The sequence below is a fragment of the Phacochoerus africanus genome, chromosome 3 (genome assembly GCF_016906955.1).
Source record: "Phacochoerus africanus isolate WHEZ1 chromosome 3, ROS_Pafr_v1, whole genome shotgun sequence".
Classification (NCBI taxonomy): Eukaryota; Metazoa; Chordata; class Mammalia; order Artiodactyla; family Suidae; genus Phacochoerus; species Phacochoerus africanus.
Genome location: NC_062546.1, coordinates 146954225 through 147098403, shown reverse-complemented (window position 1 = coordinate 147098403; position 144179 = coordinate 146954225). Strand labels below are relative to the sequence as shown.

General features: G+C 41.9%; 2 long non-coding RNA genes across 2 annotated transcripts in view; both read left to right on the top strand.

Annotated features, from left to right (window-relative positions):
• Nucleotides 1-55586: 55586 nt before the first annotated feature.
• LOC125122229 (uncharacterized) lies at nucleotides 55587-131120 on the top strand. The gene is made up of 3 exons (XR_007133733.1): nucleotides 55587-55718; nucleotides 130321-130399; nucleotides 130860-131120. It is a non-coding gene; the product is annotated as an uncharacterized LOC125122229 (long non-coding RNA).
• Nucleotides 131121-142693: 11573 nt separating this feature from the next.
• LOC125122228 (uncharacterized) overlaps nucleotides 142694-144179 on the top strand; it is a 5475-nt gene continuing 3989 nt past the window's right edge. Inside the window, exon 1 of the long non-coding RNA XR_007133732.1 lies at nucleotides 142694-143050. This is a non-coding gene — a long non-coding RNA (uncharacterized LOC125122228). The remainder of the gene's footprint in view (nucleotides 143051-144179) is intronic.

The window sequence follows — 144179 nt, the reverse complement described above, 5'->3', positions numbered from 1 at the left end:
TTACAATGCTGAAGATGATATATTTGTAGTTCGGGGATAGGTTCTGCTAGGGGCTTGCTGTGATTACTCACCCATGAGCAGAATTCAGGGCTCAAGTTTTCAACTTGGAGGTCAGAAAATTGCCAGTGGAATGAAAGAGGATTGATAAGGTTTATTGAGATGCTAAATAGATATCAAAGAAAAAACTTATTAAGCCAGCAGTTTTGAACACTTCTTAAGCTTTCTGGGGACCACAGTTTTTGTTAGTGTGCTTAAGTCCCAAAGATATGGAAATAATCTGCAAAATTGATCTGGTGGTCTCATTTTACTTTCATTACATTTTAAGAAGCAAATACGAGCTTCATTTACTGCTGACGTTTAAAAATAAGGAAAAAAAATGTCCAATTTAGCATTTATGTAATTGCTTGAAAGCTAAGAAATCTGAAGGCACCTTTGAAACAAATCACATCACCTCCAAGAACACTGAGGAATAGACTTAGAGTACTCAAGCCTACATTAAGGACTTTGAGAATGCTTTTAACACTCAGGGGTCCAAGAAATGATTTGGCAAGTTCCTTTGCCCAGACGATTTGTATTTACTAAATACGTGAGTGTCCGCTAATATTAATCCTCTACTACTACAAGATAAATAAGATATAGTTTCTCTCTTCTAGAAGTTTATGGTCCTGTGGAGAAAACCATAGATGATTTCGGTAAAACATGCAAAGTGTTTAGAAGGAGCTCTGTAGGATGCTGAGGGAGCACAGAGGACAGGAACCAACCTGTTGGACTTAAAGGGGATTTAATGGAGAGGGAGATGCCTCCCTGGGCACCTTCCTTCCCGTCCCAGCCAGGCACACAGAGAGAGGAGATGGGAGGAGGTGTTTACGGCCTGTGCAGCATTCAGAGCTATGGCCAAAGGTTTCTTTACTGAGAAGACTTGAGATCCCTGGAGTTCTGGTTCAGGCGACACAAGGCAGACTCAGAAATTACAGACACAGCTTACTAGTGAAGGAATTGGTGGCTAATTATACAGAAGACAGGAGTACAGCCCTGGGGTACCTACTAGGCTCTAGGCTAGCATGTCAACACCAGCCTTGGTTTTTGGGTCCACCCTTTCTTTGGAGGGTGCAGGGAACACAGTGTCTCTCTCCTCTCCCAGGAAGGACCTGATGAAGTTCTGCAGATTGTGGCGTGCATGCCAGATAGCCCCAATGGTCTAGTTCCTTCCCAGGCAACTTGTACCTTTAGTGAGCTCAGGGCCTTTGATGATACAGTAGAGTATGTTGGAACTGCCTTGATGACACAGCAGAGTGATGGAACTGCCTTTTTGGGGAGGTTAGAAGTAAGGGAGGTAGTTCTCTTTTCATTAGTCAACTCTCACTATGCACTGTTTCTTTCTTTCTTTTCTTTTTTTTTTTTTTTTTTACTTTTTAGGGCCACACCCACAGCACATGGAGGTTCCCAGACTAGGGGTCCAATAGGAGCTACAACTGCTGGCCTACGTCACAGCCACAGCCACATGAGATCCAAGCCCTGTCTCTGACCTACACCACAGCTCACGGCAACGCTGGATCCTTAACCCACTGAGCGAGGCCGTGGATTGAACCTGCAACCTCATTGTTCCTAGCCGGATTTGTTTCCGCTGCGCCACGATGGGAACTCCCTGCACTGTTTCTTCATGGATAACATAGCCCTGGCTGGGCTTCAAGTTTAGTAGTCTGACTAACATTTGTTGAGTGCTTACTAGAGTCAGGCACTATGCATATAATCTTCAAAGCAACCACGTGAGGTAGGTGCCCTATTTTACATATAAGGAAACTATTAAACTTGTTAATGAGGTCACTTTCAGCTGCCTCACAGAACAGCTAATTTTGCAGAAAAGAACCTGTAGGTTGGAAATTCAGGGCATCACTACCCTGACTCCCCAGCAGTTGAATCCTTTAGATCGGTGTTGCAGGTTGGCCCTCAGAAATCTTTCCTTTTTTGGCCATCCCTCACCCTGATCATCATGTTGCTTCCCTAGGCCTCAGTTTCACAGTCTAGAAAAAATTGCCCTGCTCCTTCTCCCTGTGAAATAATTGGAACATCAGCTATACCATGCCTGTAAAACACTTAAGACTATGCAAATGAAGGATGTTACAGAGACACAAGGTGAGGGTATTTTATAGAAGCCCATTAAGACATATCATTGTAAAGGGAGTGGGTTTCCTTGAGTTGCACCCTTTTGTCAGATCTTCTCCTGAATTTTAGCATGGAATTGCTTATGCTTTAAAAATCTACCCAAGCTAATTGTCTTTATGAACACAGACCTCTGCACAAGCTCGACTGAATCTCATAAATTCCCCTGGCCAAAATATTTTTCAAGTATAACAGTGTAATTCACTTTATCATGTCCAGTCTCGGCCTAATAATACACAACTCCCAGGAGCCAAGTATATTTCATGAAGCTTACAATTACTTTTATAAAAGTTGCAGTAAAGTATAATGATTTTTAATGGCATCAATGATACCATTGTATATATCGGTTTCAGTTTTGAAGTAGACTTAGGTTCAAAGACCCAAGGGGACCATTCTCCTCTTGATGCACTTGTGTTACTCCCATTAATGCTAATGGGACAGACAAATGCTGCTCTGGAGGAGAATATATCTGCCCTTAGGAAGGTAACAGGTTTTAATTAGTAATGCTTTGAATCACACAAAAGCAGCCCGCCCTCTGTAAACAGCAAGTGTTCTCAGAGATGAGTGCAGGGATCACAGCCTGGGTTATTCACGTGGAACCTTCAAATCTGAGCTTTGTAAAGATGAAGACATAAGGCTTTTTTCATCAACTGAGAATGGGAGAAAGAGCCTTGATTTGGGGAGCTTTGTTGAAATAAAAATCACAGAAAGAAAGCAGTGTTTATTAAATTTCTGAGTGCATGAGCGCTAAGTAGATCTCTGTAGTAGGGTTATTACAATGCCTCTGTCTTTGAAAGGGCAGCTTAGTTAACTCTCAGATGCTCTGAAAGTGAAGGTCTGATGGAGAAAGGTCCATCTGTATTTGATCACAAGCTTCAAACATAAAAGGGGAAAGGCTAGTGAGGCTTAACCAGCCCGAGGACCCTGTGCTGGTTTAGTCCTAGAGTTTGGGCAACAGTGCACTTTCTTGGGAAGTGGTTCTTAGGCTGAAGGGATAGACAACTGAAAGTAGAAAGGGGCCAGCATTCTGGCCTATTGGCTGCTCTTCATCAATCACTGTCTGGGCAGGTGTCTCCAACATGAGCTTCAGAAGGGGGAGGCCAGAAGGTCAGTTTCCACTTTCTGTGGACATGCTTCTAGCTTGCTTTCAAGATTTTTGGTTTTTTGATTTTTTTAAAAAAATTGAAATATATTTTAATATTAGATTTCTAAAATTGATATACCTTGGACATATGGTGTATAAATTTAAGCGGTACAATATGTTGATTTGATACATTATACATAATATCAGCATTGCCACTATAGCAGTAATTAGTACCTCTATTACATCATATAGTTATTTCTTTTTAGTGGTTGCAATAATTAACATCTGAAAAAATAAATAAAAACACGTGATGAAAGAAAAAGAAATCTATATGTGAAAATACCGTTTTTAGGTGTGACTTTCATCCTAGGTAATATACCAGTGTTAGAGCATTTAAAATAGAAGACGTTCAACACAGGACTTTTGGAAATGAATCTGTCCCGAAGTGAGATAAATTTATATGTATCAGCTAGTTTAGGTTTTGTAAAGCTAGGCCTGAGTGATCATAGATTTTGTGTTACTTGTTTGGCTCAGTCTGGTCAAACAAGTAGTATAGATTAGGATAACACTAGTATACAAGTAAGTGTGTGTTTTTCCTTTTTTTTTTTTAAATTTGTGCTTGACTATAATGACTGGAACAAGAAACAGTGTTGGAAAGACTAACTTAATAGTTGGAGGAAACTCTGATTGGAATAACATTCTACTGGTTATAAGCATGGTTTTTTTTTTTCCCGTATAAATAGTTGGGGAATTCCTTGCTTTAAAAAGATTTTTGAAGAAATTCAGTTATAGAAGAAGATACTTTCTGCCATTTCACAAAGAGAAATATAAAAGTGTAAGGTAAGCAGAGTATTTCTATTCGCTCCCGCTGCTCTGTCTCACTTCCCCTCCTGTGACTCTGAAAAAAAAAAACAAACCCATTTATATAAGTATTAAGCTTATGGTAGAAGAAATATCATAGGCACATTCTCAAGCTCGTGAATTCATTAGCACACATACTCAGGCTGGAGATGTGAGGTGTAATGTCCTTTTCTCTGCAGTGGCCTCCAAAGATACACTCCACTGTCAGGACGATTTCATTTAGACCTAATTTCCCCAGATCTTTGAGTGTTGCCGATGACTACCTCTGTTCTCTCCACTTTCCCCTCCTGACTTGCTAGAGACTGTAAATGTTATTAACTTTGAAGTGTCTATTTATGTTGCGCTGCAGACCGCCACCCTCCCCAACCCCATCCAGCAAAGGTTGGGGGTTTAAGTTTGCACATTGGAAACAGCCTGTTAAAGTCTTTTCAAGCTTGCAGCAGTCCCGGTGCACAAACACATCAGGAGGGGCTGAAGGTGGACATCAGCCTTCTTTCTGCCCAAACAGTAGCAAACCTCTCAAACTTCCTGGCTGCATTTCAGTCTGCTCGTATCATTTACACTACCTTCAATTTTTTTTTTCCTCACTCTTTTGTTATTTGTTCAATGGTTTTCCACCCCAAGTGTTCTTCAGGAGCAGGATAATACAGTCTCAGAGCAATTTGGGGACATATCCTAGGAAAACACTCTGGATTACAGAATTATGGAATTCGTTTGGGAAGTGTGGGGATAGGCTTGATTTGGGATATTTAAGCAAATTCAAAGCCCTTGTAACTTCTTCACCTAAACACTGGATGCTTCAAGACTGTGGTCTTCAGTTATTCTGCTGTTGCTGTTGCTTACTGTTTGTAGCAGTGTATGAAACTACGTCAGTTCCCTGGGATATAGAAATGGAAGCCAGGTGTAGAGAACAATAAAACTACCCTACCAACCTCTGGACTGTTACGACATTAGGAATAAACAGACTTCTGGTTTAAGTGACTCCAGTTTGGGAGATTCTGATAGAGCACACTAAGTACTGCAATTCCTCCAAAAACTTGAGTAGAGAAAATCATCCTATGGCTTGTGCTTGGGTTTGAGTGAAGGCAGGAGTTGGATAGGCCCACAGGGGTCTGGGCCTGGGGAGAAGGATCAGAACTACAGACCAGCCCAGTGAGGGTGTGTCTTTTCATAGAATGTGAAGCTTGGCTCTCACTGACTCCGGGTTTGGAAAGGTTGAGCTGTTGGGAGGCAGATCTTCCAAACCTGTGGCTGGGGGAAATTGCACATTGTGTTGTGACACCGTATAGCTTCATGTGTCAATCCCATCGTCTCCACTAAATTGGGGCTTCTTGAGGGCGAGTTCTGTGTCTGCACCACTTTGGTATCACTTGCAGTGCCACGCATGTGTTTGCCTTTTAGTAGGGTCCCCATAAGAAATGGTGTGTCCTTTCACTGAGGCGGACACACATGACAGCAAGAGTCAATACCCAAGTGTAATGAATGGCTTTCTCATCTGTGGAGCTGAAAAGAAACAACTTGTAAGATCTTCCATCTCAGCCTTAATTTTATAGATGAGGAAACAGAGGTCTAAAGAGGTGGAGTGACTCATCCAAGGTTGGGTAGTTAGGAGCAAACCCAGCATTTGTACCCAAACTTTCTGTCTTATAAGAGTTGTTTACTATAACTGTGGTTCCATTTGGATCTGTCCATGGGTTAGCTAGCAGAGATAGGACTGGCCTGTTCTGCCCTTCACATTTACATGATCATTTTTATAATAAAACACATGTAAAGGGAAATTCTCTTTAATTTTTAGGGAGGAGAAAGTGCTTTTTCCAGAGTAGTTATAATTTGGCAAGGGTGTTTTGGGGTAGATTCATTTTTATTCCTCTGGAAAAGTTATTGGTTAATGGGTTCTTGCTTTATTTTGACCGAGCTGGATGCTTAGGGGAAAAAAAAAAAATCTAGGACACTAGAAAGTTTCCTTAAAGCAAGAGGGGCTCCTCTAACTCTTAGACTGCAATGTCTGTGTCGAAGGATGTAAAGGATGTGGGAACTTTGGGGAGGGAGTGTCAGCTGAACTCATAAACGAAATATTCAAGATAAAGTTCAGTAATAGAGTGGTGATAAGAGGGCCAGATAGCATCACTTCAGACTCCTTGGGAGTTCTAGATGATGTCACGTCCAATCACAGTGAAAGGCTCCCACTTAACAGGAAGCTATAATTTAGAGCTCTGTATTTCCCAAAGTGCCCTGTTGTCTCTTTAGTGGGTTTTGTTTTCTGGAAAGTATCACAGTGCATTAAGGAAACAATGAGCTGTTTCTTGGATAGATTACCTCTGATGTTCTCTTTGAAAATCCCCCCTGGACCTTTATTTCTCAGAGACTAACTTTGCTTATGGTCAATATGTAAATGGATCCCAAAGCTTGATTGTGAAGGACGTGGTCTGAAATTAAAAAACATTAAACATGAATGCCTCCTGGCAAAGGGATAGATGGGTGAGGACAGCAGAGTATTGCTGAGGAGAGATAACCAGTGGGTACGTAAAACCTTAAATTTCATCCACTTGGTAAGGAAAAGTATATTCTGCAAGTCAAGTTTCAGGGAAATTAAGTATGCTCTGACAATGATTTTTACAGATATAAGAAGCATGTATAAATGAAATCTAATTATGTAAACGGTAAAGCTTTTTCTAATTTTCCTTCTCATTCCATTAATAAACCTTGGTCTAGTTTTTATTGCTTTTGGCCAAAGGCCATTACAAGACGTACTAAGCTTTGAGGACGTTCAATATGATCTTCAGAATAAATTAATTTATAGTTAAAAATATGGCTATACAGTACATTTCAATGATTGAACCAGGTAATGGGTTAAACAGGGTACAGGTTTTGATTTTAACTATGAGGCTTATCCCTAAGATTGGCCAAACGTCCTAGCAAACATAGGTTAACAAAGACGCAGGAGCTCCCAGTGGCAGAGGGATCGCTTACCGCAGGGAGGGAGATTTGCTTTTCTTTCTCTTCCTGTGGACTGATCCCGTCCTGGCTGCCAGTGTATGTCAGCAAGTTCACAGCCTTTAATTCATTGTAAGCCCCAAGTTATTGCACACCAGCACACTTCCAAGAAAAGAGATGTCATAGAAATCCATGTTACATAATGGGACACCAGTACTAATCAAATCTCGTTGTAGCAGTACTGTCCTATAGTAATTAGTGTGATGCTACCAAGACTCTTGGCATTTCTATAATGACATTCCCTGGATTATTTGACACACTCCATAGGACATCCTTTTTCACAAAGGTTTATCTTAGGCTCTCGGTGAGATATAGATATCTGGCAAAAGGATCAAGGCCGGGCTGTCACCTGGGACCTTCTAAACACTTGCAATTTTTTCTTATGAGTAAAATCAGCATAATGGTGTTAACCTCTGAGTGTCATTACAGCTGAGCACCACTGCCTCTCAGTGTTGGCCATAGCCCAAGGGTGGCTCAGAGGACCCAGACCTATGGGCCTGAACCAATAAAGAATTGGGGGTTCTCTCACCTTAAGAAGAAGGTCACATTGGAGACATCTCATTTGCCTCTTCAGGATGGATCCCGATTGTTAGATTCTGGATGGTTGGGAGGACAGTGACTTTTTATGCTTTGTCATCCAACTCCTCCTCCTCCTCCTTCCCTCTCAAGAGGTGTAACCAACCACCTCAAAGCTTATTGGCACAATATGACAATGGTTATATTGGCTTCTCTCTGTTTCACATTGTTTGAAATGTCCCAAACATGTGAAGCTGTCTTAAATGGCTGAGGCTGGATGAGCTGGGGCTGGGGACCCACTTCCAGGATGGCTTCTTGCCTCACACATCTGACACCTAGCTGGGAAGGGTTGAAGGATCCATCATCTGGGACTCCTGAACTGAGTTTCTATAAGTGGCCTCTCTAGTAAGGTGGTCTCGGGGTAGTTGGACTTCTAACATGGGGACTCAGGGCTTCATGATGAATATTCTAGCAGACAACATGGAAGCAGTGTGCCCATTTATGACCCACCCTCTGAGATCACTAGCATCAGTTCTGGAATTCTTTATGAATCAAAGCACACATTAGCCTTCCAGACACGTAGCTCCAACCTCTTGACAGGAGGAATGTCATAGAATTTACAGCTGTGTTTTAAAATTTCCATGTGAGGTTTCAAGTTGGTCTGGGAAAGCTCCAAGCATCTTTTGTGGTTGCAGACTAGAACAGCCCATTCACGAACTAATTTGTTTCTTTTCTAATCCTCCCCTAAGATAGGGGACTGCCCCCCTCTACCAGTTAGGGTAAAGCTCGAGTTATTGAAATTGAGACATCTCAGAATAGTGACTCAGAGAAGATAGAAGTTTATTCTTTTCTTCTTTTTTTTTTTTTTTTGTCTCTTCGAGGGCCGCACCCACAGCATATGGAGGTTCCCAGGCTAGGGGTCTAATTGGAGCTGTAGCCACTGGCCTATACCACAGCCATAGCCACAGCCACAGCCACAGCAACAGCAACATGGGATCTAAGCCATGTCTGCGACCTACACCACAGCTCACGGCAACACGGGATCCTTAACCCACTGAGCAAGGGCAGGGATCGAACCCACAACCTCATGGTTCCTAGTCGGATTCTTAACCGCTGAGCCACGACGGGAACTCCAGAAGTTTATTCTTATCTCATGTAACAATCCATACATAGGTAGTGAGAGCCAGGGTAGTTAGGTAGTGCTGATCCATAGGACATTCAGAGATTGATTCCTTCCATCTTGTTGTTTCATCATTCCTTAGGGTGTTGTCCTCTTCCATGTTGTCAAATGTGGCTTCTTGTCACCAGATTTGCATTCTAGCCCAAAAAGGTTTAAAAGAAAGTGGAAGGTAAACAACTTCCTTTTAAGAAAGTGATGTAGAAGCTAAGCACATCACTTCTATTCACAATCCATTGGCCATAGTTTTGTTACATGGATATGCCTAGCTGCAAAGGAATCTGGGAAATGCCGTCTTCACCCAAGTGTCCGTGAGCCATGGTGAAAGCTGTGTGTGTCTAGGGTCCTACCGCTAAAAAGAAGAAAGAAAGAATGGATACTGGGGGATAATTAGTAATTTCTGTCACCAGCTTTTGAAACATTCCTGGAATATTTATCAGGCATATTCAAGAACAAAGGTTGACACACTTCTACAAAGGGGAAAGCAGTAAATATTTTAGGCTTTCCAGGCCATAAGGTCTCTGCCTATATTAGTTTTCCAATTGCTGCTGTCACAAATTACCCCAAACATGGTGAATTAATACAACAGAAATTTACCTTAAAGTCAGAAGTCTGATGCAGATCTCACTAGGCTAAAATCAAGGCCGCATTCCTCCCTGGAGGCTCTAGAGGAGGATCTGTTTCCTTACTCACTGAGTTGTTGGCAGTATTCAGTCCCTTGCACACAGCCTTGCACTGGTTCCTTGAACCAGTATTGGACCACAGTTACTTCTCATGCTGCTGTCTCTCTCACTGGTCCAGCTGGGGAAAGATTTCTCGCTTTTAAGGACTCCTGATTAGTTTGACCCATGCAAAGTAACGTATCCACGAGTTCTGGGTATTAGGATGCAGATACTTTTGGCGCAATCATTCGACTCAGCTGTTGTAGCCCAAAAGTATTCAAAGACAACATGTAAATGAATGGCTGTGGCTACGCCAGAATAAAACTTTATTAACAAAAACAGGCAGTGGGTTGAATTCAGCCTGAAGACCAAAGTCCATGAGCCCATTCTCTTTCAAGGGTGTGGAAACCACTTATTGACTTGGCTTCTCCGGCAGGCAGAAATCTCCCATCTCCACCACCCTGATGGTGAGGTATGCCGTATTCTGTCTTATCAAGGCAGCAGTCAGTTGCTTTGGTTAAAGCCACCTTCACATTGACTTATAATTACTTCCTTCAGTGATAGGTTTTTGTCCCCAGATTGTGAACACATTGAATGTAGGAACCTTGTCTAATTTAGTTTTGTACCTTCCCTCATGTGGACCAATATCCAGCACTTAGTAGGTGCTCAGTAAGTGTTCATTAACTAAAGGAAACCTTATGTAATAGCCAAATGAGGGAGGCATGGGCTGAAACACGCACACACGAACACAAGTATTTTTCATGTGCTGGGGGAATGTCTCCTCTGGGCAGACCTTCAATTTTGATAAGGTTTAACTGTTTTAGTTTTACTCTGCAGGTTAAGTCTGACACCTGCGAGTTTCCATAAAGGTTCCTGAAGATAGATCTTAACAAAAATTTAAAACCAGGTTTTTGCTGCCTTCATGAAAATGAAAGGGCAAAGCCAGAATTATACATTAGCTGGTGAAGCCAGTAGGATGCATTTGACAGACATTTAATTTCTGCCTGCTTTTGCCAAAACAACAATGTGACCATAAGGAAATTTGCAAGTGGAAATAATATTTTCCTGAGTGTTTTCCCAGACATTGGACTTCAGTGTGGGTTGAAAAGTGCACAGAAAGGTTTTCAACCTGCCAAGCCATGAGTTCAGCTGTTGTAGGATAAACACAAAACTGATGACATTAACAACATCTGAGGCTGAAGTGAGCCAGGAATCCATCTCCACCTTATTTATGTGAAGTGTTCTCACACTCACAGCCCAAAGCCAAAATAACTTTATAGGTGTATAGGTATTTGGAGTCTTTCACTGGAAGTCACTTTATATGTAAAGAATTGTAAGAACAACTTTCATCCCAGGTTTTCAATGAAATTAAGGTACACAAAGGGCACTTTATTCAACAACTGAGGACCAGTCTCAGGTCGGGACCCAGCATGGATGCTTATTAAGTTAAATAACTGTGTGAGACATGGTTGTAAGACTACTCCACCCAATTGAGATTGGCTCAAGTATCTAGGTAGATTGGAGAAAAGGAGCCTTAATTCTTAGTATGACTGTTAGGCATTTAAAGAGCTTGCTTACGCTTATATTTCCACACCAAGGTGGTAGGTCTAGAATTCCCTAAACTCTCTCTCTAAGAGAACTTTTTCAAACACACCGCCCCCATCTTTCTGCTTTCTTGGCTTGTGTCGAACGAACCTCTTTCCCTCAAATTATGGTCTGTGGCACAGTCAGCATGTCCACTGAATCTTTGCACTTGCTAATAAAAACATTAAGATATCAGACCAAAGACTGGCTTTCTGGGAATTCCCTTAATGCTGACATCAAACCACTAACATGTTTTGGAGCCCAGCCTTACAACCAACAGTGGGGTCCTGCCCAAATCATAAATGCTTTTATGCTGAAATTGTCAGCCTCAGTGAAAGCCTACATAGGCTGTTTGTTCTGCTTTTCTCCCTAATCTGTTAGCATAACTTGTGCAGAAAATGAAAAGCAAAGTTAAAAAAAAATCCAAATCCCCATTTGATATGATTTCCCCTTCCTAAGACTGTATTAGTGACCAGCCATTCCCTTCACTCCTAGGAGTTTGGCAAGAAATTAGTATTTTCTCTGATGTGGCTCAGCCTTGTACTTTGCAGGGCATGCTATGCATGCCACCCCAAATCCTCTCCCCTGGTTACCCAGCATTCTAAAGTCTCAAAAGTATTACCTCTTAGGCCTGCACATCATGGTAGGTTACCCTTTGAAGCCCTATGCCAGGTATTGGCAGGCCATGTTGATTTCGAAATACCTGCCTTTTCAAAAATACCTTCCAACCATCTCTTTACCACTTTTAGTCTGTTTCAACTTCTTGTGGCAGCCTTTAAATTTTTATTATCTATGAACTTAGGTGATCTTTTTATAAAGCAAATGCAAGTAAAAGAAGAGACCTTGTCTTTGTCAGGTCATTTTTCCATCATGGGCCAAATTGTGTCCTTCCTTCCTCACCCCTCCAAAATTCATCTGTTGAAATCCTAACCTCTAGGACCTCAGAATGTGATTCTATTTGGAGATAGAGCCTTTAAAGAGGTAATTAAGGTACAATGAAGTTATATGAGTGGGCCCTAATCCACTCTGACTGGTTCCACCTAAGAAGAGATTAGAGTACAGACACACAGACTTCGGGAAGACGGTGTGAAGACACAGCAAGAAGACAGCCGTCTACAATCCAAGAGGAGAGGCCCCAGGGAAAAACCAACCCTGCTAACACCTTGAACTTGGACTTCTAGCCTCTAGAACATGAGGAAATAAAGTTCCCTTGTTTAAGCCACCCAGTCTGTGGTATTTGTTATGCTAGCCCCGGCAAACTAATGCATTTACTATGAATTTTGTTCTTTTTTCCTAACGGACATTGACCATGCTTTTAACATTTATAGATTACACTGTAAACAAATCTGGGCAATGTGTTTCGGGGCCCAAGGAAGTGAGATGATCTCAGGTAGGTTCTGCACCCAGTGGAGTGGCTGGACACTTCTCTCATTACCAGAACCATTATAATAACAATGACCTTAAACCATCACCTGATGGTTACTGACTTACTGAACAGTAAGTCTTATAGGATGGGTTACAAGTGCTGTCCTGGGGCACAAGTCTGAATCAGGAAGCTCAAAGGACCACATTTGTTACAGACATGTTTGGCACACAGAGTGTTTTTAAAAAAAATTCAGCCACATAAAAATAGAAATTTCCTGCTGCTCTTAAAAAAAAATTTTGAAATTTCAATCCTACTTTTCTGTGGACAAAACTAAGCAGAATTGAGCCACCCTCCTCAGTTGGATGCTACTCCCTAAGATGCCCCAGCCACCCCCTCCCCATTGGCCACCTAAGCCTGCCTGCTTCAATTATTACCCAAGCTGCCTGATCCAGATAGTGGACATAAATAGATTAGTGGCTCCCAGATGGTGGATTCTGAAAGATGCTCATTGAAAAAGGTGTTCAGAGGTGAAAAGTATTTGAGATACTCAACAGCCTTTAGATGTCCTTGCAGATTTTCAGTGTTCATTAAGATGTTAAAAGACCTGAGATGTTCTGCAATGGAGAAACCTATTCAACTTCGGTCCACAGCATCTCCCATTCCTATTTGACTAGGAGTGCCCATTTCTTTGATTAACATGTATATGACATCCTGCGGAACTGGTGTTCTGCGGAACGCACTTTGGGAAATGCTGAAATGCATTCTTATAGTCTGGTCCTACCTGAAGGCAGAGGAATGAAGTGGAGAGAATTAGAATTCTGTAAATTACTGAGTAATTTGCATGTTCATAACAGAACACTTGAAGAGTGCATGTGAAAATAAATGTAAAGTTGTTTTATTAAGGAGCAACATTATTTTTGTCATGTTGTTTGATGGACCAAGAAAATCAGCATAAATGACCCCAAGCCACCGAAAGCATGACCAGTGTTATCTAACATGTGCGACAGTCTTTGTAAAAGTGAAATGTTTTGCTCATTGTGAGAGAGAAGGAGATATCAGTTTGGAGAGAACAAGATTCCAATTACTTCTGTTGTGCTCCAGTGTCTTTGTTATTGCACCACAATGAATGCATCACTCTCTTCATATTTCGGGTTAATGATCTGATTGGACTGTAAACATTTTGTTAGACAAAACTTACCCCCATTATACTTGCAGTCATTTAAAACAGGGCATATGTGCAAATGAACCCAGAGATCCTTTTGTATTAGCTATTTTATTAGAGTAATAATGTGCGAATCCTGATTTGCATGTTCAACTAAATGATTGCAAACAGTTTTTGACACGTAAATTCATGGCTGTTCGACATGCTTCCACTGAGTTTGCCAAAAGCGAATTGGTCTATTTGAGTTATCCTCCTTTGATTTCTCCAAGAAAATCAATATAATAAAGTAATTCTTTCCTGCCATCCTCTTCTTTGCTAAGCTCTTCTGAGAACAGTCAGAAGGTGTTTTTCCTTCAATTATTTCGGGCTTGTTTGCATTAAATCCTTTCCAACAGGCGCCAGTAAATGTGTTCCCTTAATAAGGATGTCTCCCTTTGAAATAAGCTAAATAAAATTTTACATTTAAGGTGAGTAAGAACCAGTTATGGAGAAAATTGCTCAATATCTGTTCTATTCTAATTTCTTTTTCCATGCAAAGCATGCTGCCGCTCTGTATTGAGGACTGAGTGTGATGATGTGGCATGCATAATTCATGCTTCTGGCCTTCTACACACACTTATTTTTTCCATCAGAATTCCACATATTTAGATAAGGTCAAAGATTTTTCTTTATGGCTATCAATTAAACCTGTTTTTAAGGAATACGACAGAAAATATGTGGGTATTTTATTCTTCAAAAGAATGCTTGATTGTAGTAATCTCACAAGACTAGATTTTTTTTTCCCCTGTGGGCACTTTAGATTTTGTTTGTTTTATGAGGGTTTTGTTAGGTGGCAGGGTCTTATTCATTTAAGTGGCTAGCATCCTTGTTTGTAAAGGTGCCTAGAATGAAAACTCATGTATTTATTAGGAATTAGGGGAAAATCATGTCACTCAGTTCCCAAAGAGTTCACCATTCTGTGCAATTTCTTATATTGTCCCCTTGCCTAAATGGCATTTTAATTGTAAGAAAAGCACCTCAGGTCTTCCACTACATAAAGTCCATTTCCTGTTCTCCTTTTTCAGCTCCATTCTCTTACTCCTATTACAGCTGTTTTCATACCTCATTAAGACTGTTGGTCTTCTCCAGCTGGATGGCCACAGGCATTTCCAAGTCAGTACGTTTATCACTAAATCCATCATCTTCCTCCCCAAGTCGGTTTCCACCATGTAATGAGTTGCACAAGCTAGAAACCTGAGTGCCATCTTCGATTGCTCTCTCTTCTCTGCTCGACACATCCAGACAAGAGCCCAGTCCTGTCAATGCTATTTTCTCAATATACCTTGGGTCTGTCCTCTTCTACTTACTTACTTCCCACTGCCACTTCCTGGCCCAAGATGCCATCATTTTCCTCCTGGATTTGCCTTGTTACCTCCCACTCATACATGTGTGCATTATTCCTGTCCATAAACACTCAAAAATCTAGACCTGGAGTTCCCTACGTGGCTCAGTGGTTAACAAACCCATCTAGGAACCATGAGGATGTGGGTTCGATTCCTGGCCTCGCTCAGTGGGTTAAGGATTCAGCTTTGCCATGAGCTGTGTGTAGCTCGCAGATGTGGCTCAGATCTGGCATTGCTGTGACCGTGGTGCAGGCCGGCAGCTGTAGCTCCAATTGGACCCCTAGCCTGGGAACCTCCATATGCCGTGGGTGCAGCCCAAAAAGAAAAAAAAAAAAGAGAGAGAGAAAATCAAGACCTGATCGTCAAAGGGGTCAGAGGGAACTGGCGAGATTTCCTTGTCTGGTATGTTGCCTTGTCCAGCCGTCTCCGTTAATCACGTTTATTGAGTGTCCACCATGGGGAGGGGCTGTTAGGGACTATGATGAATCTAAGAAGAAGCCATAATCTCTACCCTTCAGGTAATCCAGTTAACCAAGTAGATTTTTGTGGGGGTGGTGTTTGGGGTGAGGATGCAATGAAAATCACCTATAGCCACTGAGGCAATATTTCTGCATTAACTGTCTTGTTGGAAGAAAAAATCAAAAGGAGCCGATGACCTTTAAAATGTTCCAAATTGCCACCCACCACGCAGTAATATTCTCAAGCATAGATTTTAATCTTTGAGATTAAGATTTAACAGTGAGGGTTGCATCTGATTTCAAGGAACATCCAAAGGTTAGCACAAGACTAAAATTGTTTCATCTCTGCTTTGGTGGCCTGGTGGTTATAACTTCCTGCCTCATTATGTTTCCTCCTCAGGTTCACTCAGCGCTCTGCAGTACAGCTATAGTGGAGGGGGGCAGGATTTGGGGTCACTTTGTACAATTCACTCCCCCTGAGATACCTTCTCAGTCAGGATCCTGGGCACATAATGCACGCCATCAGATTTTATATAATATCCCTTCCAGATGGTTTCTGAGTTGTCAGAGAAAGTTTTGTATCTGCAGAGCTGTCAGCATCCGCATCTCTCCTGTGTACCCTGACACCCCTTGGTCCCCCTCCCTGTCCGTTCTGTGCTCAGGATTTCAGGAGTGGAGCAGCCCCATAGCCATTAACCAGGAGCAGATAACTCAGATCAAATCTCCGTGGTAAATCAGCTTCTCAGCATCTGGTGCTGTTCCTTTAATGAAGCCTTTTTCTCACCATGATATGAATCCATTAGACACTGAGAAGCTGGAGTATGTAAAAGATTTTGTTTATCTGGCCCTTCTCAGAGGTACTGTCTGTCATCATAGATGTCTGCAGTAAATATAGCAACAGCATCACTGGATGTGTGAAGCGATTAGATTTATGAGGCACATAAACTGCAAAGCTTCTAATAACCATAATTCCTAACTTCAATCATGATACCCGTATTAGTGTCATGTTTTCCGGAGGATTTTATGTTTCTAAAAATATCTTAATTGTGCTTACTGTGTTTACCCTGTAATTCCTTTAATTTGAAAGTGAAAGGGCCCTGCTAGAGAAGAAGCCAGAGGAAACAGCCCACCTTTCTGTATTGTTTATGTGGGCAGTGGGGCAAGATGGATGGCCAGCCTCACATGTTTTGCAATTAAATTAGATAAATTTCCTTGGAAAAAAAGAGAGTCCACACTAATAAGGAACAACTGATAACAAAAATCAAATGTAGGGGTGGGGAATAGAGGACAGGCTCTTGGTCCTCGTCCCCACTATCCTGCCCCACCCCCTATCTCCAGGGGAGATTGTTTCCGCATGCTTTTAACATGCCGTCCTTCTAATTATTTGGCATGATTTAAAAGAACTTTGAAAGGATGCTAACTATCAGTCTGTTTTCCTTTTGACCCATGCCTGACACATAAGTTCAGGTGTGTTTGATACAAGATTCTCGGCTTGTGAAGTCTCTCTTTGACTTTTTTTTTTTTTGTCTTTTTAGGGCTGCACCCACAGCATATGGAGATTCCCAGGCTAGAGGTCAAATGGGAGCTACAGCTGCCAGCCTACACCACAACCACAGCAATGCCAGATCCGAGCTGTGTCTGTGACCTACACCACAGCTCATGGCAACACTGGATCCTCGACCCACTGAGCAAGGCCAGGGATCGGACCTGCAACCTCATGGTTCCTAGTCAGATTCGTTTCCACTGTGCCATGACGGGAACTCCTCTCTTCGACTTTTAAGGATAAAAGGAAGACAGATGCTCTTAGGTTTGCTTAGGATACACACACACGATTTTTAGCAGTTTCTGAATCTAAGCAGAAAAGGCGCCTTGTCATTATTTCAAGCAAAACTTGTTTGTTTGGTCTTGCTCGTCACAGTGCAGTTCTTTCAAGTCCACTGCAAGGATTGTTTGAGTAGCATGGCTATTTTTGCATCTTTGTAGAATTTGCACACTCCAGAGTTAGCCACTGAAAGATGATTCCATACCTATATCACTGAGCTTATGACCCCACAGGTGACATGGTGGACTCTGGCCAGAGGCAAGAAGACTTTCCCAATGGATATTTAAAATAATTTTTTTTCCTGAATAGAGACAGAATATAAGCTTGTCTTGTAACATTCAAATAACAGAGATGTATAAAGGAAATAAAATTTCACCCTCCTGATATGACCACTGTTAACAGCTTGATGTATATCATTTCAGGCTCTTTCCTGGTAATAACCAAATACATTATTATTTTACATAAATGGAACAGCACTATACATGCTGTTTTATGAGTATCTTTTAATTTAATAATATATCATGGCCACTTTTCTGGGGATGTGAATACACATTTGTCTCAATTGTTTTAACTCTTCCCTGGCATTCCATAGCCTGCTTGGATCAGAATTAATTTACTGTTTTCCCCTTCTGGTGAGTATTGAAATGGCCTTCAATGTTTTGTTCTTATTCATAGTGTTTCTAGGAACATCTCAGTCCATGTATCTTTAGGTGCTAATGAGAGTTTTCCTGCAGGATAAATTGCTAAAAGTGGAATTAAAATGTTTACAGTTATTATAACATTGATAGATCTAGATATTAGAAAGTTGTTTTGAAATTGTGGATTTCTTTCCAGTTTTTCCAGTAATATCTGAAAGTTCTGTTCCTCCATACTCTGACGTGGGGCTTAGTCCTCTCACTTAAGTTTAAGCTGTCCTTTTGCTCTTTGCTAGGTGTTCAGATAAAACTGTCTCATTGTTATTTGTTATTACTTGGATTAATAATGATGTGAGTAATCTTTCCATATAGTTATACATGCTTTTTATTTTCCTTTTTTGGGGGGTGGGGTGTGCCTTTGGCATTATTTTTTAATATTTAAATTTAATCTTATTGGAGTATAGTTGACGTACGGTGTTGTATTAGTTTCAGGTTTATAGCAAAGCAAATCAGCAAACATAAATCTATCCATTCTTTTATCCCATGTAGGTTATTATAAACTCTTGAGTGGATTTTCCTGTGCTCTATCATAGGTTCTCATTAATCATCTGTTTTATACAGTAGTGTGTATATGTTATTGCCACCCTCCCAATTCTTTCCACTCCTCAATGGTTTCACCTACGGTAACCAAAAGATGGTTTTGAAATCTGTGCATTTGTTTCTGTTTTGTAAATAAGTTCTTTTGTGTCACTTTTTTTTTCTTTTTTTTTGCTATTTCTTGGGCTGCTCCCGTGGCATATGGAGGTTCCCAGGCTAGGGGTCGAATTGGAGCTGTAGCCGCCAGCCTACGCCAGAGCCACAGCAACACGGGATCCAAGCTGCATCTGAGACCTACACCACAGCTCATGGCAACGCTGGATCGTTAACCCACTAAGCAAGGGCAGGGATCGAACCTGCAACCTCATGGTTCCTAGTTGGATTCGTTAACCACTGCGCCATGACGGGAACTCCCTGTGTCGCTTTTTAAAATTGAATTAGATTCTACACAAAATGATATCATATGATATTTGTCTTTGACCTACTTCACTCAGTGTGATAAATTCTAAGTTCATCCATGTTGCTGCAAATGTCATTATTTCATTCTTCTTTTATGGCTATGTAGCACACACACTCACTCACACACCACATCTTCTTTATCCATTCCTCTATCAATGGACTTTCAGGTTGTTTCCATTTCTTGGCTGTTGTAAGTAGTGCTGCAATGAATGTTGGGTTGCATGTATCTTTTCTAGTTATGGTTTTCTCCAGATATGTGCCTAGGAGTGGGATTGCTGGATCACATGGTAGTTCTGTATATAGTTTTTTATTTTAAGGAACCTCCATACTGTCCTCCGTATTGATGACACCAGTTGACATTCCCACCAGCAGTGGTATTCATGTTTTTTCTTTTCATGATTCTTTATTCATATCCTTTTCCTGTTTGCTATCAGCATTTTCATCTTTCTCTTATCAGCTCATAGCTCCTTTTTACATATTATGTTCCTGATAGAAGCTGGAAATAATTTTCTAAGTGTCTAATTTATTTTTCAGCTCTATATTCTCAATCATACAGACAGTTTATATTTTGGGGGTAATATCTATCAATCTTGTCCTTTATGGGTATTTTTTTAACCTTTGTTTCCTTATAAGAAAGATGCCTTCCATCTTGAGATGTAAGATATTCTCCTATATTTACTTCTAGTAATTATATAGTTCTTAAAAAAGGTTGAACATTTTAATACATTATTATTTATAAGAATAAAATAAATGAGAATCTAACCTCCAAATGGTTTCTCTCCAAATGGTTATTAATGGCTTCTACACTATTTAATGAGTCAGTCCTCTTTGCTAAATTTAAATGCTATGCTTAGCAGTCACTAAACATCCATATATTCAGAGATGTGATTCTGCATTCCCTGTTGCGTTCTATCCATACTGATAAAAGTTCCTTTAAAATATATTTGAATGTGGTAGTACAAATTCCCCTCTTGTTATATCTCATTTTCAAAAATTTAGCAGTTATCCTGAGCATTTACTCTTTCAGATTAACTTTATTATAATTGGTATGCGTTGACTAAAGTGGAATTTGGGGAATTTTATTAACATACAGTTGATTATAGAAATTGCCGTTTTCTTCTAAGGGCATTTCCCTGTCTTCTCTTATTGAGTTGTGACCACTAACTCCTCACCCCAATGTCTCTGTGAAGATGGTAGACAAAAATAATGTGGGCTAAAAATGCATGCTTCGAGAAAGATATTATGATTGGCTAGAAAATGACAGATAAATCAAAGCACTAGTGATTCAGGAAAATGAAAACGGGTATAGATGGAAGGAAGGAGGTGCACCGTGAGTGTGTGATGACGAGAATATAGAGGGAGGAGAGGAAGAAGGAAGAAACTGAGGAGAGAAGGACTGATGGAAGACGAGATAAGAAACATGCACCTTTGGCTGCCTGGGCGGAGAAGGGCTGGAGGGGCTGGAGTGGATTCCACAGTCTGCTTCCTCTTGAGTCCATTTACATGGAACGTGCTGAGTGACAGCCCTGTGGCTCTGAGGATGTGAAGCCAAGGTGGGAGTGGACCTGGGAAGCAGAGATGAATGTGGCGGCCTGTTGCTTGTGGTTTGAGTGCTTGGCTGGGAAGAATGTTGAGTTCAGGCTGCCTCGGGAGAAGCAAAGGGGCCCAGTGGGGTGGGGTAATACAGACAAGCAGGAGAGCCCAGATCAGAAACCAGAGCAGGAACTGAAGCTCTGCCCAGGGATACAGGCCTGGTGCAGAGGGACCCAGGGGAATGCTCCAGTCAGGGGCTTAGTTTGGAGGATTTCTGACCATGGGGACTTTGTGAAGCCCCCCTGCCCACCTTCCACACCTACTCCTTCCCACTTTCTGAGGCCTGCTCCAGGGTTATACTTGCACAGCATAACTTGCTCAGTCTAGCTGGACCTGAATTGTGCTATAGTGGGCACTTGACCAACGCTGGGCCACATATCCCCTTCTCTAGGGGAGATGGCATCGAGACGCAGCAAACAGATGGATCTCCCTTTTTTTTTAGGGCCACACTTGTGGCATATGGAAGTTCCCAGGCTAGGGGTCGAATTGGAGCTGTAGCTGCTGGCCTACACCACAGTCACAGCAACGCCAGATCTGAGCTGCGTTGGCGAGCTACACCCCAGCTGAGGACAATGCCTGATCCTTAACCCACTGAGCGAGGCCAGGGATCGAACCCACATTCTCATGGATCCTAGTCAGGCTTGTTACTACTGAGCCACAAGGGGAACTTCAGAAGGGTCTTTCTTGAAGAAACTGCATTTTCAGTAGGTAAATCTCTGGAGGCCTTGGTAGTTGTGCTTCAGCCTGAGGACTGAGAGGCAGAGAAAAACCATCTACTTTGCTAAAGAATAAAACATACACAGAAGGAGCAGAGATCAGTTTTATCAGCTTATTTTTGAGATCACTTGTGTTCTATACTTTGAGCAAGATGCGATATTCCAGAATGACCCCTTTTGACAGAGCTGCCTCCAACTGGGTTTGTGTTTCCTAGAGGTCTTACAGAGTACAGTGAGTGAGGAAGCTAGGCTGGTGAAGTTGTGAATTTCCTTTTTAATAAAAAGCCAAGGTCTAAATTAAATGGCTGGCAGGATTCCAAAAAGCAGGGCTTCAGCAGATTATATCTAGAAATAGAAGTTAGGGTTCTGTAGTCCATGAAGCCAAACTTAGCAGGAGGGGGAGGGGTGGAAAGAGCACTGGTCAGGGAGGGAGAAGCCAAGTTCAAGGCCATGGGATGTTAGTCTTTTTTTTTTTTTTTTTCCATTTCTTGGACCACTCCTGCAGCATATGGAGGTTCCCAGGCTAGGGGTCTAATTGGAGCTACAGCTGCCGGCCTACACCACAGACACAGCAAGGCAGGATCTGAGCCACGTCTGCAACCTACACCACAGCTCACGGCAACGCCAGATCCTTAATCCACTGAGTAAGGCCAGGGATCGAACCTACAACCTCGTGGTTCCTAGTCGGATTTGTTAACCACTGAGCCACGACGGGAACTCCGGGATGTTAGTCTTGAGTGAGAACTGCTGGATCGCTCTTGATAAAACCAGACAATTGCACTTGTTTTACCGGCGCCTGCCAGGAACATTTTGAGATGTGTGGCAGGGACCAGGTGTACCCAGTGGGCTGTAAAATACTTTCTCTGTGGAAGTCGCTATTGCCGCCGCCTTGTAGGACCTGTGTTGTGACGCAGCACTTTCTGGGGAAGGGCTTGTAAGCTCAGTAGCTAATGGACGTGTGCTCACGTAAGGGAGGGAGTGGGGAAAGAGGTGCAGGGTGAACCTGGGGTCCCTCACAGGGCCACTGGGCAGCACAATTCCAGGACATGCCATCCTTACTCTGGTCGATGGGAATGGCATCCAGTGGGACGCCACATAGTAAGGCCCCTGGCATCACGTGATGTGGCAGCCCTGGTCCCAGGGTCACATCTAAAAAGAGTGCCCTCTCATGCCGGGAGTACCAGCTGGGAAAGGGACCAGTGGTTAAATATAAAAACAACTCTCAACTGGAGGAATTCCCCTGGCAGCTTCATCACAGCTGTGTTGTCCAAACCTTTGGGAAAAGGCTGAAAACATTAGGAAAAGCATGGGTCTGGCTGGTACTCGAAGGCATGCACACTGTAAACTGTGTCAGCACCCCATAAACATGCCACTTTTAATGACGAGTGCATATCCCTGTTCACCGCCATCATTTATTCTACCACAAAATCTCCCGGAACTTTGTTTTCAGAATTCCTTTTATCTTAACCATTAAACCAGCCTTGGGGAGATATTGAGGTCAATAGTCCTGGACCTGAGTCATATCTCCCCCTGACCTCACCTGAGCAGTAACCTAAATAGCAACAAAGGCTGTGGAATAGCACTAATAGCCTTGCAGAGGCTTCCTGACCAGGCTGGCATATGCGGAGAAAGCTGGACCCATCAGCTGCCCCATAATGGCTTATGAATGTTCACCCTGGAATAGGGATATTTTAAACATCTGCTTTGGTGATAATTAGTGTGTGTAGGTGCCTGGAAGGGAGAGGGTAGAGTAAAAACATGCACACCACGTGGGAAGGGGGCACGCAGCCAAAGATGCACATAGAAGTGTGGTGTGATATTGGAGAAACGATGTCAGCAGGGCTGGAGCCGGGGGTGGAACTGGGGGTGGCAAACACAACCCCACAAAGAAAAGCCCAATGAAATCAAATACAGCCACTCTGCCTCCTAGGGAAAAAGAACCCAGAAAGAACAACAAAAAGAAATCTTTTTGGCAGTGGGAGCAAAAAGAATAAAAAGGAACCCCCTGCTGAGTAGGAAGCCCTGTCGAAGAGCAAACAGAGGCTTGTTCTACCCATTTTCCATCAAGGAGAATGGGCTTCAGACAGTGAGGCCCTGGAAGAGTGGCTGAGGGGGTGCTGACGTTCCTGGGAGGCCAGCCAACGCCTCTCAGATATACTGCACAGATTGAGGTGTCCAGGCCCCAGTGATGACACCAGAGCACTGAGGGGGAAAATACTTTGTAAGTGTGAGGTGAGGGTAATAGAAGTGCAGCCATTATTTTTGAAAAGTCGGGGAGGACGGCAGTGCTGTCAAAGATTGGAGGACAGTTCTGTCTTAATTAAAAAAAAAAAGAGAATTCTGACAAATACTGAAGACCAGAATTGCTGATTGCCTGCCTAATTTTGGAACAGATTCTAACATAGCGTGTGAACCCTAAAAGTAGAAAAAAGCTTGCATACTAGGGAACTACACAGATTCACAAGAATAATTCATTTCAATGCAACCAAGGCACCTCTCCTTCTCTCCTCTCTGTTCCCACACCCCCTCCCTTTCTTTTAAGTTAGCCGTTGGACAATGAGAGAATTTGGAAGCTAAAGTCCGCTTACTTTCCTAAAAGACATTTAATAACTTTCATATTTTTGTGCATAGATGGGAGAATATGGAAAATATATTTATATTTGACATATAAGTAAATCAAAACATTATTGTATAGTCAATATATTATATAAACGTATGATTATTGACATAGGCTAAATGTGTCTCCTCCAAATTCAGATATTGAAATCTGAGCTCCAGTGTTGATGGTATTAGGAGATGGGGGAATTTGGGGAGGTGATTAGGTCGTGAGGGTGGGGCCCTCATCAATGAGATTGGTGCCCTTACAAAAGAGCTCTTTGGGAGTGCCCCTGGCTCTTCTGCCATTTGGGGGCACAGCTCTTTGTGACCTAGCATTTGGGTTCTCTCCAGACACTGAATCTGCCAGTGTCTTGATTTTGGATTTCCCAGCCTCCAGAACTGTGAGGAATAAATGTTCATTATTTAAGCCACTCGGTATAGTATTTTATGATAGCAGCCTGTACAGACTAAGACAGAAATATTATCATATAATAAGTATTATGTAATTTTACATTAGAATATATAATAATAATATATGATAAAATTAACATATGAAAATTTAATATTATATTTGTATGTAAGGAGTTCCTGTCATGGCTCAGCGGAAGTGAATCCAGCTAGTATCCATGAGGATGTGGGTTTGATCCCTGGCCCTACTCAGTGGATTAAGGATCCAGCGTTGCCATGAGCTGTGGTGTAGGTTGCAGATGCAGTTCAGATCCCATGTTGCTGTGACTGTCGTGTAGGCCAGCAGCTGCAGCTCTGATTTGACCCCTAGCCTGGGAACTTCCACATGCTACAAGTGTGGCCCTAAAAAAAAAAAAGTTGTATGTAAAAAGATTGAAAATAATCTGAATAAGATGGAAAACTATAGAGTTCAATGGCTTAAGAGCTGCTTCGTGGATTAGTGTCAGCCAGAGGAAGTAGAATGTAGAGGGTAGGATTTTACATAATCATCTAGGGAGCTAATTAGAAATGCACATCCTGCCCATGCAAACATATTGAGTTACCAGGGGCAAGGCCTGGGAATCACCATTTTAAACATATCTCCAGATGATTCTCAAGCACACTCATGGTCCATGTCTTTAGACCTAACTTCTCCCCTGAGTTCTGGACTTGTAATCCAACAACCTTCTCAACATCTCCACTTGGATGTCTCACAAGACTCTCAAACCTAGCTTACCCTAAAGAGAATCCTTTATCCTCCCCAAACCATTTCAGTAAATGGCACCACCATCCATCTAGATGCTTGGCCAAAACCTAGGAGTGATTCCTCTTTCCCTCAAATCCTGTGTTAGCTTTACCCCTGAAGGAAATCATGATTCTGTCACTTCTCACCATTGCCAACCCCACCAGCCCTAGTCTAAATTAGCACCGTCTCTCCTCTGGGCTGCTGCTGTTACCATGCCCGTCTCCCTGCCTCCGCTCTTGCCTCCTATTCCTTCTCCCTAGAGCATCTGGTCAGATCTTTGTTACCTTTCAATAGTATCTTCCTGCATGGACAACTGATCTCAAATTTCTTATCTTGGCTTCCAGGACCTCCTTCTGGTTCTTGACCATCTCCATTCATGGCTCACTCTCTGACCCCCAGGGGCCGGCTTCCCTGGTTTCTCTCCTATCCTTTGAGCATACCAAGCTACTTTCTGTCTCAGGGCCTTTGCACTTGACATGACAGCCTCTGCTTCATCATTTAGGCTTCACCTTAAGGATCATCTCCTCAGAGAATCCTTCCTGACAACCCAAATTCACCCTCTACTTCATTACTCTTTTGTTTTGCTACCTAAAAATCCTTAATTATCTTTCTGTATGGTTGTTATCTGACTCCTGGGTAGAATATAAACTTCTCATGAGCAGGAAATTTATGCTTAGAATGTTGCTTAGCAAATCATGGGTACTCAATAAATATTTAGTGATGAGTGAACCACTGGTATAACAGACGAGACTGGACTTTGCAGTCAGACCTGGCTATAAATCTCTTCGTCATGTCCAGCTTCCAGCCCAGTACCCCTGAGCCTTGCATAAAAACCTGGCTCCTGTGAGGCTCCTGCTGTCCTTCACCCATCATCTAATCACCCCCTCTTCCCACACCACGCAACACTTTTACTGAAGACTTTACCTGCTTCATAATTCTCTTCCTCTCCCCAAGGATTTAGCATGACCCTGGGGGACATCCTTGTCCACAGGGTTGAAACAGGCAGTGTTGTGGCGCCATAGTTCTCAACAGTGGCTGCATGTTAGAATCATCAAGGAAGCTTTAAAACAATCCCAGGGTTGAGGTATCTAGAATGAGCTACCTAGGGGAGTCAAATTCATAGGAACAGGAAGTAGAATGGTGGTTGCCAGGGGCTGGGGGAGGGGGAAATGGGGAGTTAGTGTTTAATGAGTACAGACTTTCAGCTGGAAGAGGGAAATGTTGTGGAGACGGATGGTGGTGATGGTTGCACGACAATGTGAATGTACTTAACACCACCATGCCGTACGTTTAAAAATGGCTAAAGTGACATATTTTATGGTGTATATATTTTATAACTAAAAAACCCCCCAAAGACAAAAACACACCAGTGTCCAGGCCTGTCGTCATTGAGAGGACTTGGCTGTCAGTGTTTTTTAGTCTTTGTCTTTTTTTTTTTTTTTCAGGGCCACACCCGCAGCATATGGAGGTTCCCAGACTAGGGGTCTAATCAGAGCTGTAGCGGCCTGCCTACGCCACAGCCACAGCAACGTGGGATCCGAGCTGCGTCTGTGACCTACACCATCGCTCTTGGTAACGCCTGATCCTTAATCCGCTGAATGAGGCCAAGGATCGAACCTGAGTCGTCATGGATGCTAGTCAGGTTTGTTAACCACTAATCCACGACTGGAACTCCATGTCAGTGTTTTTTTTTTTTTTTGTTGTTGTTGTTGTTGTTGTTGTTGTTGCTATTTCTTGGGCCGCTCCCTCGGCATATGGAGGTTCCCAGGCTAGGGGTCTAATCGGAGCTGCAGCCGCCGGCCTACGCCAGAGCCACAGCAATGCAGGATCCGAGCCACGTCTGCAACCTACACCACAGCTCACGGCAACGCTGGATCGTTAACCCACTGAGCAAGGGCAGGGACCGAACCCGCAACCTCATGGTTCCTAGTCGGATTCGTTAACCACTGCGCCACGACGGGAACTCCCATGTCAGTGTTTTTTTAAAAACTCCCCAGGTGGGGCAGGCAGGCTTCCCAGCCCCTGCCCTCCCTCCCCCATTCCCTGTCTTCCTAACCCCAACCTTTGTTTCAGCCCTTCCCTCCCAGGACCACACTTGGAGTCTTCAGTGGGGCGGGGGAGGGGCATTTAAGCTCAGCTTTGTCCTATGGCCGCTTGTTTCTGTCTTCACTCGGGCCCCTCTGGCACCCTCATCCTTTTGTCTATCTGCCCTTCTGGTGTTTGCCAAGCACCTGCCACTGCTGTGCACTGGGCTGACAGTGAGAGGACAAGGAAAAAAATGCCTGTAATTCTTTAGGTTTCACCTCCTAATATCTCTGGACTTCTTAAAAAAACCTGACTCCATTTTCATTGCTTTGGCCTTGGTGCGGGATGTCACTCCATATTATACAACTTCCTCCCAACTCCCCTCCTCTGGGATCATTCTCATTTAGAGCACAAAGCTCTTCGCATCACTCTCTTTTCTAAGTCTTTAATAACTTTATAGTATCTTTAGGATCCAGCTTCTTGTTTCCTTCCTTGCCTCTTGTTTCCTTCCTTGCCTCTTGTTTCCTAATCTGGGTAGACAAATAAAGGAAGTTCTAGGGTTTTTTTTTTTTTTTTAATTGTGGTAAAATATACACATAAATTTTACTGTCTTCATTTTTAAGTAGATAGTCAGCAGCATTAAATACCTTCACGTTGTTGTGCAGCCGTCAGCACCATGCATCTCCAGACCTGTTTCATTTTCCTCAACTAAATCTCTATGCTAGTTAAATAGTAACTTCCCATTCCCCGTTCCCCCAGCCCCTGGCAACAACCAGTCTCCTTGCTGTCCAATGAATTTGTCTGCTCTCGGTGCCTCATATAAGTGGCATCATACAGTGTTTGTCTTTTCATGTGTGTCTTATTTCATTTACTATAATGTCCTTAAGATTCATCCATATTGTGGCATGTGTCAGAATTTCCTTTTTCTTTCAGCTGAATAATATTCCATTGTGTGTGTGCCAATTCCACCTGGCTTGTTTCTGTCTTTTGACTATCATGAATAACACTGCTATGAATGCGTATGTGCAAATATCTGAGCTCTTGGCTTCCTCTTCTTTTGAGTATATAGAATGGCTGGATCATATTCTAATTCTATGTTGAACTTTTTTTTAGGAACGGCCATAGTGTTTCCACTGTAGCTGCTTCATTTTATGTCCCCACCAGCAGTGCACAAGGGTTCCAATTTCTCCATGCCCTCACCAAAACCTATTTTCTGTTGTTGTTACTGCCGTTTTATAATAGCTATCCAAACAGGTATGAAATAGCTTATGTTTAAGACCTAGCTGGTTGTTGAAGAAAAAGAGGCTATTCTGTGAAGTTGTATAACTTTCTCCAGAGGGCTCAGTGGTCCAGGGGTAGGGGCAGAAAGCATACCTTAGTTTGTAAAACCATTGGTTTGGTCATTGGATAACATGGACTCATTTAAGAAGCTGTCATTCTAGAAAAGACAAAGATATTTTTCTTAGTAACTGCTACATAAGGGATTCATGTAGTGACATGGGGTGGGAAGACAACAGTAGAACACACTGTACCTTCATGTACATATTTATTTGTAGCTGGTGCTACATGCATTTATGGTTAAGTTTATCCTGGGAACTGTGTAATAGCATATCGATTATATTGATGGTTCTCCTGTGAGAGCCCAGTTCTTCCTGATTTAACTTTTGTTGTCTTCAAGAACTTCTGATCAGGAGTTCCTGTCATGGCTTGGTGGTAATGAACCTGACTAGGATCCATGAGGATGCAAGTTTGATCCCTGGCCCCCCTCAGTGGGTTAAGGATCCAGTGTTGCCTTGAGCTGTGGTGTAGGTTGCAGATGCAGCTCAGATCCCTCATTGCTGTGGCTGTGGCATAGGCTGGCAGCTGTAGCTCCAATTCAACTTCCATGTGCCGTGGGTCCGAGGCCCTAAAAAGACCAAAAAAAAAAAAAAAAAGAAGAACTTTCTGGTCAAAAACCCCATTTGGCTGTTGTTACGGGGAAGTACAAAGCTGGGTGGCACCCGTGGACATTTGGCAGTGTTTGTAATGAGCAGAGAATCCCAGAGCTGACTTATTCCAGAAAAACAGAGGGCACCATGTCCCTTCTTTCAGAGGCTACTGTTCTTCCCAGCTTGGGACAGGGCTTAGGTACAGTGGTGAGACTGATAAAAATCCCACAGAGCTCTGGGCCACATCTGGTACCACATCTGGGTCAAGGACGAGAAGAATCGCAGTGGCCTCTCTGTGCTGGTCCCACTACACATGGACTAATGGATTCTGTTCTGGAAAAGATGATTTCGGTGGAAATTTACAAAATGAAATGTTTCCAACAGGGGCAAGTAGAAAGGTAGAGCATCTGGAAGACCTTGTATAGGAGAGTTGAAGGGACAGTGGTACCTGACATGGGAAGAGGAGACTGGTGGGATGGGGAGGAAAGGAACCAGCTATGTGCCTTCGGGCCTTTAAGGGACCATGATTCGAACTGTGTTGCTCCAGAAGGCAGTCCCAGGATGAATGCCTAGAAGTTATAGGAAATTATTTGACTGTTTAAGAAAGATCTTTTTGGAGCTAATGGTAAGAAGAGAAGGAACTATTGGAGGTGACGCTGATTCGTGGGTAGGAGATGATAGAAGGTTCAACATTCCAGAAACCAGGAGGGGTTTCAACAGTGGCATCCTTAACTTCTGCTGCAGAGCAGGGGCGGGGGTGGGGGGGTGGGGAGGGAAGTTCGGTGGTGTTGAATAGTCCGTTTCTACATAATGAAGGGAACCTGTTTTCTTTCATCTTTTATGTCACGCAACATGTGGGACCCAAGGCGTACAGTTTACTGACACAGCAGACAGAGAATTTTGAGGCTAGAGCCAGACATTACTGGCTTATAGAGTAGAGCCAGATATATAAAAACCCAGCCCCAGCCCTGGAGCAATTGGGCTGGAGGGCCTGGTTGCTGCCACCAGCAGAACCTTCTATGGAACCATCTGAGAAGGTCTCATACATAAAGGTTGGGCTCTACCAGGGTGCATGGGTTTACATGAAGACTTAGCAACAAGGGCCCTGCCTGAAGCCAGATGTGAACTTTGCCTTGCAGAGGGTGTGGGTGAGAGCTGTGTGGGTCTCAGAAAAGGACCACAGAAAACAGTTCCAGGAAACTCGCAGAGTTCTGTTTGGGAAGGATCCATACACTGCAAAATCTCCTCATGCTTGTGGCAGAAGCCTTAATGCCCAAACTTGCCTTAAATAAAATAATTTATTCTTTTTGTTGATTGATTTGTTTGAAAATCTTTGAGGAGGTAGAGGAACATTTAACAGGAATTTCTAACACCAGGGTTAATTTTCCCTTAACCCAGAAATGGAAATGAGTTTAGCAATCCTTCTTTTTACCTGTGAGCAATTCTGAATAGTTGAGGCCCGATGCAGGCAGAGGGCTGGCCCCTGCTGCCTGCCTCTGCCCTCCTTCCTGGACAAGGTTTGTCTGGAGCATCTGAGGCCGTGTTAAGAGACGATGTGTCAGAGGCAGTGGGTCTGCTCTGGTGAGCTGCCACACTTGTATTTTTCTCAGCCCTTCCTTGGTGCCAAAAATCACTAATGAAGCCATAGAAGAAAATATGACAGGTGCATGGCTCTTTTTTCAATGGCATATGGAAAGAGAAAACCAACCAAACATCCCTACCAAACAAAACCCTTTGTTGTTCTGTGCTCTTCTGGGTATTTTGTCGCTGCTGATTGTTAATTACTGTCAGGTAACACTTGGGTTGATTAATTGACCTCTCTTAGCCAGAACAATAAAGGCCATTTAACTAATCCAGAAGAAAGCTGAGAGCACATTTTGTTGCGCTGCTGTTTCTGTCACTGAGTTGGCTCCCTCTCCTCATTTCTGACCACATCTATTTGGGGGAGAATTCTGCAAATACATCCCCTCCTCATCATGAGTCCTCACTGGAAGATTTCAAATCCATGTGCAAATACTCTTTTTAGTCATTAAGAAAGATGTTTTACTTGGTTTTTTTTTTTGGACCGGGGGCGCACCTGTGGTATATGGAGTTTCCCAGGCTAGGGGTCAAATCAGAGCTGTAGCTGCCAGGCTACACCACAGCCACAGCAAACGCCAGATCCAAGCTGTGTCTGTGACCTACACCACAGCTCATGGCAATGCTGGATCCTTAACTCACTGAGCGAGGCCAGGGATCGAACCTGCCTCCTCATGGATGCTAGTCAGATTCGTTTCTGCTGAGCCACGACGGGAACTCCAGATGTTTCACTCTTGAGGATGAGTTGCTTGTTTAGTAAGTGAAAGAAACCAAGGAACAATGCACAAACGGGGGCTTTATGCATGTTCTTGTTTCTAAAATCTTTCTGGGAAGAAGTTTACCTTCACTTCAAGCTGAGCACAGTGGACTTTATGTCAGAGCCTGAACATGTTTTCAGGGTGCTGCTCACACCTTGCTGGGAGCAGCTTCTATGTGCAAAATGCCGTAAGAAAGGGAAAAAATGAACTCTGTGGATTTGGCCCTTGAGGAACTATGTAGCCATGAAGACAGATGTGTACAGGATTTATTCTGGTTGCATAGAATCCTCACTCTGGCCTGGCTTTGCTTGAAGCAGGTGATTCCTACCTGGAGCTCCTGCCCCAGCCTTTTTCCTGAGCTCCTGGCTCCCTCTTGGCACTGCCCTCTGCTGTCTTGTAAGGCATCTCCAGGGGAAAAAGCCTAACATGGAACTCTCTGTGATTCCGTCACCACCACCCCCCCTTTCTCCCGAATTCCTTATTACAGTGAATGGTACTCCCAGTCACCTAGAGCCACCAGGGCCTCTGAAGCCCCACTCTACTTAAACACACATCTGGATTTATTCCTCAGTCTTGTGGCTCCTCAGTAACCCATTCACCATGCCCACCACTACTGCCTTATTTCCTCCTTTCCCGCCCCTGTTATTTCTCACCTTGACTTTTACAAACATCTCCTACTGGATGTCTTAACTCAGTCTCTGACTCCACTAATCTACCCTTCACCTTGCCCTCAGAAGAGTGATCTCCAAGGAAAATCTAATCCGGTTACGCTGTGCTCTTTAAAATCCCTCAGTGTTTGTGGATAAAGCAAACACTCCTTAGCAGGGCATAAACACCCACCTTAGTCTGGCTGGTGCCCGCTCTCAGGTGGACCTTTCTGTCTCCATGCTCAGCCCTCCGTGCCCTTCTCCTGTGCCCCCACCCCCACTTCTCCACCACTCAGCTTCCAAGCCCCACCTCTCTCCCACCCCTACGCCTCTGCTGGACACCCGTAGAGTCACTTTAAGTGTGGTCTCCCCTGTGAGCATTTTCTGAGTCCCTGTGTAGATTTTGTCCCTGCTCTTCCTTGAACTTGGGTCTAGCACGGCAGCCTAACATCACATGAAACTTACTTGTCAAAGGTCTGACTTTCTCATTATCTACAAAGTCTATTAGGTAGGATTTTACTTGCATTTGCAGGATTATATCCCCAGCACCCAGCGCAGTACCTGCATCTAATGTATTCAATTAATTACTGTAGAATAAATGAATGGATTAATAATATCGTACAGGGACCAGCCTTAGGGAAATTCTTCAATAGCATTTTTTTTTTCTTTTTTGCCTTCCCTTTTCTTGCTTCCAAGCCTAGGTATTTAATGCTTTTTCACTGGTTACATATTATCTTTCCACTGTCTGCTGTGATAATAGCTGAAAAATAAATAAAGGAAAGATTCCAACTCTATAAAGATAGGTATCAAAGAATTAAAATGATTTCTTTTAAAAGAGACTAAGGCTATAGTATCTTAACTCAGAGTATTATGGACTGAATGTTTTGAGTTCCATAGAAAGTCGTATGTTGAAGTCCTAAGTCCCAGTGTGGTGGTATTTGGAGATGAGGCCTATGGAAGATAATTAGGGTTCAATGAGGTCATGAAGGTGGGGCCCTCATAATGGGACTAGTGCCTTTGTAAGGAGAGACACCAGAGGGAGAGCTGTCCTCCCACCCTCACTCTGCACAGGTGAGCACACAGCGAGATGCCTGCCACCCAGAGGCCAAGGGAAGAGGCCTCAGAATGAAACCCCTCTTGCCAGCATCTTGATCTTGGACTTCCCAGTCTCCAGAACTCTGAGAAATAAAATTCTGTTGTTTAAGCCACCCAGTCTATGGTATTTTACTATGACAGCCTGCGCACACTATGGCAAAAGGGAATATTTTAAAGGTAGAATTACATGTATTGGGTTAGCTTGATGGGGAAACATATTTTGCAATGGCTCATCTCTCTGTTCTCGTCCTCAAATCACACCCTCTAGGGAGTCACCTTGGATTTCTACAAAAACCTAATGTAATCTGATTTAATAGCTATTAGAATTATTAAATGCCATGTAGTCCGAGAAGAAAAATTAAGTTTATTCTCCTAATTCTGAAGACATTTCTGGGATGGCATTTTTTGCACCTGCAAAAGAGTTGATCAGAGTACCATTTTCTCTTGAACAGGTTCAATATAGAGAAAAATGTATCCAAATGCCAGAAATATCTGTGAAGTGGCCTGATTTTGTAACTGCTTTTCCTAAGCTCGGGACTAGTGAGTGCCCTGCATGGGATAGGTTTATTTTCTCTAATCATGCCAAGAGACGATGAGGACTGCTCTTGGATGAACAAGAAATGGAAAATCAGCGCAAAGGAGACAGAGTTTGCAAATAACAGGACATAACCCTTCAATGTAAGTTATTCGAAGGGAGGGTAAGACCTTTTTCTTTATCCCTTTATGATTTTTTAATTGAATTATAGTTAACACAATATTAAATTAGTTTTAGGTATATAATGTAGTGATTCGATATTTTTATACATTATATGAAATGGTCACTGCAGTAAAACCAGTTATCATCCCTTATCATACAAAGTTATTACAATATTACTGACTATATTACCTATGTGGCCTTATTTATTTCATGGCTGTAAGTTTGTACCTCTTAGTCCCCTTTACCATTTTGTCTGCCCCACCACCCCCACTTCCCTCCCCTCTGCCAACCACCCATTTGTTCTCTCTCTTGTTTCTGTTTTGTCTTGTTTGGTCTTTGCTTTGCTTTTTGGATTCCACAAGTAAGTGAAATCATGTGGAATTTGGTTTTCTTTGTTTGACTTATTTCTTGTAGCATAATACCCTCCAGGTCTATCCATTTTGCTACGAATGAAGAGATTTCATCCTTTTTATAGCCAAATAATATTTCATTATATCTTTTCTTTATCAATTCATCTGTTAATGGAAACATTCTTTAGGAAATGCTGCTCAGCTCTTCCTACTCCTTTTTCAGCTGCCGTGATGACAGTAACTTTTTTTGTCCTCTTCACTGACAACCCCCCTTTCTCTTGCCAACAGCATGGCTTGGTAACAGGTGTTGGGAGGAGAGACAAGCAGGGGCAAGAGCTGAGATGTCCTTTCATGCTTCAGTGTGAGCCAACATGGTATTCCAGAGCCAGCCATAAGCCATAGCAGACAGAGCGGTCTCCTTAGAGCCATGATGAAGAAATATTCAGTGCCAGATAAATAATAATGTTCTCAAATTCCAGCTTGGGAGTTCCTGTTGTGGCTCAGTGGTTAACGAATCTGGCGAGGAGGTTGTGGGTTCAATCCCTGGCCTCACTCAGTGGGTTAAGAATCCGGCGTTGCTGTGAGCTGTGGTGTAGGTTGCAGATGCGGCTCGGATCTGGCATTGCTGTGGCAGTGGTATAGGCTGGTGGCTTCAGCTCCGATTAGACCCCTAGCCTGGGAACCTCATATGCCACAGATGCAGCCCTAGAAAAAGACAAAAAAATACATAAATAAATAAATTCCAGCTTGAAAGGGCAGGTGTTCCTTCTATTTTAAAGGCATTCATCACTGCTATCATCTTACTAGCTCTTCCTTAGGCTTGGAAAAGAATTCACCTCTCTGTAGTGTATCGATTGGGCTGGAGCGTGTTCCGTGTTTTTAGTATTGCTAGGTAATGAGTACACAAATAATGGCAGTACATTTCACACAAGCCATATACCCACTTGTTATGATCTGTTTAAAGTAAATCTCTAAACTAAAAATCATCAGGAATTATGTATCATAGCACTCTCAGATATCACTGCAAAGAATTCGTTTTCATCTCTAGTTCTTTTTAAACTAGTGCTTATGAAATTACTAGGGGTGAAGGACTGTTTAAAAAATAATTTCTGGAGTTCCCATTGTGGCTCAGTGGGTTAAGAACCCTACACAGTGTCTGTGAGGATGCAGATTCAATCCCTGTCGCTCAGTGGATTAAGAATCTAGCATTGCTGCACGTTGCGGTGTAGGTCGCAGATATGGCTCAGATCCCGCATTGCTATGACTGTGGTGCAGGCCCACAGCTGCAGCTCAGAAACGACTCCTAGCCTGGGAACTTCCACATGCCACAGGTTAGGCCCTAAAAAGAAAAGAAGAAAAAGAAAAAAGGAAAGATGATTTCTAATACTTTGTAAAATACAATAAAATTGATTCATTAGGGGAAAAAGGCATACAAAATACAAACACCAGGGTTTTTTTTATAAATTCAACAGACTTTGTCAAATTGCCATAAAATTTCAGTGCTTACTGTTTCTGTTCTTACCTGCCATTGACTGTGACACACAGGCAAATGACCCCCCCCTCTGAGTTGTGTAGATCAAATTATTAAGTAACAAATATGCCCATGTGACTTCTCGTTGACTGTATTCTTAGGACAGAGGGCTCATTGTCTTAGAATTGCCCGGAAGGTTCTGGTCTATCAACTCTAGGGGCTTTCCTCTGGGCTCACAATTTCTGAGATCCTCCTCCCCTGGAGGGCGGGGCTTTGAAACATCACTCCAGAGGTCCGCACGTTGTCTTCTTGCTGGAATTGATTTAACCAGCCAAGCTTGTCTTGTCTCTGTGTAGTGCCCTTAGGAAAATGTGGCAGAAGTGGTGTAATCTCAGGTGCCTTTTGCTCCAACTCATCTCTTTTGTGGATTGAAGGCTTTTCAGAATGCAAATCAAGACCCAGAGAACCTGTAACCCAGCACAGGTTTGGTTGCTCACTCGCCAGCCAGTAAATTGAAACACATGCTTTGGTAGAGAAGAAAAGTACTTTATTCAGAAAAGCCAGCAACTGCGGGAGATGGTGGACGTATGTCCAGAGACCAAGTCCAACGATTCTGCTTGGCCATGACAATGTTTAAAGGAAAAAAAGTATGTGGGGGGGGGGAGGGAAAAACAATCTCAGTTAATCATTAAGTCAGGAGGTCAGATCCTTGGTCCTTTTCCCATTGTGTGCAGGCCTGCTGACTTCTCTCCATCTTCCTTGGGACACTGTCTTGCCCACATAATCCTCCTGCAAATTTACCAAGGGGAAGCTAGGGATAGAGAGTCAGTCATTCTTTAAATAGTTAATTCTTCATTCTCACTCCTAATCCAGGAAAGGAATCAACTGGTTAGGTAGGCTGTGGTGTGTGTGTGTGCACATGCGTGCATTTTGTTTGTTTATATATTTATTTTATCTTTTTAGGGCTGCACATGGGGCATATGGAAGTTCCCAGGCTAGGGATCCAATTGGAGCTGTAGCTGTCAGCCTACACCACAGCCACAGCAAGGCCAGATCCGAGCCATATCTGTGACCTACACCACAGCTCATGGCAATGCTGAATCCTTAACTCACTGAGTGAGGACAGGGGTCGAACCCACATCCTCATGGACACTAGTTGGTTTTGTTACCTCTGAGCCATGATGGGAACTGCAGCTATGGTGTATGTTTAAAAAAGCAGAAATCAGGAGCTAAGTTGGATATTGTCTAATGAGCTCATCTTTATTTTTAATTTTTTTTTTGTCTTTTTGTCTTTTCTAGGGCTGCACCTGCGGCACATGGAGATTCCCAGGCTAGGGGTCTAATTGGAGCTGTAGCTGCCAGCCTATACCACAGCCACAGCAACATGGGAAGAGAGCCCCCACCTGCGACCTACACCACAGCTCATGGCAATGCTGGATCCTTAACCCACTGAGCGAAGCCAGGGATTGAAACTGCAACCTCATGGTTCCTAGTTGGATTTGTTAACCACTGAGCCACAGTGGGAACTCCGAGATCATCTTTATGATTAAGGTCTAAGGAAAACAGGGATGAGCAAACAGAAAAGGGGCAAAGACGCTGCTTACAAAATGGTAAAAACAGCAAGAGTGAATGGCTAAAGGTTATGGGGAGTGCTTGAGATCGAGGCCTCATGGGGATGGGTCAGGGGCCACAAGAATTGGGAGATGGGACACCAGGAGCAGAGAGAGCAGAGATGAAGTGAAAGGACCCTCAGGAGCCTTCTGTCTGCAGTTGGATTCGTTAATAAGGATTTCAACACTTAGGGAGAGTTCACCTCAGTGGCGCAATGAAGTAATGGAGCCTGAGACCCAGGCCCTTACCCACCACCCCAGGATAAACACAGGGCTCAAGGGGACAGGAGCCACCTCCTGATTTTGGAAAATAAGAACAATATGTAACATAGTATTGTGACTCCTTTAAAACAAAACCACAGTGTCATAAGATTCACGGCATTCTTTATTCTCCATCACTTAGTTGAGAAACTATTCTTTAACCCTCGTGCTTTCAACTTAGCACATTTTCTTCTTCAGAATTCCAAAGCTTTTCACCCCTACTGTCTCATTTTATCCATAATACTGTTCAGATGTGATTATTCATGTAGAGTCAACACTTCTTCATAGAGGCTTCTGTTTAGTGGTTAGCAATCTACAGAGTGGCTAGGAGCCCCAACAATTTCTCTTACGTTTATGAGACTAGAGTTCCAGAAAGAAAATACAAAATTGTAAGACACCAAAAACCATCATGGGCCTTGGTACAGATTCTAATGTGAAAGGAGTGAGACAATCTGTGCTCTTTCCTTATGTTCAAAGTGCTCACTAGCTTTGCCATAAGGAAGCCTGGGAGGTTTATGACTGGGGAAAACCACTGATTTACTTGAAAGCCGTTTGCAAAGTACACACTCATGATTGCTTCGCATTTGTTATTAATGCAGGTCCAAGCACCATATTAATTCAGGTCAGAATTAAGGAGACTTTGGCAGCCATTTGTTTTCTTATTTGAGAATTCACCTATTTCCTGTATATAAACTTGCCCTTTCAGTGCCTCTTAGCTGAGTTCTATGAGATGCTCATCCTCCACGAAATGCTGGGTATTGTTGTATTCGTGCCTGAAGTTAGGGAGCTGAGAGCATTTGCATTTACTGCAGGGACTCCCACTGAAGCATTTAAATGAAGTTGAGATGAATGAACATCATTTTCTATTCTATGCTCACTAAATCGTTTCTTATATACAATTGATGCTCCAAATGTATACATTTATCATCACAGAGTGAACATTTTTATTTTTTGACTTCTCAAGTCTTGATCCCATTCCTGTGTTTGAGGAATCCCCCCCTTAGGAAGCAGAGCCCACCTTCCACTGAGATGCTATTACTGCTGGATACTCTTACTCAGTCTCCCGAGGGCTCAGCCCATTACATGCCCTGGCTGACATTTGGTATCTGGGGCCAGTGGTGCAAGGAGGGAGAAGTAGTAGAGAAACGTCCTAAGGCAAGTATGGCAATTAGAACCCCAAGTGATTTACTTTTAAATATAGAAATTATGGAAACTTGATCATTGGCATAATGTTGTGAGTTGTCTTCATCCCAAGTCAACTGAAGGAACATTTGCTTTTAGAGCATTTTGTGGAATCTTGATGGCAACTTCTGGGACTCTGCTCTGGTCATGGTAAGGTAGAGTCTGATGAGTCCTGCCCAGTGTTGAGCAGAGCAGGCAATCTGTATTATTCTGGGCTGCTCACAACAGCCCAGGTTTGGGCCCTCCATGAAATGCTGCCTGTGTTCTCCACAAGCCTGTTCAGCGCCTCTGTAGAAAGGAAAGAGCACAGATTGTCTCACTCCTTTCACATTAGAATCTGTACCAAGGCCCATGATGGTTTTTGGTGTCTTACAATTTTGTATTTTCTTTCTGGAACTCTAGTCTCATAAACGTAAGAGAAATTGTTGGGGCTCCTAGCCACTCTGTAGATTGCTAACCACTAAACAGAAGCCTCTATGAAGAAGTGTTGACTCTACATGAATAATCACATCTGAACAGTATTATGGATAAAATGAGACAGTAGGGGTGAAAAGCTTTGGAATTCTGAAGAAGAAAATGTGCTAAGTTGAAAGCACGAGGGTTAAAGAATAGTTTCTCAACTAAGTGATGGAGAATAAAGAATGCCGTGAATCTTATGACACTGTGGTTTTGTTTTAAAGGAGTCACAATACTATGTTACATATTGTTCTTATTTTCCAAAATCAGGAGGTGGCTCCTGTCCCCTTGAGCCCTGTGTTTATCCTGGGGTGGTGGGTAAGGGCCTGGGTCTCAGGCTCCATTACTTCATTGCGCCACTGAGGTGAACTCTCCCTAAGTGTTGAAATCCTTATTAACGAATCCAACTGCAGACAGAAGGCTCCTGAGGGTCCTTTCACTTCATCTCTGCTCTCTCTGCTCCTGGTGTCCCATCTCCCAATTCTTGTGGCCACTGACCCATCCCCATGAGGCCTCGATCTCAACCACTCCCCATAACCTTTAGCCATTCACTCTTGCTGTTTTTACCATTTTGTAAGCAGCGTCTTTGCCTCCAGCTGGTCTACAGTCTTGTTCTAGGATCACACTTGACAGGTGCGCCTGGTGCTGGATTTTTGCCCCACTTGCCCTCTCTGTTGGGAGTTTGTGCAGGAGGTGATCTGTACAACCAGATGGGGTAGCCCTGCTGCCCTCCATAGTCAGGCCTCCAATAACTCCCCCTTTTACAGATGTTGAAGATGTCCTAATCTCCTGCCACAGGATGTTTATAATGGAGGTGGAAAGGCAGGTAAAAACATGTAGAAAGGCCAAATAACATAAAAAGAAGTTGGTAACAGTTTACAACAAGAGAATAGGAGTATATTAGAGTTTCCCAGGGGAAACAGAACCAATAGGATATCTCTATATGTATAGATATAGATATAGATCTGTATTTATATGCATATATAGAGATTCATTATAAGGAATTGGTTTACATGATTATGAAGGCCAACAAATCCCAAGATGTACAGGGTGAGTCAGCAAGCTGGACACCCAGGAGAGCTGATAGTGTAATTCTAGTAAAAAAGGTTGTTAGGCTCGAGACCCAGGAAGAGCCAGTATTTCAGTTTAAGCACAAGGTAGGAAAAAGTCAGTGCTCCAGTTAGAAGCCATCAGGCAAGAAGAGTTCTCTCTTACTTGGGTGAGAGTCTGCCTTTTGTTTCTATTTGGGCCTTCAACTGATTGGATGAGGCCCACCCACATTAAGGAGGGCAGTATGCTTTACTCAGCCTGCTTATTCAAATGTTAATCTCATCCAAAGATGTCCTAACAGAAACACCCAGAAAAAAAGTTTGATCATTATCTGACTATCTTGTGGCAGTCAAGTTGGCATGTGCAATGATCTATCACAAGGACACATCAAAGGTTGTGCATAATTAATTCCCCAATGAATAACACAGATAGCAAATAATGCATTTAGATGTTTGAGGGAGGTGAGATCACTTCCAAGGTGGTAGCCTTGGAAGGCAGGTAGGTAAAGACTGAGAGACTTGGGTGCAGGAAAGTGAAAAGATAAAGGCCCAGACACCTCTCCAGGGAGTGCCTGCCTGGAACCTGGCACAGCAAGCACCCCTTTTCCTCCACTTCCAAAAGATAAAGCCCAACCTTCATAGCCTGAGTATAAACATCTTCACAACTGGAGCCAAATCTAGTCATTTGAGATTCATTTCCAAGAGGTCTCTCTTTCTGAGGTGTTCTATCACTCCGTCCGTTCCTTCAGCCAACATTTAGTAAGTCCTACTGTGTGTGAAGCACCATGCTAGACACTACAGCCAAAATAGTCAATTACTAGTGCTGCTCACACGTCTTGCCTCCCACTCCTGTTCTATGTTCTTTCTTCTCAAATAGCCCTGCATCTTTACCATGTATCTCTCCTGATTTATTATGATCACTTGCTCTTCCAAATATGAATACAATTGTCTTTAGTGCCTTTCAGTTGAAAATAGTACCAGAGCAATTTTCTCTTGAACTCTTCTCAAAATGTTTTGTCTTTTGACTTTTTTTTTTAAATATATGTATGTTCCTTTCATCTCTCTAACTGGATTATGAAATAGGAGCCCATATTTCCTAGTATGTGATATCTTTTGGGAATGCTTTCAAAATAGATATGGGATGTTTGCTTCTTATACTCAAATCTTAGCTAGTGAAAATGTTAACCGGGTTGTAATCTGATCAGTGCAGGCTGCAATGGAATTATCACCACCCTTAGTGTAGATCTCACACATCTTTTAATATAGCTTAGAATCATGTGTACATAACCATGTGAACCTATGAATTTGTCCTGAGTCCACTGTTGACTAAAACATTTTCTGTAGTCCTTGTCACAGTGACAGGTGTACAGATTTGGAGTTGAGATGCCTCTGCAGTCCAGTGGGACAGCTTGAATATATCCTCTCCTAAAGAGAAGTGCAACTTGCTCAAGTGGTCGTAAAAGTGATTCCTAATTTAAGCTCACCTGTAAGAATGAGGGACAAATGAAAGGGAGCAGCTAACAGGACATTCACAGAAAGCAAGGCTTAATTGAAGTTCACTCTGCAGTCCCTTTTGGAAGCAGCAGTTCTTAATTGCAAGAAATAAATAAATGAGTTTCCAAAGTGCCTACTAAAGAACAGAAGGAAGGAAAGTAAGAATATTAACCTTTTTTTGTGTGTGTACAAGCCAAACCGCCAAGTTATCTGACATCTTTACAGTCTCACTTAGAGTTCACCAATGATATCTCATTTCCTATTGCTGGACACATAAGTAGAAGCAGATTACTGTGCAAGAGTAGAGTAGACAGCATGAGTAATAACGCCAAGCATGAATTTTTCATTTACAGGCTGATCACTAAACTTTTAACCGAAACTACATGTGATACATTGTAGGTGTCCTTATATATCAATAAAATGGATTTAAACAAGTTGAATCAAACCCACAATTAGAGTGAAATTGGCAACACTAATATGTGTTAATGATAGGTGGGCCGCCTAATTTTGAAGAATCGTAATGATTGGAATGCAGCCTGGAATGCTTCTGTTGGATTTACTTAACCTGCCTTCTGGTTTTGGCTAAGGTGACACATCCTTGGTAGAAGGAACTCTTTTTTTTTTTTTTTTTAGGTTATAAACTGAATATTCTATTACTGCTTGAAACAAAACTCCTCAATGGATTGCTTTCTAGCAAAATCAAGGGTGAACTGCCATCTTTAATTTGACCAGCTGCATTTTCTCTACATGAGCACTTCTGCCTGCATTTTATTGGCTTAAGCATGTCATGTGGCTGTGGAGGCCAAAGTGGGTGGAGACATATGATTCTCCCATGAGAGAGCATCACAAGCCACATGGTCAAGCCTCACATTTTGGGGCCAGGGATGTATCGTCCTTTCACAGAGAGGACAAAAACATATTTGGAATGGAAAATAATCTACCATGAAACATGATTCGGTCTTTCCCATCCACTTTTCAAAAGCTCTTCAAGAGAAGACTTTTCTCAAGGCTAAAAATCCTCCATTTATTTTATTCTCTAAGACATAGTTTTAAGTTCTTTCCATCCTGTGAGCATCCTTCACTTTGCCTGCATTTGCTGGACTATTAAACTTCATGACCACTGGTCTATTTGTTCTCCACAAGATCCCCAAGGCCCGGCACGGTACCTAGCACCTGGAAGGCACTCAGTAAATGTTTATTGGATGAATAAAATGTTCTGTTTAGGTTGTAATCTGATCAGGGCAGGTTGTAATGGAATTATCACCACCCTTAGTGTAGATCTCACACATCTTTTAATAGAGCTTAGAATCATGTATACATAACCATGTGAACCTATGAACTTGTCCTGAGTCCACTGTTGACTAAAACATTTTCTGTAGTTGCTGCTTTTTAAATTTTGTCTTCCTAGCATATGATCACACTATTGTGTTTTTTTAAACCTATATGCAGACTTTGGCATTTATCTTCTTATAGTAACATCTTGTTCCTTTCAGTCCAATACTCCAGCCTGTCAGTATTTTCCGTCACCCCAATTTAGTGCCCTTGTGTACTTAGTGTTCTTCTCATAGGTGCCATGTGCAGTCACAAGCAAATTAGGTGAGTTTACCTTCCACCTCTGTGTTCAAGAAACTGAACAAAGTGGAGCAGGAACCTTCCAAGAAATGTTTTGGGGCACACATGTCCTTCCAGCCTGCCATTAATCTGTTATCAGAAATCTAGTGTTCATGGGGTTAACCAACAAGCAAACGTACATGATGCCGTGGTCTGAGGGACCCTGACTCTGGACTCCCTCCCGTATTAGCATGCTACTTAACACATCCCAGCCCCAGTCTTCTCTCTGTCTAATGGGGGTGGCAGGATTGGAGAGGGTGAGGAAGTTGGATTCGTTACAGTCATGTGTATGGAATGCTTAGCTCTGTAGCTGGCTCCTGCTAGGTGCTAGAAACACGTTCCCTTCCTTTTCTGCTACAAGTGTCCTGGGTGCAGTTCTTCTTGGATCTCTTTTCATGGGGTTCAGAATTAGAAGGCAAACTTACTGATTGATTCAAGCGTAGTCCCTGCATCCAGAATACCCACGTGTTGGAACATGAATAAAACCCCCACTTCCTTAGTGTCCATTGTCAGGTAGCCAGGAATCTTCAAAAAGTTTTCAAATTCACATAGATACAAAAGTACCTGTACATATGTAATACTAGAAATGGTTTTGGAAACATCCATGGGTATTTACCTAGGAAACTAAGAGTTTGCAAAGGGAAATATGCAAACTATCTCTACTGATGCTCTTGGGTTACACTTTTTCCTTTCCTTCCTCCCTTCCTTCTGTCCTCCCTCTTTCTTCCTTTCTTCCTTCTTTCCTTCCTTCTTCTCTCTCTCTCTCTTTATAGCAGATCCTCCTACTTAATTGTAATTTGCTTGGGCACATCCACATTAATTTGAGCTGGGTACAGAGGGAAACACAAGAGGAATTTGTCTCTGAAAATCCACAATCTAGAAAATCCACTTGTAGCTAATGAAGAGGAGCTTAGATGAGAAAAGAGAAGGCTCTGGGGATTTCAGGATATTTCCCTTTTCTGCTCTTGATCTCAAATGTCAAGTTTACTTTAACCTGTCTTTCTGACACATTTTTTTTTACTAATGAAATACCTGCATATGTGCTCAGGAGTGAACATATAAATTTATGTGTAGTAAATGTGTGGTCTAACTATTATTCTTTAGTGAGATATGGAAGTATGCCCAAGTTTTATGCATCAAGGACATCACACCTTCCTTTAAGTACCTCTTTCTTTGTGCTGGGTTATTCAGTCATCAGCCTCATTGAAATCCTTCTGCTTAGGCTCAAACCTGACAGCTAAGTCCAAGGACTCAGACCCAGTCTGGATTCCAGTGATAAAGGTGCTTTAACGCACTTTTCCAGAGGCCCCAATATATAGCTTGAGATACAGGCTGAAGCGTTTGTAGCCAAAAGGAAAGGGCAGGGAATAGGAGGGATGAGCCTGGGGTTACTCCCTGTAAGAGGTTTAAACTCATAGGAAGTTTCCTGCAGGAGAAGGAAAGCAGACCGTGACTGGCCCTGGGCACCTGGGGAAAAGGCCAATAGGAGTGAGGAGCAGGCTCACCAGGCAAACCCACCTGACCAATCAGTGTCAATCCCATCTGTCTCAGATGCGTGTTGTTCACCAGCCATTTCCTATCATTTTCTCTGTGCCTCATTTTAAGGGATTCAGAATTTTTCTTTTCTACATTTTTGCAATTAAGTCATCAATGGTGACTTATTTTCCTCACCTCTTGTGAGGGAAAACCAGAGGTAGAATTATTGCAGACCATGTGAAAAGTCCAAGTCAGATGACTGTGGCTCAGAACCATCACTTTGTTATGTGATAGTTGAACTTCATGAATTTGGACTCCAAGAACTCACAATTTATGAAAATGGAGGCAGAGGTCTTCCTGGTTTATGTGATATTGAAAGAAAGAGCAAGGATCTGTGGAACAATGGAAGCGGGCTTCCATGCCAACCTCATTAGGAAGGCATGCTCTTCCCCATATTTTAGAAGCAAACATTTACTCAGAAAACTGTTAGTATGCTAATTAAAAGACATTATTGTCTATTCATCAGAATAAGTCCGTAAGCATCCCTGCTTCTAATAATTTGTAAGCCTCTGTTCTTTACTGAGTGTATTAATTTTTATTTCATAGGATATTTCTTTTTAAATATTCCATAATTTAGACCAGGCTATCCCTCATTAGTCCAAATCATTAAATATTTTATCTTACAATAAAATGTCTATTGAGGGGTTTATAAACAGACTCATTTCAAAGATATCTGGGATGAGGCTTTTCCTTTTTAATGGACTAAATTTCTGTGCATGGAAGTGGAATAGATATATTTGGTACAGAAAGTATTCCAGAGAATGTAAGAGATTACAGTAAGGAAGAGGCAGCAGAAGTGAGAAAAATAAGACAGGATGGGAAGTAACCCGTGTCGGGGTAGTGAAATAAACCTGCTAGAGAGTTGGTAAGAAACCATATATCATGTAGTACTTTGGTAATTTAAGAATGTACCAGCAGAAAGGAAATAAACTGCCAGACGAGAATGAGAGGAACAGGGTCCTTAATAATACCATCAGCTGAAGTGAATTTTAGGGGAAAGTATTTAGTCACATACCTGGCTGTTCCCTGAGATATCACGTTGCAGACTCCATTTTCATGCCACGTAATGGAGCACAGACGAATATTTTGGATGGTGGTAAGGGATCCGGAGGATTATTCAAAGTGGCGCTATTGAAAATCTCAGTGCAGAAGAGATGTGTTCCAGTTGTACGGCTCCCATTTGGAGACCAGAAAAAAGGAAAAAATGACTTCATACCCAAATGCTCAAGTCAATTTGAAGTGTTGTCTAAGCTGATAGATGTCCAAGCCCTCTCTTCCTCACTGGGTGAAGAGTGAACCACACATGATAAAATCAGGACCAGATGGCTCTAAAACTAATGCCTCCACTCCTCTGGAATATGCATGTGTGTGTGTGTGTGTGTGTGTATGTGCATGGCTGTGGCCTAGTTCACAGGGAAGAGCCAATGCTTCATCTTTTTATTATATAAAATCCCAAGCATACACAAAGTAAACAGAAGAGTAAAATGAACTCTCATGGGCCAATCACTCAGCTTCAGTCATTATCATTATTCTGCCCTCCTTGCTTCAGATCTACCTCTGCTCATCTCCTATCCTCTGCTCAATAATTTTTAAATTTTTTGAGATAAAATATACATATATCAAAAATCTTAACTGTCATTTTGACAGATATACCCACGGAACGTACATCATCATTTCACTTTAAGCCCCATGGTTTTCTACAGGGGTCTGAACAAGACTCAGCTACTTGGATAACATTTTAAGGTCAGAATGGCTAACTTAATGCCAATGGCTTAGATTGCACGATCAGTTAGTAGTGGACAGGTTGAAGGGATGGTGGGATAGGGAGGGATATTTATATTTATATTTGTATTTGTATTTATATATAAAATCTGCAGAGCAGAACAGGAAGGAGACATTACCTGCAAGTATAGGGGTTGGACTTGGAGTGATCTGTGAGAGAAGATAGGCAGGATACAAGGGAGAGAAGAGAAGGAAGAGAAGAGGCTTCATAGCTTCACAAACCCCATGAGAAGAAGAAGTGACTTCCCGCTTATTCACTTTTAGATGGCAATTAGAGGAATCCCCAAACAAGGCCTAAGAGTTCACCTTGACCACCAGTGTTTCAAAGCTTCTCCACAGCCTGTCGAAGCAGCTCGTGCTTGACAGAGGCTTCAGTGCATGTCTTCACTCCTTCTTCAAGGGCAGCCTGCTTACTCCCCACATGGCTTTGGGCCCCAGTCTTGTCTTTGATCACTGCTGATATCCTTCTTGCCTCTTGAATCCCATGGCACTTGGGGAAGGCAAGGCTATGGCAGAGGCACAGTCCAGGAGAGGCCATGTGCCCACTCTCAGAGTGCCTGCTCCCTCTGTACCTTCCCAAAGTGTCTTCCTACGTCAGTTTTATTTGGAAGGCAATTGCCTAACCTGCGAGGGGCATCCTCTTTTCTACAGAGGATAGCTGAGCCAGCCTCCCAGAGGGCGTGCATTGATATTCGGAATTGTTTCCTGCTGAATTCCACCACCAGTTTTTCCTCTGAATACCACCTACATTTGCCAGGTGGCTTCTTATCTTGCTTCAAGACTCTTCTGCTTTTGGACCTCAGTGCTGTGCTTGGAACCATACTCAGAGATCGACTCCAGATGGCCCCTCATCCGCTAATCCAGCTCTTTCCCACTCTGGTGGTTCTGGATTGGTGGTGTGGACCAAAAACCAGATTCATTGATAGCTTCTTGCTTGATGGTGGGCAAAGACAAGGAAGTTTCAGCAAATGACTCTGAATTAGTATAGAACTTTTAAAGGTGGGAGACAAGATCATTTCTGTTGATAGAATAAATTTAATTAATAATAATAATTATTAACAAATAAAAAGGTTAGGTTTTTTTTTTTTTTTTTTTTGCTGAAGACATCTGGTTCCCATGTCTGTTGGTCTCCCCCAGTGGTAAAGCTTTAATACAATGCCCCCGATTTTATTTTTCCTATACTGAATGTAAATTATGTTCAGTTCAAAAAACTGTATATTCTATTTTCCTCATGCCTGAGGGAAAGTAAGCTTTGATATATTAAGGAGGTGTGTGAAGGATCAATATCGATCAGTAAAGTGTTGTTCGTTCTTTTTAATAAGCTCACACATTTGGTTAAGAATAGCCTGTTTGCCCCATAGATCTAATCATAGCACCTAAGTAGCATTTTGGAGTCTAACCACAACCAGTAGGAATGTATTTAGAACAACTTTGGTTTTCTTCAATGACCTCTCATTTAGCAATTTAAATTTTAAAAATTTACTTAGAGAATATATACGCATACATACATTATATGTAACACAAGCACACAATTATTCTCAGAAAATTGAGTTTATTTTTTAATTCCTCCATAAGAGTTTCAAGAGTTTCTAGGATGTGGTAAATTTGTGTCCATTTTTGCTTTTGGTTTTTGGTTTTATTTCTTCTCCGTACCTGCATCCCAGTCTTTGAATTTCTAGATAAGAAAACAAGGCCTTTCTTGGTCTGTAACAACATAGAAACTCCTCTAGCCCCTTGGCCATTTTAAAGACAAATCTGGCATGTTTCTTTGCTCTGTTATTCTTTGTTACTCTCCTTAAGCTATCATGAGGTTTTGTTTGTTCTTAGTCCACTTTTCCTGCTCCTAGTACTTCAAAAGTACCATCAGATCTTTGCTGAACTTAAAATACATCTTTGTCACTGCTCAAGTGGTACTTATCATCTTATATTTTTTGCACTGCTTACATGTTCCTCTTTTTTTCCTCCACAGGGACTGGCTTTCACAGTTCTTTTTTTTGTCTTTTTGTCATTTCTTGGGCCGCTCCCGCGGCATGTGGAGGTTCCCAGGCTAGGGGTCTAATCGGAGCTGTAGCCACCGGCCTATGTTACAGCCACAGCAACGCAGGATCTCAGCCGCGTCTGTGACCTACACCACAGCTCACGGCAATGTCGGATCCTTAACCCACCGAGCAAGGGCAGGGATCAAACCAGCAACCTAATGGTTCCTAGTCGGATTCGTTAACCACTGCACCACGACAGGAACTCCCTCACAGTTCTTAAACTTTTTTAGTTTTCATGACATCTGTCTCCTCCTCTAAAAGAAGGTCTAGGGAGTTCCTGTTGTGGCGCAGTGGTTAACAAATCTGACTAGGAACCATGAGGTTGCAGGTTCGATCCCTGCCCTTGCTCGGTGGGTTAAGGATCCGACATTGCCGTGAGCTGTGGTGTAGGTCACAGACGTGGCTCGGATCCCGCGTTACTGGGGCTGTGGTGTAGGCCAGTGGCTATAGCTCCGACTCGACCCCTAGCCTGGGAACCTCCATATGCCACGGGAGCGGCCCTGGAAAAGACAAAAAGACAAAAAAAAAAAAAAAGAAGGTCTAGTGTTCTTTGACTGCTGGTATCTTGATTTCTGCTGGTTTGACTTTATGCAAATACAGAGTACTGGAGCACTTTTGAATTATCTATGAAATTCCACATTCAGATTTTTTTTAAATGTTAAATTTGGAGTTCCCAGTGTGGCACAGTGGGTTAAGAACCTGACTGCAGTGGCTTGGGTTGCTGCAGAGGCACAAGTTCAATCCCCAGCCCAGCACAGTGGGTTAAAGATCCAGCATTGCTGCAGGTGTGGCATATGTCATAGCAGTTCAGATTCAGTCGCTGGCCTGGGAACGTCCACATGCTGTGGGTGTGGCCATAAAAAAAACGATAATAAAAACAATCAATTTGCCAGCCATATGCCTTTAAGTATATGCTTTGTTTATTCCTTCCTGCAGCTGAGGCCCATTGCTGGTTTAGTTTGGATCCACGGGAGCAAATGAACCTTTGCATGTAAAACTGTATGTCATTTGGAACTGAGCTACTTTCACACACTTCAGGTGCAAAAATACAAAATGATGAAAGCCTGACATTGGTATAATTGCTGGAGGCAGGATTGCTGAGTTAGCTGAAGGCTGAGAGTCCAAATATTCTGTGACTAAACTAATCCCCTCATTTATTTCTACCTGGATCTCTCTTTTCCTCCTGGCCACTAAAGCCATTTTCATAATGTGCAGTGACACTTGCAACCTTTATATTCGTATGTTAAATCCGAATCTATCTAGGCCATTGTTAACAGCAGAGTAAAGTAAACATATTCTGGTGGTGTTAAAATGAGTTTCAGGAATTGCATCTTTGCCTAACTTTGACGGTAGCAAAAGATAATTGCTATGCTTCTAGTTTAGCCCTATCTGGGCAAGTGTGTGCAAAATCCTAATTGGAGCCTTGAATCTCTTCATCTTTGGGGGAATTTTTCTTGAACACATTCTGGACATCTACTTAGCGTGAAGACTCTCTAAATCCAGCCATATCATATTCAGAAAAACCTATTTCCTCCTGCAAGACTCCTCCCTTTTTCTGGAAAAATAGTTTTTAAGGGGAAGTTGGGAAGGCCTTGACATCATTGCGGTGGAAATAGATCTTCTTGTCCTCAAAAGTGGAGAGCCGGAGAAGTTCCCTTGTGGTGCAGCAGGTTAAGGATCTGGTGTTGCTGCAGTTGTGGCTCAGGTTGCAACTTTGGCACATGGTCAATCCTTGACCCAGGAACTTCCACATGCCATGGATATGGTTTCAAAAAAAAAAAAAAAATAAAGGAGAAGGGAGAGAGAGCCTTGTCACTCAGGATGACCCTCAAGGCTGGAATGACACCAAGAAAACTCCAGGTTCTCTCATGATCAGGGAGACAAGCCTTCTGAGACAGGCAGGTAGTGAAGGGTTGACCGTTCAGCCTACACCCAGAATCCATCCCTTTAAAGGAAAGGAGACGTGCTTTTGTTTACACCAAGTCCGTTGTTCCTTTTTTTTTTCTGAACAAGGAAGCTGGAGGACACCATGGAAAGAGTGTCGTTCTATCTGTATTTTCTTGAAATATTATTCCCTGGAGAAATAGTTCAAGGACAGTTTATCCTCAAACTTTCACTTTCAGATGCCTCCAGCTTTGAGGTCAGATTTAGCTTAGTTTCTCAACTCCAGAAGGCGAGTCAGGCAACTCAAAGCTACAGGAAGCCATCTCAACCACCATGCTCTGGTCCCGCCATTGCGGATCTGATAGATCCTATAAAATCTGAGGAAGAACTGGGGTGCTGGAAGCTGGCACCTCCCTTTCCTTGAGCCCCATTTCTCATCAGAAAGCCGGGGCTCAGCCTGGAACTGGTTTACAGTCTGCAAGGCAGTTGTTTACTTTCCTTCATGTTTCATTAGCTTCTCTGAGCTGTGGTGTCCAGCCGCTTTTACCGTTGTGTGTCATTTGTTACTATTGCTGCAGGTATAAACTTGATACAGACTTTGATTAAGTTTATTGGCTTGAGCCATTCATGTCTATAGTTTTCAAAACTCCCTGGCCTCCTTCCAGAAGTTTGCTTTATAACTTTCACAGTGATGTGAAATGGGCTCCTCGAAAACCAGACTTCGTTTCAAACAGCCTTTCGGTTCTCATGCTGGCCTTTGCTTTTCTATGACAGACAGCGATACTAGTGGACAATGGAGCCCCTCAGGTGGGGGGTCCAAGGAAAATCCCAGGTGATTGATGGAGGCCCACGTAGGGTCACTCAGGTCAGACTTGACATATGATCAGGTGAAAATTCAGCTCCAGAAACTTGGAGAAGACCTCAGCTCCGGAAACCATTTTTAAAGAAAATTAAACTTTCTGAATGGTTTAAACACATGTTTTTAATACTTGTTAAATGTCTTTTCTTTCTGGAAAAGACATGCTTCAAGAAAATGAAGAAAAAGATCAATATTTGGCAAAACAATCTTTTCTACAAATGCCCCTGGGTAAGAGCAAATGAAAATGGTCCTTACTACCAGGCTGGGCTCCGTTCTACACCTGCATTCTGTTTCTCTTTCTTCTCTCTTGATTGTGTACATAACACTCTGCTTCATGTGATTTCTTAATTAAATATTTAACAGCACATAATGGTGGAGGTTGGGTGATGTTGGGCTGTGTTTTATTGCAGTAGCTCAATGTGTGTATTTATGCTTTGTTGGTGGTGGTTTCAACCGCACAGAGGGCAAGCATGCATCTCACAGAGAGGGCTTCAACCCCTGTTCACTCAGAGAGCCAGCCTACTGCAGTGCTAACACAAGGCCTCCGTGTGTCCCTGGGCAACAGCTTCCCATAGAGCAGTGCTCCCTTCTGCTTAGTGGGGAAAGGATGATTTGTTGCTTTGTCTTTCCTTTTAGAAAGTCTGATTTGTCTGTATATAGACTGGAAGAAGGGAATGGAGATGGAAGAAGAGCCTGCATCCAACAGGGCAAAAAGACCATCAATTCTTGGCAAGAGGGCAATTGTCATTGATCCAGTGTGAGTCTCAGAGTAGCCAGCCAGGCTTGAGAAGGACTTTATAGCTTGATATGCATGTGGCGATAAGATGTGTTGGAGTTGTGAGGGTATCCAGGGGGTGAAATGCCAAGGGCCTTTAATTGGCCTAGAGAATTGAAAGGCAGTTCCTTGGCGAGATGGTCTATTCAAAGGTGATTGGCATTTGGTCAGGGACTCCCCTTTCTGCAAGATGAGTGACCACAGTGGTAGAGCTAAAGGTAGGTGTAAAGAGGAAAGTGGGGGGTTCTCGCCCTGGGTACAGGTGGAATTTATTCATTTATGAAGTGAGGGTGCCAGGCACAGCTCTCTGTGGCCTGTTGCCAAAGTCTGGATCTGCAGTTTTGAATCCCATTTTTCATCACAGACCCATTGAGAAGGTGATGAATGCTGGCTATGGAACCTCCCTCTAGAATGGGGTTTCTCAACCTTGATCTTGTGATATTTGGAGCCAGATAACTCTTTGTTGTGGGGCCTTCCTATGCACTGCGAAACATGGGTGAAGTCATTGTGGCTCATAAATACATCACTTCGCTGTACGTCTTGTTTCTTCCAACTTTGTCTTCCCTCATACAAATCTGAGCATTTGTCTTTTCACTTTTTCAGGTCTCTCAGATGCATTTTAGAGTGCCTTTTTGCCATTGCACTTTCTCAGAATCTGTACCTGCCAGTGGCCTCTGCTGAATGGTCAGTGGGCCACGTGTCCCTGTTCTTCACTCTGTCCACAAGGGTGAACTCTGACCTGAGGGGAAAGGATCTCTCCCCAAGGTCACTGGTGATTATCACTTGGATCCTGAATCAAAAGGATAAGCCAGATCAATAACCCTGCTCCCTTGGAATTTGAACTTAGTGACACTGAGGGAAATGCCTTGTTGGTAGCACCAACAGAGGGGAGTTTCCGTTCAAAAATCTGCCACTGAGGTCTCCTGGATCCTGGACCAGTCTCCAGGCTCAGTGTCTGAAAGGATCCATTTCATTAGAGCTCTTGCACACAGTGTAATTAGAAATCCCCCTCACTGAGCTCTGTAATCAACACCCAGTATGCTCAGCTCAGGTGGGCCTCCTGATGTGGCTGCCTTTCTACCAGATACTCCACACACAGAGGTGAATGGAATTTCGAATGAATCATAAGGTTGGCCCTGATTGCAGTACTCCAGGGCAACATTTCCCACAGGAAAGCAGATGTTGTCGGTGAGTTGTCTGTAGGTGAACGGGGTCATCCAAGTCTGTTACGATGAGGGTGGATTTATGGCATGCTTCCTGGGATTGCCTTGACATGGGAAGTCAGATGTATGTGCACTTCTCTCCAGGTGTGGATGTCCTAGAGTCATTCAGTGTTTCTTTGGCTGAATCTTCAACACTTGCATTGATTGCTTGTATTGTAAATGCATATGGTTATGTTTCATGCTATGGGACTATTTTCTGAAAATAGCGTTTCATTCACCTGTGGTATTGCCAACTGCCCTTCAAGACCACGGATACTGTATAGCAGTGCTTCTTAACAGTGGTTGCCTGCCTCCAGGCAGGAAGGCATTTTGGAGATGTGGGGGGACAATTTTGGTTAACACGATAGATTGTGGGATGCCACTGGCATTGATAAGCAATGGCCGGGGATGCTCCGTTTTGATTTGTGCCATGATCCACGTGGATTTTGAATGTCTCACAAGATCTATTTATAATTCTCTGAACTTCAAACTTGATTCCACTTAACATAGAAACTTAAAGTAGTTTTGCTCAGTTTCTGTGGTCACTGAAATTTCCAGGAATGCAACTACTACTTAATTAAGAGGAGATTGTCTTTTTTGTTTGGAGATTTACCAGGAATTCTTCATTTCAGAAAATCAGCTATTGATTTGAGTTATCATGACGCAGTGTATTTGTATTAGTCCACACTGGAGCAGATACATTTATGATGTGTGTGTGTCTGTGTGTGTTATAGGTCTATATCTCAGTTTATGACTATAGTGGAAGGACCACCATCCCAATGTAGGCCTCCTCCTCTCATAACAGTATTGAATCAAAAAGAAACACTTAGTTTCTCATCAATACAGAGTACTATTTTGTAGTCAGATGGCAGCACCTTTAGCTGTGTGGTCCACTGTGAGTTTAATTTCTCTCTAGAGAATGTGAACTTTTGCACAATTCTTTGCATGGAGTGAGACCTTCCGCTTTACCCACATCAGATGGCAAAGCAGGACACTGATGCTGAAGGAACAGCACAACGTTTTCTCCAACTCAGTGAGAGGAAGCTGCTCTCAATTTTTCCTTGCAACTATTTTTCTCTCTCTCCTCTTGGCTCTCTTTCCTTTGGTCCAAGCAGGGTGGGCTCATGTCTCCCTCTTTTCTGGTAGCTCTCCCAATTTTCATTTCCAAGGGGATGACCAGCTCATGTGAAATATCAAGATTTTGAGGATCCAGTTCCCAGGACTATTACTTTCCCCAGAATGAGCCTTCGATTAACATTCCTTAGGTTTTTTTTTTTCCCATTCAAAGTTGCTTAAATTTATGACTGTCATCACTGCTGGTCTTGGAGAAGCAGAAGTTCTTGGACTGCAGAACATGAGACCTCTACATTTGCCATGGATAATACCATTAATCCTTTCTTCACATAAGATTTCCTTCCTACTTTCAATGACTCCTTTACTGGCATCATTAACTTCTTCTGGACCTAGTGTCAGCAATGATTTACCAGAAGAAATGTTCAAATAAGGTTACTTTTGGCAGACAATCAAAATGACCTTTTTACTTCTTAGCTTCTTCTCTAGCAAGAATAAAAACTTTATTGAGTACTTACAATATGGCAGGCACTATTCCGAGTTCTTTGTGTCTATTGTTTCATTTAATTCTCATAAATAACTGTGTGAGGTAGATGCTATTATTATCCCCATTTCATAGATAAGGAATCTTGGAAAGGTTAAATAATTCGCTCAAGATTTCACAATTAATAAGTGTCCTTCTCTGTCCATCAGATGTAAGTCATTTAATACCCTAAATAGAAAAGCATCCTGGAGAGAAATAAATTGAGAAAGGATAAGACCAAATCCATCACCAAGACATTCCATCAGAGCTGTGGTCCTGATAGGCCTAGCTTTTCCCTAAATATTGGCTTACAATCACATTCTCATTACTCATATCTAAACTATATATAGCAACAATATGTCATCTAGAGAAGAATGGCTATAGCAGTTGATGCTAACAGATTTCAGTGTATGTCTCTTTTTACTTTGGCTGCTGTCCTATTTAATTGGCAAATCATTCCTAATCAGAGCACTGAAAAGAATAAAATTTAAAAGCAAGTTACTTAGTTTCTCTGAGCCTAGATATCTGTTCACAAACATATGACCCCTGCTTTCCTTATGTTTTGGAGGTAGGATGGAGAATGGAAGTGCGGTTGACTATAGTTTATACTAACAAGGCTAATGCCATGGTTTTAAATTCTTTCATGTATTTTTATATCTTTTCTCTATGCTCTCTGCGGATTATGCCCTTAATCTTTGTCCTGAACTGCTGATCTTCAGAGGGACCCAGGAGAAGATGAGTCCACCGTTTCTACTGGGGAAAAAAAAACAAAACAACAGCAACAAAAAAACACATCAAACTGTGGGACACTGGATGGGTAAGTTGCATATTGTCAGTTGGTACTCTTCTCCTCACAGGTTTCCTGTTATCTCATGTTTCTGGAACCGAAGACCTGTCCCCCACACAACTCAGACACTCTTGCTGGCTGGGTTCTACCAATGAAAAGCACTCAGGTGAGATTAGAAGATGGGAGGAAAGCAGAAGTCATTAGGCAGCAATGAGGGTGGAAATGTGGCCTTGTGGTTTTCTGCTCCAAGGCCATGGCTTTCAATGGCATGTATGATGTCATGAGATCTGAGCAACACAACTTTTTCCTTCTACCCAGTCCTAGCATTTTCTTGCAGTTACATGTCTTTGAATGACCCTTTACTTTTCTTAGTGGCACTCCCAGCCTTTCCAATATATATATATATTTTTTCCTTTTCTTAGTGGCACTCCCAGCCTTTCCAATATATATTTTTTTTCCTTTCCAATGTTTTTGTCATCAGTTCTCTATATTAAATCTCCACCAGTCCTCCTGTTTGAAATGGAGCGGTTTCTATTTCCTGGTCTAGACACCAACTTGAAAGTTGGTAGAGTGGAATTTGTAAGAGCCAATATGGTCATCTTCACAGACAATTTGATCTGTTGACTGATTTTATTTATTATAACATGCAAATCATTAGAGCTTAAAGATAATTTATATAAGGTAGAGTAAATGCTAAGTAGGCATACATAAAGCGTCTGTCTAGCCCTAATGGATTATATCCTCAGAACAAAAAGTAGTAATAGGAAACAAACAACACAAGGAAAAAAACCACCTTAAACAATTTTCAGTAGTAATATCCTAGGTAGAAGTGGTGGTGGTATTTGAGATTCTTCTAGAGCATTGCGTGATAAAGTGAATGAATAATTATTCTGGTGTCACTGTGTGTCATGTTTTTCCAAGTGATAAAAAGGGGACACAGATGTAAGATCCATGAGGTTAAGTCAAAAACTATGTCATCCTGAATTGCAATTGGGATGAACAGTTTAGACCCATGAGATATTTTATCTTTAAATATATATTTTCACCAAACCCTAGAAACAATGACTGATCCATTAAAGATGAGCACCTTTAGTGCATAGATTGTCATCTTTAAATATAATTTCCCATTTTAAGGAACCAAGGCTTCGTGGAGAAATGGCTGATTCTAGACCCAGGGCAGGAAATATCCAAGATGATTCTGGAACATTTTGCCATGCTACAAAGCAAGAAAGCCACCAAAGACCAATCCTGTTGTCTCAAATAGCTCAGGAGACAACTTAAAGAAGTTTCCGGTGGCTAAATATGGGTCAATATGAACATCAGCAAGAGTAAGAACTCTAATGGACTGAAACACATAAAATACACTTAAATACATGAGATTATAGTCATTAAAGACAGGAAACATCATTGGCCACCTTTGGAAGGAGCCAACTCATATAGTGGATGATTAATTCCTTTCTTCTGCCTTTCTTTTATGAGCTCTATCTCCAGTAATCCAATAATTGATTGGGGGAAATTCCTTTTTTTGTAAAAGGATTCCAGCTAATAAAAGAAGGAAGATAGAGTTAGAAAATCACTGTTCTGTTATCCCTAATAAATTAATGGATCTAGGCAGTGATCATCTAACTTTTTGATACCAATTCCAACGTGTGTGTGTGTGTGTGTGTGTGTGTGTGTGTGTATGTATGGTCGGGAGTTTCCCACACTGCCAAGCAATTCTTGGACACCAGCTAGGTGTCCTGTGATTCAAATCAATTTGGACACTGTCTATTTGGAGATGATATCAAAACCCACACCTCAAGGGCTTAGTCCCACAAGCTGCCCTTCACTTCAGATGCCACACTAGTGCTTCTGACCAATGGGGTACAGATTGGTGGTTCCGGCAACCCCCTCCTTGGGTTTAATTAATTTGCTAGGGTGGCTCATAGAACTCAAGAAACATACTACTTACTAGTTACCAGTTTAATATAAAAGGATAGGGCAGATGGAAGAGAGGTATAGGGGGGGATTTGGGGAAGAGGCTCAGAGCTTCCATGGTCTCCCAGTGTTGTACTCTCTCCTAATCTCCATGTATTCACCAATCTACAAACTCTCCAAACCCCATTCTTTTGGGTTTCTATGGAGGCCTCATTACATAGGCATGATTGATTAAATCGTTGGCCACTGGCGATTGATTTAACCTCCAGATCCTCTTCTCTCCCTGGAGGTGAAGGGGGTGGAACTGAAAATTTCAGTCCTCTAATCACGTGGCTGGTGCTCCTGGCAACCAGCCCCCATCCTTGAGTTCCTCCAAAAGTCACCTCATTAACATAACAAAAGACACCTTTGTTGCTCTCAGCATTTTGGAAATTCCAAGGGTTTTAGGAGCTCTGTGCCAGAAATGTGAAGACCAAATATATATTTCTTATTATAAATCACAGTATCACATCATCAGTGACTGCTAACATTACAAAAAGACAGTAAACCAGATAGTATGTGGAACTACGCAACACTATCTATAACATATACCTGCCAAAAAAATTGAACGAAATTCTAATAAATCCTCTTGAACTAACTACCAAATTACTTAGAACAGAGGAAAATGTTAAACCACACCATGGAATGAAGTCAGTAAAACTAAGTCTGTGGGTTTTGACAGACACATAAATTGTATGTACACACATTGTAATGTGTACGTAAATTGTAGGAAAAAAGGAGTGGAGGGGAGTCTACAGATTAAAAGAGACTTGAGAAAAGCTGAATACTTGCAATGTGAAGTCTTTTTGGATCGTGATCCAAATAAAATCATGAGACAACTGGGGAAATGTCAACACTGACTGCTTAATTAATTATGGAAGAAATTATTAATTTTCTTTTGGCTCAAGAATTTTGTGGTCTTGTTTTAAAAGATTCTTTATCTTTTATAGACACATATTGAAGTATTTGTGGAGAAATGATGTCACAAATTAAATTTATTCGAGTTTACCTAGGGAAGGGGGGATTATGGGGATATGGTGAATCAAAATTGGCCATGAGTTGATCATGGTGACAGCTGGATGATGGGTACATGGTGGCTTATGCTATTACTCTCTCTGCTTTTGTATATGTTAGGACTTTTCTACAATGAAAGGGGAAATGATCCTAGAGAGGCCTAACTAGAAGATCCTCTCAGCACCCTGGTTTTAGGAAATTGAATGTTGTCTGTTAGTTGAAGTGGCTGCTGCCTACTAAGAGTTCCAGAGATATTTCTACATGTGGGGGTGTTACCTCAGATCTTAAATATGTTTTGGAACCAAATTGGTGCCCTTCTGCTTGAAAGATGCAAAGACCTATGAGCCTCAAAAAGAATGTGTTTCCATTTGCTGCTGTAACAAATTACCACAACCTATGAGGCTTAAAACAACATAAATTTATTATCTTATAGTTCTGGAGGTTGGAAGTCCAGAATGAGTTTCCCTGGGCTAAAACCGTGGTGACACAAGGGCTGCTTTCCTTCTGGAGGCACTAGGGAAGATTTTGCTCCTTGGCTTCCCCATCTGCTGCCTACATTCCCTGGGCCCATGTTTGCATGCCTCTGCTGTCTCCTCACATCTCCTCCTCTGGCTCTGCTGCTTCTCTCTTCCACTTATGAGGATCTTTATGATTACACTGGTCCCACCCGGATAACCTCCTCATCTCACAATTCTTACTCACATCTGCAGCATCCCTTTTGCCATGTAAGATAACATATTCAAACGTTCTGGGGATTAGGATGTAGACATCTTTGGGGGGCCGTTATTTTGCCACAAAGAGAAATGAAGAAGTTGGGAAACAGGATAAGGAAAGTATATCAGTCAGGATTGAGCCAGGAAATAGGAACCAGTCTAATAGTTTAAACAGAGGACATTTAATACAGGGAATTTGCTACACGAAAGATGGAACATCTGAAAAGTCAAACAAAGGATGGTAAAGTACCCCAGAGTTTAACCATAGCAGAAGCTACTGTGACTTCTAGCATGGAAGGGCACAGGAAGGAGACGATGTTATCAGAGTCCAGATGCCAAGGCCATGCTGTGAGAGTCATGGCAGAGGCTTCCCAGTGGACACTGGGAGCGGGAAGGTATGGACTGTCTGATGGGAGCTGGAGTCCCAGAGGAGGCAAGAGCATCCCTGGGAAATACAGTAGCTTCTTTTTATCTGTGGTGGTGGTGTTCCAGAAAGTCTCTGTGCATAGTGAATTAGAAAATAGCAAACCCGGAGTTCCCGTCGTGGCGCAGTGGTTAACGAATCCGACTAGGAACCATGAGGTTGCGGGTTCGGTCCCTGCCCTTGCTCAGTGGGTTAATGATCCGGCGTTGCCGTGAGCTGTGGTGTAGGTTGCAGACGCGGCTCGGATCCCGAGTTGCTGTAGCTCTGGCGTAGGCCGGTGGCTACAGCTCTGATTCAACCCCTAGCCTGGGAACCTCCATATGCCGCGGGAGCGGCCCAAGAAATAGCAACAACAACAAAAAAAGACAAAAGACAAAAAAAAAAAAAAAGAAAATAGCAAACCCTTGCTCCTAGGGAAAATACAGGGTTAGGTTCCTGTGAGCCTCTGGTCACAATATTTTCTTCAACTGATCAATATACAACCTTGTTTCATGTGTATTTCTGTTTAAAGTCAACTGTATATAGTTTAAAGTCAACTATATAGCTGGCTTCCTTAATATTTAACTCATGGCCAACAGCAGTATAACTCATGCCTGAATGAAGCTTATTTAACTCAGGCATTTTCTCTGTGAGATACATCACTGCCTTCTTGTGCTTGGGAGCATCAGATAGCACTTTGGCATTGTGCTTGGGGGCAATTTTAAACAGTGAAGTCACCAAAAAAGCACAAAAATGAGAAAAAACATGGTACTAAATACCCTCTGAAAAAGGCACTTATTCACAGTATGAGAGCTGAGACAAGAAGGCAGAGCATTATTACCTTGTTGGACCTCAGCTGGGAACATGTGCATCAGTGACTCAGATGTTTCACTGCTCTGTGTGTGTCCATGAATGCCCACAAAGGCCCCATAAGTATTGATTTTGGAGTTACAAATAAATGTGGTAAGTAGGCAAATTTACAAATATGGAACCATGAATAACGAAGCTGAACTGCTCTTCTCAGGACAGCGATGGAATAATACCCTGGATTCTCCCTGCCTCCCACCCTCCCCCAGGGTTCTCTCTGGCTAAGTCAGTTGCAAGGGAGTCTGAGAAGCAGAGTTGGCAGGAAAAGGATGGAGAACATCTGATTATGAAGAGGTGGTGGTACGCAGCACACAAGGTTGAAAGGACTAAGATTTGGTGGTGAAAGAACTAATGAGAAGCATTTAAGGCACTTAATAATTGCCTGAGATTTACAGACCTTATTATAGAGGGGGATAATGACAGGCTGTTTTTAATTTCCATGGACACGGTATCAACGGATGTAAGTGGAAATAGAAGTTATGCATGGAAGATTTATGAAAACTCTTTTACCTGTAAGGACTGAGATCTGAAAATACTTTAGAAGGGATGAAGGCGGACGGACTTCCCTTCCTTCGACGTGTTAAAGGACCAGGCACCTATTTTTTTGCAGTTGGGGGTGGCTGGCCCCATCTGGAGGTAGGTGCCTGCTCTGTGGGGTCCGAGTTGGCCCTCGCTCTAATTCTGTTTATGGTTAATATCACCTTGAACTCCGGAGAGTAGCAAATGCCACAGCAGCTGCCTTGCTGTCTTAGATCTGAGAGAGGAAAAGAAACCTGTTGTGGCAGAAGGGTGATGGATAGAAAGCAAATCAAGCAAAAGATCATTTCAGCACAGGGCTTGGTGGCTTACTTGAGTAAGTGATTTATGACACAATGTTTTTATTTGATCTGGCATTACAGGGATAAATTATTGAGTGCTAATTGTATGTTGATAAGCTGTTCCTGCTTAAATTTATTCCTTCCTCAGTTTGTGTTAATTGGGGCATATTGGAACAGAAGGGGAATTGCCCACTTACTGCCTGGTTTGGTTTATGCTGTCGCTAAAATGCCGGGTTGTAATTGCGTCTTCACTGTTATTCATACCAAGTGAATAAGGGAGCTCCTACCTGGGGACTTTTTTCCTTTCCATTAATGCATATTTCTTTTTTCTCATAAATGAAATGTTAAAGAATAATATCACTTCTATTTACTGGTTTAAATTTACTCAAGCTGCAGCAGAAGGTAGGGTCAGAGGTGGACTGGCAGAAGGCTGGGGAGTTTTGAATGCAGAGTTTATCATTTGAAATTTAAATTCTCTTTCGATAAAGCCGTCATGGGGAGGTGGGGGGAGTCTGGGTGGGGGGAAGGCAAGTAAGAGGTCAGGTTATTGCAATGTTTCTTGCGTGGGTGGCTCTATCTTGACTAATCTCTCCTCTCTCTCTCCTGTCCCCCCATGAAGGGACTTGAGTGGCAATGCAGTGCGAGAGGTCAGCAACCAGATTCTGTGTGTGCCACGTAAAGACAGGTGTGGGGTGGTAACTGCCAGATTTTCAGGTCTTGTTTCTCCAGGATGGGGGTGGATGGGGAGGTGGATGGGTGGAGTGGTAACTGCCTGATTTTCAGGTCTTGATTACTCCGTGATAAGTAATCTAACTCCAGGAAAGTTGAGTGAGTCCAGATTTTAAGAACCCAATGTGGACACAAAACAGCAAATGGCCAGCAGGATTATGAGTAGAAAAGCTGGGATGAGATTAAAGGAAATCAGCAAGGGTAGAGGAAATAGTAATATTCCAGACAGGCACACCGGAATCAGGGGACCTTAGGGCTGTCCGTGAGTCACTGCACATGGCCCAAGGGGAGACTTGTAAACACTAATCCCAGGCACAGAGCCCCGCTCCGCCTTGGCTTTATGAATTCTGCTGGATGTGGGCAGGTGTGTACCTGGCTGTAAACCCGAGAGAGGTGGACCCCGCAGGTGCCAGGAGCTCCTGGCTGCAGCAGGAATGGTGGGTACCGCTTTCCAGGCCTGTTCCTGGGACTCGAGGCCCCTTCTACTTCTCCAGGCTCTGCTGTGACACCCCTCCTTCTCCCAGTTTTCTTCTTAGATGTCACCTAGAATCTCTTGCTTCTGGCTCATCTCTCTCTATTTTCTCCTTCTATTTTCTATTAAAATAGACAAGAGTTCCCTTTAAGTTATCATTCGTGCAGCTTCCCTAGTCAAAGTAGAAGGAACCTCGCTGGCCTCTGTGTAGAGATTACTATTGAGGATCAGGGGAGTGTAGGGACTTAGAGATACCTCACTCTGTACATACTGAAAGAACCTCGTTATTGGGTAGTTCACTCACCAAATTGCCCTAGAGGTGTGGACTGTGAGGGCATGGGCCAGGCTGGAATTTCAGAGAATGGCTCTAGTTCATTTGTGAAGCCATTTTGGCTGTTGGTTGGTTAATTAAAACAGGGGTCATAATTACAGGGTGATTGGCTAAAATGTCAGTGTAAGTCTGATGTCCTTCCTTGGGGAAGAACAGCGGCTGGTGTTGGCAGTCTCAGCCTCACTGTTGCAGCCTTGCAAGGTCTACTAAAGCATCACACCCAGCAATCCTTCTCAGAGATCTCACCAAATAATGGAGGAAGAGTAGGAGAGGTGGCACAGACCTGCATTCTAGCTTGGGTTTCACTTGACGAGACTCCGTCTTCCCTTTTCCCAGGAATCTGGGACCTCTTGGGGAAGATTCTGGCTCCTGAGGAGCCTGGGGTCAAGAACTGGCTCCCCTTAGCCACACCAGTGCCTGGAATGCTGCAACCTGGAGGGGAAGCCATGCTAGCATTCAGAGGAAAATCAGGGGTTCAAATCCCAGAGGTGGTGAGGGCATGGTGGGGACCGAGGTGGGGTCCCAGAGTTGGATGGGTAACAGGAGTCAGCTTGGTGTGCATTGTCTGGAGATCTCGTCCTAGCCACCTGGCTTAGCCAATGGCTACCAATAGCTTTAGACTGAAAGCAGGAAGCTTGAGCAAGAGGGGAGCTTAGAGCCTATGCCGAGTAACTCAGAAAGGTGACCAGACTTGTCCAGGGGCCACACAGCTAGAGGTGGCAAAGCCAGGGCTGGATCCAGTCCTTTGAACTCCCAGTTACACCTTTTTTTTTTTTTTTTTAAATGGCTGCACTTGTGGCATATGGAAGTTCCCAAGCCAGGAATTGAATCAGAGCCACAGCTACGACTTGCACTGCAGCTGTGGCAACACGAGGATCATTTAACCCACTGCACTGGGGCGGGGATGAATCCTGCACCTCTGCAGTGACCTGAGCCTCTGCAGTCAGATTCTTAACCCACTGTGCCACAGTGAGAACTCCCCAGGAATGCTTTTTTCTGTTAAAAACCTCTACCCTACCTGCAACATGTAGGTCCATTCTGATCTTGGGTGAAAGGGACAGTGAAATCACCCCAGCCATCCACACAGGAAAATATAAATGGGATTCCACAATTATGTGAGCTCCAAATTCAACTGTTTTCCTATATATATATATATTTTTTTTTTTTGGCTTTTTTTTTTTTTTTTTTTTTTTTTGCTATTTCTTGGGCCGCTCTCACAGCATATGGAGGTTCCCAGGCTAGGGTCAAATCGGAGCTGTAGCCACCGGCCTACACCACAGCCACAGCAACACGGGATCCGAGCCGAGTCTGCAACCTACCCCACAGCTCACAGCAACGCCGGATTGTTAACTCACTGAGCAAGGGCAGGGACCGAACCCGCAACCTCATGGTTCCTAGTCGGATTCATTAACCACTGCGCCACAACGGGAACTCCCCACCCCCCCTTTTTTTTTTTTTTTTTTTAACTTGGTCGGGTAAGTATTCTAGGTGATGCTGACAAAATTCTTGAGAAAAAAATGTGTTGTGATCACCCTCGTAAAGAGACAGTTATAGATGGTTCCTGCTCCATAAAGTGGAAGATTGATATCAATACAAACTTGACTTTCCTGGAAATTCTTTTTTCTTTTTTTTTAGGGCTGCTCCAGCAGCATATGGAGGTTCCCAGCCTAGGGGTTGAATTGGAGCTTCAGCTGCCGGCCTACACCACAGCCACAGCAATGCTAGGTCCGAGCCGCATCTGTGACCTACACCACAGCTCATGGCAACACTGGATCCTTAATCCACTGAGTAGGGCCAGGGATGGAACCCACGTCCTCATGGATACTAATCAGGTTCACTACTGCTGAGCTGCAGTGGGGACTCCATGAATTCTTAAGCTTTTTGATTTTTCTACCTCCTGGGCTGTTATGGTTAAAATCTGGCAGGTGTCAGTTTGTCCTAGACCTGACTTCTCAGAGTGTAGTCCCCAGACCAGCAGCATCAGCCTCACCTGGAAACGTGTGAGAGTGACAAACCCGTGGGCCCCACTGTGGGGCTGTGGAATGGGAATCTCTGCGAATGGGCCCAGGAATCTGTTTCTTAAGGCCTCTAGGTGATCCTAATGCACACTACAGCTGGGAAGCCCTGAACCAGAACAAGAAGGCAGTGAAGGTAAAAGAATACAAAAGGCAGTACATAGTAATGCTTCAAACTCTAACAGGTACCAGCTGGGAGACCTTGGACCAGTGTCTGTCTCTCTGTGCCTCAGTTTCCTTGATGCTGAAATGGTCACCTCATGAGGGAGTTGGGAAGCTCAAAGGCGGTAATGCAGGAGAAGCCAACACTTGGTTCATCTTAACGGGCCCTCAGTACCTTTTGCTTATTAGTCCCATGTTTATTATAATCCCAGATGGCTCTCATCCTGGCCACCCAGGGCATGAGTTCTGGACCCATCCGCATGCCTTCTCTCTCACAGAACTTCCACAGCTCCATCTGAACCTTGCAGCTGCTTTGGGGTGAGTGCTGTGGAACTGGATGGGAGGCCTTCTGAGCACTTCGGGGAAAGCATCTCCAGCCCCTCACTGGTTCCTGAGTCTCATCACAAAATCCAGACAGAATTAGACTATTAGACTATTCGTATGGTCTTACTTCCCGCTACCGGAAACAGCTTGTGTTGACCTCACGCTCCTGGCTGAAAGTCAAGATCCGTGAACCACGAACACGCGTCTCCTTAGACAGGGAGGAAGGCCCAGATCTCAGCATGAGAGCTGCCTTCAGAATTCCAGAGTGCCTGGCCATGCTGGTGGGTCAGTCCCACCCTGGCCCCTTCCATGTGGCTCCTGCCACCAGCATCCACACAGTCACTTTCTGAGCAAGAGGCTGGCCCCCTCTCCCGAGCAGCCTGTCACACAGAACCCAGACGCAGGAGTGGCAGGCTGGAGCAGCAGCTGCCGCCGCCTCCCTCGGGGCCACTGTAATGTCTCCCAGGGGGCCAGCCCAAGCTTGGATGAGCCTTGGAAAATTAGTGAGCAATTCTGACTGGCTTAATTTTTCTCTCCTAAGAACTTGAGAGACCATGTCCTCTTAATCATCTTTTGAGAAGAAAGACAAGAGAAAAGAGAGACATTTAAGGAAACACAGAGCAATTAATCTGCTCATTCACGTTGGGTAAGGGACTCCGTGCTCTGAGACATTCTGTCCCTTAGCCTGCAAAGGTTTGGTTATTGGGCACCCGCTCTGCATGGAACACTGGGGACAGCAGGGTGAGTTAGGAACATTTCTGCCCCCAAGAATTCTGCAAGCTGATGGGGAGGAGGACTGGCCAAGGGCCCTGCCACGGGATAAGCTTTAACTGTGTGCCTGGCCCTGGGCTAAGTGCTTAATCTTCCACAAGATCCCAGGAGGTCTGTATTCTTCAGCCCATTCCAGATGCAGACACAGAGGCTGAGGGAGACAAGGTGATTGACTCCCAGGGCTCAGTGATGCAAAAGCCCTTCCTTTCTTTACTCTACTGAGCCACCTTTGCAGGCGCATGCGCAGTCATCTCTCTGGAAAGCACAGGAATGTTAAGAACCCTGAGAAAGTGCAAAGGGTCAGCTAAGAGGGAGGGGGATGCCTCGTGGGCCTGGAAGCACAGTGCAAAGGAGGGTATAGACCTGGGGAAGCCAGTGGGGGAAAGTTCGGGAATGATGCTGTGGGGAAGGCTCATCGAGGGGACAGGCGGGCCCTGAGTGGCTGTGGCGTGGGCTGCAGGAGTCGGCTGTGGGCAAGTGGAAGTACTGAGCAGCCATTATCTCGGGACAGGCCTCGCCCTCAGTGTGATCCTGGCCAGCACCAGCTATCCAGCAAGATTGGATAAGCCAGGACAGAACTTAGGATGTGCCTTGAACTCCCAGATAAGGATGCAAAAAAAACCTGTCAGTGGGTTACTCTTGGTTTCATTTTTATCACCCTTGTCTCCTTGCCCAGTCACATTTACCAAGTGCCCATGCGTGCACCAAGCACTAGGCCTTTGGTGCAGAACAGGTCTGGAATAGTCACACCTCTCCTTACCCAGCCCCCCCGCTCTGGTCTGTGCCAGTTCACAGCAGCCACCTCCTGCCAACACCACAGGAGAATGTCAGGAAGGTGCTGGCCCCTGTAGAGAAGTCAGAAGGTTCCAGGTACATTACATACCCTCAGAGGGCAGCGAGATGAGTCCCATTTTATGGATGTGATCACTGAGACTCAGAGAGGCCAAGCTGATGAAAGCGGAGCACCGTCTTTCCAAAGCTGGTGCCTTGGGAACTAAGGGGTCAGTTGACAGGTGTCTTGGGACAGATAATAATCTATGATAAATGTGGTTGATTTAGGATAATCAGTTAAACAACTTGTACGGCAAAGCCGAGGCAGTAGAGTAAAGGGGAAAATCAGATTGAACATCATAGGCAGATGCTCCTGGGTTCAAATCCTTAGCTTCTCTGGGTCAATTCACCTACTCCTCTGAGCCTTTCTTTTTTCATTTATAAACTCTACAGGGTCATTAAGGTAAAATGAATGTGATTTATAGATGATAGGTTGCTCTGTTCTTGGCAAATGATAGCTCCTCCTCTGCCCTGTCTTCTTCTCCAGGAAATACTTGCTTCCAGATTACCTGGTTTGGACCCAGGAATATCAGTCCTTTGATCTACTCATCTTGAGTATTACGTTACTGGAGATTACATGAATACCCAGATACCTTGTTTTATGGCCAGGCACACGGAAGCCAGAACAATTAGCATGAGGGCAGGGTTCTCCTCCAAGAATGTCCCAAGGCTGTGTGGTTGACCTTTGATATTGCCTAGGTTTCATGATTTCAGGGCCCGTGGAAAATTCCATGTGGCAGAGATAAGCTCGTTATTCACTAAATTTTTTCCCTTTTCCTCTCAGCTAAACTCTATTTCCTAGTCTTCCTAGGTGTTAGATGATTATGTGACCGAGTTCTGGCCGGTGGAACATGCGTAGAAAGGATGGGGATGTGGAATGTAGGTGAAGAGCCTGGCCTGTAAGAATCTCCCACAAATCCTCCTTTCTTTCCTAATCTGGTGCCAGATAGAGGATCCAGCAAAGGGCTGTAGAGGAAGGAGAGCTGCCAGCTGCAAGGAACCCAGGTCCCACTCTACAACCTTCATTGGTCCTTGAGACAAACTCTTGGAGGTTAAGCCACTGAGATTTGGGGGTTACCTATGATAGCAATTAGCCTGCCCTAAATAATACAGCCTACTTATGACTTACAACAAGGTATTTCCTTCCTTTTTCTTTTCTTGCCTGCCTGCCTGCTTTCTTTCTCTCTCTCTCTCTGCCTCCCTCCCGCTCCCTCCCATCCTTTTTTTTTTTCTTTTGTCTTTTTGTCTTTTTTAGGGCCGCTCCCACGGCATATGGAGGTTCCCAGGCTAGGGGTCTAATTGGTGCTACAGCTGCCAGCCTACACCACAGCCACAGCAACGCCAGATCCGAGCCGCGTCTGTGACCTATACCACAGCTCACGGCAACGCTGGATCCTTAACCCACTGAGCAAGGCCAGGGACCGAACCCGCAACCTCATGGTTCCTAGTTGGATTCGTTTCCGCTGCACCATGACAGGAACTCCTTTTTTTTTCTTTTTAAGACTGCACCTGTGGCATATGGAGGTTCCCAGGCTAGGGGTTGAATTGGAACTGGATCTGCCAGCCACAGCCATAGCCACAGCAATGCAGTATCTGAGCCACATCTGAGACCTACACCACAGCTCAGAACAGGCCAGGATCAAACCCTCATTCTCATGGATACTGGTTGGGTTCATTACTGCTGAGCCATAATGGGAACTCCCCAATAGCAAGGTATTTTCAACCTTCATTAGTACTCTCCCTAAATGACCCTATAAAATGAAATACCCTGCAAAGGGTAATATATTTACTTGTATTAGCATACATTAACATATAAGCTTAGTCTGCCTGCTTCAAGCAGGGCCTTCCAGATACATGGTACTGTTTTTGTTTTTTTTTTTTAATGTTATTGGGGTATAGTTGATTTACAATGTTGTGTTAATTTCTGCTCTACAGCAAAGTGATTCATACATATATTGTTTCATATTTGTTTCCATTATGGTTCATCATAGGATATTGAATATGATTCTGTGTGCTATATAGTAGGATCTTATTGTTTGTCCATCCTATACATAATAGTTTATATCTGCTAATCCCAACCTCCCAATCCATCCTTCCCCACCCTATCTCCCCCATGGCAACCACAGGTCTCTTCTCCATGTCTGTGAATCTGTTTCTGTTATAGATATGTTGACTTGTGTCATATTTTAGATTCCACATGTAAGTGATATTATATGGTATTTTTCCTTTCCTGACTTTACTTCACTTGGTATGATGATCTCTAGGTCCATCCATGTTGCTGTAAATGGCATTATTTTGTTCTTTTTGTGGCTGAGTAATATTCCATTTTATGTATTTACTACATCTTCTTTATCCATTTATCTGTCAATGGACATTTAGTTTGTTTTCATGTCTTGGCTATTGTTAATAGTGCTGCTATGAACATTGGGGTGCCTGTATCTTTTCTAATTATGATTTTCTCCAGATATAGGCCTAGGAGTGAGATTGCTGGATCATATGGTAACTCTATTTTTAGTTTTTTAAGGAACTTCCACATTGTTCTTCCTAGTGGCTGCACCAACTTACATTCCCACCAACAGTGTAGGAGGGCTCCCTTCTTTCTATACCCTCTCCAACATTTATTGTTTGTAGATTTTTTGATGCTGGTACAGGGCACTGTTTTTGATTACAAGTGAGGTAGGGAGATGGCTGGTCCAGGTGGTTCTCAAAGCATCAGTATCATTCTCAGCTTATTAAAAATGCAGATTCCTGGCACTGTCTCATATCAGATAGCTAGAAACTTTGGGAGTGGGACCCAGTGATCTGTTTTCACAAGCCCTCCAGTGATTCCGATGCACCAGGTTAATATCTGAGAACAACTGAGGGAGGAGGCCTGCTGGAGACCTGAACCTTACACCTGGGAGAGCAGATCAGAGTGGTGTTCATAACAGCTGGTCTCATGCCCACCAAGGGCACTGGGGGACAGGCACAAAGGGAGGGGGAACAAAGATGAGCCCTTTACAATTTTCCTATGATCATCTTTTTGACTGTGCTGCACATGATAGGAATTTGCTTGGTCCCTCCATAGAAGACTAATTACTACACTTAATTTCTTAGTATTAGTTTGCCATTAACAAAATACAACAGACAAAGTGGCTTCCACAGCAGAAATTTATTATCTCACAGTTTTGGAAGAATCTAAGAGCGAGGTGCTGGCAGGTTTGATTTCCTCTGAGGATCTTCTCCTTAGTCTGCAGAAGGCTGCCCCAGTGCTGCGCCTAGTTGCAATTGGCCCTCTGTGTATACACCCTTGGGTTTCTTTTTGTGTGTTAATTTCTTCAGAAGGGATAAGGCTCTACTCCAATGGCCTCATTTTAACTTATCCTGTCTTTAAAAGTCTAGTCGCCAAATACAATCACATTTTGAGATTCTGGCAGTTAGAGCTCCAACGTTTGCATTTTGGAGGAGACACGATTCAGTCCATAAGAGCTATGCAATCTGGAATATTGCTATTTTCTAATTTTCCTGTCCCTCTGAGAACTTCCTTGAATGATCCTGGAGCTAGATAGTTCCGTGCTAGATTTAATGCCTTGTTTGGAGTAAAAGGCTTGCTCGGTTTTATTCTAACAGTGAAGTTAGAACTGAGTTAATTCTTTTGGCAGTAAGTTGGCCAACTGAAACTAGATCCAGATAAAAGTAATGCAAAAGTAAATGGGGCCTGTTTTAAATAGAGATTACTGCGCCTCTTGGGCGGCTAGAGGTTAATTTGTGAGTGAATGTCGAGTGCTTGGCAAATGGGACTGTAAATCAACCTTATAATCTGCTGGAAACTTGTATTTTGTCCTGAATTGATGACAGTTAGTGCCACAGTAAATGGGAAAATGCTTTTGTTGATTTTTTGGTGTTTGGAAATAAACAAGAAGGTACTTTTGGGGGGGGGGTAGACAAATGAATTCCTCTGAGATGCTTTAGAGTCCGTTTGGTGTGTTAGTAAGCTCTGATATTAATCTTAAATAACGACTGAGTAATGCAGCAGAAGAATAGAATGGGAGGGAAAAAATAGATGGGCAACTCTTCTTCAAACTCATGTTTCATAAACTTGTATTATTGTTCCCGAGAGAACGCTTCAGGCTGTCGAGGGATGGCTTTACCTTTCATTCTGCTCATGTGGGTGTCCCCTTGCCTCGGCTCCCTCCTCTTCATATTAACTAGCAGGGGTCACAGATTTGGTGCCCCGGCTGCCAGGGTGAGCTTTGCCATAAGAGCTTGAGGTAGTCTAAACTTGGGGCAATTTAGCTGCCTTTTAAAATCCCACGGAATGAACTTTCCTATCATTTGTTAACTGCCAGGGCAAAGTTCACTGAAAAACATTCTTACTGCTAGTCTGTGAAGAGGTGGCTGTTGAAGTCCTATGCATCCAGGCACGTTAGCCTATGCTCAAAATATGCTTATGGGGCAAATTCTGATATGATTAATGTTGGCATCAGCGAGCATACATTAGTGGAATTTGCATATATAAAATTTAAATAATGTTCAAGGACATTAAATGATTTCAGATTTAATAGTGATAATCATAGCTAACGCTTATTGAAGTATTACATGCCAGACACTGCTCTAAACATTTTATATGATAACCTAATTAATCCTCGCAACGGCTCTAAGAAATAGGTCCTATTTTACATATGAGAAAATCGAGGCACAGAAGAGTTCAGTCACTTGTCCAGGGTTGCACAGCTAGCTCATAACGGAGCTGGGCTGCGAGCACAGATAGGCTGACTCCAGAGCATGCACTCCCACGCCTTGGGTGACGTGATTGTCGCCATTAAGCACACTGGGGCCGGAGAATGGCTTCCGTTTGCCAGGGCAGGTGGGGCAAGCGCTGAATAGAGGCTTCTCTCCCCAGACAAGGTTTCATCAAACTGATATTCATCCCAAGGGTTATGTGGGGGAGTTTGGGAACAAAGTGTGAGTCTGTAGGGCTGGGACCCGTGGTCCTTCCCTCTGTTGCCTTAGAGAAAGTCTTATGTGTGCCCGTGTGCATTCAACAAGTGCTGATTGAGGGCCATCTGGAGGGCCCCTGAGAGCTGCAGTCTTGACTGAGGCAGCCCTTGCTCTCTAAGAACATGGCAGTGGTGGGAGGGCCCAGACTCAAACTCTAAAACATGGTGACAACACTGTCTGACAGGACCGAGAGCAGAGGTCAGAGTTGGGGAGCTGACGAGGGGATGGGGAAACGTTTGCAGAGGGGAGACCGACTGAGCTGCCTCTGAAGGGATAATAGGACTTCACCAGTGAGTGAAGTGGGGGGCGCAGAGGGAAGGGCCTGAGGTGTTCCTTGCTAGGCACCCTAGCGGGGGCCATGACGAATGAACTCTGAGCCCCAAAGGTGGGGGGCATGGACTTTGTCCTGGGGGGGAGACAGACCTGCTGAGGTTTGTAAGCAAGGGAGTGCCATCCACGAGGACCGATTTGCCTCTTTAGCAAATGAAGAATGGATCTGTCCCACTGGAAGGCGGTTGATTCATGAAAGAGTATTTATGGTTCTCAGAATGGCTTGTGGAAGAAGTGGCAGGCTTGGTAGGAGAGGAAACATATCTGTCTGTAATGTTTGAAATCCCAGTTAGAGAGGTTTTCCTTTGCTTAAATGCCATCGCCTATCACTTGTAGGATATTCTCATACATCACTTCAACAGCCACACTAGTATACAGGAGCAGTTTCCCTGAGAGAGGGGTTTTGCAAAATACGGAGGGAAGTGGGAAAGGAGGACATGGAGAAGGGGAACTGGGAGCTTGAGCACATGAAGAAAACACAGCAGTAATCCAGAGTTGACTGCAGACTCAGTTATACTCGAAGGTACTGTGCTATCAGGGTCAAACAGGAAACAATGTGGAGATGTGGTTTCAAATGATGTCAATCTTTAGTTGCTTAAAACACTTGCAAACCACCAAGGTTTTTCTTTACAGTTTTGAAGGGGGCGTCACAGCACTTCTTAGCTGTAGACACCAGAATTCAGTCCTGGCTAATTCAAGCAGAAAGGGAGTTCATTAAAGGACACTCAGTAGCACATGGAATCTCGAGGAGGGCTTGGGAATAGGCATGGAGGCTCTGTCTATAGCCAGGAATGGTGACTAAGACCACGCAGCAGGACTGGTCCAGTGGAGACCCTTCTGCTTTTACTTTGGGCACAGACACTGCACCAGCCAATGCCAGCATCACTGGTGTTGGTGCCGAATGATTCTACTGGAACTGCTAAATTGCGTCTAGAAACGGTGTCCACATTCATTGGAAAGAATTCTGGAAAATGCTTCCATGGTAAAGTTGAGCAGGTGTATCTTATGGGTGAACCTGGCTTACACCCCTGCAGCCAGTGCTGGGGGCTGGAAAGGTGAGTATCTGGTGCTTTCCATGATAGGTAGCTTCTCTCCAGTCATGACATCATAATGGGGGCATGTCCCCAAATTTGAGGTCCAGGGGCTTTGAAGGGAGCATGGAGACCAAACAGAATGACAAGACACTCATCACAAAGAGCAGCTTTTGCACATGTTTCTGATGCTGCCTAAGAGTTACACAGGACAAAGGGAACTTCAAGGCCTGCTAATAGTGATGCTACTAAATATTTGAAAAGTTGAGCCTTTAAATTCTTCATCCACTAGTCAAAAGCTGGTCCAGTTATGTCAAAATAAGGGAAAAAAATTGCTCAGTTTTAAAATAAGTTTTATGCTTCAGCTTTGGACTTAAGAATTCCACCTCCCTGTCTTTGTCTTTTTTAAAAAGTGCTGTCTCTGCCATATTCTCCAAACCTAGTTAAAAATAATGCAAGTAAATCTTTTAAAAATATATTATGCAGCAAATACTTCTAAGGATATGTCTTCTTATATGTATAAAAATGAAAGCCATAGTTAGAGCAATAAATTTTGATTCAAATGCAGAGTGGCACAGCCAGAAGGGACATGTCATGTGACCGTGATAACAGACATTCATTCATAATTTGATGACTTATCCACCTAGAATCTGGCAGCCTGACAGCCCAGCACCTGCTCAACCCCAGAAGTGAGCAAGGAGTCCTTAACTGTAAACGAAGTGATGCAGGTTCAAAGAAATGTTTTATCATTCAGTATTTTTTTTTTTGGTCTCACTGTCCAAGTATGTAAAATTCAACCTAAAACCTTTAGGTTGACCATAAAAAAGGCCTGAGGACCTCATCATTCTGCACAAAGCTCAAGGAGTTGCCTGGAGAAACAATTTATTGTCTGCAACTTTGCAGACATATAAAAATGAATAGGTTGTAAAGAACATTAACAATTTAGTGATACAGTATCTCTCAACTTTTCAATATACATACTCACTTTAGGGGATTCTACCCTATAACAAAGAAAGCATCAGTATATAAGGATATTTTCATAAATATATTTTTTCAGTATCATTTTTAGTGGGGAAAAAACAACCCTGAATGTCTACTAGTAGAGGAATAGTTGAATAAATTCTGGTACATTCTTTCTGTGAACTTTTATGTATATGTTTAAAAGAATGATTTATTTAGATCTGTATGTATTGACCTGGAAGCCTGTTCCTGTGTATTTTTATATTTTAAAAGCCATTGCCAAAAAATGCACAGAGTATAAGTAAATCCATATTTATACAAATGTATATATGTTTGTACATTTATATTTACCGGATGAACATTGAGAAGTATGTGGAAGAATACAAGCCAAATTGTCACTTTTGCAGAGGTTAGGGTCCAAGGGATTGTTTAATATTACAACAAACATGTGTAAGTTGTGTCATGACAATATAGAGAAGGAAAATCTACTTAACCATTTAGTTGGTCGGGGTTCAATGACACAATATTTGTAAAATACTTTTTATGATCCCAGGTCTCTAGTAAGCCTGAGAAATGCTGGATATTATTACTTGATTTTCCTCCCTGGACTGCTGAGAATCCAGCAGTCTGCCTCTTGCCTTCCTCTACACTATCGTTTATAGCAGTCTATGTTCCAGATGGTTCGTAGTCTCTGAGGACACCACAGGCTCTCTCTGTCACCCTTACCCCAGTGTGTGTGCAGTCCCTCGTCTTAGAACCTCAGATTCCTCTCCTCCACTTGAGTAGCTTCTTTGCATCCTTTGGGGCTCTGTTCGAGTGCCTTCTCCAACCCGCAAGTGAGGATGAAAGATCTGTCCTTGCTGGGCTGTGTGTCCCACATCATAAGGGCACCTCCCTCTTGGAAGAGTCTCTCTGTGGGGCTTCGTCTATCCATCTTTGCATCCTCTGAACCTACCCTAGGGCCACAGAATGGGTACTTGGTAGATCCTGACCGAGCCCTGAGTGAAGGGGACAACAGTGGCCATATGACCATACCGGAAGAGAAGGAGGCAGACCAGTTCCTCAGAGAAAGCCTGGGAAGCCAGGCAGGTGCTGTGATACCATGTTTGAGTTCTAGGTGCCTGCCTGGGTTAGCCAAGTGCAGCGTTTTCATTTCTCAGGTTTTTGCCCATTGGAAATGGACTAAGGTGTTGCTGTTTTTTAAACAACTAATTTGTTCCAATTATCATATAATGTCCCTCCAATGTCAAAGTTATTAACTCGCCAGGTCAGTTAATAACCACTCTTTATTACCTTTCTGCCTATATACAGAAACCTCAATTTACCCAATGTCAGATAAAAACAACTGAGCAAATGCATTGCAGGGTGGAAACTCTGGGAAGAGCCTTGTGAATGGTGACTGTGGCTACCACAGAAACAAGTTGTGCAGTCCTTAATGGCAGAGGATTCATTTCTTGGCCCTATTTAAAATACAGTTATAATTGTCTTTGTTAGGTTATTACTACTGGAAAACATGTTAAAGGATACCATTACATTATTGCAAATCTATTGGGTGAATTAATGATATTTATTATTTTAACAGATCTGCCTATTAATTAAAATTTTCTAATGGCCAGCAGAAAATACTATTTTCAAAAAAGGTAAAATCATGACTGTCATGCAGTAATAAAATGAGTATATATTAAAGATTTTCTGTAATTTATTAATCGATGAGGGAACACAGACAGATGTTATTTATAACTGATTTAAAAGAGAATCCAATGTACAGATATGTTACAGATGACCAAGGCTGAATGAATGGGAAAATGGAGGTAAAACTGAACATTTGATGGGGAAGTCAATTCAATATCTTCTTTTCTTTTCTTTTTTTTTTTTTTTTTTGTCTTTTTGCTATACCTTGGGCCGCTCCCGCGGCATATGGAGATTCCCAGGCTAGGGGTCGAATCGGAGCTGCAGCCACCAGCCTACGCCAGAGCCACAGCAATGCTGGATCCGAGCCGCGTCTGCAACCTACACCACAGCTCATGGCAACGCCGGATCGTTAACCCACTGAGCAAGGGCAGGGACCAAACCCGCAACCTCATGGTTCCTAGTCGGATTCGTTAACCACTGCGCCACGAGGGGAACTCCAATATCTTCTGAATAGGACAGAATTTGCATGTCTATGGACAAAAGTTATTTTGCTAATAAATTTTAGTATAAGTATGTTCTAAATATTACATGAAACATACTTGTACTAAAAAAAATTCACCTGAAAATAAAATTTATTTTATTATTATTTTATTTTATATTTATTATGTTTACCTTTTTTCCATTAAATTTGGCAATCCTGTATGAGCTGAGCATCATTATGGTAGCTCTTCTCTCAATCCACTAGGTCAATGGCCTGTCTGCCCCCAAATTGGTAAATTGTTATGTTTTCCACCAAACACTCCCTGATCTACATTCCACACTGCAACAAGTGACATTCTCATCCAGTCTTGTCCAAGGTCACGTTCTCTCTCCTTACTTACCTCCAATTGATTAGCAAGTTCTATGAGTTCGACCTCTAAAATATTCTCCCAACCATGCTATTGTCTTCAACTCTATTGCCTAAGCTTCAGGTCAGGCTCTCATTCTCTCGGGCCTAGGGATTTGAACGTTTCCTAAATTAATCTTTCAGCTTTAATTTCTTCCAGTCTACATGTTGTCGACAGGTTCTATTTCTGGATTAAATCAATCATCTCCTTACTTCCAATAGGAGATGATTCAAACCCCTTTGCATGGACTTTCACAATCTGACCATGTTCTGCTTCTCTGGTCACTGTCCTCGCTGCCCCACCCTCCTGCTCTCATCACAATAGTTGTTCACAACTCTGATCTTTGCACATGCTGCTTGCTATGCCTGTAATGCTGTCTCCTTCACTCTCGTACCCCCAACTCCTGCTTTAAGAGCTTACTTAAATGTTACCTCCTCTCTAAAGCCTCCATGTATTCCCAAGCTGTCCCTTCCCAACCCATTCAGTCTTCCTTTTCTTGTGCTTCCATTGTAACATTATATTATTAAAACATGTCGATAATTGTACTGTTTCTATCTCACTCACTAGACTGTGAGTTTCTCAGGGACAAAGATTATGTCTTATTTATTGTTCTAAACGCACAGTACCTAGCATAGTGCATGACGGCTAGTGTGCCTACGGTATCAAAATAAGGAGTAAATATATCACCCTTTTATCGCATCAGTGAAACAAATTGCCATGAAGATGATCTTGAAGCAAATGGAGGTAATAGGAAGCTAACCAGTCAAAGACAGAATACACACAGTTGCTTGTTCTTCTGGTTTACTGGATTTCACACAGATGACCACACTCACACATATTTTAGCATGAGTAAGTGCATGTTTATCAAGCATTAAGCATATAGGTAGATGCCCAGCACGGAATGAAGACAGCAGGGACTTGCTGTCCTTTCTGTCCCTGCAAGCATGAGAGACCCAGATGAAAGTTATCATCGTAACAGGATACATCTGATCACCTTCAACAGAACAGTATACATTTCGGCCCTTCCAGAATACTTCTGAATACATCCAACTTTTATTCTTGTGAACAGTGTTCCTTGTAGAGTTCATTGTCTGGCCATGGCCTGTGTATGAACCCCCCATTCAGCCCCCAATAATATCTGAGAAGCCAAGAAGAGAGAAACCCCTAACAAGCATTGCAGTAGGAAGGGCTTTTGCTTATTTTATTTCCTCCGTCAAGACTGTACTCATGAATTTCTCATAGCAGAACTAGAAATTGTTTATCAAGATGTTACAGGTAAAAGAGAGCGAGATAAGGCAGTTTTTAAAATGTAGGCCAGGGATCGTCTACATCAGAACCCTTTGATGTGCTCACTAACAAAGCAGCTTCCTGATCCCAGTCTTCATTTGTCAAATCAGAATTTGTTGGAGTGGGGTTCAGAAATATGTATTTTAAATATTGCATTTGGAGTGGATAAGCAATGAGATCCTGCTCTATAGCACAGGGAAGTGTATCTAGTTGCTTGTGATGGGCCATGATGGAGGATAATGTGAGAAAAGAATGTATATGTGTGTGTGTGTGTGTGTGTGTGTGTGTATGTATATATTTGTGTGACTGGGTCACTTTGCTATACAACGGAAATTGACAGAACATTGCAAATCAACTATAATAGAAAAAATAAAAAACTTAAAAAAAATAAACTCCCCAGCTTATTGATATATACAGTGAGAATAGAGCGTGGTGGAGCAGACACACGTAGAAGGGCAGATCCCACATATCGGCAACTGAGGTGCTCTACTACATCTCGAGATGGGTGACAAAAATTCACTTGCCAAAGGCCTAGCTCTCTGGACCACCACTGTGGCCAGATCCTGGGAAAATTGCTCTCATAGCTCTGCCACTATCCAGACTATCACCTATGCTGCTCTAAGAGGTTTGAAGCTGCAGCTTGCTGGCTGCTGTGCGAAGCACTTAAATCGGCAAGAGAAGCAGGAGGCTCTGTGTGCTGAGTTAGGGTAGGTTTTTTTCCCAAGTGAACAAGACTTCAGGGTAATGAGAAAGATAATAGAAAATGGAGCAAAGGGCTTGTTTCTGAATAGGGAATAAAATGCGCTGTGCTGTCTGATGATGCTGGGTTAAAGGAGCAAGGTTTCATTCCCAGAGGCTGGTCAGATCATCCACCGCACTCTGCTAGACACCAGATAAATCTTTTATACTTGAGTATTAGTTTCTTTAAAGTCCCTTTTAAACAATTAGCTAAGCACTTCTTACCTCCCCTTGAATTTCAGACTTAGAAATGTTGATGCTTGGAGCCTGATGTAATGTGACACGTGGGCACAAGTTGGTGCCGTCTCTCCACGCCCCAGGCTGAAACGTTCATCTACAGCTTTGGTCAATGTTATCTGGATCTAAAATAGAAAAGATGAATGACGGTCCTTGCTGCTCCTCTCGCTTCCTGATTACCTGACCTCCGTAACTCTTTCCCAGAAGCTCCAGTTGCACGAGCCCAGAACTCACTGGGAGCCTTCAATCCCTCTGCTCTGTGTTTCTCTTAGTTCTCCCTTCCTTTCTGAGGGATAACCTTAATTTAGTCTAAAAGAGCTCTTGGCCACAGGCCTGGAGCTCTCAGCATTTTGCATACTTTCTGTTTTAAGAGACTAAAATTTTCCCTTTCCTTTGTGAGCAAAGAGACAGCTTAAACACATGTAGTGGTTTCCTTGTGCGCCCTTCAGAAAAGTACCCAGAGTTTGGGGGAGGCTGGGCTATATTGCGATTATGGTCAGGTTGTGTAAATACAGCAGGGACTCTTGTGGGTTTGATGTTATTTCTTTTAATACTTTCAACCTCTTCAAGATGAGTGCTGTCACTGCCGTTTTGCAACTATATTCAGGCTTAGAAAGGTTAACTGACTTACCCAAGGCCACACAGCTAGAGAATGGCGTGATATATCAGATTGGAATTCCAGGTCTATGTATGGCTCCAAGGTATATATTCTCTGTCAGCAAATAGATTTGGTAGGAAGGACTGATAACTAGGGTGTGGAGAGCTGTGGAAAGTTGAGGGCTGAGAGTAAATTTGTCATAGCTAATCTTCCTTTGCCCTTTAGTGGCCTGGGCACAGCTTAATTGCAGCTATTTCAGGTTTAAGTTTAATGTGGATGAAAGCAGGAGAAACATCCAGCGTGCAAGAGAGGAGAGCAGTGGGGAGTCCAGAGAGAAGTTTAAGACAAAGGAAGTAGCACAGGAACTAACAGGGAAATGCTGAATAAGAGCACAAGAAAAGATTCATGGTGTGGCCATACGTAATTGCTACTGATTAGTAACAATCTACTTTAGGAGTTCCCGTCGTGGCTCAGTGGTTAACGAATCTGATTAGGAACCATGAGGTTGCAGGTTCAATCCCTGGCCTTGCTCAATGGGTTAAGGATCCAGCGTTGCCGTGAGCTGTGGTGTAGGTTGCAGACGCGGCTTGGATCCCGCATTGCTGTGGCTCTGGCGTAGGCCGGCGGCTACAGCTCCAATTAGACCCCTAGCCTGGGAACCTCCATATGCCGTGGGAGCGGCCCTAGAAAAGGCAAAAAGACAAAAAAAAATGTACTTTAGAATCATCTGCTAAAATCTGTAAGCCTCCTTAGGGGTAGGCTATTTACCATTTTTTTTTTTAGACTTTTTTTTTTTTTTTTTTTGGCCATGGCATGTGGAGGCTTCCAGGCTAGGCTAGGAATTGAACCTGAGCCACAGCAGTGATGACGCTGGATCCCCAACCCACTGAGCTCCCAGGGAACTCTAGGATATTTACCTTTAAAAAATAAAAGCTAAAAAACAATCTTGCCTACAAGGAACCAAAAGATAGAATTCAGTGGTATTCAGACAAACAAAGAAACGAAAATCAGTGGAATCCTTATCTTTATAGTAATTTATAGTGGAATGCCTATATATAAAACTGATAAGTGTGGAGCCACTTAGATAAAACCAAGCAGAAGGTGTGGAGATTTCCTGCCTGGTCTTGTCTTCCCCTCCTGTTGTAACCCCTGCTATATTCCCTCAGGTTTCTGGGGCCCTCAGAAACATAGACTGTGAAAACTGACTTAGGAGAAATAGAAGCTGCTTAAGCTTCAGGAGGCCTGTGTCTAATGTCTGCTCTACAATCCTGGCTTCACAACCTTGGGCAAGTCTGCACCTCAGCCCTTTACTCTGAAAGTGGAGATGATGACCATTGGCCTGTAACCTCATGGAGCTCTTCCAAACCCGGAAACTGGAGACCCTATATAAATACCTAGCAGTGTTATTCAGCAGTCATTTGAAGTGATATGCTCATTCTTGACTGTTTTATTCCTTGAGGAAAACTTGATGCCTCATACGTGCTTTCTGATACTCCAGAGTTTTGTATCTTGTGTCCAGCTTTCCTAATTGGCTAGGATATTCCCACTTATTTTGCCTTTAGCGAATCAACTCCAATCCTTTGGATTATAATCAATCATCTGAATTATCAATCTTTCATTGATAAGCGTGAAAGGGGTACCCAAGACCACCTCTAGGTTTGGTGACACACTCAGAGCACATAGGCACACTCTCAGGATTTAGCATATGATTCATCACAGTGAAAGGATACAAAGAAAAATCATTGCTGGGAAAAAGTGCATGGGGCAGAGTCTGGAGGAAACCAGGCACAAGCTTCCAAGAGTTCTCTCCAAGAGTCACACAGGCTGTGCAGAAGTCCTCCAAAGCCAGACCGTGACACCATGTGTGACACAGCATCCATCACTAGAAACTCATTGCCCAAGGCTCCTACAGGGGCTGGTCACATAGGCACCCTTGGCCCAGCATGTATCGAGTCCAGACTGCCTGATAGAAAGCTCAGCATACACCACCGTTTTTGTATAAATAGTTTAGAAACAGTGAGTCAGTCTTATCAATTAGGGAATGGTGGGAATTCTCCTGACATTCTAATTCTTAGATGTCAGCTAAGGACCAAACTTATACATGGGCCTTCTAAGGATAGCAGTTTCAGGCCTTCTGTGTTAACTCATTTCCACTCTGTAAGCATCAATCTTCCCCACCCCCATCCCTCCATGTACCTGTTAAAACAATTTGGATATAAAAATAACTCAGGAAGATTTGGAAGTGTTCTTTTCGTGTTGATGATAGCATTCTGCGATGGAAGTTCTCATTCAAACTCCCTGAACTCAGATAATTTCCTCTGCTTTTATAAAAGCTCCCAGTTGTATGACTAAATGAAATGAAAATAATAAAAATGAAACAAAAATCAAAAATCAAAATATAGTTAACATTTAGAAATATGATAGCAAAACATTATTTTGTAGGTTTTTTTGTGTAGTAGGTTTCATTTAAATATTTAAATCTAAGGTTATCCCTATAGCCCGACATTTTTGTGTTTAAGAAGATAATAACTCCGAAAGCTTGCGTATTAATTTGAAAGATAGTAAGATGCTGTAGCAAGAGACCCAGTACAAAGTTAGCTTACAAAACAAAGGTGTTTATTTCTCTCACACATAGCAGTTCCCAGGTGAGGGTTTCAGGTGGATGGAGCTGCCCTGCCAACTTCATCTGGGACTCAGTTGATGGCAGCTCTGCCCCCTGCATCTGGTGCTCCCCACACATAGTTTTCTAAGTTCTGGGTATTGGAGCCTGGAAGAAGGGGTTAGGACTGGAAGTCTAGAGCCAGAAATCTCTCCAGCAAGAAAAGTGAAAATTGCTCGCATAAGTTCTGCTCGGTGGATCAATGAGAAATTGGTCACCTGGCCTCATCTAGCGCAGGAGAGGCTGTGAAGTGTGATCGAGCTACGTGCCTGGGGAGAACGGAAGAACAACTTTTGGTGACTGCTAGCCATCTCCCCCACAGCCCGTAAGAGTTTTTCATTACAGGTGCAAACTAGGATAGTTGGTCCTTTATTTAGAGATTTATAACTTCCCCAGTAATCAGCAATCAGCAAGCAAGTCAAGAAATTTTCTAGAGTGATTTCCAAGCTATCGCTTTTCTTTTTCTTTCTTCTTTCTTTCTTTCTTTCTTTCTTTCTTTCTTTCTTTCTTTCTTCTTTCTTTCTTTCTTTCTTTCTTGCTTGCTTGCTTGCTTGCTTGCTTGCTTGCTTGCTTGCTTGCTTGCTTGCTTTTCAGGGCCGCACCTGCAGCATATAGACGGTCCCACGCTAGGGGTCAAATCGGAGCTACAGCTGCCCGCCTACACCACAGCCACAGCAACATGGGATCCAAGTTGCATCTGTGACCTATACCACAGCTCATGGCAACACTGGATCCTTAACCGCTGAGCAAGGCCGGGGATTAAATCCGCATCCTTATGGGTACTAGTCGGATTTATTTCTGCTGAGCAACAATGGGAACTCCCCAAGCTATCACTTTAAGAAGTGCTATGATAATCTGCAGCAGGAGAGGATTTCAAGATGGAAAATGCGGGGCTTACAATGTACCTAAATGCTTTCAGAATATGTTATTGTTCTTGATAGTTTTACCCCAACTTTAGGTGACATATTATTTCTCTTTAGTTTGCTCTTTTGAGCAATATGTAATGCTTCCTGCCCTAAACCAATCTTTAGCTAAAGGGCTTTCCTCTTGTTGAATACCTTTTAACCTCTATATTATAATTATGACTTCAAGGTTCAATTGTACTTCCTTAATGTAAATCTAGGGAAATTGAAAAATAAACCACCTCATTTCCAGTTTCTACATTTATACTACATCTGTTGTCTTACTTATGGATATAACATAATATCCAACTCCTTAAGGGTATTAGGTTTATAATCGACCTGGTTTGTCTTCATTCCGGATGTACAAATAGTAGGATTTGATTTGTTAAGTTTAAAATCGCATTCTAAAATTGTTTAGAAGATTCTCGTGTTGTTTTATAATCTCCTGTGATTTGTGCAGATTTATGTTAAAGTTGGTGTGAGTGAAAAGGAGTAGATGCTAGATATTGACCACCAGTAATAAGGGTTCATTTATTTCCTTGGCTGGAAATGCATTGACGTGGGCATTTTTTTTTTTCAGTTCTGTATCATAAGATTTTGGTATCAGGCATATGCATTGCACACATTCATACATGTGTGTGTGCCTATGTATATATTTTCCATTAGAACTTGCCATCTAGATGTAAAATTATTTGCAGAATAGTATCTCATTGCTAAAAGTGTGGTCCTTAATGTACTGAGATGCTTCCACTGTGTACAATGATGAAGGATTTCATTCTGAGTTGTCTCTTGGTGGTGGAGACAGCTCTGTATTGAGCTCTTCTCTCTCTCCCGAAGTCCCTGGTACAAGTCAAGAATAGCCATTCACCACATGCCAGATTGGACGTGGGCATTGAGCTGTGGTCAGAGGACAGGATGCAATTAACCAATTCATATGGCTCAAATCCATGACCTGGGATTCACACAGGGTACCGAGCCGGACAGCTGCAGACAATAATCACTCAGTGCTTGGAGTTTACAGAGTGCTTTATTTGTATTTCCCATCCCCAGACTCTTGCTAATCTATTATTTCATGGTGTTTTCACAAAGTCTAGAAAAGGATGAAGTGAGAAGCATGACTAAATATTTTTCTTACCTTTTTTATTTTATGTTTTCATTTTCTCCTCCCTCCCTCTCTTCCTTCTTTCCTTTCTTATTCATAGAAAGAGAAACAAAAGGGGCAGAGATGCTTAAGTAAAATGTTTAGAATTCAGATGTACTAGCTGCAAAGCCAGTAATTGCTACCATATAAGGATGTAGATGTAGACAGAGAAAAAAGAGAGACAGAGAGACTCTGTGTGTGTGTGTGTGTGTGTGTGTGTGTGTATGTATGTATTAGGTGGAGAGAGTGACGCAGTTCACAAGTGTTTCTACTTTAAGATTTTCCCTGATTATCCAAACTTTTGTATCTTGGATGGCACCCTAGGAGCCATCTGGGTCAACTTCCCACCACTGCATGGCCCTGCTCCTTGATCTGGCTTCCTCTCTTGATCATTTCATGAATGAGATGCTTATATCTCACAAGGCAGCACATCCTAGTTTGGATTGTTTGTGCGGTGAGAACATGCATTGGGCTGCAGTTTGCTTCCCTAAGACTTCCATCCCCTACTTTTCCTCGACAATCTCTAGTCTAGACATCCGAGAACACCGATCATGAATTTACCAGCCTTCCTCCTTCCAGGCAAGCACCTCTATTTCCTATAGCTTTGCCTCTCTACATTTATACTGCATTTTATCCTTGTCCTCCTAAAGATGGACAGAGAACTGAAAGCCAGATTCCAGCCAAGAGAACAGTAAGCAATTCCATTCCTTGGTCTGAAAGGCATGTGGAAGTGGAGAATCCACTTTTGGGACAGATGCTGACGTCGCTGGCCTAACTCTGCCCCAAGATAAGTTACCTACCCCTTGTCTACCTTTGCTTTTTCATCTGTAAAATGATGAACTAAGAATCTATAAAATAGTGCTTGTGAGCAGTTTGGAACAGTGCCTGGCACATAAGCTTATGTGTGAGCTATCATTCATATTTTTGGCAGTCACACTATTAGTACTTTCTGAACTTTCAGTTAACCAAAGACAGTGGACATTTATGTACAAACCACTAAAAATCAATATCCTTTCTCTCTTGTATAAACATGTGTGTGTAGTGTGTGTGTGTGTGTGTGTGTGTGTGTGTGTGTGTGTGTGTGAAACTTAATGAAGGACTCTATCCCTGTTTAAATTTGCCTGGTTTATTTCAGTATATCCTCTAGCCTGTTAAGTATTTTGAATCTTGATGGTTCCATCAACATAGCAAGTTTCCCTCCCAGTCCTTTTCTGTTCTCTGTGGGTTTGCTAGATGTGATTTTTATGACTTCAAGCTTACTATTAAAAAAAAAAAAAAAGCCAGGAGTTCCCTGGTGGCTCAGTGGGTTAAGGATCTAGCATTGTCACTGCTATGGCATGGGTTCGATTCTGGGCCTGGGAACTTCCACATGCCCCAAGTGCAGCCAAAAAAAAAAAAAAAGGCAAATAAGCCTGAAACAATTACAGAGCACTTTTGGTTTATGTTATCATCCAACCTATCATCCAGTCTATCCGTGGACTTATTTATCCAGTCCATGATAGTACAAGAGGTTTAATTTCCTGTTTGTCTGAAATCAAGAGCTCCCCTTTGCAAGGTTCTACACTGACTTACCTCTGCATATTCATATAGTGATGAAATGAAAGGAGATTAGTTCAGCATGACTTATTTATAAAGCACATTTTGGGTTTGCCCCTTTCTCAGTTCTCTTAACTATTAATAAATCACATTAAATATCTGTGGTACCGGCTATCATAGGCATAGCTACCACTGTAGTTTTGTTTAGGGACTTGGCCAGAACCTGTGAGTTTACTATTTGAGGACCAAATAAAGTATGTTTTTCTGTTTTAGCAGAAACTGATTACTAATAATCCAACCTTGGGGTTTTCTTCACACATATATGGTAAAGATACTCATTTTTTCCCCTCAAAAATCTTCCATGCTTCACAGAAAACAATTTATTTCTCTTTATAAACAACCCCCAAGAAACAAAGAAAAGAAGACCAAACAGAAAAGCATGTCCAGAGATGATTTCTATTTATTTCTTTGTAATAATCCAGGAAGTTGCGTAACAGAACCAGTAAAAATCAGATTTCCTTTCTCCTCGTCCAATATTTTGTCCCAGGAGGAACCCTGCATTCTGTCAGCCCTTGTCTCTCACAGGAGCACCTTATCAGGTATTTCACCTAGAGGGTCACATGAGGCTTCATGTATTTGAACTAACCAACCTCTGAATCTTTTGAGGTTGGTCCATCATTAATTTTCAGTAATTGTTTTGACATTTTTGATCTCTCACAACATAAAAAGTATTCCCTACCAATAAATGGGCTGTGATTTCATTAAGGATTTGTTATATTTCAAGGGGGAATACAATATTTTATGAAAAACAAAAGGAACCTTGTCATATTCTATTAAAGCAATCTCCTAACCCCGACTGAAATTGCCCGAGGACTTACACGGCTCCTAATTACACACAGCCTACCTTGGATTTTCATGTAATTTAAATGAATGGGTCTTGTACTGAACGTCTCGTTTTTAAATTACTCAATGTTTCTTATTTAAATTGCTCAAACTCAATATTCTGACCTCTTTTCCTCAAAGAGTCACCTAAGAGAATAGAAGATTCTGGAAAAAAAAAAAAAAGAAACCTATCTCTCAGAAAGTTATCAAATTACTCCCTATTTTTTTTAGACTTGACTGGTTCACATTTCTTTACCAAAATACCGTAGAGGTTTGCCATGGGAAGAGAGGACTGGATGGATAGTTTGAAGAAAAGGGTTTTATTTTCCTAAACATTGCCCAGAGAGATTAGAAAAAGCTTATTGCTGCCACCTTAAAATCTGAGCTGTAGGGCTTGCCCACTGCTATCTGCATATGAGGGAAGTAAACTGCCAGATTGTAAACACAGCTTGAATTGCCTCCTTTTTGACGTTTGAACTAAACTTAGGTCCTCCTGGGATCTGAATTTAGTTTTGACAAAGTGCAGCTTTCTGTTTCAACACTGGATAAAAGAAAATCACCTTATAATGGCACCTTCTTAAACTAATTGTCCTGAAAGTGGTCATTTTGATGAGCCAAGTTACAGAATTGGGGGAAAAAAAATTTCAAAATTAGTGGGAATTTTAGAGTTCTTGGTTTGAGGTAAGCTTTACATGTTGGGAAAATATTTTCAGAGCTCCGTTGGACTGAGGGATGTGAGGAGGCACGGGTGGGAGGATGTAGGGAGTGTTGGTTATTTTCTGGCTGTTCCTGAAGCTGGGTCAGGAAAGAAAAGAAAAGAAACAAAACCCAAGTTTTTTGGTCAACTTTAAACATGTCCCTTTCTTTGGAATTCCCATTGTGACTCAGTGGTTAATGAATCTGACTAGGAACCATGAGGTTGCGAGTTCGATACCTGGCCTCGCTCAGGGGGTTAAGGATCTGGCATTGCCATGAGCTGTGGGGTAGGTGGCAGATGCAGCTCAGATTCCATGTTGCTGTTGCTGTGGTGTAGGGTGGCAGCTGTAGCTCTAATTAGACCCCTAGCCTGGGAACCTCCATATGCCTTGGGTGCAGCCCTAAAAAGACAAAAAAAAAAAAAAACAAACAACAACAACAACAACAAAAAAACAAAAATAAAACATGTCCCTTTCCTTGTCACACTTTCACTGCTATACAGGGCTGCTGGTTCTATTGTGCGACGCTTTCTTGACATCACCAAGCCTGTTCGCTGTCACGGTGAGTCCTTATTCACAAGGAAGGGTGAATAAAAATTGTGAAGTGTTATATATGAGCACAAGACCAGGGGTAAATAACAGTCTTAATAACAAATGTAATAATAAGATGTAATGAGGACTCTGTGCCCGACAAGATTTTTACATGTCCCAGTTCATTTTCTTACCACAACTCTATGAAGTAGACACTATTACTATCCTCACATTTCAGACGAGGAATCTGAGGCACAGGCAGGTAAGTAAATCAATCAAGTTGCCTCAGCTTTTAGGCTGATGCTACTTAGACAGTTTGCTCTTTCTGAAGCTTGAGCTTAGATTTTTAGCAACAATCGCAGCCAGTAACTAACTCAGAGGAGAGGCATCACCTACTTTCCACATTGACTAGACTGAAGTCACGTCCTGCTGTGTTGTCTTAGTGGTGCCCTGTCGCTGCCCGGTGAGAGTAATTAACAGTAATGTTTGAGGGAGGGACACTGGTGAGGAATGAGAATGTGGCAGCATTACCATTGTGAAGAACGGAGACAAAAGCAAAAACTTCTAGAACAGACATCTCAGACGTGGGTAGAACCTAGGATTGGGCGCACGCATCGATTCACTCAGCAAATACTCATTGAGCACATATCATGTGTCTGGCACCCCATTCTCAACTGCGGGGACACCATGGTGAACCCGACAGATCAGGCTTTTCCTCTCACAGAGAGGACATGGCCTTGTATGCAAAGCTACATTTTTTTTTAAATTTTATAATGATTTTTATTTTTTCCACTGTAGCTGCTTTAGTGTTCCGTCAACTTTCTATTATACAGCAAGGTGACCCAGTCACACATACATGTACACATTCTTTTTTCTCCCATTATCATGCTCCATCATAAGTGTCCAGACATAGTTCCCAGTGTTACACAGCCGGATCTCATTGCTTATCCATTCCAAAGACAATAGTTTGCATTTATTAACCCCAAATTTTACTCACACTGTCTAGATTTTTAGTTGTCCACAATTCTCTGCTTTAGAGGATGCTCCTTCCGCCTTTTTAGCTTCTTGTCTGGAACCTTCTCCCTGTAAACAACTTTGTTTTCTGAGGCACAGTAAGGGATTATACACGCACAGTCTATAAGATCAGGGGAGAGAAAAAAGCTCCTGCAGGTTATTTAAAATATGCACAGATATACAAACATGACTTACACAGTTCTGGCCTTCAGCCCAAGAATGTGCTGATCGTGTCCACAACTACCAAACTGTATAAAAACCCACATTAAAACAGTAATAACAGAGGAAAAAAAAAAAAGTCATGGAGACAGAGCAGAACGTGTTCTTGAATTAAATCACTTTTATCTGGGCTCATTCGCCTAAGGATGCAATCAGCTCACTATTTCAGCAGCCTGGGACCTTAGAAATGTATTTCAAGATTAATTATAAAATGAATTCTTTAAAATGGAAAAATATACTACTTTCCTATTACTTTTAACAACAGAGTCTAGTTCATGAAGCCTTGAGGCAGTCTAGTGGCTTGACTGCCACCTACTGTTCATTTTTTGCCAAAACTCACAGTGTAGCTTGGGCAGGAAGGAGGTAAGAAAAACCGCCTTGGGCAAATCGTTTTTTTGAATAAGTATTTTAACATATGTACCATAATTATTTTTAAAATTTAGGAGATCGAGAGAATGTGATTGATTCCATTTAAAATTACTGTATTTGTCTTAGTAGTTTATGCCGGTCACATTCATTCAAAATCAAAATTCTACAGCATTCTAAAAATGTGTGGAGTGTGTGTGTGTGTCTGTGTCTGTGTGTGTGCAGGGCATTTCATTTAGTCCTGACAAAGCATGATATTTGAAATTTATAAAAATATGCCACAAACACAAATACATCATCCTGAAAATATCATCTCATGAAGCTGGCATCTGATCTTTAAAACAGAAAAGAGATCTCTATCATCATACTTTTATGCTTACACGGCTTGTGCAGACTTTGAAAATATAAGCACTTCTATCTAAATAAGGAGATGGAGTACCCTCCATCCTCAGCTATTTCTGAGTGACCCAGGCTTTTGCGAGAAGTCTGTACAGTTACCGCAGCAGTCCTGAGATTCTGTTAAATGCTCAGAACTCAGAAGGCGGGATGGGTTCGTGCATTTTTCTCTCTCACATCTGAATTACTCATTTTAAAGTAATAACTCACTTTCTGGGTAGGACAATGCTATTTGCTATTTAAATATAGAATCTTGGTAGAAACTTTGTAAACATATGATCCTAAGACAAGCTTTGTGAATTATTTTATTTTTTGATGGTACCTTTTTAATCCTTTGCCCTGAAGTATGAAGTAAAGAAAAACTGTAAACTGTTTATATTTTTCACTGATGTATTACGTACATGTATATGCTTTCATATTTTCAAAAAGATTGTCTGATTCACGCTTAAGTCTAGTTATATTTATTATATTTTTTAAAGCATAAGGCAAACATCACCTAGAATATTTTGGCCTTATTAAAATGTGCTTCCTGCTACAGCTGTGTTGCAGTTTTCAATATAAAATGGCATCAATAAATTCTAATATTCTAGAAATCTTTTCAGCTAATGTTTCCTTTCTCTACCAGAGACAAGTATAGAGTAGTGATAGTTTCATTTGTTAAGACAATATTGGTGAAAGACAACATAAATACCCTATCTTATTTTTTTGCCATAGTAGTATTTTTTTCTGATATATGAAATAGCTGTCTTAGATTTAAAAGTCACCGTGAGCTCTGTGATTAGCCGTCTCTGCATATAGTTTTACAGATAAATGCATGTTGTTTGAAAAATTGTCCTTAATGGTGCAAATAATACAGATATAAAACAAAAGCTTTTTTGTGGCTTTATTTACAGTGACACTGATACATTTATAAAAGTGATAGAAAATTATATTAAGCAACATGAGCAAATTTGGTCAAATATTAGTTTTACAGCCTTTCCCCACAAGTAATTCCATCCCGTTACAATGACACTAACCCAAAGCCACAGCAAGAGAGTTCAACCTAAAATATTGGCGAAGAAGCTGAAACAAATAAAATTAGGCTGACCTTTTAATAAATGTCTGTTTATTGATTGAAATTCACTTTTTTTTCTTTTTCTGAGCAATGCTGACCAGGCCTGTTAGAATACAAGCATGTCTAATAACTTGGAGACAACCATTTTTATTTCTTTCGTGTGTCATTACCGAAAGATTGAAGCCAGCTTCACCTAAGTGTAGTGATGCAAAAATAATAGTATCCCAGTCTGGCTGCGCAAGAGTGGAGGCAAACAAGGGCTTCATATTAGAGTCCTCGAGGTAGCTGACATGACGCATCTAGTCAGACGTAAATAATGACAGACGGAAACTATCATGAGGTCTGTGAAGCATCAACATACTGCTATCATTTTCTCTCTAACCTTGCCTCGCTAGCAGCTCTCAGCCTTACAGCCTGAGAGATCATTTCAAAAGCAAATCCTAATGACTCTGCCCACTGTAACAACAGTCAGAGAGATTGGCGTCAATTTAGCTCAGTTTAGAAACTCAGGAGAGCAGCCATTGTTGCCTGGTGACACCCTAAACTCCTCCACTTGTTCTCCACATGCCACCCTCCCATCCCCCGTGCTGCCCCTTCCCCATGGCTATTTCCACACCTGGCCAAAAAGACTCTCCTCTCTGGTAGGAAAATTGTTTATCTCAGTTGTTTGCATGGCACTCTGCGTAGAATCTCTTAGGCTGCACCTATTTTCTGGACTAGCTCATTTGGTACGAAAAGCCTTAAGTCCCCGCCCGCCCCTCTTTTCCATGTGGCACACATTATTTTCAGTGTGTTGTGTATGCACAGGGTAACAGTGGGTAAATAACATCCCAGTGTCCCTGTAGCTTAAGACTAACATGGTTATGGTTCAGATAAACACGTCTGTACATGGCTGCCATAATCAATGTGGAATGGCAGGACAATTTTGCAGATGCAGTCCCAGGAAGATTAAAAAAAAAAAAAAAAAAAAAAGCTGTCTTGTCCAGATTCAATAGAATCTATTCACCAAGAAACCTGCGATAAAGCAGTCACACGTTTTATTTGTTAGGACAGTGATGACTTTGCAAGCCGGTGGGAACTGAAGCTGATGTACAATAGGATAATGGCATGATCACTTTGCAAATCAGCATGTGGCTTTGCTTGGGTGCTGGCGGCAGAAGGGCACGGGGTTCTGAGAGCTCTAGCTGGCAACTTGAAAAGGCAAGGAGATCAAACTGCCTGGCTGTGAGTGTAAATGTATGAGGATAAATTGCCATGAGTCTCCTTCTGCTTGGTTAAAAACACATTGCCTGCATGTGTTTTTGCTGTTTTATAAGAGGCTCCGAGGTGAATGTATGGGCCTGGGCATGTGTGAGTGGGTGGGTGGCAGGGCTTAGGTAGCAGAAAAGAATAGGGGAGGCTCACAATAGCCCATCTTAATGGAGAGCTATTGATCTCATTTCATAACACTTGAATCTCCAGCTAAAGATCTTACTTACCTTGTGTAAAAGAGATGCCAAGTTGAAATAAATAATAAACACAATATTTTAAGGACTTTTGAATTTTACATGGTAATAAATATTAATGCAGCTCGTGACTCCCAAAGAAAATAGAAGGCACTTAATTCTGTTGTTGATATCAGGTACCGTGCAGGTTGATTTCCCGAGGTGAAAGTGAAAAATGCACTATTTGGACTTAAATTTAGATTTAATAAATAACTAATTTAGGATCTTGTTCTATATGCAAGGATATAATCACAAGGCATTCGTTTTTAAAAGGTTTCATTTATTCTTGTGAGCTTAATTATTGCAAGGAAACTGTGAGCAATTTGTTTTTTACCAGTGTCTGATTTCTGAGAATGGTTATTAAATATTAAATGGATGCATAATTCAGGCAATTAAGAAAGTAATCACACAAAGTAATGTAATGGAAGTTAATTATTACTGCATAAGCAAATAGTTCATTAATGCTAGTAGTTGCTATAGCTGCATTCTTAATATACGCAGAACTGAAGCATGAATCCTCTGTGTATTCAAGGAGCTAGTGGGAAGTGTGATGCTACAGAGAGAGCGCCACTAATGAAAAACAGAAGCAAATAGGGCCATATTGACCCTTGACTTGTCTAAATAAGGTGGGATCTTCATTACTTAAGAGAGTTTTATCGAAACCACAACTGCACTAGCTGCTTATAATATTTTTTTTGGTTTGTCACACAAACCATGTTTTAAATCAAGGGGAAACCAAAAGGAATTCAACTTAAGACAAAAATCACCAATCGTACTTGCCCTGTCGTTGTCCTTGTTGTTTTAAAATGAACTGCTTTGTTAAGTCATTCTGTGTTAACTTAAAAAGTCTCCATAGATTTTTTTTTTTTTCCGTAGAAACACTACAACTGGTAACAGACTTTCATTTGTCCTGCCGCCCAAATCCAAGAGAAAATTCGGACATTTCTTTGCTAACACTATCTCCCTAAAGCATTCTGTTTTATAGAGGCCGTTTTATATTAATTCAACACATATGGGTTCCAGTGCTCTCCAGACCTGGGGCTGCAGCGAGGCACCAAGGTGGCCAGAGCAGGCCGGGCCAGGCAGAAAGGGAGGAGGGCAAACATTGCTGAGGATCAACCTGGAGCCCCCAGGACCAAGCCAGGCCTGCCTCCAAAGGAGACCAGCTCCTTAATGGGTTTACTTTTTAACTACCCAGAACCGCCCAAGGCTCACTGCCTTCCTGCAGCCAGAGCACTGCCTGCCCTGTCTTGTCACAGAATTTTACACCCATCACAGAATTTTACACCTGAGAAGGGCCATTTTATTGGGCTTCCCCCACTCTGATGAAGGCGTTCATCTGCCATAACCGAGACAATCTGCTTGCTTACTTTCAATGCCTTTCTAAGCTCTCCCCACCAGGTCTGGGGCGGAGGCTCTGCTAGGTGAGCCCAGTGGAAGTCAAGAGACTTTGGTCTCGTCAAGGGGATGCTTCCAGCCATTTAAGGACCATTTCCTTTCTGTTCCTAGTGCTTGGCTCGCCACTGCGGGAGATAGAAAAGACATATAAGAAATAGAAAAGACATATAAGAAGAGACATACTCCAACTCTGCTCCAGGACGGTGGCTTACAGTGCCCTTAGAATAGTGGTTCTTTTAACCTTTTGGTCATGGAGCTTTTGGACACCCTAATGCAACTGAGCATTTACACAAAAATTTGCATTATATTTTAGAAGCTTCATGCTTTCCCTAACCCCATCCATGGATCTCAGATTTAAGACCCTCCACTTTGGAGGAGACCAGTGTCTTCAAACAGATAGTGAACATTTAGGAGATAATATATTTGGCTTTTTTGGCATATTGATCACAAATACAGCAAAGGAGTTGGTGGGGTCTGAGGTAGTTTGGGGAAGTCTTTATGGAGCACATGAGCCTGGAAGTTGGCATTGAAGGATGGCTGGTATTTTGAAGCCAAAGGTAGAGCATTTTTGTATAGAACAGGATGAACAAAGGAAGAAAGATAAGCCTCCATTCATTTGTTCTTGACTTTTCATTCAGTTAATATCATACCCCTACTGAATTAGGTAATCAGGGGTAATAAAGGTAAGACATGGTTTCCTAACCACAAAGATTTTACAGTGTAGAAGATACACTATAGCAAGCAAAATAAATTAATATGTTACAAAGAAAATGTAATTGCTGTGAGTGAATTCAGCTAGGGGATTTCAAAATGCTTGATGTAAGAGACACGTTTCTGTACTCTTGCAAAGAACCTATGCAATTAAATGGGCAGATGTAAAATATTGTCAGGACCTCACCTTTAGTTTGGATGTCACACCTCAAAAAGAGGATGGAAGCAGTCTTGACAAAGTCAGGAAGGTGGAAAAACGTATGATGTGTTTTAAAAACATGTTTAGCTTGAATAAAGCACAGGTTATGAGTAGCAAACTTCAAAAGGTGAATGGGGACAGGTCATGGATGCTCTTAACTGGCAGGTAAGGCAATTTGAGTGTCACGAATGGGGAGTCACACATGTTCCTTAATGTGTGTACACCTGGTCACGTGCTCAGGAAATGCTGTCATGGAGAGACCCTGGCAGCAAATAGACCTCACGGGCTGAGGCAGTAATGCAGGAGGGAGCCACTGAGTGGCTCCTGTGGGTACATGTCTGAGGAAATTAACTTGGTGAACAAGACACTGTGTGTAGTGATGGGGGAGGCGTGGGAATTTCTAATTCCCACCCACCTGCTGGGGCCAGAGAAGGGACATGACTTGTGGGTCACTTTCAGGACACCAGTTTTTACTCACCGGGAAGGAAGCAGATGTGTCATCAGGGCAATAAGCTTCCATAGTGTCTCTGCCACCCTCTCAGGTTCTGGCTTCAGAAGGACCAGACGAGTGGCCAGCTGTATCCTTTATCCCCTGGCCCAGCCCTCATAACCTAATTTAGTGTCTCAGAGCAGTGTTTGCCATACAACACTGGTGTGTAAGTCCAGATCATTTCCATAAAGCTTTGGCTTTTAAACCAAACTCTTATTCTGCCAAGGGTCAAGGGCTTCCTTGAGGAAGGCTTGGAGCTTTCAGAACATGGTCTTCACCTTCTCTCTGATTTAGAAACAAGCTTCTCTGTGAGATTCTTTCTTTCTTTTTTCTTTTTTTTTTTAAGTGGCACCTCTCACATGACCTCATTTGATCTGCATAAATGTGAGAAGTAAATTGGGAAGATATTTTTTCTGTTTTACAGATGAGACACAGAGGAAATAAGTGCCTAGCTTAAGCCAACATAGTGAAAGACGACCCCAGAATGAGAATGTCCCATCTCAGGTTGGTTTTGATGTTCAAGACAGCCCTGAGTGAAAGGTGGCAGGAGCTTCTGTTTTCTGGATTCTGATCCTTGGAGTTTCCTCCAGACTCCTCAGTTCATCCTAACGTTTATAGGCTAAACTCAGGTCAGGTGAGCTCTGCCTGTGCTTTAGGGATTACTTAATTTCCCATTCAGCAGTTGATCTGTTCTTTACTCTTACAGAGATTTCTGTCCTGGCAAGCTTGTGTTCCAATGTGCATTCTCTGCTGAAGCACTTTTCTCACTCTAGGTCAAATGTCATTTCTGCAGCTTCTCTACTTGGGAACAAGGCTCTCATTCCCTTCCAAGTCACTGATGACTTTAAATGTCAGAATTTATCCCAGGAATACCAAGCTGGCACTTTGCTAGCTCATCAGTGGAGCATCTGAGTTCCATTTAAAATCTCAAGGCTGGAGTTCCTTTTGCAGTGCAGCAGGTTAAGAACCTGACATAGCATCCAAGAGGATGTGCGTTTGATCCCTGACCTCACTCAGTGGGTTAAGGATCTGGGCTTGCCATGGCTGTGGTGTGGGCCGGCAGCTGCAGCTCTCATTTTGCCCTTAGCCTGGGAACATCCATGTGCCACAGGTGCAGCCCTAAAAAGAAAAAAAAAAAAAAAAAAACTCAAGGCCAATGGGGTGTTTAACTCTAGAAGTTTCCAAAGAGTCCCAAAGGACTTCCAAAATTTGGCAGCCTCTTCCTCACTCTTGAAGTGAAAGTTATTAGATTGTAGAATTTCTTCTCCTAAGTTTGACATTATCACATCTGATGCTACAGAACTCACCCTTAACGCACTGCTTATTAGCTGCTAACCAGTTTCTTTCACTTCACACTTTGAGATCTTTAAGCGCTGGAAAAGCAGGCAGCCACAACCTGAAGGCTGATGTTTGTGTTGGCCGCGAAGGTGTTGTAGTGGCCTTTACAACGAGTCTTTAGGATCGGATTCTCTTTTGGCAATCTTCATTGTGATGGAGGCGGCCGTGGAGGATCAGGGTTGAAAGAGAAATCCCCATCTCGAGTGAGCACAGGGCTGGCCTGCACTGCTCTCCTTAGACAGTGTTTAAGCTGCAGAGACAGGTCCAGCTTCCACACTGGAGCTCTCCTGCTAAATCCTTTGCATCACCACGGTGGGAGAAAAACACGCCTTCTGGGGACTAATGACTAATTCCCTACATCATGTCTAATGTATCCCAAGGTGCTAACTTTAGCACACCTGCCTCCACCATTGGTAAGGTAATGAGAGCGCTTTTGTGTTACTGGCCACTGACAACATTTATAATATCCTGGAACCTAACGTCATGGCATGGGCCAATGTGCAGTGTTCCCCAGGAGTGGGTGAATTTTGTCACCCTGGGAGCCCCAATTTTATGGGTAGTTGGTTGGGGAAGTGGTTCAAAACCCTTTATAAACTAGATGGATGCGTTTGGAAAGGTTCTAGGTGTCCCATGATAGCCTGTTAAATTTTGTTACTAATTACATCATCAAGAGGTAATTATAGCACTGTGAGGCCAGAGATTTTTAAAACCATAACCATCCAGGAAATTTAGCCCATAAAAAAAGGTACGCATTGGCTTGGATAACTGAGATGGTTGAGGGAAAGTGTAGGGTGTCGTGGGACAGGAGCTTGGAATCCCATTAGCTTGAGTTCACTTCGTCTGTAAGTCCATTCCTAGTTGTTTGTGCTATGGAGTTTGAGTGATGCTACACTAGGGACATACTTCTCCATTTGAGAGAAGCAAAAATTACCTGATTCATTCAGGAAGGTATCTAGAATAATTATCTTGTTTTTCTTCCCTAAACCAGTCTTTTTTGGGGGGGTGGGTTCTCAGAAAGTAGAGCTGACATTCAGTTGAAAGTGTGAAAAGAAATGTGAATTTCCTTTGAGCAGCATTTCAAAATTATGCAGATCTTTTTTTTTTAAAAAAAATTAAAAAAACAAAAACAAGTTGCTGCAGATAAATACAATGTAGTGAGATACTAGTGTGCCTGGACTCTCTTCAGAAGGGCTCTTTGGACTTGGTCTTAATACCATCTCTATCCCCCTTTGCATCTCTGCCATGAGTGAACTAGAGTGAGGAGCTTACTGTCTCCTTTCCTGAGAGGCATGCCAGTAGAGTGGTTAAGAATGGGACTCTGGATCCAAATCCTTTTATTTGCTTCCTGGCTTCTCCAGGTTAATCTTGTGTATTACTTAGGGTTGCACTGGTCGCTATAACAAGTAAACTCCATGTTGTCAGTGCTTTGATACAAAGAACTTTATTTTTCATCCATGTAACAATCTAGTGCTGGTATTTCTGGTGAGCAATTTTGCATGTTGTGATTCAGAGGTAAGGTGCCTTCATTTTGTGGTTCTTATATCTCTTAGAACCTCAGCATTTTCTATATCCAACCAGCAGATAAGTAAGGAGTGTGGAGAAGGCACAGCCAGTAATTGACAGAGCTGGAAGCTTTCTGACACAGCTTCCTATTGGTAAGAGATCATCACATGGTACCGCCAAGATATAGAGGAGGCTGGGAAATGTAGTCCCTGGCTGGGCAGGTTGATTCTATGGAAGGGGGAGCACAAATGTTGGTGAAAGTTAGCTATTCTTGCCATGAATAGGCCAGATACTTCAACACTCTGTACTTCAGTTTAATTCCTTCATCTATAATATAGAGATACTAGCAGTACCTACTTTGTAGAGTTGATATATGGATTAAATTAGATAATATATACAAAATTTTTGGTACTCAGAAAGCACTTCATAAAAGTTGGCCATTATTTCAACAATTGTTATAGTTGTTAATTTTCCTTGAGTGACTTTATTACTACCCAACAGAGACTCACATAATTAATACCTCACACTAGTCTAATTATAATAGCTAGCCAAACAATATATGATAAAGATCATGGTTATTTCATGAACAAAGAACATCTATTTGATGGGGTATAAAATTAACCAATGTGACAGTCAGAAAGTCCCTGAAGGATGTGAAACCTGCTTATAAAATTATGGTCCCTACCCCCCTCTTCTTTCTTACATAGAAAGAGGAAAAAGTTAGAATTTCTCAGAGGGGATGACAGAATGGATCCTCATTTCACTGTCTATGTGTTATTGTTCATTGTTTATTTCCATACCATTTCCTTTAGAAATTATAGGAAGTTTTGTTTTTGACTCTATATTTATATGTGCTTAAAAGACTCAACAAGGGCATTTTCAACCTTTGGTGTGACTTTTTTCTGTTTCACTAAACCTTCATGAATAGCAACCGATTCAGTAAGGCCAGTTTTTCTGGCTACTAAATTTCCTCTTCCAGAGTGCAAGAAAAAATCCACAATTACCAGCAAGAATCCTAGGAAAGTAAAAATAAATTGATGGAGATAATCTAGACACAGGTTTAAACATGGATTGGGGAGGGCATGCTGTTGATTAGACTGTTACACTTCCTGAAGAGCTGCTTACTTTTGTATAGTTTCATAAACTGAACTCAAGCCAGGCCAAATCACACTACCCTTGACCCAACCTGCCCTGTTTCAGTGGTTGGGAAGCTAAGTCAGGGATGCATAGCAGAGTTTTTAAGCAAGTGGACTCTGTTAGCAAAATACTTGGGTTGGAATCTTGGCTTCACTCTTACCTATATTTTCCCAACTTTGGGCAAGTTGCTTAAGCTTTCAAAACCTTGGTTATCACATTTGAAATAAAAATAATGCCTGCTTCATATGTTTAATTGAGATAATTTATGCGATATACTTAGTAAAGTGCTTGCCACATAATAACAGCTAGTACTTTTGTGTTCTGTCTTAAGAGTTTTCCTTGCGTTTACTCCTCCTAATAACCCTATGGGGGAAAATACTACAATTATTACCATTTTACAGGTGAGCAGACTGAGGGCCAGAGGAGTTGAGCAACTTCTCCAAGACCATAGAGCTACTTATATTGTAAAGTCACAATTCAAACCCATACCCAGAGTCCATGCTCTTATCCTCTGTATTATGCTGCCTCTTCATAAGAGCTCAGAAATGTTATACATTACTTATATTTTTACTAAAAGGCAGAAGTTAAGAATTTAATTCAGGAATGTTAATAACATAGCTTTAAATTGGGGATATTAGGGGATGAGAACTTGGAAAACTTTGGCTCATCAGTACCTATTGAGTTAGTAAATGAATGAATAAATAAATTAATGTGTGGATGAAAACAAATCTTGCATGATCTGAAGTGGGGGATGTGTCTCAAATCCAGACTCTGGAAATTAGCATCAGTTGGAGGACGTGGACATTATACCACCGTGGCATCACATTGAGCATAAAATGACAGTTCTGATGCACTAGTTTTATTCGAGTCAAGGGAACCTCCCCACCGAGTCTCAGACTTCCAATGGAGGAAGGCTGCCACCCCTTGAGAAGCACTCAGTGTAATGGTCCCATGTCAGGAATGTGTGTGGAAAGATGGTTTGCCCGAATACAGCACTGGCCCATACAAAACATATTTTTATCTGACTTTCTAAAGCTACATTTGGTGTTCCATTAGCAGTGTGTAGGAGGCCCGAGTGTCCTCTGCATTATGCTAATTGTTTAAGCATGACAGGTTATTGCTTCAGCCAGAGGGTAACGTAGATCAGGGGGAAAAAGTAGGGTACAAACACAATTTTCTAGTTTTTGAGAAGCAATTATAAATAGATGAGAGACCGTAAGAATATTACACATAGGATGGCTTATCAGTAACACTAAAAAGACGATTGGAGCCTGTGCAGCCAAGAGCAGGAGTGTTTCAAAGCTGACAAGTCTACAGCAATGATTTAAAAATAGCAATGGTAATTCTGCAGCAAAACAGAACAATGAAACCAAGAGTTGCGGTGCTCAAAAAAGACATTGGCCCAACACAATGCTCTTTCATTGGGTAAGCTATTTTCATAGCAAACCCAAATTTCAAAATGTCAGCCTGATAAATAGGGGAGATCTGAAAGGATAAAGTCAAGGTGTTTTGCTTTAATACTTAAACAAAAAAAGAAACTTACCCTTATTTCTAACAATCTTTAGAGCTTTAAGGAAAGAGGATATTGTACTTTGAAAAGAGATCTCGTTATATCTTGTCTAGAAGGTATTTTAATATATGTACGCATTAAGTAGGTTTACACCATATTATGAAGCTTATTTTTTCTCTATAATAGAATATATATGTGTGTATATATATATATATATATATATATATATATACACACACACACACACACACACACACATTAATTCTCTATAACAGAATGGATATTGGTTAGAATTCAATAACCATGAAGTGGTATAAAAGTTTAAAATATAATGTCTTATTCTAATCTCCTTTTTCTTCTGAATAAAAGTGTTATCTTGGTATCATAAGATTAGATTGGGTCAACCAGCATCTGGTATAATATAGTTTATACTAACCTGTCAGGGTGGCTGTGAGTTCTAGTGAGAGCTGTCTCTTCTTGTTGGCTGGTAGATCTTGGACAATACTTATCATCTCTGAGGTTCCCTTTTCTCATTTCTAAAATGACAGTAAAATAGCCCTACTACATGGGTAATTTTGAGTCCTAAGTTAATGAATGTGAAGTACTTAGTGTGAGCTAAATAAATAGTAGCTGCCATTATGGTTATTTTACTGCTACTGCCTGTAATCTTTAGGCAAGCTGTGTGATACTTGGCAAGTCTCCTAATTTTATGGCTCGTGAATTCTTCCAGGGATTGAGATAGGTAGCTTTGAGGTCCCTTGGAAAGAAAAAAAGTTTATATACATATATATAAACTTTATATATATGTATATATATAAACTTATTTCATTCTTCATAGAAACCACTGAGTAGTTTAAAGCAGGGGTCCAAGCAAGGTTTTCCAAGAACAATTTCATCCCAATTTTTCCTCCTTCTAGGTGGAGTTCCTCTTAAAACAAACTCCATATCTGAGATTAGAAATGATACTGTAACTGTTTTCAAGGACTAGGCATCTTGTCACAGCTAGCAAGAGCATTTTGACTTTATAGGCCAGCTCTGTCTTGAGGGTATGTTCATATTTACTAATCATTTAAGAATAAAGGAAAGACGCCTTAGGTACTGTCTTGTTCTGCCCTAAACCCCAGCTGAAAACACACCTAAAATTAAATAGGACCCAGAGAGAAGCAGAGTGCAGTCCTATCTCCATCTCCTTTGCATTGCTATTTGCACTGCGATGGCAGAGAGAAAAGCCATCCAAAAAGTTCCAAGTGAATTAGAAAGTGGCGCAGCTGCAAGAGTCCAGGGCTGATTTCAGACCATATTTTGATATTGATTATGCCTGCCTTTGCTATCAAATGTCATTCCAGTCAATGGGATGACAAGAGGGAGTTTAAGGGAGCACAGAAATAAAATGATACACAGAATCACAAAGACAGTAGTGAAAGGAAATGCTTAGGAAAAGCAAAGCTAGTTTGGGGCAGTTGGGTTGAAGGTCCAGGGTGGAACCCCTATCAAGTAGAGTAACAGGAATACCAGGCCATTACCCCCACCAAATTCTGCAGTTGTCATAGAAAACCTCACATCGATTTCCTATTTTTCATCTTCCCATTCTCATGTATGTAGAGATAATATTAATTATATTTGGAAATTGTTTTGTTTTAGGATCTTTAAAGAAATTTCATGAAGACATGGAAGACAGAGAACTAAGCACTCATTCATGATAAAAATCATGGATAACTTTTTTTTTGGTCTTTTTCTAGGGCCGCATCTGTGGCATACGGAGGTTCCCAGGCTAGGGGTCTAATCGGAGCTGAAGCCTCCAGCCTACGCCACAGCCACAGCAATGCCAGATCCAAGCCGAATCTGTGACCTACACCGCAGCTCACTGCAACGCCATTTCCTTAATCCACTGAGCGAGGCCAGGGATCAAACCTGCAACCTCATGGTTCCTAGTCGGATTTGTTAACCACTGAGCCACGACGGGAACTCCATGGATAACTTTTTTATACTGCTTAATTTTTTACAATGCATTTTAATGTGTGTTACCTCTATGGGCCCTTACAAATATGCTATGATAGTGTTATCTCTATAAGTTGGCTACGTTAGGCTGCAGGTAACAGAAAAGTCAACTCAAAATATCTTTAATAGCAAGTAAATGCATTCTTTTAGGTCAGAGCTGTGGACATACTTCAGGCTTAGTTGATTTAGTAGCTCAACATTGTCATCAAGACTCTCAGTTATTTCTAGAAAAACTAGAAATGGTGTTGCCTACATGGTAGGGAGATGGCTATAGTAGTTTTAGGCATCACAGCAAAATCCAAATATTTTTGGAGAAAATGAAAAGTCCCCCCACCCCCACCACCCCATGACTCTCTTTCTTAGGAGTGAGAATTTTTTCCCCAAAAACCCCTCCTGCAGACTTCCCTTCATGCCTCAATAACCAGAGTTGAGATGCAGGCACTTCTTAAACTGATCATTGGCAAGAGGAATGAGATTACTTTTAGACCAATCAAGTCTATTTCTGGGGCTAGGGTTAGGGTGCCCTGAGACACTTGGCTGCATGGAAGAGAGATGGAGGGTTCCAGAACAGAATGAGCCATATGTTAAAAAGGAAGGAGTGGGGGAACAGATGCAGTGTAGTGTCTACAACACCAGATCCATATATAGAGACTGAAACTCAGAATGGTAAAGGGATTGCTAGGAAATGACAGAGCCATGGTTGAAAAGCTGTGTTCTAAAGGGTGTGTAGAATAGTCACAGAACAAAGAATGTTCTGGCTGGAGGAGACTATAAAGGTCACCAAAACCTTCATCTCTCCTAGTACTTTGAGCACACGGGCCTTGCTATCACTAGTTCCTTGGCCAGAAGAACTGATTAATGCATACCTCTGAATTGAAACCTGTCGATCTTCCCTTTGATAGGCAACAGGTGTGAGTCCCACAAAAATTTTGCCTTGTCTACTCTTTTTTTTTTGTCTTTTCTAGGGCCACTTCCTGCGGCACATGGAGGTTCCCAGGCTAGGGGTCTAATTGGAGCTGTAGCTGCCAGCCTATACCACAGCCACAGCAACATGGGAAGAGAGCCCCCATCTGCGACCTACACCACAGCTCACGGCAACGCTGGATCCTTAACCCACTGAGCAAGGCCAGGGATCGAACCCACAACCTCATGGTTCCTAGTCAGGTTTGTTAACCACTGCACCACAATGGGAACTCCACCTTGTCTACTCTTCTAAGAGTGGGCCAGGAGAGCTCCCAGGCTCTCACTGAAGTCCCTTCTTCTCCTGAAGACAAAGAGTGTGGGAGGACAGAGAAAGGAAAGGCGCTTGTTTCTGTCTGAGAGTCTCCCATGAGAACTGCAAGTAAAAATGGACAGCTCCTACTTACACCGAGCAGCCTTCCATCCACACACGTCCACCTCCAGAGGCTCCTGTGGTCTCCTTCTGATTCCTACAGTCTTCTCTGTCTTTTACTGCATCCCTTGCTCCAGGTTCTGCTTCTTTTTTTTCCTTATCATTAAGTCTAGACATGTATTTCTCTCTGGTTTTACCTTGATAAACCTAGGGTAGGAGCTAGAATTGGTTCTACAAGTGGAAGAAGGTCAAAAACAGTGGCATTGCCTGTTCTAGCCTCAGGGTGAAGCATCTTCAAGACAAGCACACCTTTCTCCTGCAAAAATTGACTGACCCACATGGAACATAATTCTGCTGCGTTAATATGCTAGCGGAGTCTTTGTCTCTTTGCTGAACCTTATCAGGTATTCCTGAGATTGTCTAACTTTTAGCATAATTTTAGAATATCTTAATGCTAAAAGAGGCACTTTCTCCCACCTTATCACAGACATTTTTATCCACACTTGGCAGGGGCAGGGGTGCATGTGCTCTTTATTACTGTGCCTGCTGCATGCTATCAGGGCTGTTGGCCATACCATCCCTGGCTGGGCAGCCAATCAATTATCCCTCCCTCCTTGGGTCTCTCACAATTCAAATTCTGGGTGGGAGTGTCTGTTTGGCTGATCTTGGGTCAAATGTCCTAGCTCTGGGTGTGCTTGTGCAGCTGGGTGAGGGGATGAAGAGGGGGAGGAAGGAGGGTGTTCCTGCTTAAGGTTTTGGAGTTGGGGGGGGGGTCACTGTCTCCCACCGAGACAAATCCAGAGTACCACTTAGATGTTGGGGGTTCAAATGCTGAGTGGCCAACAGAAGACCAGGGTTTATGACACTGGGGCATAAACTGCCTGGATTTCTGGAGTAGATGAAAAGCTCTGACCCAGTCAGGACAGAATGATCAAATTAAAGAAAACCCTACTAGTTTGCAAAGCAAATCAAATAACCGAACTGTTATCAACCCTCCCTAGTCAGTCCCCAACAAGGACACCTTCTATTTCACATCCCCTTGGTCATCAGAATGAGAGTTTCGTTCAGAAGCAAAGGAAAACTTTATCTTCGATTAGAGAATGGAGAGGGGAAAACCCTCGGGCACATGCCTTGCCCGTGGGTGGGGCATGGGAACCTGTCATGGGGTAGGGGGCAGCAGTGGCAGAGTTCTCGTGAGACCGGCAGAGCTGTGCAGCTCACCCTCTGGATCACAGAGCCGGGGGCAGCGTCTCTGCACTTGGCTTGCTGCCACCATCTTGATTTGAGTGTCTGCCCAGCACCTCCACACACAGTCTTGGGCTGATGGGTTTGTACAGCTGTTTTGCTCCAGGAACTCTGGTCTGAAGTGCTGGGGGCAAAGCTTCTGCTCAAGGCGCCCTGGGAACAAGTCCAACTAGACTAAGAGCAAAAGAAAAAAAAAAAGGTGAGAATTTATGTTATTACCCAGATTCTATTTTTATTTCCTGGGAATTGTTTGCTGGTAACAAAATATTTCTTAGAACAACTATGGTGGTGGTTTTCAAACTTTTGGGTGTGTCACAATTGAGGAGCACTTCATAAGAGATACCTTATTTCTAAACTTCACCCCAGACTTGTTAAATGAGACTCCTCTGGAGGTGGGGACCAGGAATCAACATTATTTGTAACCCCCCTGGATAATTATGATGCATTTGGTTTGGAGAGTTCCTCTGAGAAATACTGCTCTTTCTGGCCTGTGAGAAGTGATCAGCATAACAACAGAAATAGCTAACTTAAGTAGAGCTTTCTAGGTTAAACACTTGACCCAGGATGTCTCATTTCAGCCTCACAATAGCTCTAGCGGGTTGTACTATTTTAACCATTTTACGAACAGGCAGAGAGATGTTAAGTAACGCCTAAGATCACAAAGGTGGTAAGAAGTTCACAGCCATGGGTCTTACTGAGGTTTGAGGGTCCTGGGGTTTGGTTCCATGGAAGATGCAGAGGGAGAAAAATGCTGATCACATGGAAAGAGGACAAGAAGCTTAAAGATGGAAACACCAGTGTAATCACAATGGCTAATATGTCCTACTGTAATTTCTTTTAACAGTCTAAAATTTGATTCAGTAAGAAGTTCCCCTCTTGCTCAGTGGGTTAAGAATCTGGCATTGTCACTGCAGGGGCTTGGATCACTGCTGTGGTGAGGGTTTGAGTCCTGGCCCAGGAACTCCCACATGCTGCAGCCAAAAAAACCCACAAACCTACCAACCAAACAAATAAGATTTGGTTCAGTAATCTGGAAACCAGGAAAAGAGAGAGAGGGATGGATTTTGTATGACATTGGCTAAAATTATATTATCTTGATTTTCTTATTTTTACGGAGATAAAATGAGCTAAGATTCTAGAATCCACCTTAGGTTCAGCTGATAGCAATCCTCAGACACCTGGATTTCTTCTTGATTTTATCTAAAAAAAAAAAAAGATCAAATGATGAAGTGATAAAAAGAGAATTTTGTTTTTAAAAATACCTTCCAGGACATCTTCTTAGATCAGTGTACATTGAAGCCATTATCCTATATGTTCTTTACTTGTGTCCAAAATACTGCCCATGAGACTTGCCCTTTGGAAAGATGGCCCCATGGCCCCACAGATCACAAGTCACGTAACAAATGTGTGTGCCCCATCTGAGCTCGTTAAGGAATGAAGCTAGCTCGAAGCAAGGAAGGTTTAATTTTAGTTGATCAGAGAATTCAGTTAACCAGAAAATCCCATTTGTTGAAAATACAGTACTTTCACACTCCTTATTTGCATAGTCTCTGTGTCCCTGTGTCCGTGTGGGAGGGAGGTACAGGGCCAGGAGGGGGACAGCAGAGGAAATCTCAGTAGGGATGGGGAGAGGGCAACATACACTTTTAAAGGGAAAGGAGTTACCAAGTGTTTTGTGTATAACAAAAGATATCAGTCACCCCAGTGAGTTTAGTTTCAACATAATGAAACAGGAGAGTTTCAGAAAAAGGAAGAGTAGCTTCCTGCCAGTCTGAGTGGTGGGTCCCATCGGGAGGCAGAGAGATGCACAAAAGTCTTTTTGTACCCATGATCCTTTGATCCTTTATTTTTATAGTAGATAAGACAGTAATTTTTCTACTGACCCACAGAAAGATTCCTAAGAGAAACCCAGAAAGTGCCCTGGATTATAGTGAATTTATAAAGCTGGCAGGAAGCATATGTAAAGGTAATTTCTTTCACCTTATTTTATATATCACTTTACTTTAAAGAAAACACTGAAAAAAATCTCATATTTTCTTCTTGTATCCTATATCCTTATGAAGTTGAAAAAGAGATATTGTGAATAATGTTTAATAAATGGAGAAGCAGGGAAATCTACTGGTCAGCTGGTAGAGAGATGTCAGAGGAGGGATTTGAGGGTCCTTTGCTGCCTCCCACACATATTTTCTCTGTTAACTAACTCTGTGTTTCATTAGTCAGCCACCATCAGCAATGTGACCTTGCTCTCTTCTGTTGAAAGTCCCATCCCATCCCCATCTCCATTATAAATAGCATCTTGGTCAAGAAAAAGTGATTCTTTTTTTCTTTTTGTATTTTTTAGGGCCACCCCTGCAGCATATGGAGGTTTCCAGGTTAAGGGTTGAATCGGAGCTGTAGCCGCTGGCCTACACCACAGCCACAGCAACGCCAGATCCTTAACCCACTGAGCGAGGCCAGGGATCGAACCTACATCCTCATGGATCCTAGTCAGATTCATTTCCATTAAGCCATGATGGGAACTCCAAGAAAAAATGATTTTGAAAATGTCATTTCTTATAAGAAGAACGGTCAAAGGAAGTAATTTCACTGTGGAAGTGACTTTTGTATTTGAAGGAGAGAAAAATAAGAAAGGTGGATGATTACAGAATTTTCACAAAAGTTTTTCATGCTGCAGATGCTGTGTGCCTGCCCTCGTTTGCAAAGCAAGTGGGCCTTTGTGTGTGTCTCAAAACAGCCAATGGATTTTACCATCTACTTCAGTGGAAGTTTTTGAGACATGGAAGAGAAAGAGGCTTACTGACCTTTAAAAAAGCGGCTGATCCATTTGTAGTCTCTACTGTCAACTTTGCAGTTGCTTCAATATTTCCGTGGAGGTTTTTAATAGAAAGGAGGTTCAGGAACCACTCATTTTATTTCTGCTTGACCATTGGGAATTACCATATTTGACCATCTGGGAGGTATTATAAATGTTCTCCAGTGTCACTTTACTAGATGGCCATCAAATAATGGCGTTTGTACTAAGGAGGTCAAAGAATGGTAGCAGTATAGGAACTACAGGATATGGAACAAAAGAGCAAGTGAAAAGATTAGTTTTTCCATGGAGTTAAAATAGACAAGTGAGTCTATGGACTCACGGCCTTTCATAAAGTACAAATCTCTGGCTTTCCCTTGAGAAGGAACAGATTCAGGGCAATATTGGGATATAGGTTGTTCATATCCTTTTGTCTGAATAAAAGTTGTTCCATTTCTGTATTGGAAAATTCTGAGAACAACAAAATGCTCCCTGAAAGGTTAGTTTAGTGTTCTGGTTTTAATGAAATTAACTCAGAGGGCTTCTGTGGTGGCCCAAGAAGTATAAATGGGATAGTGAGAAGGAGCTGAGTTTGAAGGAGACCTCCATGTCCCTCCCCACCAGCTGGAGGAGTCCCTGGATGACTACAGATGAGATATCCATAGCTTTTGAATACTTGCAAAGATAAAGTTAGAAAACCAGGAAAAATAACTAGAACCATGTTGGTGGAATTTTGTAATCACCCAAGGGAGAGATGATCAGAGCTTGACCCAAAGACTAGGGATAAAGGGGAAGAGTAGAAAGATGACGTGAAGAGACAGTGGGGAGTATTCAGAAAGAGGCAGAATTACCAAGTGAAGGGGAGTGGGAGAGGTAACATTAATTCTGGGATTTAATTGTTTTTACTTGAGACTCTTTAATTGGGCAGCAGTGCCACGTGTGATGGGTAAACAAGGATGAATTTGCTTTTTGTTAGCAACTGTGATTTACTTTGATCCCATCTTGAAAACAAAATGGTACACATACAAGAAGCAACAGGGACAAAAAGGATCAGACAGATCTAGGTGTCATCTATGACTGTTTCTAGAGTTACTTATGGGTCTTGCAGAGTGTCTTCTTTATGGGATGCCTGGAGTGGAATTCAAAGCAATACTGAGCCCAGATAGACTTAAATAGTGAAGCATATTTTGATAATGTTTCCCAAATGATTTACCAAAGCCACAACAAATGTAGTGAAAGAGGAATAAGCAAAATATATTGATCAACCAAAACGCAATTGATTGTAATTAGCCAGTGAATAAGTATGCTAGAATCAAAGTAAGAAGATTTCAATGCATAAATATCTTCTGAAAAATTATACTATTTTGAATTCATTGAAATTGTTTTAAAAATCTGGACTACTTTTACTCCACCGATAGGAAAAAGAATATTCCTCAACTTTGTTCACCCACTGGAAAGGATACAAACTTTACATAATAGAAAGATTAAATTCATGAAAGTTCCAACATATTTCTTAGCATAAAGTTAGTACTTTATAAATGTGAGTGTGTTGAATCTAAAATTAAGTGAGATTCCTACACAGTTTGAGTTTTATCGTTATGCTATTTTACACTTTGGGGTGAATTTGTTTAATATATCATCTCTTCTAACCTCCTGCATCCATCTCTACCCTTCTTAAAGTAATCATCTAGCTTTATTTCCCCCTATTCCCTTACTTTCCTCCAATCACCTGGCTTTGCCCACTCACTCTCCACTCAAACTCACCTGAAGAAGTTGATAACTGCCAACCTTTTTTTTTTTTTTTGTCTTTTGCCTTTTCTAGAGCTGCTCCTGCGGCATATGGTGGTTCCCAGGCTAGGGGTCTAATCAGAGCTGTACCTGCTGGCCTACACCAGAGCCACAGCAACGAGGGATCTGAGCCACATCTGCAAGCTACCCCACAGCCCACGGCAATGCCGGATCCTTAACCCACTGAGCAAGGCCAGGGATCAAACCTGCAACCTCATGGTTCCTAGTCAGATTCGTTAACCACTGCGCCACAATGGGAATTCCCAACTGCCAACTTTCAATGGCATTTTCAGTTCTCCCATTACGAAACCTTGCTGGAATGCATGACACTACTTTTTCTTTCCTGCATCTGTGTCCACCTTTGGCTTCCTGGACAATTCTGTCTCCTAATTTCCTCTGGGTCTTTCTGAATTAATCTTTCTCGATTCCCTCTGAAAGTTCCACTTCCTCTCTCTAGCCCTTGAATACAGTAGTTCCTTATGAATCTATTCTTCTACCCTCTGTCCTATTGTTTCCCCTTTCTCTATTGGTTCTTAGTATAAAAACACACCTGTGGCTTCAGTTACCACCTTTAGGCCAGTGATTCCAGATGTGCACATGCAGCTGAGGTCTCCCTTGGGTTTTGGAGGAGAAGTGCCGACTCCCTGGATACCTCCACTGGGATGACCATTGACATTGCTACGGGCAGAACCTAACTCATTTTGACTCTCTAACTCCATCAACTTCTGCTCCTATATCTCTGTGAAAGATAATACCATCTTCTCAGTTGCCAAAACCATAAATCTGGGACTTATCCTGAGCTCTTTTCTCATTTTCAAATGACATAGATGTCAGCCTTCAACTATTCTTGATTATGTTTCACTCCTACCGCTACTATTCAAATTCAGACTCTTATTGAGCCCTCTCATCCTTCTTGTCTCCAGTTCTGCCATTAATTCATTCATTCATTCATTCATTCACAGTGCAATTATGGAGTGCTTGCTAACATCCAGGTACTGTCCTATGGATGTGGTCCAAGAGATGAGCATAGGCAATCTAGTTCTGCTCTCACAGAGATTGCACTAGGGCCCATAGTCATCTTAAAACCCAAATATGGGAGTTCCCGTCGTGGCGCAGTGGTTAACGAATCCGACTAGGAACCATGAGGTTGCGGGTTCGGTCCCTGCCCTCGCTCAGTGGGTTAACGATCCGGCGTTGCCATGAGCTGTGGTGTAGGTCGCAGACGCGGCTCGGATCCCGCGTTGCTGTGGCTCTGGCGTAGGCCGGTGGCTACAGCTCAGATTCAACCCCTAGCCTGGGAACCTCCATATGCCGAGGGAGCGGCCCAAGAAATAGCAACAACAACAACAACAACAACAACAAAGACAAAAGACAAAAGACAAAAAAAAACAACCCAAATATGATCATGCCATTCTTTGTCCAACATCCTCCAGCAGACTCTGAAGCCTCAGGACTATGTCTGCCTTTCTTAGATTGGTGTGGAATGGTTTGTGTGAGACACTGCCCATTGCCTCTCCAGGGAACCTCGATTGCAGTTGGACACAGGGCCACTCAGGAGGCAAAGCATTGTCTTCCGGACTCTCATGCAATCAGGGTGATGGCCACATGACTCAATCCTGGCTAATAAAGTATAATGTGGCTTAAAGCCAGTTCACCTAACCTGGGAGGGGTGGTGGGAGGGGACACTTTTTTGTCTTTCTTTATTCTTTTGTCCTGCTACACAGATGTGCTGACTGGAGTCCAGCAGCCATTTAGAACCACAAGGAGACCTTGAGGATGGAAAGGATGTGTGCTAGGATAGTGATGCAGAAAGACAAGAGTCTGAGTTCCTAAAGAAACTGAAAATTGTGGCTCCCGATACCAGCTTTGGCCTCCCTACCATCACATCTTTTTGTGAAAGGGAAACACACTTTTATGCTTTCATCTGGATTAAACTACAACTATTTGGGGGGGGGTATATTACATGTAACGGAACTTAACCAAATAAATGAGACTCACAAAGACCTTTACACCGTGAGCCTTTCTTGCCTCTCCAGACTTGTCATATCTGACTCTTCATGCAAGTACTCAAATCCCTCCAACTCTCTTTTTCTCTCATGCACACACAGATGCGCACGCACACACACACACACACACACACACACACACTACAGACTCCCATCTTCATATCTTTACCCCTGCTGTTCCTTCTACTACCTGGAACTCTCTCTCTTTTAACCTTCTTGCTTTCTTATGTCTAATGCTTACTGGTTTGTTTCAGACATCACTTCTTCAGACTTACAGGTGTGGTACAGGATCCTTCACTGTCACTTCCCAGCCTGGCTTAGGTGCCCCTCCTAAGTCCTTCTTCTGTATGCTGTGCTTGCAGGCTTTTCAGTCTCATACCTCATACTTTCCTTGTTTCTTCCTTTCAGTTCTCCACTCGCCTGTGAGAGCTGGGCCATGTAGGTGCCTATTTGAAATGAATAACTTGCCCTCTAATTTCTCTTGCCTCTGCTTTCAAATTCATGTCTAGTCAATGGAAGAAGTTTTAACTCACAGGGTTTAGTGACTTGACCAAGGATGGTTTTACAATCTGTTTGCCTATATTCCTGTTTTCTTTCCCATGTCGTGGCATATGTATGGGTGGGGTGACTTTATTTGAGATGGGAGAAACCTGCTGAAATGGAACCCTCCCCTCTGGGAGATGGGTGAGTGCATACAGCAGTTTCCTAGGTACTCTTACAAGTTTTCTTACGATCGGCCACAAATATAGGAACCTGTGCCACACATTGTTAGTGTCCGTTTGGAAATTTTCTCATATCCTAGGCTAAGGCATTGCAAATCCAAATCTTCACCCTATAAAAGATTTGAATGGATCTGCTTTCTCTCTGGAGATGTCCAGTCCCTTTAATGGGCCTCACAGAACTCTCTCCTAGTCCTTCAGTCTCATCTCTTACCACCATTTTGTCATTTCCTTTGCACACTGAAGTGCTCGTCCTTCTGGGACAGCTCATAGCGCTTCTCACCTCCAAACCTTTCTTCAGCTCTTTCCTCTGCCCGGATTGTCTCCCCTTCTTTCTCAAAATGTTAACTTCACCTATTGGTTACAGCCCTTGGACCTTGACTCAGTGGCCTCCTCTCCCCAGAATTCTGCCTCAGGCCCCCAGCGGCTGTTAGCTGTGGTTCCTCAACCCCAAATACCCTGTGCTCAGCTCACCCTTGCCTCAGCAGTTAATGACTCTGCTCCAGTTCCTTCAAAGGCAGGAACTGCCCCTTGTTCATCTTTGAATCTTCCCAGTGCCTAGCACATAGCAAGTGTGACTATTTCCCTGAAGTAATAAATAAGTGAAATATCAAATGCAAATGCCCTGAGGCCCATGCAGATCACCTGATTGCACATTTTTTTCTGGCTTCACTCTGATAAACCATCAGTTTTCCCCTTTGCAGATTTCCGCATCCTGGATGGAACTAATGATTCAGTCAGCTCAGGTGAGAGTTTGGAGGGACACCTGAGGAGCTAGCCTGGTATTGGAGGAGGCAGTGGGACTGATTATAAACCATTTACTTAAGCAGAAAATTTGGCCCTCCCCCTCGGTTCTGAGCTTTTTCACAGTTCCCTGTCTTGCTCCATCACATCACAGAGGGATTTGGTGTGTTCACTTGGGCTCCAGAGAGTGAGCTCTATCATTTGCCCAGAGCATAACCTGATATCCTAGGAACCCTTCACCTGGAGAAACGGAACCAGCCCTTAGAAGTTCTTTAATGGAGGTGTCACTGTCTAGGTGTGTCTGAAACACTTGGCTGCCATCTCTCCAGACTGGGTTCCCAGATGGAAAAAGTCCCAGAGATTCACATGTGGGGGTCTAGCTGGTACTGATAAAAGCTGCTTAGAACCTGTGTGATCGTAGGTAAATTACTTGACCTCTCTTGGTTTAGTCTCATAAAAAGCATGAAAAGGATGTTCCCTAGTGGTGCAGTGGGTTAAGGATCCGGCATCGCTGTAGCTGTGGTACAGGTCGCAGCTGCAATGCAGGTTGGGTCTATGGCCCAGGAAATTTCACATGCTGCAGGTGTGGCCAAAAAAAAGAGTCATTTGGATTAATCCATTGAAAAAAAAAAGCATGAAATGCCTATGTCATAGGGTTAATGGGAGGACTAAATTAGATAAATTATGTAAAGAGACTTGCAGAGGCAAAGTCTATAAGTAAGTGCTTATAAATGTCAGCTGCTATTATTATTGTTGTCATAATACTGGTCTGTGGTGTCTACAAAGAACCAATCTTGAGAAGAGAACTCAGACAGAAAAATGTCCTGGAGGCAAACTGAAATGAAAATGTAAACCAGAGTCTCGGCGTAGGAATTCAGAATCATTTTATTAAGGAAGACTTTGTCTCATTTAATGATCTAAAAAATGAAACGAAAACCAGAGATTGCATGAAAAATTTGAATCTGTTTTCAGGTTGCACCATTATTACTACTTTTTTTCTTGTCTCCCCTTTTTTCGCTTTCACCCTTTTCCCCGTGCAGAAGTGATCTCTTGGGTCCCTCGTGTTGATTTGGCTCAATTATCTTTCAGTGCTGCTCTGCCCTATTTATAGGAAGTGGCAGGAGCTTTCTCCCTTCCCCAGGGATCTCACTCCTCTTTTCACAGAGGACATTCTGACAGGAAGTGGTCCTTGTTTCTTTTAAATGCTCAGCTGTCTTGCCTACCTTAGAAGATATGACTGGCCTCACCTTTCTGGTCAAGGGACTGCTTTCTACTCAGGAAGCTTGAGACGGAGCACAGGGCAGATGATAGGCAAAGCCAGGGAACACCTTCGTTCCAAAGGAACCTCGACAGGAGGGAATCCTGGTCCCAACATGCAGGTAAGTAATCATGCCAGTTTGCTGTGGAGGCATTGGTGGCATGCCCGCATTTTTGCCTCCTCCCTCTCTGCGGGCTGTTTCACTGCCTCCTTTGCTGACTTCTTCTCTTCTGCTGGTCCTTCAGTGTTCATGTTCCTCATGGCTCTGTTCCTGGGCCTGGGCTCTTACTCTTCACTTTCCGTGCGCCATCTCAACCATCCTGGGGCAACAGGAAGAAGATGTGTCTCCCAAGCTCCAGACAAATACATGCAACTACCTTCTGAGTTCCTACCTGGATATCCCATAGGGCGCTCAAACTCAATATAACAAAAATCACACATTCCTCCTCCCTCGGATTTGCTTCTTCCTCAGTGTTCCCTCTCTCGGTAAATGGCCCTGCTCTCTAAGCTGTTACCCAAGCAGCAACCTGGAAGTGGACCTTGACTTTTCACTCCCCCGCCCCTCCCACCTATTCAGTCAATCACTAATTCCCGTCATCTCCTTTAGTTCTTTTCTACATTCCACAGACATCAGAGAGTCCAGGCCACCACATCCTCTCTCCTATGCCAGTGCAGAAATTCCCTTGCTGCCTTCTCTGCTTCTAGGCTTATTCCAATCCATAGTTTGTCCTGCAGCTAGTTGGATAGTCTAGCAATGAAAGCTGCCCTGATGTAACACTTTCCTCTTGTCCTAAGGATGATACCCAGACACTTAAACATGCTCTAAGGCCACGATTTGACCTTGAGCTAGCTGCCAGCTGCATCTCTTCTCAGCTCCCTCCTATTTTTGTGCTCCACTTACAATGAGCTTCATTCAGTTCCTCAAATGTCCCCATGCTTTTTCTGACTTCTGCATCTTTGCAGATGCTAGTCCCTCTGGCTGTAGCATACCCCACCTTTGGTGTCTAGGTCCCCTCTGTCCCTCCTTTACCTCCCAGCTTAAATACCAATTCCTTTAGGAGCCCTTTCCTGGCCCCTAAGCTTGACTCACCCCCTGGTAAGTGTTCCCATAGCTCTCCCTACCTCTACCAGCATAAAATGCAGCACAACTGGCACCAGTTCAAGATTTGCCTTTCTTGATAGTGTTGGAGAGCAGGGAATGTATCTGTCTTATTCAATTGTATTTCATTGTCTGGCATGCTGGGTATAGTCATTGCTCAATAAGTATTTATTGAGTATTTAAGTAAATGAATACAAATAACTAAAGAATAATATCTCTTATTTTGAATTTTTCTGATCATCAATAAGATTAAACTGTTTTGGTATGTGTTTCTTAGTAATTTGTTGTTTTAGTTGCCATTTCATATTCTTGGCCTATTTTTCCTTATTTTTTGTTATTAAGTGTTAAGAACTTTCTGTAAATTAAAGATATTAGTTCCTTTATATTTTATAAATAATTTTTCTGATATATCCTTTGTGTTTTTTTTTACTTTTGTTATTTTTTTCCTTATAAAGCCTTTGAATTATCACAAATTTGAATTGACCAATCTTTTGCATGAGGATTAGAAAGGGTCCCCATATAGGCATATGTTTGTATTTGCAAGGAAGGATGCTTGACTTATTTTCCTCTGTGGGTTGATATGGAGGGGAGTGCCTGTGAGGAAACATTTATCTCTTACTTTGCTATAAGGTTGTAAAGTTTTTTGTAGAGGCTTTTGTTTTCAAACAAAAATATTTAAGGCTGACTCTTAAGACTTCCATTTCCTGAAGATGGAGTAGATATCTTTTTCTGTATTCCTCCTGCTTAGCAAAACTGAAAACCCTAGACATTATTTAAAAAGACTCTGAGAGATAGAAAGAGGAGGCAGATCATCTAGGGAATTTGCAACCCCAGGAAAAACATGGTGGTGAGTTCCTGGGTTTCTCTTGCATTTTATATCCCCGTTTTGGAGTTGAAGAAGGCATTGTAACCCAGAAATGCCAAGGGGCACAAACATAGACCCAACAAAAGCCTGCTCTCTCTAGTTAAAGAGCCAGGGAAAAGGCAGCCTAGCAAGACAGAAAATGTTTAGACAATAACCACTCTACTCTAGTAAAACATCAAAGAGGAAACTGTGGCTGCACTCCCACCCATGCCAGCAAAAGCTAGGTTGGGCGGGTTACTTCCCTCCTTCCTAGGCTGTAACAAGTCACCTCAATCTGGTCCTCTCCCTCCACCCCCACCCTTCCCTGTTCCAGGGTGGTGTCAGAGAAGGCCAAGTAGGGAGCTGAGATTTTTCAAAGTCCCCTCCCTGCAAGTGTCATTGGAGACCACGTGAGGAGACAGAACTTCCTTTCCCTATCACAGTAATAAGACTTCTTTCTGTTCCACACTGGGGTAGTGTCAGAAAAAGACTCCACTCTTCCAGTGGAGCATCAGGACTTTCACCATCACCGAGGGGTAAATGAGGTCATTCCTACTGCAGTGATGGTGGAGGCCACAAGGGGAGCCAGCATGCCCTCAACCCTCTGCTGTCAGTGGAGGCCTGACTTCTACCTCCACTTGACAATAATGAGGCAATCCCCTGCTTTCGTTGTGTCAGAAAAAGCCAGCTAAGATAGAAAGTTTAGATAAGATCCAGGGTCTTCTAACTTAAAATGCAAATGTTCAGGTTTCAATTGAAAGTTATTTCTTATACCAAGAACCAGAAATATCTCACACTGAATGAAAAAAGACAATAAGTAGATGCTATAGTAATTTCCTAGGAATGCTGTAACATCATCCCTAAAAAACTTAGCATAAAACAATAGAAGTTTATTCTCTCACAGTTCTGGAGGCCAGAAATACAAAATTAAGGTGTCAGCAGGGATGCACTTCAAAGGTTCTAGGAAAGAGTCTGTTCTTTGCCCTTTCCAGCTTCTAGTGATTGCAGTTATTCCTTGGCTTATAGCTGTATCACTCTAATATCAGCTTCCATGCACACATTGCATGCTCTTCTGTATTTCCCTCATAAGGACACCTATAACTAGATTAAGTCCTGCCTGGATAATCCAGGATGATCTCTCCAACTCAAGATCCTTAATTACATCTGCAACAAACCCTTTTCCCAAATGAGGTAACATTCGCAGAAATTAGTATGTGGATATATCTTTTTTGGGGGGATTTCTGCCATTTACCTCACTATGGGTGCCAACATTGATATGACAGAGGTGTTAGAATTATCAGACAAAGATTTTAATGTAGGCATGATAAAAATACTTTGATGACCAGTTATGAATGTGGTACAAACAAATGTAAAAATAGAAGGCCTCACAGAGAAATAGAAAGTCTCACCAAAGAAATAGAGGATATCAGGAAAAGTCAAGTGGCAAATTAGAAGATACAATATAGAAATAAAAAGCTTAGTGATTGGCCCATCAGCAGAATGGAGAAGACAAAAGAAAGAGCCAGTGAACTGGAGACTAGAACAATAAAAATAATCCAATCAGTATGACAGAAAGAAAATAGATTGAAGAGAAAGGGGTGGGGAACTGAAATACACAGAGACTCAGGTACCTATGGAACTAAGACAGAAGATCTAACATTCATGTCATTGGAGTTCCAGAGTGAGAGGAGAGAGAAGGTGAGGCTAAACAAGTACTCAAAGAAATAATGACCTGTAACTTTTTGAATTTAACAAAAGACATAAACCTACAGATTAAAGAAGCTGAGAGAAACTCAGTCAAGATAAAGCCAAAAAAAGCCATACCAAGACATATTATAATTAAATGTTTGAAAACTAAAATCAAAGAAAACATCTTAAAAGCAGCCATAGGAAAACAGTTTCTTATTTATAGGTAAAAGGCAATTCAAATAACATTGTATTTCTCACCATAAAATGTGAAGAAAGAAGTACCACAAAATTTTTCAAGTTCTGAGAGAAAACCATCAGTCCAGAATCTTGTGCCTGGTGAAAATATCCTTCAGGAATGAAGGGGGAATCAAGACATTTTCAAATGAAAAAAAAAAAAAAAGAGAGAGAGAGAATTTGTCTTCAGCAGACTATCTTAAAAGATGGCTAAGGGACGGTCACTACACAGAAAGGAAATAATAAAAGACAAAACTCTGGAACACCAGGAGAGGAGGAAGAACACAGTAAGCAAAAATATGTGTAAATACAGTAGGCTTTCCTTTTCCTCTTGAGTTTTCTGAATTGTGTTTGATGATTGAAACAAAAATTATACCAATGTCCAATATTTTGAATATATCCTGAGGAATATTTAAGGCAATAATATTTTAAATTGAGGTGATTAAGAGGATGTAAAGAGAGGTAAGATTTCTATACTTTATCCAAACTGGTGAAATCCTGACACCTGTAGACTGTGATGTTATGTACATTTCATGTAATATCTGGAGCAACCACAGAAAAAGCTATTATACAAAGGGATAAATTAAAAAATGTTATATATATAGAAATCAAAATAGAATCTAAAAATATGTTCAGAAAAAGAAAAACCTATCAACTAATGAACAAAAAAAAAAAAGCAAGAAAAAAAAAACCAGGAAACAAAAATAAAATGGCATTTTTAAGCACTAACCAACATGTCAGTAATTACATTAAATGTAAATGGTCTAAATATATCATTTAGTATATTTAGTGGACTAAAAAGATAACCCAACTATATGCTATCTACATACAGCATGAAAATATACTTCAAATATTATATAGGCAGGTTGAAAGTAAAAGGATAGAAAAAATACCATTCATGCATTAATCAAGATAGCAAGAGTAGATATATTAATATCAGGGTAAAGAAAATTAGTAGAGACAGAAACATGATAGAAGGGTCAGTCTACTAAAAAGACACAGTAATCCTAAGTGTTTATTCTCCAAAGAGCAGAGCTGCAAAATATGTGAAGCAAGAACTGATATAATTAAAAGGGTAAATAGAAAAATCCACAATTATAGTTGGATTCTTAACAATTGATAGAACAACTAGACAGAAATTCAGCAAGGTTATAGAAGGACTAAACAACATCATCAATCAACAAAATCTAATCACCATTTGTAGAATATTCCACCCAACAATGCTGGTGAAAATGAAGAGAAACTGGATTATCACACGTTGCTGAAGGGACTATAAAGTGGTTATAGCCACTCTAGAAAATAGATTGGCAGCTTCTTAAAATACTAAACATGAAACTATCATATAACTAGCAATTGTACTCTTGAGCATTTATCCCAAAGAATTTAAGGCTGTGTCCATACAAGATGTGCATTAATGTTAACAGCAGCTGTATTTGCAATAACCAAAAACTGGAAACAACCCAACGTCCTTCAGTGGGTACATTCATAACCACGGAATACTACTCAGCAATAAAAAAGAACATATATTGATACAGAACAGTCTGGATTAATCTCCAGGGAATTATGCAGAGTGAAAAAAGCCAGTGCCAAAAGGTTACATACTGTATTGTTCCATTTAGATAACATTCTTGAAATGACAAAATTATAAAGTGGAGACTAGACTAGTGGCTGCCAAGGGTTAAAGAGGAGGTGTAGGTGGGAGGGAGGTGGGTTTGGCTATAAAAGGGCAATATCTGGATTCATGATGATTGAGATGTTCTGTCACTTGACTTCAGTGTCAATATCCTGACTGTGGTGTTGTATAAAGTTTTGCAAAATGTTACCCCTTTACTTACATGAGATCTATTATTCTTACAACTCCGTGTGAATTTATAATTACGTCAAAATAAAAATATAATTAAAAAGCCCACTAAAACCAGACTTTAGAATAGTTTTACTTAATGCTTTCAAGGTAAAACACAGAAAAATTAATTTGGATTGTGTTAATATTAACAGTTGAATTTTGATAGTATAGGATTCCTTTGAACTATTTAACTTACTATTTCTGTGTGGTTAATTTCTGGATATGTTGGGGTTTGGGTTTTGTTTTTTGTTTTTTGTTTTTTTTTTTTTTGCTCTATTTTGTTTATTTCTTTTGAGAAACCATGCCTTTAAGAATCTCAAGAAAGATTTTTTTTAAGTGTAATGCAGCATTTGGAAAAGAATTATGCTTCTTTAATAATTCAAATTACAATTGGCCTCTATCTGCCCAAAGTTAAGGAATTAGCAGAAAATGCTTACAGCTTAGAAAAGACTAAGTTCAGATAATTGTACTCTTGGCTGCAATAAACCTAAGTTTTTTACAAAATACTGTGTTCTTGGAAGCAAAACACAGAAAACTGCACCGTAATACCCTTGCTCTGTCATGAATGGGGTTATATTATGAGTAAATCACATCCTGTACACGTCTTGGGACATAAGCTGCTTCATTCTTCATTCACGGAGGCCCCATAGCCTTGTTTTTGATATCGCTAGTTTAAGTTCAGAAATCAGTGAGAACAGAATGAAATTGTAGCCTTGTTCCACTTGGGCTCCTGTTAGTAAGGCCAGCATGGTGGGCTGGAAGAGTATGGGCCTGGGGGTTACTGGGTCTACAGTCAACTCTACCTCTCTCATTTACAAGCTAAGTGGCATTGGGAAAGTCAGTAGAACTTCCTGAGCTTAGAATTTTTTATTTGTAACAAAAGAAAAATCATATCCTCTACCTAGGATAATGAGAAATGGAGAGAAAATATGTATAATTAGACCTCATATTATGAGCCCAATAAGTGATCACTCTTACTATTATTGTTACTTGGGCTTGTTACATGCTAGGCTGTGTTTCTGTTTATCTTTGATTTATCCTTCCAACTGGTTTGTGAGTACCGAGAGGGCAGACCTGCCACTAAACCACTTTTATAACGCTCACATCCCTCAGGTTAATGTCGTGCACTCAGTAGGGGCTAAGTGAAAATATTAGTTGCTAAAGAAGATGATACTATAAGTGGAACAATTGAAGGTAACAAATCATGTTGAAGTTCCATTGATACAGCTGTGTTCAAGTTTTAGTGCATTGGAATGAACTTGGAAGCTTAGTAAAACAGATCTCTATTTTCTACCGTCTACCTGAGGCAGTCAGCTACAGCAGGCCTAGGAATCTGCATTTTTAGCAAGCTCCCTGGGTCATTATGATGCAGGTGGTCCATGTACTGATTACACCAAGAGACACCATGCTTTAGTAGATAACCTATGTCATGCTGACTATTACGTTGTAAAGAGGTGCCCATATAATACATAAAATGGGAAATGATGACCACTGAAGTGAAAATTTGGTCTGCAGGGTCATTCAAAAAATCCCCTTTTATCACTGAGGTGCCAGGCAGATATTATAAAACTAATCAAAACTTACTTTTCAGAAGTTAATTAACATGTTTTATGTCCTAGTTATCAAAGCCAAAACTATATATGTACATGCTGTCTTTTTGGCTCCAACTTGCCTAGTGAAGAGAAAATAGAAATGGAATAAAATGCCCACTGGGCATTGGACTGCAAATACATTTATCCTGCAGCAAAGCATTAATTTATAAAGATAACTGCAATGCATTATGCATATAATCCATCCTCATTTGGCCCCCAAACTGGCTCTTAGTGGGATATTTCCTTTCTCTAGCTGCCACTATTTAGGACAATGGCTTGGAACTGGTAACAAAATAATTGTACTTCCTAGAGCGCTACCCTAAAGCACTTTTTTTTTTTTTTTTTTAGTATTAGGAAGAAATGATACAAAATTAAGCAAATCAGAACTGGTGGCAGGAGTTATGTCCTCCTTCCACTGTGGGGGCATAGGGACCATTTAGAGACAGCAAAATAAAAGTGATTTTGTTCTTCATGAGAACAAGCAATACAGAAAAGATCTGTTACTTCCTTTTGGTTTTCATCCAAAGACATCGAAATACTGATTAAGAATAATGCCTGTTTTCAGATGGATGACATATAAAAAAGGGGGAACATTTTCTTGTTAGGCTATAAAACTCGAAGTAATAATTTTGACTTCTCTTCCATCCTTACATTATTTATAAAACTACTTCTATTAATATATAAATTATCCAAAATAAAATATAAATCAGTTTACCAAGAACTCACAGTTCTGTAGAAGCTACTGGTATCTAATCTATGTATTCTGGAACTCAATGATAATCCAAGTCCTTGACTCTAACATGGGTTCTAAAGTAAAATGAATCTATCTGGCCCCTCTTGTAGGCCATCTCAAATATTTCCCATTCCTGAGTGTGTGTATATATATACATACATATATATATATATATAGTGGCTTTTGGAAAAAATACATTCTTGGGTCTTGAATCTGTTCCAACTTTGCAATAATTACAGTAATTACAAAGATAAAGGGTAAAAGTCACAAAGTGCTGGCTGGGACATTCCAGAGCAGGAGAAAGCTTGGCGCCATTTTTATAGTTATGCCTGTTAAGATTTAATAGACGGAAAGTTTCATTAGTGAGCTGTGCTGCAATTAACTTCAAGGAGGTTCCAGACTACTGTATGTTGCTGTTACTGACAGAAAACTGTTTAGATTTTCCTCTTGAAAGAGTGTATAGGATTTTCAACACTTCAGTTATAAAAGGTTGTAAGAGGCACAATTTTATAAGATTTAATGTAGCGTTTAATTTTTCCTTATCATAGAACATATAGTAATAATAGACTTATTCTTCAGTGAACGTGCCTATTGTTGACTATCAGGGAATGAGTCATTCGGGAGTGTATTATTGTTATTATTATTAATTAGTTTAGATAGAATGAAGGTACAAAAATCTTTGTACTTCTTTTCTCTATCTTGCCTCCCAACTCATAAAGTCATGCCCTGGAGTTCCTGTTGTGGCTTAGTGGAAACGAATCTGACTAGCATCCATGAAGACACAGGTTGGATCCCTGGCCTTGCTCAGTGGGTTAAGGATCTGGCAATTGCTGTAAGCTGTGGTGTAAGTCACAGACATGGCTTGGATCCCGAGTTGCTGTGGGTGTGGTATAGGCTGGTAGCTGTAGCTCCGATTTGACCCCTGGCCTGGGAACCTCCATATGCCTTGGGTGCAGCCCTAAAAAGACAAAAACAAACAAACAAAAACAACCAAAAAAAAAAAACATAAAAAAAAGTCATGTCCTAACAGGATTGTGGCTAATTTGAAAACTGTTACTTCTTTAAATCAAAGATTTTCCTAAACCACACATTTCGCCTTTATTGTAAAATGCTTGCTCTCACCTCTGATAAATGGGCAAATCCCAGAGGATAAAGACTGGGAATCCAGTGACTTGTTTTTCTCTAGTGGATGGTTAGGGTCCAGTCTGCATTTGGAACTTTGAGTCTAGACCTTAGAGAAGAGTGTCCATAGGCATAACTTTGCAGACTCCTCCTTGTTGGAGGTTAAAGTGGATGTTCCCCTTTACAGTATAAGCAAACTGTTGAAGGTCATCCAAGGTTATTCCTCATCTCTGGGTTTTGTGTCCTTCAGAAGACTTTACCTAGCATGTCATTTGATTTCTCTATCCTACTCTGATATGGCTAAACTGTTACGGTCCTCATTGTTATATTTTACTGTATTAAACAGCAGACTGCTATGGGTCTTTTAATGACTTAAAGAATGAGACCTGCATTTTATGACTTTTAAAACCTGTCTTAATACTCTTTCTTCCACCCGCCTCCTGCCATTCTACATGTGTTTTCCTTAATAGGCTGCAGACTTTTTAGGTGTGGTAAGCATGTAACCATGATAGGCACTTTCAGAGACATGTTAGCTTTTTCAGACACAAGGACACTGTTTGGTGTCTGGGAACAGTAATTTAGTTTGACAAGTGGCTATGAAATACCTAAAAAAAACAAGAGTTTTAACCTACGTGGAATTATCCCACAATCAGTGTTTGTTGCTGTCCAAGCATCACCAGTGCATCAGTTTTTTTACCTGAGTGTGTAGTCTGGAAGTGGGGGACATATTATTTTACCTTGTGCCATGTGGTAGCACATTTTTGCTGTATTATAGATGGCGGAAGACTGTAGTCTGTCTATTCGACTAAACTTCTCCCTAAAATTGGGGTGTCCCTAGAGTCCCACCTCCTCCCCAGTAAAGTTATAGACCCTCATTTTCCTTATTCTTTAATTCATCAGACTTAGCCACACCATGTCCCAAAATGGGACAAGGATGTGAAGAATGGCAGGAAGTCATGCTCAGAGATTCGACAGTCCCTCAGGAGGTTCCAGGATGGGATGGAGATCAAGGCACAGGGCCCCATCAGGAGAGGTTCCCCACAACCCTTTCCACACACCAGTTTTCTGTACTTTGGTGCCTTTTGATGTTTTAGAAATGTAGGCTCTGGGTCTTGGGTTTTTTTTTTTTTTTAATCTTTTTTTGGTTTAGTTCTGAGAGAAAATCATTAATACTTGGGTTAAGGTTGGGTCAGAGTTTAAGAGATCAGTATGTTTACTCGGGTTTTATGTATTTATGGTTGGTTTTAGTTTCTGCTCTTAAACACCAGCAGCAAATTCTTGGAGTTTGTGAAGCATTGCGTCATTTTCTTTCTGTCTTTTTGTGACATAGTGTTTGGATAATGCAGTTGGAAATCAGACTAGGAATTAAAGTCTCTTTGTCACAACTGAGTGAGTTTTGACCTCAGGTGCAGTACCTTGCATTATGTTATATATATATATATTTTAACTTCTCTGTTAATCAACTTGTTTATCAGTTTTCTCACAGGAGGGTAGTTAGAATTAATTAATCTTTAAAAAGCAGGTAGGCAATGTAACATTATTAGAACTGGTTTGTGTATGTCAAATGGATTGCTGCATTTTGCATATTTAACTATCTTTATTGGTCTGCATTCTCATTTGAAGAAACATTTAACTTTTTATAAGCAAGGATAGTATAATATACAATACTACTAAGCCTAATATTCAAGAATGTTTTCATACATGTCTTAGTATTAATTAGGGAACAGTTCTTGTTTGACATGTTTACTTTTAATTCTTAATAGGTTTCCAAGTGGGGTAATGCAGTAAGTACCCAGAAAAACTAACAATTATCTAGTCTAAAGAGCTTTGGATTTCACTGTAAAATTAAAATTGTGTGGAAATTGTGTTTTCGTTCTACTCATATTAACCTTTTCTTATCCATATTAGCTAAAGGTTAACTTGTTCTTGCCATTTTTATGAAGTGAGAAGCAGGAACTTAGTCTTTTTATGAAAGGAAGCACAGGAGTGCCAAGCATTCATTAGAGATTGAAATTAGAAGCGACTGTGAGATTAAGTTAGAACGTAGCTTATTGTACAAGGCCAATTTGGACTTTTCTAAGTGCTGATATTAGGAAGCATGAGCATAATTGCATATATGAAATTTACTTTCGTTTTACCCTGTCTGATGCCAGCACCGATTGGGAGACAGGAAGCTGTGACTTTCTGGGAGGGAACTGCATCTGCACGGGTGGGTGTCGCTGCCCCCAGGCAGCAGAGTGGGCAGGGTCTGTTTTAAGTTAGCCCAGTGAAGGAGGAAGACAGTGCCTGTTCTTTTCTTTTTTTATTGTCTTGGTTTCACACTGTGTTCCTAAGTAGCTAACTTTGTTTCTGTGCCCCTCACAATTGAACAATAAGGCCAAAGGAAAGGTTATTAGTATCATCATAAAAGGGCAGAGTGGACAGGGATTGTTACGTTTCTAGATCTCATTTCACAAGGACTCAGGCAAAGAGAGATCCTGCCCCGGGTGAGTAGCTGGTTATCTGGATGGGACCCTCATCTCCAGCGATTGTAAGCTTTTAGTAATGGTACTGTCTCCCAGAAATCTGAGAAAACAAAAATGGGAAATAACTCTTTTTTGTTAGACTTTTTAAAAGCTGATTGGATATACTTTTAAAGAGAATTCTCTCTAAAGAGAATAGGAGAAACTCAACCTTTTAAAATACTAGTTTCCAGTTAGTGGGGTGAACCTTTCGCTAGAATTCGTCCCATAATTTCTAAATGAGTGAACAGAAATAAGAAAGGTATTATACTATTTTATGCTGAATTAACCTCACTATATACTGCTAAAGATCTATCTCTGGAGACACATCATAAAAACTAAGCACTTTTACCACCACGGCAGTATTAAAAAGTATTTCATATTTTACTACTAGGGTGTAAAATTACTAATCAAGGGTGGGAAATGACCAGGAGAAAACAGGAGAAAAAGAGATTCATTGAAACACACTGAAATATGCCAGGCTTTCATTGAATGTATTCTCCCCTTCATCTTTTAGGGCCAGCACCTTTTAAATAGAAGACAGTCTGTTTAGAATAATGCAAGAGCATAATAAATAACTGTTGCAAATGAATGAATTCTCTTTTGTGTGGCAGGATCATGAGGCAGAAGAGCTTCTCTAAATGCATCATTGATTTCAATGAAAATGGACCTTCTCCTAGGTTGTGGACCCCTCCAACTGCAAAATTGTTTCCCTACATGCCAACACAAACAATACGACCCTAGAATTAAGGGAATTATCATGTTGGTTATAGAAGGAGGGTGTTGAATTGATGTCTGATTTTCAGTAAATCAAAAAAAAAAAAACTTTTTGAATAAAGGAACAAATAGAGTGATGTAGTTGGTAAACTATCATTGGGAGAACTTTCCACAGGTCCTTGTCATCCTCCAGGGTATCCTTAGAATATACTTCAAGAACCACTCTCCTCAGAGAGAAAGCTGGAAGTCAGGACACTTGTATTGCATGTTGAGTTGCATCATACTATGTTTTATGTGGGCTTCTGAGAGCCTCTCATCTTTCATTTTCTCTCCTTCTTTCATTCCATTTCCTTTATCTGCCAAAAACTATTGGGAAATTTAAGATTGAACTCTTTCCTTCTCATGAAAGTCCATATAGGCTCTGGAGTCAGACTATACATGTTCACATCATCTCACTTTCCACCACTTGCAGTGCCTCAGTTTTCTCATCTGTAAAGTGGGAAGAATGATAGTTTCTGTCCTGGAGAGATTAAATAAATTAATACACATACAGGATTTAGAACAGTGCTTGAAAAGAAATCCTGTTATTATTGTTACTATGTGATAGCTATTGTCTTCAAGTGTCAGTGCAAAGGCTGCATCCTCTGAGCTTTCTTGGTTTCTCTTAGGCAGAGTATTGTACTTTGTGTATAATCCCAGTAGAGCAATTTTTTTTTGTCTTTTTGTCTTTTTTGTTGTTGTAGTTGTTGTTGTTGTTGCTGTTGCTATTTCTTGGGCCGCTCCCGCGGCATATGGAGGTTCCCAGGCTAGGGGTCTAATCAGAGCTGTAGCCGCCGGCCCACGCCAGAGCCACAGCAATGCGGTATCCAAGCTGCGTCTGCAACCTACACCACAGCTCACGGCAACGCCGGATCATTAACCCACTGAGCAAGGGCAGGGACCGAACCCGCAACCTCATGGTTCCTAGTCGGATTCGTTAACCACTGCTCCACGACGGGAACTCCCATGTTTTTTAACAGTTTGTTTCCATGTATATTTCCTCAGTAGATGATAAATCCCTTGAGGTAGGGATGAGAGGATGGCATTTCATTGGTGTATTCCTAACAAAAGCACAGTTCCAGGCATTAAGTAGGCATCCAGTGTTTATGAATGAATGAATCCACAGATGAATGAATGAATACATTTCCCAATATCCATTCTCCTTCTTTCTTTAGCAGTAGAGCCTCCAAATTTTATCAGAGCATATGGCTGCCCGACTAATAACCGCATTTCCCAGCTTCCCTTTTAGCAACGTGTGGCCATGTGATTATATTCTGGCCAATGAGAGGTACATGGAAGTGTGGTATTCCATTTATAGGTTATGCCCTTAGAAAAAGAGATATATCCTCCGTTTTCCCTTTTCCTCCTGCCGATGGCTATAGTGTGCACGTGACAGTGACATCTGAAATAGCCATCACAGACCATGAAATGGATGACCCTTGTTGAGGAGGGCAGAGCAACAAGATGAACAATTCCTGGGTGCTTAATGATGTGGAGCTGCTGTACCAGCCCCAGACAGCTTGTATTCAAATATCTCTCTTATGTGGAGCACTGTTTTGCTATTGCTATTTATTTGTTTTGGTAGTAGGTGGGTCTTTGTTTCACCAGCTGAGTCTAGCTACTAAAACACTGCCCACAGAGCTACATTTACTTGATCTCTGTCCTTTAATAGATAATTTTCTCATGCCGGTAACATTGACTAAAATAGATGAGAATTAGCGTATCATAGCTGATTAGAAGTGAGTAAACATGTGAATTAAATAGAGCAACCGAGGCTTTGGTTTAACTGTTCAAAAAATCATTTAAATATTACTGTGCCTAATTGTTGCTCTGATTGGCGATGGGGGATGAGGGATGAAAGATTAGACAAAAACCTGGGTTACAGGGTTTAGGACAGGAAGAAGTACTTTTCCTAGGAAGTATTCTGTTCAAACCCCATTTGGATGGGCAGGTGGGACAGTTTTCCCAGGCATTTCCCATCATCTCAGGAAAACAACTTTCCTCCCTACCTGGTATCCTGTGGATGAACACTGTGCTTGCCCAAATAACAGGGTCAACCGAAAAAATAGTAGCGCCCTCTTCTATTTGTCATGAACTCCCTTTTGACTTTCTAAGCAAGAACTACTAAACAGAGAACTGCTCAGGTCTCTGGATCAGGGATTCAAGACGATGTGTGGCTGGAAGATAACGGTTTTTTAGTGTCAACAAAGATTTGCCAGGAGATTTACGAAGTTGCTGTTCCCCAGGTTTTCATTGTAAAGGAAAATTGTTCCAGGGAAAATTAAAAGGTGTAGTAACAGCTTCATGGTCACTTTGAGAAGGTATAGAAAAAAGTGATGAAACATGAATATACAGATACACATAGATACAGTTTTGGAACTTTTTATTAACACAACATGCACATAAGAAAGTGTCTGGACTATAAGCAGACAGCCTTATACATACTTACGTACATTGTTTTTAATTTTCGGGAGCCAAACCCACCCATGTTTGCCAGAACACAAATCAAAAACATGCAACATACATTTTAAAAATATGGAGCTACATGGTAAAATGATGAAATAGAGAAAATACTATTTCTCATGAATACCAAATCTTTTCTCCAGTTTCTATAATTTTACATTGTAAGTTGGAAATAGGAGGAACTCATGTTTTCAGATACTTAAATTTTTTAGTTCATTTTTAAACAGAAATATATGAGTGGAATAACACAACTATATTCATAAATAATGGGATTCAGAGCAGTTTATCTCAGCCTCTTCAGCAACAGTCTCCTTGTGAGTTCCACGTATGCTCTGTTTGTCTTCAGCGCTTCTCTCATACTTTAGGCAAGTTACCTTTAAGCTCTCGAGACCTCAGTGTTCACAGGTATATTTTGGGAACAGTAGCTATACACAAGGTTGTGCTGATCAAGTGAGATAATGTTTCGAAGGAGGTTCACGTGACATTGGCACGTAGGAAAACCTCAGTGAATGGTGTTTTATTATTATTATTATTATCAGTGCCAGCATCCACTGATGCTGGGTTTGGGGAAGCTACAGGGCTAGTTACATAATTGTACTGAACTATATAATATTCTTTCTCAGGTGGATGGGCTAGGCCTGAAAAGAGATTGCCAAATACATGTCCCTTCCAGATGAAAAGTGGATCCTTTAGGAACAGGAGGTAAGAGATGTATGGTTTACACGTGGGTTTCTGGTTATGACTGCTTTTAACTGATGAGTTCCCATGTTGGAATTGGTGTAACTCTGGAGAGAATATTTCCAAATGGTTCTCAAGGAATGTCATGTAGCATTTATTAGAGTCACTCCAACAGGGACGCTTCCCACTTGCTTTGATTTAGTGACATTACTGCTGGTTAAAAGCCTTAGGTAAGCCCACACACAGTGGCTGGCGATTTGGATAATTAGCAGGAATGGCAGAGGCCTGTCTCTTTACAAGGAAGTTAGCAGTGACATGCAATTAAAGCAAACCGTGGGTGGATGGATGCTGGGGAGTTCTAAGGATTGTAGTGGGTCGGGAGAAATCAAACCATATATACAGATTTCCCTTTCCTACAAAGGATTTCTGCTTGCTTCTTTTAAAAAGTTCTTCCAGAGGTAACTATGTTCTTTCACACAAACAGAAACAAAAAGAACAACGTAACTCACTCCATCGTTATTTTCCTCCTAATTTTGTGGACCACTATGGCCAGTTGGTGAAGCTGTTTATCCACTGGAATCTTGATGAGGCAAGTGAACTTGAGTCTCATACATTTACGGGGGTGGTGTTTTCTGCTTGAAAAGATGCTTTCACATCTGTTACCTATTAAGATGCCCACAACTGAATGAAGTGAGGTGAGGAGTCGCCATGATGTCCATTTCAAACATCAAGAAATGGAAACTGAGCTCTGAGAACAGATTTGCCTGTTCATTTGTGGGAGAGGAGATTAAAATGCCAGTCATGTGATTCACAGTGCAATACTCTTTCCAACACATGAAACTGTCTTCTCCAGCGTAAGCGTGTGTTCTTATTTCCTGAGCATTTCCAGGGTACAGTTTTCTTTCTTTCCCCTCCTGAGACATTGCAGTGGTCATGAGTACCTCGGAAAATGAACTGAAAGCCCTAGACCTTGTCCTCAGGAAAATGCTCACACATAAAAAGTTGCATCACCTTCAGACCACCTGCTTCTGAAATCTGTGTGGACACAAGTACAGGGTGTGTGGAAAATACTAGTCTGGGTTTATGGGGGCACATGGCTTTCCCATGGTCAGGGGAGAACGAAGGAAAAGCCATCACACCACAAAGGTTTGTTTGGCCCTAGTGGCACTGGGTCCTGCTCAGCTCACATCAGATTGCTTCAACCCTCCCAGCAGCCTTCAAAGATGAGTTTTGTTGGACCCACTTTAAAGATGAGGACACTAAGAACACTGTTCTAGAAATTGAAGCCAGAGGGGCGCTTTGCAGCATGGTGCTCCTCAGCCTCCTAAAGCGGTAATGATCTATTGGTGGTGTGTTACTTTCCTAGTGGCCAGCCCAGGTCTGTGTGGGGTGGTATGGCTGGGAAGGGGGGAAGGAGTTTCCAGAGGCCTTTTAGCAGCAAGAGTTCCTCGGGGAAATCCTTTTCTTGGGGGGTGACAGTTGGGAACTGAAGTGTGAAGACATGTTGAGATACGGGGCTAGGAAAGAACAGAGCGGCATCCATGGGGCGGTCTGTTTCTCTTGGGATGTGTGTTGGATGTCCAGCTGCTGTATTAATTTTTGTCGATTCCATGCTACGTTCTTGCTAACTTGGTGAATGATTCACAAAGTTACTGTAATGGGGTGAGTAGACTCATGGGTAGAGCTGGGGCTGGGAAAAAGAAAAAGGCATGTCCCTACAGTTGGGGTTTCCTGAGCTATAAATCACGGCAGTGTTGCCATTCCCAGCAATATGCTTCTGTCGTTAATTAACTTTTATGGAAAGCTATGGTGTTCATGACTTTGGCCTCTCCCCACTCTTGATCTATGTGGTGTTATATGGTGTGGACAGCGGTGCTCACAGGTGGGATTTGTCTGACAGGGGAATCTGAATTAGCCGATGTGAAATGCCCGCTAATATATGGCATCCCCTGCACAGGGCAAGTGTGAGGGAGAAAGTGACGACACCCTCCCTGTTCCTGCCAATTGTTTTTCCAGCGCCTACAACATGGGGTCAGACGATCCTGTTCTTTGTTAGGGTAAACTTTAAGTGTGAGATTTTTCGGGCGGTGTTGAGAGTGCTGAGCTGTTGCTCTAAGATTCGGTGGTGTGGTGCTCTGTACTTGGAGAGGAAAGATAAAAGGGAGGCCCTTCTGAAGACACAGGGCCCTCCCACCCAATAGGGCCAAACAGGGAGATCCCAGGTCAGCCTTTTGAGATGGCCCACCCTAGTGTTAACGATCCCACCGGAAAATTATCCTTCAGCTTTGACCTAAAGTCTTCCTGCTTGGTTCCCAGAATAGTTGTTTTAAAACATTAGCATATATCAGAATCCCCTAGAAGCTAGTTAAAACACAGGTTGCTGGGCCTTACCTCTAGAGTTTCTTTTTTTCTCTGGCTTAAGTGAGATAGTATTGACATAAAGCACATGCAAGTTTAAGGTGTACAATATGATTGGATACATGTAATGATTGCAAAGTGATAACCATTATTAGGTTAGTTAACCCCTCCACCTCCTCACATAATTATGACTTTGGTTTGTTTGTTTGTGGTGATAATATTTAAGATTTACTCTCTTAATAACTTTCAAGTATTATTGTATCAAGGGTACAGTATTATTAATTACAATCACCATGATGTCCACCAAGATTTACTCTCTTAAAAGCTTTCAAGTATATAATACAGTATTGTTAATTACAATCACTATACTGTCTGTTAGAGCCTCAGATTCTGTTTCTCTTATAGACTGGAGTTTGTATGCTGTCACCAGCATCTCCCCATTTTCCCCACGCCCTAGCTCCTGGCAACCACCATTCTACTCTCTATTTCTATGAGTTTGGCTTTTTTTGTTGTTGTTCTTTTTTTTTTTTTTTAGATTTCACATGTAAGCGAGAACATAGACTATTTGCCTTTTTCTGTCTTATTTCACTTAGCATAACAAGTTCCATTCATGTTGTTACAAAAGGCAAAATTTACTTTCTTCTTTATGGCTGAATAATATTCCATTGTATATATATTTCTAGAGTTTTTGATTCAGAAGGTCTGTGGGGCCTGAGAATTTACATGTGCAGCAGAGTCCCAGGTGCTGCTACTGCTGCTGCTGTTTTGGGACCAAACTTTGAAAAGCACTGCTCTAGACTGTAATTATAAGAAAAGTGGGTAGAAGTGTGGGTTTTGGAGTCAGATAGCCCTGGATTAAAACACTGCTCTACCACTGCGAAATTGTGGAAAAGTTGCCAAGTCTAGGTGTCTTTACCTGTAGAAAGAGGATTGCAAACATCTGGTTTGGTTTGGTTGGGTTGGGTGAGGATTAAATGAGATAATCTATATGATGAGTTTTGCATGGTGTCAGACACGTGGAAGCAACTTCACGGATGTGAGTTCTTGGTATTGATAAGAGTCTGCCTCTTACTGCTAGGACACCAGAATGGCTGGCCCAGATGTTAGCACGGATACCTCTATTTAGAGGAGTCTCTTTGAAAGTTAAGGTGAGAGAAGATGTGGGTGTGAAGAATCAGTAAAAGAGAACATGGGACCATATGCTGTAAAACTTTCTAATATGCTACAAAAAAGAAAAAACAAGCAAAGAGATCTATTTTGTATTAAATGGTGAGTCACCTGCGCAAAAGGTGTAGTTTAAAGGCGGGTAGAAATGGAAATCCTCAGCTGGACATTGGGATTATTAGTGTTTAGTATGTAATTCCCAACAAGTACCTGCAGAGCTGAGTTTTTTCCCACAACGGGCTTTGGAAGTGAAGGGATGAAGAATATGTAAATGAGAAAGAATATGTAAATGAGAAAATACGTAAACGAGAAAAACAAGAAATTCGGAGCAAGGCACAGGCCTGTGTACAGGAGCTTCTTTACTTGCAAAGATAGTACCTGCCTGGGCCAGTTATGATGCAAGTAATATTTGTCATCCTGGGACCAATCACCTGCTGTCTTCATCGTCATCCTACTTCTGACTCTCCATGGGCTCTTTACTCAGTGGTGTGAACTGCAGCTTTCCATCTCCTTCTCAAAATAATTCCATCTCACCAGCAAAATAATTCCCAAGGAAGAACTTAGGAAAATTGTTAACACAGTGTATAATTATATCCTAAACTATGACCACTCCCTAGAACAGCATCTCCCAAGCTGTGTTTCTTGGTACTATGAGTAGGTGGTTGGTAGAAAACCATTCTTGATGTATCATATATTTGCATATGAAAGGACTGATAAGTCCTATAGTTCAAAAAAGCTACATAATTTTGATTAAACTCACGGATGATTTCCTCTTTTCCTACATTTTCAACATTTTTTCTATAATGAGCATGTATTACTTTTATAATAAAATGTGAATCAAATTATATTAGAATGAAAAAGAGTACAGTTTAAGCCAACAAACACACCTTCCAGTCTTCTTTCCTCTCTACTTGTTACAGATTGTTGTATCTGCCCACCCTCCCCCACCACCAATTCATATGTTGAAGCCCCAACCCCCAGTGTGATGGCATTTGGAGACTGGGAGACAATTAAGTTTAAATGAGATCATGAGCTTGGTGTCCCATAATGGATTTAGTGTCATTCTAGGAAGAGGAAGAGAGACCAGAACTTTTTCTTTCTCTGCCATGTAAGGATATAGCAAGAAATGCTGCCATCTATAAACGAGGGAGCAGGCCCTCACTAGATGTTAAATCTGCTGGCACCTAGATCTTAGACCTCCCAACCTCCAGAATGTGGGAAATAAATAGTTATGGTTTAGCCACCCAGTCTATGCATTTTGTCATAGCAGCTCAAACTGACCAAAACACTACTTCCCTTATTTCTGTGGAAGTGCTAACGATGGCATGATGTCAGATTCTAAAACCACGCAGTCTTCATATAATGCCCTTTTTGAAAGATAACCAAATTTGGATAGTTTGTGTAATTGTTGAATGCCTAAAGTATTTGCCATATTGGAAACCTTCTTCATCCCAGTTAAAGACATGAATCCACAAGGCATCCTGAACAATTAATTGTTCAACCTAATTAGTCTAAAGTGAGTCAGTCAAATCCTGGGACCTAAAAACCTGCAGTGGCAGAGATATCACAGAATCTGGGGACTACATCCAACTTCACTCTTCTAAGCTTGAATACATGCAGATGGTTTGTAGGCAGTAACTCAGAGAGTGGGCTTTTCCTGAGAAAGGAGATCTCCCAAGATTGGGTTCAGTACAGACAGTAAGCACACAACCCCGTATCGTTTGGAAATTTCAGCTTCACTCCTGGGAAGGGTTTAAAGCTTCAGTGTGGTTGTTCTATAGGTCACATTCTTCTTGAGAAGAGAGCACTTGATGTCTCTGGTATTTTGAGGATAATCAAGGGCCCAGCACTACCAGGAGAGATGCCTTTGGAAACAATCTGAAGCCTGTGTTAAAATTAGGTTAGAAATCAATGTCTGTTTGACATTCTAGAAAGCAGCCTTGGCTGTCGAGTTCAACAGTGTGGCACAGCTTTTCCAGTTGGCAATGAAGACGTTCAACAAGGCTTGTCTGTCTTTGGTAAAAGTGATATATAACACTAATTGGTAAGTATCGCCAGGCCAGAAAAGTTGACTGGATTTCAGTCTCAAGTGGGCCTAGAAATCATGACCACGCTTTCATCTTATGGAGGGTGCCACCTGCAGGCAACTATAGGTCATTTGGGCTTTCCTGAGCAGGGATCTTCAGGCAAAGTCCAAACTCAAGGGAATATGGACATAGGAGTTACTGTGCCGACCTGTCCAGAACGCCTGTGAATTAATGACAAGAATTAAGTATAATTTTGGTAAAATAAATTTCTTACTAGAAAAAATGTTGACTTTTTTCTTAAGCGATTTGGGAACTGAATTACAAATTCAATATTCTTGATTGTTAAGCAGTTAGTTCGTAAGTATTAAACTGCCAAATATCTCTTACTGAAAAAGAGAACAAGGAGATGGGAGGAAAATGAGAGCTCGACAGAGGCCCACACTGTTAGGAATTACACCTGTAAAAGGAAACATTGAGAACCACTGCAGGTCCTGCCCCCTTCACCTGGCCTGCAGAGCAGTGGAATTTGTTACTTGGCAAAGCACGAGGCAAATTCTCCCGAATTGTGTTGCATGAAGCATGTCTTGGTAAAGAGCACTCTCTCATTCCTCATGACAAACTGTCCTAGTGAGAGAGAGCTCCAGTACGCATGCACAAGACATGCCATGGCAGTAGTAATAGCACTTACATTTATATTTATATGTCTGGTCTTTTCTTAATCTATTTCTCAGAAGGAAAACTCAAATCTTGGACTGTCTAGTTTAAAACCAGACACATGGCAACTGTATTTACTAAAACTTTACTGGCTGCCACGTATTGTGCTATTTTCATTCACATATATTATGTCTTATTAAACCCTTGGAATGGTTCTGTGAGTATTCCTATTGTATGGATGAGGGAACTGGAGCTCAGAGAGGTTAAGTAACTTGCTTGAAGTTACCCAGCTAGTTTTCTAATAAGGTATATGGCCTTGGAATATCTAACCTCACATTTCTTTATGTTCCTTTGATATTGGATGCGTTGAAGTGATTCAGTGTTTCCGTAAATATGCCATAAAGCTTTTCCTTGATTGGTTTGAAAGTATGGAACACTTAAAAACTGAATAGCATCCTTAGGATCTTAGAAAGCATGCCCATGGGGTATTAGAAGAAGATTTGGAGAGTATCATCTGTTGATAAACTTAAGCCAAATTTTGTGCACATACACACACACACACACACACACACACACAAATTCCTCCAGCAAGCCATAAAATACAAGAAGAATAATTATAGGCTTTGATCATGAGTGGTGTCCCTGTGACTTGGTCAGAAGTAACCTCGGAGCTTCAGGATACCATTAAGTTTCAGGACCTGCCCAACTGGGGTCACCTACTGGCTACTGGGTGTCTAGTTTGATTAGGTTTTCAGACTCTTTATTATTGTTTTCAAAATTTCCATGTGATTTGGTTCAATGAGTAGAACCAGAGAGAGGGATACTCATGCCTCTTCCATCTTCCCAAGAAAATGCATAGAAAAATCACGTGACAGTTTTAAGATTGCAGGCTCTTCTCAAGGTGTGAATGCTTTAGGCTGTGATTCCTAGAGATATGAACCACTTTCTTCCCAAGAGAATTTTCACCCTCCCTTCCACTGATATGTTGGCACTTCCTGTGAGGGAACATTTCACAGCAAAACTTCCAAAGCCATCAGTTGTGTATTGGTAGAGACTTGATGAGTATGTCTTGGTTTAAATCTGGGACAAAAAGGATTTCCGAAACAATGTTGTAAAAAAAAGTATCTTTATCCATTTAGAATTGACTTATTGTTGCAGCAGTATAGCCATTTCTATTTCTAAATTAGCCAGAGGCATTTCCCTTTGACCTTCTGAAAATGATACAACTCTTAGATTTTACTGTCATGATGCCAGGTGGTGGGAACTATTCCTCAACTTCATTTTAAAAGGTATAAAGAGTGTATGACCTGTTCTCCTTTAGAATCTGCACTTGAGACTGATGAATTTTTAAGCAGAGCACTTCTGAAGTCCTTGGCAGCAGGAGCAGGGTTGGTTTCTCTGCAATGGTCTGTAGGATTTCTGGGGATATTATTTCCTTTTATTAAGAAGCAGAAGAGCCATGTATTAGAAGCTGCCGCCTGGTTTCTGAGGCATGTAGAGCTACTCTAAGCTGCCTCATTGGGCCATTAAAAATGTAACATTTGAATTGGTCAAGGGGCTCAGAAGTCCCCCAAATTTGGGGGCTGGGAAAGGGTACAGTTCTATGTAGTGTAATGGCCTCACCATTCTATAGACTTTTTTTCATGAAATTTAAGTCCCTTATCAATAATTGATAGGGTGGATAATAAGCACTTTCCAAACAATCTGATGTGTTTGTCAAATACCTCATCTTAAATGAAGCAAGAATAGCAAGAGTCTTGAGAAGAACGTGTGTTACGCCTCACAGATGTTCAGAAACACAGGAATGTATTCAGGGTAACTTTATCTTTTATGCTTCAAAACATGATAAGCCCCTCAGCATATGTAAATGGTAAAAACTCTTATTCTCAGGAATAGAAACCTACCTCAAACAAGCAAGAACATCAAAGAAGACTTACTGGGTCCCTGATCTGGGGAAGTCTGTGGCTGGAGCTACCTTGTGACTGCATTGACCCACATGATGTCATTGGTTTGCCTTCTCTCCCTTACTCTCTCTCTTCCCAAGTATTAGCCTTATTGCTTTTCTCCTTCATCCCAAACACTTCCCTCCTTAATGTAGACAGCTTTGGGCTTACATCATCTAATTTAACAATTCCACAAAGGAGTAAAAAGAACTGCTTCTTTCTTATGAAAAATCCAAAAGGACTCTGGTTGTCTCTGGAGTGTCCTATGCTCATCACAAACCCACCGTTTCAACAAATGTTTGAGGCACTGGTCCATGCAGTATGAGGAAATCAGGAAAGGAGTCTTAAGATCCTTGGCCTCCTATAAAATGGTAGGAGGTGTAGGGCATTTACAAGGATGTAATCTGAGGCAGCATGTGAAATTGAGACAAGAGAAATCTACAATGATGGAAATCAGGCAGACCAGTGTAACTGGAGCTCTTTCATGAGGAGAAATATGTCATCTGTTTATTGAAGAATAAAGTAGATTTCAGTGGTGAGAATTCAGGGGCAGGAGGAGAGTCATTCCAGAAAAAAGGAATGGTGTAAAAAAGGGGACAGGAAAAAAGGAAGAGTTAGGACCTTGATGTGAATAAAATATGGGTTTATAAAGGAAGAAATGTGAGCTAAAGTTAGTAAGAAATATTGGTACCAGGCCGTAAAGGCCTTTGAAGTCTTTGGCTATAACCTAAGTTATTTCCACTTTTTTAAAAAGGCTGTGTAGATTCAGTAAACGTTTTAGAACAAGGAGAGACAGGATCAAATCATTCATTAGAGAGTTTCAAATGGCAATCATAGCGAGGAAGGACTGGATGGGGAATTTACTTGACACAGTTTCAAGAAATGGAAGCTAACTGTGGCGGGCTGAGCACCCCAGCTGTGTGACTAGAAGGAATGGGATTGCCCTTCCGAAAGTTCTGTCTCTTATTCAGGATTTTAGTTGGTAGCTGTAAACTGCCAGCCAAGAGAAAACTCTATTGGTATCACATGGCTCCATCCTCCCTCCTAAATTCAGATCCACATCTCCACATCAGAAAAGGACTCATGATCCCGGCCATTTCCTTGCATGTCCCACCACCACACTTCACATTCATTGCCACCTCTCTCGTCATCTCTTTGTGGCTGTATCCTTTTCTTATCAGTTCAGGCATGGGCATTCCTGGGAATAAGTGGCGATTGGGAGAGTCACAGTGATATCCTTGAACACCAACATTTTGATGCAGAGGATGCATATGGAAGACACACTGAGAGGGGAGAGGAAGTGCACAGACAGCTCTCTCCTGGCCTGGTGCCAAGGAGCAGGGATAGCCCTGCCCTCTTCTGCAGGTGGATCAAGTTGGGTGAAGTGAGCTAGAAGTGTAATTGCGATGGGCAGATTGGCAGACAGGAGCCCCAGATGATTTTGCAATGGCAGGTGGAGATTTTTTTTTTCACCTCTAGCCGCCATGTCCTGGAGACAAGCCCCCATGTAGTAAAGCAGAGGTTCCCCAGAGGCTTCATTCAGTCCATGAAAATTATGAGTATGTATGTGAGTACAGGTCAGCTGCTATAACCAAGACCACCAAATAATAGTAACTTAAGTCAGATAGAAGTTAATTTTTCTCAGGCAGTAATCTGAGCATAAGCAGCCCAGAGCTCCAGAGCTGACATGGCAGGTCACAGTGTTAGCAACACAGAGCTTCCATCTCACGGTCTCATCGTGTCCATGATCCTACCAACAGGAAGGGGAAAAGGGACCCTACAAGGGTTCACTGAAAGTTGTACACATCACTTCCACTCACATTCTAATGGCCATAATGTAGGCCATGTGGCCGCGCATAGCTGGAAATGCTCGGGGCATGTGCTCAGCTCATAGTAACAGCTGACCCTTACATGGTGCTTCCTGGAACTTGGCACTGTTCTAAGAGCTTTGCACAAGTTAACATACAACGACTCCATGAGATAAGAACTAGGATTATTCCCATTTTATAGATAATATATCTGAGGTACACAGAGGTGGAGTAACTCACCCAAGGTCATCAAATTGTAAGTGATGAGGGGTGGCATTCGAACCCTCACAGGCTGGTTCCAGAATGTGTGATCCTGACCCTTCTGTAAGCAATGCCTCTGAATTCAGAGTTCTGCTGGCAAAGGAGAAAAGGGAAAATGAAAATTAAGGGACAATCAGTTACCACTACTTTAGCACACTGGCATTCACGTTTGTCACACACAGTGACAGCTCCAAGCTTTGGAATCTTCTTCCTCAATGCTCTGTTCTTTCTAGTTTTCTAGCACATTGCCATTCACAGCAGCCTATGGCCCCTACCCCGCATCCCTGCAGAGATCGCTGACATGGTGTCTTCTGGTCTAGCCTCCCGAATTATGGCCTCTCCACACTCCAGCCCTTCCTACACTTTCCCACCAAATGAATCTTCCCTAAATGCCATCTTCATGCCATGCCTCTATTTAAAAACAGAAGGAATAAGCTTTGCTTAACTGGGTCAACTTCCTTCTTCTAAACCTGACCTCCAAGACCTTTCACAACTTGGTGCCAAACATATACTCCAAACTTACAAATCCCCCCTCGGAGCCCACACAAGTCCTCTCTACAACTGTCCTATTGATCTCTTCACACCATGTGCGTTCCTGTAACCCAGCTCTCTGGGTAGAAAAGGATGAGTCACCTATATATAAACAGGAATTTTGCTGCAGTCCTTTGACCACTGAGAATGGCTCTGCCTTGCCCCCATTTGCTTGTCTGAAGTCTACCCATCCCAGCTTGCATCTTACCTACCCAGGGGCTAACTAAGAGTTCTATTCCCATGTGCACAGAATGAATATACACTCAGTGGCTCACCCACCAGCCCATGGGACCCATTCCTCCCTCTGTACTCATTATTCCTACCAACCTCCCACCCCCAGCCAAGGGTGTTCGCCCTCTTTTTATGTATATAGTCTTGCACCTCATGAGACAGAAGCCAAGTTTTGTCCTATTGTGATCTCCCATTGCAGCAAGGTGCTCAATATACTTTGCTGACTGGCTATGGCTTGGTTCTAAATGGCTTATTTAGTCACTTAAGAATCCCTCTAAGCAACACAAGTTGAGAAATGATTGTGCACTAGTGTTCTACAATAAGCAAAAATGTCACATGAAATTCATAGGATTGCTTAATATTAAATATAAAGGAGATAAGAATATTTCATCTTTTCCTTTGCCATAGACGTGTATTGTCCACCTTAGACAGTCAGGAAAAGCAGATACGGATTTGAAATGATGTTTGATCCTTAAACAGACACTTTCCTTCATTCTGCATAACATGAGCTTTTCCAGATATTTGTTGATAACCTTGAGCTGAAGTTGAACCCTAGCCAAGTCTTGAATTTTGAATATCAGCTATAGGATATGGGGGAGGATGCTGATGGGCATTAATGAAAGAGCTTTATTTCAGAAAAAATGGGCTCAAGTGGTTCTGGAATGAAGGAGGAGGAATGTGCTTTTAAAGAGGTACCTTCCAGAAACCTTATTTGTGCTCTTGGCTCCAGAGTAAGATGGAAGAAGTGGTACAAAAATATATTTTAAAGTTGGGGCATTGTAAGCTTGTCTTAGACTTCTGAGCTTTCAGAGTGTTTGTTCAGGAGGTGGTTTCCAAGGTTTTACAACTTAGCTAAAAACGTTTGGTCTCCTCTTTAGATCCATTCAGCTGATATCATTTTTAGTGACTTCCGAGGCAGCATTGTTGCTGAGAATTGATACAGCAATGAATCTTTACTAGCACCCATGAAAACTGGACTTTTGTATCTCACATTTTACTTTGACTACATTTTTTTCTTTTATAAATTCCGTGGAAACCAGATTTGTCTATCAGTTGAATAACAGGCGTGAAATGTATATAATCCCTGCCTTGCCACAGGATAACTGATTTGCATCTTCTGGTTAAATGCAAATTGTCCATCCTTAAGTTCAAGGCGTTGGCCTCTTTTAAATGAACAGCACTAAAGTGACTTGTAGACATGACTGTTTGTTTAGCTTGGCTTCTCTCTTTGATCTCATGTTAACATACCTTAATGGCAGGTAATGATTGATAATGGAGTATTGTAAAGTTCAGGTAATAAATACTGCTTAACTCATAATAATGCTGAATAATGTACTTTTTATGACTTGGTTTGATGGAAAATTTCCTTGTCAGCTTGGCCTAATTGTCCAAACAAAACCACCCATTACTTGAAGGAATACATGTCTACCTTAGACACATTAATTAGGGTCATGGCTGGGCTGCACAAAGGCATAGAGTAACACTTCAGTTATCTTTAAATGTGATCTTTGGACAGTCTTACTAATGCTAGACTCAGGTTTAATGAGAAACTTTTGTTTACACTCACCCTTTGAGGCTCACGGACCTGCTTTGGAATCTATGGGGATGGCTGTGGATCACATGTACACACACCAGGGTCTTCTTTGAGGCGTCCAGAGGTCATCAGCTCTAGTGGTTTGGACATAAAAAGTCACAACAGTAAGTTTTCTTTATCTTGGCATGGGGACAGGAGTATTTGTATGAGGAGAAATAAAAATCTTTTTGATTTTTTATTGCTAAATGTTTAAAGACACAAGGCATTGTGCTGAGAATGAAAGGGGTGCCTAGATTTGGTGTCTTAGTGTTGACAAGCATGAGGGCTGTACATCAAAGTGCTGGGTGAAGAGCCACTTGCCCAAGTATGGTATTTCCATGCTGTTTCATTGTCTTTGAAGTCCCAGGAATGTTCCAGAAAATACAGTAGAAATCCAGGAGATGACCGTGGGGGCTTTTACTGAAAGGAACAGTGTAACATCCATGGTTTGACTGCAGAGCATCCCCCAAATTAATCCAAAAATCGTTCTCTGAAAAAGAATGCTTGGTTTTAAAGTTTGAGCTGATTTGATTCATGATTCCAAATGAGTAGACTGCTGCTATGCTCAATTCAGGGGCTAGTTTCCTGCGTATTGTGGGGGAAAAAAAGTGCATGTTTAATTTTTCAGATTTGAGCCAAATTGTTATCTCCTTGATGATAGTTTCATATCTTATTTGATACCTGAGTTTCTAAGAAAACCCACAGTGGGAAATATTTTATTCTTGCTTTGTGTTAATCACATCATTTTCTTTCCTGACAACTCTCTACAAATGACTTGTCCCTTAGCTTCTATACATTTATAGTTTTTGCTGGCATTAGGTACCCAGAATGGCTCATTTTGATGAATAACATTGTCCACTTCACACATGTTACATGCTACCTACTTTTTATTTTTTTAAGAGCAGGATATTTCAGATTGACTTTGAAATAAACAAAATCTGTTTGTCCATAACAATTTTGCCTTTTTATCCTGATGATTCATTTTATGTTCTACTTCATTCTGTTTTGGCTGGAATTCTTAGAAGATTACAGAATCAAAAATGACATTCTTTAGAAATTTGGTTTGCTGGAGGTATAGATATACAAAGATTGGTGTCTTGGTGGGGTTGATGCCTTTCAATTAAAAACATAAGTACTTTTTTTGTCATTATTAAATATGAGAATTCATGCCTAAAACTCTTACAGCAGTTAATGGACTTCCCAAAATGTTCCAAGTTAAGAACTGAATGTGTCAGACAACAGGTGCATTGCAAA